At 42.5% G+C, this 144,179-nt stretch overlaps 1 protein-coding gene and 1 long non-coding RNA gene across 2 annotated transcripts; one reads left to right on the top strand and one right to left on the bottom strand.

The window, feature by feature from the left end:
* Positions 1-3,099: 3,099 nt before the first annotated feature.
* Positions 3,100-19,897, bottom strand: DNMT3L (DNA methyltransferase 3 like). The gene is made up of 11 exons (XM_039541734.1): positions 19,810-19,897; positions 19,078-19,176; positions 18,637-18,681; positions 17,483-17,562; positions 16,173-16,285; positions 14,004-14,175; positions 11,442-11,526; positions 10,458-10,546; positions 7,309-7,384; positions 5,487-5,626; positions 3,100-3,189 (listed from the first exon to the last, which is right to left on the bottom strand). Exons 1-11 carry the CDS (start codon positions 19,895-19,897, stop codon positions 3,100-3,102), a joined length of 1,077 nt encoding a protein of 358 aa, XP_039397668.1.
* A 24,074-nt stretch (positions 19,898-43,971) lies between these two features.
* On the top strand, positions 43,972-118,027 carry LOC120374991. The gene is made up of 3 exons (XR_005586392.1): positions 43,972-44,547; positions 116,915-117,005; positions 117,876-118,027. It is a non-coding gene; the product is annotated as an uncharacterized LOC120374991 (long non-coding RNA).
* The last annotated feature ends 26,152 nt before the right edge of the window (positions 118,028-144,179 follow it).

Raw genomic sequence — 144,179 nt, 5'->3', positions numbered from 1 at the left:
TAACATGCTATTGACTGGGTCAGATTCGGTTTTCCTTTTGTTCATTTGGAGCCCAATTCTGCAATGCAAGGTGATGTGTGCTTTCTGGGAGATTCTGAGCACCCTGAACTCCCAGTGAAGCTAAGGTGAGTTGAGTTCACTCATCATGTAACAGTATTGTACTCGGAGCTCTTTGTTATATTTGCTTTATTTTGTATTTCTTGTAAACCCTGAACTGGATTGATTTTTCTGATTCTTATTTGTATCCCATTTTTACTGAAATGTTAATAAAACAATGTTTATTTTAAATATACATCTGTTAAAACAAGGTAAAGCATTATCAAGTATGCTTACAATATGAATCTTTTTTTTTTTTGCTTCATTCCATTCAGACACAAAATAATGTGCTACAGTTATAGATTAAGGAGTTTTGCTCATCTCTCACATTCATTATGTTGTTCAGACTTCTTTTAAGTTTAAACACACAAATCAGTTTTTAATTATAAATAGATAGCATTCAGGTAAAAGTGTGCAAAAATAAAATATTAAAAGATTTTCTCTTACGTTATTATTATTATAGTATTTAGGTAAAAGAGATATTAAAACATTTCCTGCTAGTTCTAGTATTAGGGTAAAAAGTATATAACATTAGGTGTCTTTAAATAAAATTCTACCTTAAATCCTGATCCTCCGAATGATTTGGTATATTAGTAACTTTCTGCAAATGAGTCATCTCAATGAATTCAATGAGATTACTCACATGAGTAAAGTTACTCACATCCCCAAGTGTTTGTATGATCCAGGCCTCAATGAGCTGTTAACTAGCAAATCAAAGACAGCATGTACATACTGGCTCAATGTAGCCTAGAGTAACATTTATAAAAGAGAGTGCGGCAACCCTTCCAATAGTAAGAGGAAAGAAAATAACATGCTTGGGCAAAACAAGAGAGCTAGTTATACAACATCAAGAAATAGAATGTGAAAGACCGATCCCACAGCATGGGCTTGATACAAAGACTATTGAAGTCAACGGAAAGAATTCCACTGATTTCAAGGGGCTTTGGATCAGGCCTTACATGACAGAATTTCTTTTCAGTATTCTGGGATAATCCAGATCATTGATCTGGAGTGGGAAGAACTTCTTATGAAAAACATTTAAAATATTCTCTCAAGGGAAGAAAAAACTTCCTCACTAGGGTGGCTGGTCGTTGAGAGAACAGTCTTGTTTTGAGGATGTCCTTTGCCAGGAGGTCTAAATCCAGATCCAAGTCTGAGGGAGAATACTTACTGCAAAAACAAACAAACAAACAAACAAACAAACAAAAAGTAAGAGCTCACGAAGTTCCTTCCATAAATTGTGCTTCAAAATATCTCTTCTGTATGGGCTTAGTCCTGCTAAGTGCTGAGCACTCTGGCCCTGATCCCGTAAAGCACTCAAGTACATGCTTAACTTTAAGCATGTTAGGAGTCCCCGTGGTTTCAGTGACCCTTCCACCCTGCTTAATGTTGAGCATGTGCTCCAGCATTTTGCTGAATCAGGGCCAGCGTGATTAGCACCTTGCAGGGTCAGGCACTACCTGCAGATTGCTCTCTATCAGTGGTTCTCAAACTTTTGTACTGGTGACCCCTTTCAAATAGCAAACCTCTGAATGTGACCACCCCCCTTATAAATTAAAAATACTTTTTATATATTTAACACCATTATAAATGCTGGATGTAAAGCGGGGTTTGGGGTGTAGGCTGACAGCTCGTGACCCCCCGTTGTAATAACCTCATGACCCCCCCGAGGGGCCCTGACCCCCAGTTTGAGAACCCCTGGCCTTTATGAAGGAGGCAGTCACCGAGTCTTTCATTTTCCCCAGCAAGGGAACTACCCAGCAAATATTACTCACTCGAGTAGTCCCATCAGTGTCAATGAGATTATTTATGTGAGTAAGGACTACTTATCCATGAAAGAGTTTGCAGAATTGAGCTCTAAATTTCAAACATACTAGTAGATAGCTTGATCAATAGGAGATTACTCCATTTAATGGTGTGAAAAAAGTGTATTTTGAGACGTTGTAAAAAGTGTAAGGATATTCTACAGCAGTGGATTCTTTGTAGATGTTGTAATAACTGGCACTATAACTAGAGCTTTCTCTGATTGAACTAGTGCCATATGCCTATAATTCAATTGCAAAAAAATTAGCCTTAAGATCATGTCTTTCAGTAAAGGGTTTTTTTTTTAATTATGTCTAGTTCACAGAGTTCAGAGTTTAAAATTGTCTAATAGAAATTTCTTGGTGTGCAAAACCAGCGGTTGTGACGACACTGCCTGTGAGTATCTGCATCATGGAATGCATTCATTGTATGATAAATTCTTGGAAGCCAATTTAGCAGACAAATGTTCTGGGAAACCAGAAAGTGAGGCAAGTCTTGTCCAGAGGTTGTGAGAAATCTGTGTTCCTCCTGTAAGCATTTTCTAGTGTATGCATAGCTGATTTTCAGCATCTTACACATGGATGGATATAACTGAGGTTCCTTTGGTGTATCCATCATAAAGCCCATGATGAGAAATTTCATACCTGGGATGTGAAAAACCCTAAACCCCCAAACCTGTACTCCATGGGTACTCAGTGCATTTCAGGATTGGATCTTAATGCAAGACTGAAACATGGCATACAAGTTCTCAACCCCGATGGTAACGTACACTGTTCTTAAAGGGTGCGGCCGGGAGGATAATAGAAACCAGAGGATGAACTGGAGGGTAAGAGATGGAATCTGTAGGCTTCTTTTACCACCTTCACATTCCCAAATGGCTGAGTAAGGCTTCAGGAGTGCCTGTCTTAAAGGATGGCTTCTAATCAGGCTATTTAAGTGTGAATGGAACCTATTTTAACTTCTCCCAGCAGGTTCCAAACTCAGAATGCAAGTTTGGCCGGTCAAGTTGAGATCACTTGAGTGTGTGAGAACTACAGAAACAGAGTAAAAGGTCCAGAGGTAGTTGTGGGACACAGAAACATTGTAGTGTCTGAGGACACTGAACTTTAGAAACCACTTTGCTGACTAAACTAGTTTTCAACTTCTTTGGATCAGAGACAGGCCATTACTTAGAATTAACCCTGAAAGTAAACTGTTGTATCACCTCTTAACAGATGGTATGTTGCTCCATAAGATCACAGCATTCTGGACAGTTTCTGCATGTTCCCTGTGGATAGTCACTGCCTCCGTCTTTTAAAAGGGAAAAATATGCAAGTGTCTTAGTAGTCAGACAACTTCTGCCAACTGTTAATACTATATTGTATGGTGGTCACCAAGAACGTTTAAGAACAGCGTCTACTGATTCATGACATGCTTAGCTGGTTTTCTCTTATGATTGTAGCCCTCCTTTGGGGTAAATTGGGCAAGCCTCCCTCATGTTTGAGAGCATAATAGCTGATCAGAATTTTCTAGATTTTGAAATTTAAACATAATTTCAAATTTTGAAAATTCAAAAAGAAAAAATGGATTTTTTTGCTAAATCTTTTGTAAAAAATGTTCCCCATTTTTCTATGAACAGGTCATCACTTGCTTCCATATTTCTAACACTATAAAGCAGATCAACTCATTTTGAATTATAAAAGAGAGGGTTTTTTTTTCTTGTAAATTTACATTTTTTTCTAACCTGCTTTAGTGAGCACTTACTTCTACGAGCAGCCCCATTGACTTCAACAGGTAAGTGTTGCACAAACAATTGCTTACTGTATGAAGAGCATTACTAGTATCTCTAGATCAGGGGTCGGCAACCTTTCAGAAGTGCTGTGCCAAGTCTTCATTTATTCACTTTAATTTACAATTTTGTGTGTCAGTAATACATTTTAACGTTTTTAGAAGGTCTCTTTCACTAAGTCTATAATATATAACTAAACTATTGTTGTATGTAAAGTAAATAAGGTTTTTAAAATGTTTACAAAGCTTCATTTAAAATTGAATTAAAATGCAGAGCCCCCTGGACCAGTGTCCAGGACCCGGGCAATGTGAGTGCCACTGAAAATCAGCTCACGTGCCGCCTTTGGCATGCGTGCCATAGGTTGCCTACCCCTGCTCTAGATGGAAACCAACTGATCTAAATATTGGTCATTACAGCACAGAGAAAAGGGATAGAATTGTGTATCTTCAAGAATGCATACTTTAAAGGATTAATTCCTCAAAATGTATGGTGTGAAATCAGTTGGAAGCTGCTAGATGTTTAATGTTGATCTAGCAATTAATGCTAATGGTAGTGTCCTTCAAAATTAATCTTTCAGTTCTCTCCAGAAAATACACCTATTGCACGAACCCTTTGATGTATCATTTTATTGGGCATTGCTGCCACTTTGGACTTGCACTTTCCCATGTGTGACAGGTGTACTGTATGTTCTGCTTCCTGGTTTTGCAGAGGACCTGAGCACCTGCAACTTCCACTGAAGTCAATGGGAACTCAGGGCGTTCATCCACTCAGCAAATCAAGACCTAAAGTCATTGGGGATGGGACAATGCCTTACTATTAGGTACATATTATGCTAAATACATTATTGCTAGTCAGTAAATAATACTGTAATAGTAGGTGCATCTCTCGTCAGACATTGGTCAGGCTTCTTGTATTGGACAGGTGGCAGTGCTGCTTCTTTTTGGCGTATGCGCAATGTGTCTCAGGTGGCATGTGACCAGGAGTCATCACCGAATTTGGTCCGCTGGTTGGGATATTAGCTTCTTCGTTCTGGGCCGGGTACTGACGGGGAGCATGACATGAACACTGATCCATGCCCCCTTAATACTGGATATTAGAGCTGTTACTAGTTTTCAAGGACTGTTGTCAGGATCAGTTATTGTTTGTAAAAGCTCTGAGATCCTTGGATGACAAGTGTTGTATCCTGACAAGTATAAAGCATTTTGATTAACATCTGACTAATGGCTTTACGGGCGATTTCCCGGTCCACATGTGAGTTATAATGCAGCAAAACCAGAGAGAATGACTGAATTTTGTGGCATGCACAAATACTGTGTGTATACTCACTTGGAAGTCAATTGGCACTGGTCCTTAACAGAGAACTCCACATAAAACTTCCTGCAAACTTTTGGGAAGTTCAGCTCTGGATCCAAATTGAATGATGTGGGCTTAATCTCTAGAGACAGCTCTAAATCAGAACCCAGGCTCTTCATTCCCTCCCCATCTCTCTTCCTCCACCTCAAACTTTGGGGAGATTCAGATCCAGATCCAAACATTATGATGTGAGTCTTCACTATTCCTTAATCAAAAGGAGTGAGGTTCATTTTGACCAGAGGAACTCTGCTTCCTCCACAAGCTGCCCCTGTTGTACACCAACAGCTCAGGAAGTGAGAGGTTAAAGAACCAGGAATCAGTTCTGGTTCTGTTGTATGGCACTGCAGAGAACACCATTCCCAAAAGACACAAAAAACATCACTATAAAAGGACCCAGTCACTAAACACTAAGGAGACATGATGTGAAGAATAAACAATCTGGGGAGGGACTGGATTTTATGTGTACCTTAAAGAATCGCGAAGCTGTCTCTCTGTCTTCTTTTTCCAGCACCAGATTATCTACAAACATCCAGAAGAATGGCCTCTGACTGCTCTCTGGGGGTTTCCCGTATTGTAGGATGCGATGATATTGATAGAAGTACCAAGCTAGGGGTGAAAGGGATGAGGAGAAAGGAAAGGGAAGAGTGACATCAAAAATGAAAGGACCAAATAGCAGAGACATGGCTCTCATCCTGTCCTGCTCTGACTGTGGGACAGTGCAGCTTTCAAAAAGAGAGGCTAAGAGCCTCTCTATCACTACAGCAAAAAGAGCAGTGGAGGAAATTTGAAATGAGACCAGAGAGGTTACTTTTTAACATGGATAAAGTTTTCCATAACTTCAGTTTGAGGAGTCACCATTTCTCATCTCCATAATGTGCAGCATGTAAGCAGAGGGACAGATAACAACACTAGAGGTCCGCTTCAGACCAGGTGCAACTCCATTGGCTTGAATAAGCACTTGCTTCTCCTAGGTCTGAATTGGTCTGAATGGTGTCCCTAGACTCTGTTTGTCAGAGGATGGAGATGGATGGCAGGAGAGAGATCACTTGATCATTACCTGTTAGGTTCACTCCCTCTGGGACACCTGGCATTGGCCACTGTTCGTAGACAGGATACTGGGCTGGATGGACCTTTGGTCTGACCCAGTACAGCCGTTCTTATGTTCTTATGACCCCGGATCCTCATGGGTCAGAGGCAAATTTGAGTTGGAAATGAGTGATGTGCCTTGTAGTCACCAAGGGCCAGGCTTGCACATTGCATGGAGGCCCTAGTAAGGGGCAGTGCGGAGCTGCCCAGCCTGAGAGGGAGCACTGCGGGGCATTTAGCCCCAGGAAAGGAGAATGCCTCCTGAAGCTCCATGGTGTGCAGGGGGAGTGTGGACACTAATGCACCTCCTTCATGGGGTGCTACATAATGATAGACTCAAGGTCAGAAGAGACCATTGTGATCATCTAATTTCCTTCCTATGAAGCCAGTAACCACAACTGGACAATGTGTAGAGGGACAGAGCTGCTCCTTGCTCTGTTTGGAGCACCAGGAGCTCTCTAGGGGGGTAGAAATGGCCCAGCCCTGTGCTTTCTGGAATTTCTGCCCAGCCCTTGCGTGGGCTGTATGGGCCCTTACAGAGGGGGAGGCTCCTCACTGCACCCTCTACCACTACACGCCTGCATAAGGACCAGACCGAATGTGACCTCTACAATTGAGATTGTATGGTCACAGGAGGGGAGTCTCCAAGGAAACGTCTCTCCTTTCATAGGTGATGAGATACAGCAGATTTAATACAGTTTAATGAAACTCTCAATTGTCACTTCAAATATCGGGAGAGTTCTATGGCCTGTGTTATCCCCGGAGATCAGACTAGATGATCACAATGATCCTTTCTGCTGTAGCAGAACAAAGGGGCTATAATCTCCAGCTGACAGATAGCCAGCAAAGTTCACTTTAACCTTCCCCTCCCAAGGCCTGCTGGATAGGGCAGTGTCAGAGGATGGAGGGCTGAGGTCAGAATGCACAATGTTGGTGAAATCCCACACTGCCATAGTAGTGGCTTGATGGCTGGTACAAGCCTGTGTAATTCAGAGCAATCTTGAGATTGCTGTAAATTACACAGGGTGCCAAACTGGATCTCAGCATTCCTGGGAATCAGGGGAATAGACAAATGTTTTACAGCCACCTTTTGCCTCACCCCCTGTCTCCTCAGTACCACGAGGAGCTCTAGTACAGGTAAAGATCTAACTCTGTCAGACTGTTAATTTATGTATCATTTTATACTTCACTGCACCTCTTACCAGGAGGGTGTTCGTAGGAATTTCCAACCGGAGGAGTGGAACCAAATATGAAATCAAAAGGACCCCATCCTTTTACCTAATAAGATGTACAAGTTTCAGAACTTCTTGTTTCTTTTAGAAACATTTATTAATATTCTTATTATGATGGCTATTAAAATGTAAGCATTTGTCTACAGGCACTCAGACACTATGGTGATGGGTGTTGTATAAGAACCTGAATAGAACAGGACCTGAGGTGAGCTGTGGCTCCATCTGAAGAGTTCTTTCCCACCTAGATAGCCCAAGGCAGGCCTCTCTGAGGACATCATAAGGAGTCACTCCCAATCACAGAGAATTTGGCGTTGTTCTCTTATTAAGGCCTGGAGAGCTTGTATTTAATGCTTAAGTTAGCATTTAGTCATTACATAACTCGAACACAACAGAAAACTGGAACTTGGTGTTGAGTGCAGCCTGCAGTCCAGAACCCAACTTCCAAGATGGAGTCTGACCTTTGGTCTCCGTGGCCACACCCAGCACTCTTACATAACAATAGCAGATTTTCCACACGGATTCATCCTTGCACTAAAGATGGAAAAAAGAATTATAATTTATCATTACCAATCAGTCAGGAATGCTGTGAAACCTGATTATGGAAGCCAAATTTTCAAAACGTAACCTGTATTTGTGCACATGAAAGTTTGCACTCAGGTTGCTTGCATGTGGAGTTATTTCTTGTGCATGCAGCTAATAGAAAATACATGCACATGATTCCAAAGACAATATGTCAACGGACACAATGGTGAGGAAATTGCATATACAAAGGATGAATGTTATCAGCTGCCTAAAAATCTCCACCCTTCTTTTAAAGTGGGCATGGAGTTGGCAGAATCTGTCAAAGATTGGCAAGGGAGAACAAGTTGTGCAGCCCACCAGACTTTGCAGTACAAGATCACAATATGGAAAAAAACCCTAAAACAAAAAAAAGGAACTAGGAGTTTAGAAAAGCAGCTGGTAGTGCAATAGGTGGTCAGGATTTGAAATATTAAATATGGTTTGGGTTATGCTATTTATCCATTACTGAAATTCAGGGCCAGCTCCAGCTTTTTTGCCACCCCAAGCGGCGAAGCGGAAAAAAAAGCTAAAGCTGATCGGCAGCAGCTTAATCGCTCCGCTTCCTTATTTGGCGGTAATTCGGCGGAGGGTCCCTCGCTCCCTCTCTTCCACTTCGGCGGCACTTCGGCGGCAGCTCAAAGAGGAAGAGAGGGACTGAGGGACCCGCCACCAAATTGCCGCTGAAGACCCGGACGTGCCGCCCCTTTCCATTGGCCACCCCAAGCACCTGCTTCCTTCGCTGGTCCCTGGAGCCGGTGCTGCTGAAATTGCATACCGGCAGTGAGCTTTCAGTGGGCAAATTAGGATGGTTTGAACAGAATTAATTACAGAGTGGCTTCGATTTCTGTAAGATTTCATTCGGAAAGTCAGTTGTTGCAAAAGAAAATACTGCTACAATCTCAGGTGGCATATCTCAATTTTTGGAGCAAGGGAGGTTTTCTGTCAGTTTACTGAATCCTTGTAGCATGTAGTTGATTAAACCATGTATATACTTGGAGACTTGGAGACTATTCCATTGCCAAGCTTTTTTCACATTATACAAAGTTTGGCAAACAGAGCCAAATTTCCACTTCTCTCCCCCGCCCTCCCCCCCGACCGAGTAAGGAGATTTTCCACTGGGGACATATGTAGGGCCCTACTAAATTCGCAGTCCATTTTGGTCAATTTCAAGGTCATAGGATTTTAAAAACCACAAATTTAATGATTTCAGCTATTTATATCTGACATTTTACAGTGTTGTAATTGTAGGGGTCCTGACCCAAAAAGGAGTTGGAGGGGGTCACAAGGTTATTGTAGGGGTGGTTATAGTACTGCTACCCTTACTTCTGCGCTGTTGCTAGCGGTGGCACTGCCTTCAGAGCTGGGCTGCCGGAGAGTGGCGGCTGCTGGCTGGGAGCCCAGCTCTGAAGGCAGAGTATGGTATGGTATTGCCACCCTTACTTCTGCGCTGCTGCCTGCAGAGCTGGGCCCGCAGTCAGTAGCTGCCACTCTGCAGTCATCCAGCTCTGAAGGCAGCAGTGCAGAAGTAAGGGTGGCATGGTATGGTATTGCCACCCTCACTTATGTGCTGCTGCTGGTGGGGCGCTGCCTTCAGAGCTGAGTGCCTGGCCAACAGCTCCTACTCTCTGGCCACCCTGTTCTGAAGGCAGCACAGAAGTAAGAGTGGCAATACCATGACCCCCCCACCTTAAAATAACCTTGTGACCCCCTGAAACTCCCTTTTGGGTCAGGACCCCCAGTTTGAGAAACGCTGGTCTCCCCTGTGAAATCTGTATAGTATAGGGTAAAAGCACACAAAAGACCAGATTTCACAGTGGGAGAACAGATTTCACGGTCTGTGATACATTTTTCATGGCCATGAATTTGGTAGGGCCCTAGACATATGCTTCTATTAGGGGCAATAGAAATATTGTTATTTATTCTTTGCATTGTGGTACTGCCCACAGGAACCAATCAGGCCCAGGCCAGACCCCAGTGTGCTAGGTGCTGTACATACAAGTACATACGAAGATATGATACCCACGTGAAGGAGCTTACAGTTAAGGGCCTGATCCAGTGCCCATTGAAGTCAATGTAAAAACACCTATTGTCTTCAGTGGACAGACCCTAAGAAAAGAGTCTGTAATCTAAGAATCCTCCACTCACACTCCCCAACCTGGATCCAGAGCAGCTCTGCCATTGCTCCTGAGGCCTGTGGTAGTGCCTAACGACCATTATGTGCTCCCTTCGAGACTCAGCTTTTGGCAGCTGGATCCTCTTTGTTTGTAGACACACTGTCCACATCTCAGCTTCTCTCCTGCCCCACTGTGAGCCCCCTCCTGTAGAAGCACTGGTTTAATGAGAACTGTTGTTCAGCACAGTCCCACTTGAGAAGAGAGGGATCCCCGGCTCAGCATCACTTTGACCTGCCTGCCTCCCTCCCCTGGAATGATGAAGATTCTGCTTCAGTTTTGGTCTTGCGTGGCTGCCCCCGGGGTGGCAGCATTCCCTTAGAATTGTCACGGCAAATTCAGAGCTGTGCACAGTTAATTCAGTGACATTTTCTACGTTGTACTTACATCTGTCCTCAGAACATTGGTGACATCATCTAAGTATATCAGCCTGCCATCCCCCAAGCTGCTGCCCAAAAATCCAAGGTTTTTCATCTCTGAAGAACGGACATTAGAAATACAAACAGTGTTAGTAGTAAGAACTAGTTCCCTCATTCAGCACCTAACTTCAGCACATCCCTAGCTTTAAGCATGTGACTGGTGGGACCAGTGTTTCAAGTTTAGCACATACTTAAGTACCTTGCTAAGTCAGGGTCCCGAGAGCAGTGCAGTAACTGACATGTAATCAGGCAGCCCTTTGAGTCTAGAACAGTGTTGGATATTTACAGCTTCATAAACTGACAAAGTTGGAGACATCTCAAAATCAGGATTGTAAACATGAAATCATGCTATGTAATGCTGCACTGAATGTCCCAACATGGGCTGCAAATAGCAGCATTTTAGATACACAACACGGGTATTAGATTGTTCTGAAAATGACACTATTTCTTTTAATGACAAATGCGAACATTTCAACTTTTTTTCTGCTTTACAGGTGTCAAAATGGACTTTTTTCCTAAAAGTTTTCATGACATTTTCATATACAAATATTTATCAACTATTGGTAAAGACTTTTGCTTATGAAAAGTATTTGGTAAACAAAGTGATCAAAATGGTTATTGAAATAAGATTTTTTATAATGTTTTGGATAAAAAATTTTTTTAGCAAAACATTAATGGTTTCTTTTGCTCAATGGTAATTTTTTTTTAAAAAGCCTTTTTTTTTTTTTACAAAAGAGCTCTGCATTAAACAAATTTTGACCAGCTCTGTCAAATAGGATGATGATACCTTTGTGTGGGTCATAATGAATCATGATGGGTAAAATTTATCCCAAGTGTGGGCCTCATTTGTCCCACTGGACAATGGAGTCACATCAGGGTTGAACTTGGCCTGATATATTAATAGATTTTTAATATATTTGTTTGCAATCCTAAGCCATCTATGTACACTTACCTGTGGTAATATTATCAAAAAGGGTGAGAACATTGATTGGCTTTCGTTCCCATGGGGATAAAGGCTGATAAATCTCAAGATGGTTCTGTCATAAATAAAAAAGACCCTTGTTTGCACAACCCATTCATTTGTGTGAATACTCAAAGCTGTCCATTAATAATAATAAAGCACAGACGCCGGCCTGTTTAGGGAGTCTGGCTTATTGGGACTATCACAGTGTAGGCAGGGTACTGTGCAGCCTGGAAAACCCCCAGTCAGGAGGGAGAGAGATGAGGATCTTTGCCTAAGAAAGTTGACATTTGAGGAGCCCGCAACCTAGAGTGGGAACCGTTGGTGGGCCACAGAGGGGGAATACAGATGCAATTGCCCTGAATTGTGACACAGTCTCTTTTTTTAATGAAATGACCCACCCAGCATTGCCAGCAAACACTCCTCTCTTCAATATCCAGTCAGGATCTCAAAGTCCACAGAAGGGCATAAGGTAACTAATTGCAATTAAAAGCATTTCAGAACCTTGGAGACTCCTGGATTCTGATTAGCACATTAGGAAGTAGTGATTTATACATTGCAAATAAGTATCCCTTCACAGTATAGTGTAATTATTCTGTTACATAAAATGGGTTGCACTTCATTTTCTAACACCATCCAAATTGTCTGGTACTGAATCATTTGCTGGAGAATTTAAAACAGGATTCGATCTGAAGTATGTTGTGATAATTTGCCTTGTGGCAGGTAAAATTTAAAGGGGCAGCACCCAATACACCCAGTACACATTTCTTATCAAACCCTAAATTGATGTGCAGTGTAGAAAAATATGAGTATAGTCTAAGACAGTGGTTCTCAAACTTTTTTTTCTGCAGACCACTTGAAAATTGCTGAGGGTCTCGGTGGACCACTCAATGGTTTTTCCAAATGCTGTTTGTACTGGTAGCTAACTATTGTGAAGTGCTTTGGATAAAAGCACAATATAAAAAAACCCTTAATAATAAACATTTTTTGTTCTACAATAAAAGCACACAACTCATATTTTAATATCAGTAGCCTTACCTTTCTAACGCAATGGATGTGCCCTCTCTCCCCTGCTGCAGCAGCCCCTGAGCTGGGGCTGGGAAGGAGGGGGGTCTCTCCCTGGCAGCCATAGCTCTCAGCTGGGGAAAGTTGCCTTTCTGTTGCCGCCACAACCCTGCACATCCCAAATTTTCCCCACCCCCTCTTCTCAACCCACTGTCCCCTCCCACCTACCCCATATTCCCCCCAGGGCCACCACCTCACCTTACATGTGTGTCTTCTCCAGGGTCCAGCCACCTAATTAGTAGAGCCACGCCTGCATGGCTCCATTAATTAGGTGGGTGGCCCTTTATTTTCTTGTGTGCAGCCACCGAGGCACGCACCTTAGAGGGAACTATCTGCGGACAACCTGAATGGAGCTCACGGACCACTGTTTGAGAACCTCTGATCTACGATGTCTGTGATGATTGCTGACTGCTGCAGAACTCAGTTCTTTCGGTATTTAAGGTAGTAATTAGATAACATGGTGATCGACACCTTATTAAAACCTATGGTAGGAAGATTTCAGATTTTCATCAGTATTTGTCCCCAAATATTTTTATTTTTGCAAATGACAGCCTCGCATTCCTTCTAACAGTACAGCTGATGGGGCTCTGCTTCCACCTGCTGGAGGCAGAACATATCTGATGGGTATGCTGACTGTTTCCTCTTGCAGAGGTGATAGATATCTAAGGTCAGTTTTTTGTGTCTACAACTGGCTGCAAGAAGAGAATTCCAGCCACCACTCACAACTGGCACGGAAGAATAAATGATACACTTAAAAAAATCCAAAGCTGTTAAATTCTAATTTGTATTTTGGTTATGACAGGAGCCTGATGCAGTTAATATATTTTATTTGTCTTAGTAGTACAAAGAAAAAGAGTCCAGCTATCATACATGAACCTAGCTCTGAATACTTTGCATGAATTCTATATCAGAAATCTAATTGATCTTTAATGGTTTTATCTGAACTAAAATGATCATTCTTTTGGCCTATTTTGATAGCACCTGTGTCCTGAAAAAAAAAAGCCACGTACATTTAATGATCAAGAAGGAGGATCACAATGAACATATCTTATTTTTTCTTCTCTAACTTTTAAAACCTTAAAAAAAAAAGGATTGTCAAGGTATTTTACGTAATTTTTCTCCATAACCTTTTTGGAAGCTGCTTCCTTACGAAAGTGTTTCTTCTTCAGTCCCACATACACACTAAGGCCCAGATCCTGCAAACATGTAGCAATCTGTGTAATTTTGCTGATGTATATAAAGTCACACACATGTACATATTTGCAGAATCAGAGTCCAATGTTAATTTAAAATGCAGGGCTGCTGGGTATTGATTTACTTTTTTATAAGAAAGAGGATTCAAGCATTTGTTCTGAAAACATATGCACATGTTGGAGCTCATTATTAAGAGATACAGGAAGAAAGATAGGTCAATGATTGGGTCTGTGTCAGCCTTGACTCCTCCATCCCTTTAATTTTATATTAAAAGTTAATGGAGATGCTCCTTACCGATTCCTGATCGTAGAAGCACTTCAGTTTCACACGCCATCTCTTCTTCCTCTTCAGCAAACCATTTGAACTCCAGGGGAGGCACATGAAACACAGCCATGTATTCATTGCTTTAGCTTTCTCTGCAGTACCAGGACTTACAAGGACATCCAGACACTCCAGGCAATAGCATCTACACAAATTAAATAATAAGTCAATTCAGTGTTTAAACAGGTCTTTCCACACATCCTATGCTAGCCAGAGGCTCTGTTTAACTGGTTTGGTTCTTTTCTGATGTTTAAAATCATATTCAAGATAATTATCTTTTTCCTCAGGAATGTTTCACTGAAGATGCTGGTACATTGTCAGCTATATGATAAAGAACTTTAGCAGTGTAATGTCCATGAATGATCCCCTTCTGTGTTCCTGGCCCCACACCTTTAAAACAGTCAAAATTGAGGTAGATTCAAAGGAACAATCCCAGTTTTTATGCAAAACTCAGGGTACGGTAAGACTGGAAGCACTGGGAATTCACCGTAGTTTGTTTTCAATCAAATGACCAGCCATGCTAGATATGTCCAGTAAAAACCCACATGCTCTTTATTTTTATACCAAGTCTAAAGAGCGAATCAAGCTCCCATTGAACCCAGTGGAAAGACAATCCCCCCACTCCCGCCACCCTGACTAATATGGGGATTAGTTGGGGCCTGAATGCATTACAAGGAAGCTCCTGATTATGTGGGGCACAACAACTAGGGAATAAGCTTTAGGAATGAGATAAGGGGTGTTTTTGCAGGGTGAGGAAAAAGGGGACATCCAAGCCAGGACAACCTTGAAGATTAAAGTAACCTCAAAATGGGGCAGCTGTCAGTTAGTGAGAAGGGCAAGTATTTGGCTATTTCCCCTGCTAGCTGTGCACAGAGCACTGAGCTGTTCTTCACCCTGCTGAATCATCACTCGTAGAAGTACAACCTCCATCTTCGGGTGGCGATGGACATGCCAAAGGGTAACCTTAACTTTGGGTGCTGATGAGCTTGGCAAAAAATGTTATAGGGTGAAATCTTAGCCCAAGGGAAGTCAGTGGGAGTTTTGCCACTGACTTCACCGGGTGCGCCTAGAGTGCAAAAAAAACCCCGCGGCAGCAAGTCTCAGAGCTCTGGTCTACAGACTCAGGCTTGCGCTATGGTGCTAAAAACAGCCCCCCCCCCCTTTGCTGAGTCTCAGAGCCCAAACTCCAGCCTGAGCAAGAAAGTCTATGTTGCTATTTTTAGTGCCGTAGCGTGAGCCTGAGTCTGTAGACCTGGGTTCTGTGACTCGCTTTTTTCCCTTTTTCCAGTGTAGTGGTACCCACTGTGGGCAGGATTCACCCGCGGGTATAGCTGGTGATTTGCAAGGTGCCACTCTTCTCCCTCCCTTCCCCAGTTAGCCATGTTGAAATAAGGTGTTTTCTTACTTGACATGGGCAGACAAATATTATGACAAAGTGTCTTGAATAATCTTGTTTCCTTGACATGTTTGTTTGTAGAACTCCATTTCTTTATTCACATTTATAACTGAGGGTTTTAAGTGATGAGTTTTTCTTTAATCCCTACCCTGCTGCTATCCTGTGGATAATTTGTGTTGAATTACTTGGGGAACTACAGGTGATTTAAATGTGTATGTGAGTGCTGGGCATGTCAAAACCTGCACAACCCAAACAATATAAGGTAAAACAATGAGAGGAGGTGAGCACAGTGCAGGTCCTGATCTAAAAATCTGACATCCCAGCACCCCAAGCTTATCAGAACTTTGTAGCTAGCTCCAACCTCAATGAACTGAACCAGACCCCTGCATGCAAACCTGCCCCTTCAAACTTTGCCGAAGTTTAGAACTGGATTTGATCCTTGTGGCTTAGGGTAGGTCTATGCTGCAGTCACTGGGTGTGGCCATACTGAGCTAGCTTTAATTTAGCTAGCGGAGGCCCCAGAGCAGCGAAGCTGTGACTGCACGAACTTCAGCATGGGCCAGTCCCACAAGTAATTACCCAGGGTTCGGGGCCAGTTTTTACTGCCTACGCTGACATGTGCAGCTGCACCGTTCTGGTGCCCAAGTTAGCTAGATTAAAGCTAGCTGCAGTATGTCCGCTTGAGCTGCAATCACATGCAGCCATTGCAGCCTAACCAGACCCTCAGGCCTACCCGTAGTCTTTACCTATTACAAGCTGGATCATCGCACATTAGCAGAGTCTTCCCTGAGCAGCAGATCATACAAAAAGATGGAAATCCATCTTCATCATACAGGAAAAATGTTTCCAGAAAGTTCTCCTTATAAAACAGCAAACTATAGTTAGTTGCAAAAATAGGTTTATTTGATTAAAATGTAACAGTCATCCTGAACTGTGTTTGCTTTGCACGTGAGCTTCCTGAGCTTGTGTTAATTTTTTTATGTAGCACCATTAACGTGCATGGCGCTTTGCAAACAGATCATAGGTTTCCTGCCCCAGGAAGCTGAATGTACAAGTGAATGTAGACTAAATACTGACAAAGGTGATGAAGAATAGGATGAAACATAAAAGCAACCTGATATATTATATAACTTTAGCCATATAATTATAATATGTAAGTCTTACATGGTGTGCCTCATCAGTAGATCTCAAAGGGAGGCAAGTATCATTATCCTCATTTTACAGATGGGGAAACTGAGGCACAGAAAGGGAAGTGACTTTCCTAAGGTCACCCAATGGCCCAATGGGCAACACAATACTATATCAATTCTAATTTTTATAAAGTATTATTATTATTATTGGTGCGTGTAAACTCTAATGGGAGCCAAATTAAAGGACACTGAGTTGAGGCATGTGTGTTGCTGGTTAGTGATACTTCCTTATATATTTAGGCCAGAATGGGACCATTCTGATCCCCTAGGATTTAGAACCTCACCCAATCATTTCTGCATCAAGCCCATAGCTTCTGTGTGAGCTACAGAATATCTTTTTAAAAGTTGTGCCATCTAGATTTAAAGCCTTCACATGATGGAGAACCCACCACATCCTTAGGTAAGTTGTTCCAATGGTTAATTACCTTCACTGTTCAAAATGTCCACCGTATTTCTAGTTTGAATTTGTCTAGCTTCAGCTTCCAATCATTGCATGGGTGCTGGAACTAGGGGTGTTGAGGCATGTGGTGGTACTGCAGCGCCCCCTGGCTTGAAGTGGTTTCCGTCATATACAGGGTTTACAGTTTGGTTCAATGTCTCTCAGCACCCCCACTATACAAATTGTTCCAGCACCTCTGAACCATTGGATGTCATTATCCCTTTTTCTGCTAGATTAAAGAATCATCTACAATCAGAAATCTTTTGCCATGTAGGTACTTACAGACTATGATCAAGTCACCTCTGACCATCTCTTGGATAAACTAAATAGTTGATGTTTCTGAAATGTCTCATTGACTTCAGGGGATCCACTTCCAGCTGAGATAATAGGCGGGGAGCTGCCTTATTGAGCCATATGAACTACTAACCGTACATGGAGTACAAATTCCTCCGTGAAACAAGGGATGCTGGGTATGAATCTGGAAACTGCCACAGCAGATGCAGATTTCTATAAAACACAAAGAATGTCCTCTCTCAAAATCTAGTATTGTTTAATCTCAGCCTCTCTCGCTTATTTCTTCTGGACAAGATGCAGAATTCTCTAGCCATTGCTCTGAAACCTGAGAGGCTAGGCGTTCCCAGATTAGTAACTCTTATTATTACATGTTCAGCACACCAGTTAGAAATGAAAAACAGTGACAAAAATATTCTTTAATGCGTTCAAAAGAAGAGTTTTAGGACTATGGTCCTCATCTGCACAGCAGAAACGATAGGAAAAGGATCAATGTTACTAATAAAGCCAAAGGGACATTGTGTTTTTAATACAGACTATTTAAAACGCTGTCAATGCAAGTATCCACTTCCAGCTGAGATAATTTTCACACCACTCCTGTGGACATTGCCTGTGAGCCATTTCTTTCAAGGTTGCCTGCTAGAGACCTGCCAGCACTTCCAAATCACAGGATTTGTTCTTAAGGGCTAGATTTTCAATGAGGCTCTCTGATCTAAAGACAAACATGTGCATCTCTTTTAGCCAGACAATTTCGTCTTGCTTCCAATCTATTCAGCATCATGCCAGCCTCTGTTCTATCTAAGGGCTGGCCTAACACACCCACAAATGATCCTTGAAGGGCCACCACTAGCAGCAACAAGGCAGTGCAGTCTCTGTACCCGTTCAGCTTTCATTTTCTTTTTCAAAACTGCCAGTTCATGTCAATTTTGCTGATAGTTCTTGTGATGAGTCCATTAGATGCTGGTGTAAGTCCACCAAATCATTTCCTATAGGCCAGCAAACCACCAAATGTTAATGTCTTTCAGGAACTACCAACGTGGGGCAGATTTAAATTAGTGAACCAGAAGTGAGAATGGTTGTAATCTCAATCCTTTAGGGCAGCCATTGTATGACAAATTCTTCTTAATATATTTTTGTTTATGTTTGATTACCCCATATTTTTGGATATTGCTTTTAAGTTGGACACTTGATTTTTTTTTGTCATATTGGTTAATATGCAGTGTGACATGGAAATTTAGCCACATGGCTAAATGGCCTATTGGTTTTAGGTAATTTAATTTGATTACTCACCTTCAATACTCCTTTGGTTTTCATTTACTTCATGTGCAATAAGATCTGGGGAAAAACAAAATGTAAAACTAATTGTTTATTTCTTCAAAAACTTGAAGAACAACAATCCTGAAGAGTTGGCACACCCTGTATTTTCTGCTAGACAAACAAAAGAGTTCCCTGAGAAATTTATGAGCCAATCCTTCAAGCCCTCCCCATGAAGAACTCCCATTCGAGTCCATGTGAGTTCTGCATACAGCTGGCGTTGAGGATCAGTCCTATAGTTTTGCTCTAGTGTTTCCTTTTTGTAGATCAAATAACGTCACTGACTCATGTGCACACAAGTGTAAAATTGTATGCTGCTTTAGTGGCACTCCGCAGGTCAAGCTGCTGCAACGTTTTAAAGAAAGTCTAGAGCAAAAGTGTCAACATATTGTGAATTCCTTCTGAAAACACTGATACCTCTGTTGGGGCTTGAGGGTGTAGCAGGCATTATTTCTTCAAGAGAGTCAACAGATATCACATCAGAAGAGGTGCTTTCTGTGTCTTGCAGCTCTATTGCTTGAGGAAAAAAAAATCAAGCAACCATCAGTTTCTTGGACAGTAACTCCGCTTTTAGCAGTACTGAGATTTTCTAAGCAAGAAACACCATTATAGCCGGGTTACACCACTGAACTTTTGCGATTTCTATTTCCATACTTTTGGAAACACCAGTCTAGCCCACCCACATTCACTGGATTCTTCAAACAGCTGAGAAGACATGTATTTATATAGCTGATCCATGCACAGTTAGCTGAAGTCTGAAGGGGGGGGGGGGGAGAGAAGATCATTTATTATTCCAATGTGCAGAGTGGCCCAACTCTCCCTCCTATGAAGTGTCTGTTGTAACCCATGGCAGCAACTCACGTTCCCCAGGGCTGAACTAACTTTGAATCAGACACATGCTCTCCTATGCCCACAGGCTGGTACTGAGCGTCCCTTCCAATTTTCCCAAGAGGGGAGAAAGTTTAAAGTTCATCGTTAAACTCTCCAGAAGTCCGTCTCCCAGAAGTCATGAGAGCATCAGGCATTCAGGGACTGGGCAGCCCCCGCTGCTTCCAGCCCCTACCATCGCCTGGACCGTGTCATTGACAACCCCTCCGGTTACAAAGGCATTGCAGCCCCAGGCTGGCTCCAGTCATTTCCATTGCTCACTTATTCCAGAGAAGCTGGGCTCCACCTCCTCCAGGTCCTCTGCGCTGTCTGTGTCCGACAGGACCAGCACCGGCTCCCCTTGGGCCATGCTGCGTCTATATGGACCATACGCAGGACCGCCCGGCAGCAGTAATCGCACGTGGGTGTGCCGCCTGCGCCGGCGAAGGGCAAGCTTGTCCCGCGCTACCGGGCGGTGTGCTGGGCGGGGCTCGCCGCACAGGGGGCGTGGTGAGCGTCTCTCTTGCAGGGGTCTCTGGTGGACGCTCCAGGGAGAGGTTTTGGGCAGAGGGGGGGAAGCTTTTTTTTAATAATAATCCGCCAAGGAAATTCCAGCCCTGAGAGATCGTAGAGGTTATATGAACTCTCCAGCACCTAAGGGGTGTGTGTGTTTGTTTTGCAATGCTGGCTGCGTCAAGCCCCGTTTTAGAGTTAAGTTCATGCCAGAAGAGCAGCAAGGTTCTTTAGTTTTCCAACCTGTTGTCAGGGCCGCCCGGGGGGGGGGGGGGCAAGAGGGGCAATTTGCCCAAGGCCCCGAGCCCCACATGGGCTCCCACCAGAGTTTTTCGGGGCCCCCGGAGCGGGGTCCCTCACTCGCTCCGGGGGCCCCGGAAAACTCTTGCGGGGCCGGGCGCAGGAGCTTCTTCGCTCCGGGTCTTCGCCTGTGGGGGGTCCTTCCGCTCTGGGGCGGAAGGACCCCCCCGCTGGCAAATTACCGCCGAAGACGGAGCGGGACCCGCCGCCGAAGTTAAGCCCGGTCTTCGGCGGTAATTCGGCGGCGGGGGGACCCTTCCCTTCTGGGACCCGCCGCCGAAGGGCCCCGAAGACCCGCGGCGGGGGCCCCCCTCCGCCAAATTACCGCTGAAGACTGGGCTGCGCTTTGGCGGCGGGTCCCGCTTCGGCGGTAATTTGGCGGCAGTGGGGGCCCCGCCGCGGGTCTTCGGGGCACTTCGCCGGCGGGTCCCGGAACGGAAGGGCCCCCCGCCGCCGAAGACCCCGGGCCCCCGGAATCCTCTGCGCGGCCCTGCCTGTTGTCAATTTCATTTACGGACTGAAAAACCAAAAAAGCAGCTTTTAAAAGAAATGTCTGTATTATAATTATCCTGTACTGTATCACATGTGCTGTGCACAGGCTTCGGTCTATCATATCTTGCTTTATATGCACACAGTGCTATAGCTGGGTGCACACTACTGTCTGCATGCATAGATATAACACAGAATTATATATCCAGTGTTGTGTTTGTATAGCTCATGTATGTATCTATCTGTTACAAGCCTGTTATAAAATTGGATAATTGATTTTCAAAACTCCACAAAAAAGGTCTTTTAAAAAAAGTTCGATATATATAGTTTATAAAATACTGACAACCAAATGAACTTTGCTGTTAGTCTGGTATTATGATTATTCCACATAAATAAATATATTGGGAGATTTTTGCTTTTGGAGGCACATAATTTTTTTTAAAGATAACAGTACGAGGGTCTTAGCTGATGAAAAGAAACTTTGTTGCATTTGCGTACACAACGATACCCTTTTTCTAATTGAATTAAGTTATTGCTAAGTGAGTTTTTTTGATGAAAGGTTTTAGCATAAGTCTTGCCTTAGTAAGTAGTGATACTGGATACTGAATGCCCTTTCTTCACAGAACTAGAAACAAGATAAAGATCAAAACTTTCAGTAGAAAGGGCAGATACATCCCTGCTATAAGTAAAAACTAAGGATTGTGCATGAGGATAAAGCATATGCTGGGACACTAAGGCTGCAAATAGATGCATCTAAAATCGACATCACCAATCCTTACTCAGCAACTCTGATGTCTAAATTAATTGCCAGCTAACTGATTTAACTGATGCTGGGATAGTGAATGTTCTGGTTTTGTTATTGTTAGTTTTTCTTTTCATTAGCCTCTATCATAATAGAAAAATGTGAAGCTGCTGAATGATGGGGATGGTGGAAATGGTTCGACGTGTTTAATTTATTAATGCAGGAGGATTCTGTATTTTCTTGAGGCAAAAAGTTTAAGGACAAATTAGACAGATATGTGATACAGACAAGAAGCACAGAACACTCTATTGAAGACATACAAGACCTGTATTTTATTGTTTTTAATTGATCAAAGCTCCCACTGATGTCAGTGGGAGTCTAGCTTGACAATGGCAGAACTTGGCCCAATCTGTAAGTAAGGTCCCTCTTTTGGTGTGGCGGTTGACTTTAAATATTAAAATAGTGCCCTTGTTTTATTTGAACTGCCACACACTTAAAATAAATGAGATCTTACTTTCATTTTCATTTAAAATATCTCAGCCTCCTCTCCCACTTTCCCATCCAAATTAGGCACTGGAAGAATAAAAAACATTAATTTGTGCAGAACTATCAAAATGTATTGTTTTACTGTTAGTGTGAATTAATTTATATTCTTGTTGGTTCAGTTGAAATACAATATCAATAACCTTTAGTTATCAATGGGCTTGAGTTTTATTGCATTGGTTTACTTTACGTAATTTCAATTATAAAACAATAAAGAGAAAAATACCTGCTAGTTTAATGCCCCCAGGAACTAAATAATTTGCAGGAGGAATCTGAAGCAGAAGCGGTATCTTTCCCCACCCGTCAAAGAGATGTGACATTCAGAGATGGCCCTGACCTAAAAAGTTCAGGTCTGGATCGAAACTTTCTCAAAGTGTGGGGATATTTGGGTCTGTGGCGATTTGGTTCAGCTCTACATAGAGATGGACAAGTCACAAAGTTCAGCTCCAGATTAAAATTTCCACAGAGACTTGGGATCTAAGGCTTTAGAAGTCCCATCTCTAATTAGAAGATTTAGCCAATCAAGTATTTTGATTCACTATGAAATTAGGTCGATTTTATAGAAGTTGATTTTTAGAAATCGATTTGATACAGTCGATTGCGTATATCCCCACTAAGCTCATTAAGTCAGTGGAGTGCGTCCTAACTACCATGGCTAGCATCGACTTATGGAGCAGTGCACTATGGGTAGCTATCCCACAGTTCCTGCAGTCTTCACCGCCCATTGGAATTCTGGGTTAAGCTCCCAATGCCTGATGGGGCAAACACATTATCGCGGGTGGTTTTGGGTACATGTCGTCAGTCGCCCCTCCCTCTGCAAGCAATGGCAGACAATCATTTCGCGCCTTTTTTTCCTGGGTTACCTGTGCAGATGCCATACGACAGCAAGCATGGAGCCCGCTCAGCTCACCGTCACCACTGCTGTTGTGGGCAAGTCTACCATGGGGGCTGCTGTGATCCAAGTAGCCAATGCAATCATTGACATTCTGTTATCAAGGATAGTGACTCTGGGAAATGTGTGGGCCTTTGTAGATTTTAGGTGCATCATATTCCTGTCCTTTGTCACTGGTGAAGAAGTCTTGCAGCCATACATTCCAGTCCGTTTGGCACTGTAAGACCCCATAGCACTTCTGTGGTTGACACATGTAACAGCTCCAGTGCTCTTGCTCTTTTGCCTTGGCTGAGGTACCTTGCCCTACCCGGACCTCCAAGCATTCGACACAGAAGCACCTACAGCAGCTGGCATTGCTACACAGCTGCAGCTCCTTTCCTTCACAGCAGACGGTGCAGTAGGACTGTAACCAGGGGCGGCTCTAGGCACCAGCAAAACAAGCTGGTGCCTAGGGCGGCAAAATCTAGGGGGCGTCCCCTGCCGCCGGGGAGGGCGGGAGGCTGGGCCGGCGGACCTGCCGCAGTCATGCCTGCGGGAGGTCCACCGGAGCCCCGGGACGACCGGACCTGCCGCAGGCATGACTGCGGAGGGGGCGCTCATCCCGCGGCTCGGCTGGACCTCCCGCAGGCATGACTGCGGCAGCTCAAGCGGAGCCGCCGGACCCGCGAACCGTCCGCAGCCGCGGGAGGTCCAGCCGAGCCACGCGGGACCAGCGGTCCCTCTGCAGTCATGCCCGCGGGAGGTCTGCTGCTCCCGCGGCTCCGGGGCGCCTCCCACGCATGGCTGCTTGGGGCGGCCAAAAACGTAGAGCCGCCCCTGACTGTAACCATCATCATCCACTGCAATTCTGTTCTCCTGCTCCCCAGCGACGAGCTCAGGGGATCCGTACTGGTCCTCCTGGGTGCTGCTGGCAGCAGACTATAGGCATGCACATTTCATTAGGGTGTGCACCCAGGGAATTTTATTTTTTTTAAAGGCAAACATCATAAAGGTTGGGGTGCGGGAGGAAGTGCGGGGTGTGGGAGGGGGTGCGGTGTGCAGGAAGGGGCTCAGGGCAAGGGATTGGGGTAGAGGAGGGGTGTGGGGTGTATGGGGGGCTCAGGGCAGGGGGTTGGGTGCAGGAGGGTGCGGGGTGTGGCAGGGGACTCAGGGCAGGGAGTTGGGGTGCAAGGTGGAGGCAGGGAGCTTAAGGCAGGGAGTTGGGGTGCATGAGGGGTGTGGGGTGCAGCAGGGGGCTCTGGGCTGGGGGTTGGGGTGCGAGGGGCAGGCAGGTGGCTTAGGGCAGGGCGTTGGGGTGCAGAGGGAGGCAGGGTGCAGGCAGGGGGCTCAGGGCAGAGGGTTGGGGTGCAGAAGGGGTGCAGGGTGTGGCAGGGCTCAGGGCAGGATGTTGGGGGTGGGGTGCAGGAGGGGGCTCGGGGCAGGAGGTTGGGGTTCAAGATGGGTGTGGGGTGCAGGAGGGATGTGGGGTGTGGCAGGGGGCTCAGGGCAGGGAGTTGGGGGGCAGGGTGCAGAAGGGGGCTCAGGGCAGGGGGTTGGGGAGTGAGGTGCAGGCAGGGGGCTCAGGGCTGGGAGTTGGGGGGCGGGGTGCAGGAAAGTCATAGAGTCATAGACTTTAAGGCCAGAAGGGACCATTATGATCATCTAGTCTGACCTCCTGCACAACGCAGGCCACAGAATCTCACCCACCCACTCCTGTAACAAACCCCTAATCTATGTCTGAGCTATTGAAGTCCTCAAATCATGGTTTAAAGACTTCAAGATACAGAGAATCCTCCAGCAAGTGACCCGTGCCCCACGCTGCAGAGGAAGGCGAAAACCGAGAGGTTTGGGCTCTGGCCCGGCGCCGCTTACCTGCAGCGGCACGCTCCCTGCCTGCCTGCCCTGGGCCCGGCCCCACACCGTGCCGCTCACCACGTCCCTCCACGGCCCCTGGGTGGGGGCACCGGGCTCCATGTGCTGCCCTTGCCACACCTCCAGGTACCTCCCCCAAAGCTCCCACTGGCCACGGTTCCCAGTTCCCTGTGGCACCACGGCACCATGGGGGGCAAATCCTGCAGGCCGGATCCAAAGCCCTGAGGGGCCGGATCCAGCCTGCAGGCATTAGGGTGTGCCTGGGCACACCCGGCACACCCCGTGCACACGCCTATGCAGCAGACGTTGCAGTAGGACTGCTAACCATTGTCATCCACTCAGGGGTGAAAGTAACTTACAAGATTTATCGGTACTGCCAGAGTCCTGAGGGGGGCGTGGCCTCAACTGGAAGAGGCGTGGCCTCAACTGGAAGAGGCTGTGGCTGGGAGCCCCAGGGCCTTTAAATCAACCCGGGGCTCCCAGCTGCAGAGGTGGCTGGGAGCCCCTGGGGCTCAGGGGAAAATTAAAGAGCCTGGGGCTCTGGCTGCCGTGGTGCTCCGGACCCTTTAAATCCCCACCGCAGCTCCAGAGCTGCGGGTGGGATTTAAAGGGCTCTGGGCTGCCCGCAGCCACGGCACCCCAGAGCCCTTTAAATCCGGCCCCAGCCCGGCCGCCGGAGCTGCGGGTGTGGGGTTTAAAGGGCTTTGGGCTGCCTGCTGCAGCGGGGAGCCCAGAGCCCTTTAAATCCCCGCAGCAGAAGCCGGGCCGGGCCGGCACGGTGTACTGGCTCTTGCTGGTACGCTGTACCGGCCTGTACCGGCTTACTTTCACCTCTGCATCCACTGCTTCTGCTGCAACTCTGCTCTCCTACTCCCCAGCAATGAGCTCGGGGGATCCGTTCTGGTCCTCCTGGGTGCTGCTGGCAGCAGACAGTGCAATAGGACTGGTAACCGTCCTTGTTGGACATGTAGCTTGGCTGGGGGTTCTGGGAACGTCTTCTCTGCTTGGCTCCTAGCAACCTCCAGGGCATGGTGTACGGCTCCATCACTTCCCCTGCAGCTCTGCTCTCCTGCTCCACAGCAATGAGCTTGGGGGATCTGTTCATGAAGCCTGGACAGTACTAAGGAGCAGTTCAATTATAGGCTGAGAAAGTGCAGAATGGTGGTAGAATGCGGCTTTGGACGTTTCAAAGCTCACTGGTGCTGTTGGTCAGACCTCAGCTCAACCAACATTCCCATTGTTATTGCTGCTTGCTGTGCGCACCATAATATCTGTGAGAGTAAGGGGGAGATGTTTATGGCGGCGTGGGAGGTTGAGGCAAATTGCCTGGCGTCCGATTTTGAGCAGCCAGACACCAGGGCAATTAGAAGACGACAGCAAGGCATGCTGCGCATCAGAGAGGCTTTGAAAACCAGTTTCATGACTGGCCAGGCTTCGGTGTGACAGTTGTGTGCGTTTCTCCTTGATGCAAACCTGCCCCCTTTGTTGATTTTAATTCCCTGTAAGCCAGCCACCCTCCCCACTTCGAAATAAAGTAGCTATTGTTTTGAAACCATGCATTCTTTCTTTATTAATTAAAAAAAAAAAGAGGTAACAGGCAAGGTAGCCTGGGTTGGGTGGGGGAGGAGGGAAGGACAAGGCCACATTGCTTATTGTAGCCACACTAAAAATCAAACTTTTTGAATGACAGCCTTCGGTTGCTTGGGCCATCCTCTGGAGTGGATTGGCTGGGTGCCCGGAGCCTCCCTCCCACGTTCTTTGGCGTCTGGGTACGGAGGCTATGCAACATGAGGAGGAGAGTAGGTGGTTATACAGTGGATGCTGCAGGCGTCTGTGCTTTTGTTGGCTTTCCTGCAGCTCCAACAGATGCTTCATCATGTTCGTTTGCTCTCCCATTAGCCTCAGCATAACGTCCTGCCTCCGCTCTTCGTGCTCACTTAATTCTTTCCTGGCCTCTGACACTGAATGCCTCCAAGCATTAAGCTGTGCCCTATCAGTGTGGGAGGACTGCATGAGCTCGGAAAACATGTCATTGCAAGTGCATTTTTTTTGCCTTCTAATCTCTGATAACCTCAGGGACGGGGATGATAGGGGAAGCATAGAAACATTCTACGCTCTACGATTCTGGGGGGACTGCACGGTCACCTGTGCTGCTGAGTTCGCTATGCTGACCAAACAGGAAATGAAATTCAAAAGTTCCCGGGGCTTTTCCTGTGTATCTGGCTAGTGCATCGGAGTTCAAAGTGCTGTCCAGAACAGTCACAATGGAGCACTCTGGGATAGCTCCGGGAGGCCAATACCGTTGATTTGCGTCTGCACTACCCATTATTTGACCCAGCAAGTTCGATTTTAGCGCTACTCCCCTTGCCAGGGAGGAGTACAGAAATTGATTTTAAAAGCCCTTTAGGTCGACAGAACAAGGTTGGTTGCGTGGATGCATTCATTTTTAAATTGACCTAACGTGGCAAAATTTGACCTAACCCCGTAGTGTAGACCAGGCCTAATTCTTAAGTTTCAGAGTGGTAGCCGTGTTAGTCTGTATCAGCAAAAACAACGAAGAGTCCTTGTGGCACCTTAGAGACTAACAAATTTATTTGGGCATAAGCTTTTGTGGGCTAAAACCCACTTCATCAGATGCATGGAGTGAAAAATGCAGGAGTAGGTATAAATACGTTAGGTCGATTTAAAAATGAATGCGTCCACACCACATACCTCCATTACCCAAACGGCTCACAGTCTAAAACAACAAACACCACCTGAAAGGTGAGGGAAAGGAACACAATCAAAATATATGATCTTTTATTATTTGTATTACTGTAGCACCTAGGAGCCAATCATAGGCCAGGACTCAACTGTGCCAGCTGTTGTACAAACACAGAACAAAAAGATTGTCCCTGCCACAAAGTGTTACATCTTTTTGACCCAGGCAGCTAGTCAGAGTTCAGGGCCCTGGGCGTGTTCCGGTTGAAGACTGGTGTTCTCTTTGATGCCATTTTGTTTATTTACAAGGAATGTACAAAGCCCTGCTTCTCTGAATGCACAAGTAACCAGGAACAAAAGGAGCAGTTTCTTAGCGTACAGCCCCCAAACCTCTTTAGCAACACCAGACCCAAAAGCCCTCTAGCTTTTTCCAGGGTCACACTCTGCTTACAGGCTCCTATTTGGCTTTCTTGCCTCTTTTGCTCTCTCTGTACTTAGTTTCTATATGTTCTCTCTTCCTCCCCCCCCACCGCCATGCACACTTCCCTCTTCCCAAAATGAAACTCAACCTGGGTTCCCACCCACGTTTTGTCTTAGGCGGGGGCTTATGCTTACAGTTATATTTATTGAAGGGCGAGTTCACACCTCTCAATCAGATGTTAACTCAACCCAGAGCATGGTTTCACCCAGCTCAGAATATGTATGGTTCTTATTTATTATTTGTGTTACTGTAGCATCAGTTATCGGCCCAGACTTTTGGTGCACATTATAAAACACAGAACAAAAAGACAGGCCCTACGCCAAGGGGCTCACAAGCTTCAATTTTCACAGAAAACACTGTCTTTTATTTCTTTCTTTTTATTACACTACTATGTCCATTCAGCTTCTCCAGCCTGACCAAATTTCAATGACAGCATTTACAGGGATCGGAGCATCAGGGGTTTGCCCTTCCACAGCTCCACACGTTGCTTTCACGCCTGCACACACACTGTACTTAGTTGGCTAGGAGCGTCCTTGGGGACAAGAGTTCATTTCAAACACAATTTTTCTCTTGTCCGCATTCTCTTCCCACTTCACATCACCATACACTCATTACAACCACCAGCAAAAGTGGTGTGTTCCCCCTCCCATTCTGCTCTACTTCAGCCACTGCATGTGAATACCAGGGGCCATATCCTGCCATCAGCCTTTCAAAATGTCCCCATTGACTTCAAAGAGGAGTCCTGCTTAAAAACGGATGGCATGATAGGACCCTGTGTATTTAATATCATTAAAAGTTGTTTGTCTAAGTTAAGGAGTTCTACTATAGTAAATATAAAAGGGAATGTAAGAAAATATCTAATAGTAAACAGAGGGAAAGCTTTGGATAATTTCCTGCCTGGAAGTTTTTTAGAAATGACATAAAAAGAGCCGACCACACTTAACATGTGTGACACGAATACACTGTGAGTAGAAGTTTATAGCACCATCATCTGAATAAACTCTCTAATGTATTTGTCATGCCTGGATCACTGTAATGCAACAGAATTACATCAAAATAATGACCGTGCCGGGGGGCCAGGGTCTCAGCCTATTTAGAGTCGAGGATCCACGAGTTAGCTTTATTATATATTGGGACTTCTTACAAAGAGCAGTGGGGTAAATAATTCAGCATCCTTGTCGGATCAGTAAACACAGAGTGTGTGCAGAGCTGTAAGCTTTTTACTCCCTATCTGTTGGTTTTATATTTTAATCATCTGGAGATCAGGGAGGGGCCTTATGCAGCTGTAACACACATAATAAATATAGTATTCAAGGTTATACAATAAATATAGTATTCAATAAATATAGTATTACTTTAGTTGCCTGATGGTCTAGTATTAGCTTCCTGATGGTGGTTCAAAGAGTTGAGGATGAGTCCAGATTATAGTAATTTGAGGTTATAAGGTTTAGACATACCATGACACAGCCTCCCCTTCTGTTTGAATCAGCAGGGGTCCTTCTCCTTTTTTTGGCTCGATCTACATTTGAGCTGGGACATGTGATTCCCACCTGATGTAGACACACCTGTGCTAGTTCTGCTTGAGCTACTGTGCTCAAAATGGAAGTGTAGAGGGGGTAGCATGGGCCGTGGCTTGGGCTAGGTACCGGAGTACATACCTGCCTGGACCCCTGAGGTACTCTGTCAGCTAGCCCAAGCTGCTGCCCATGTTACCCTGGCTACCCTGCTATTTTTAGCTAGTGCAGGGCATCTGTGGGAGCTGGGAATCACTCCTACCTAAAAGCTACCCAGATAATATAAGAAAGCTCTAGGACAACATTTCTCAAACTGGGCCTGCGGACCCTGGGGGTCCCTGAGGAAGCTCCAGGGGGTCCACGGACCCCACAGATCAACTCCTCCCCCCTGGGGCAATGCTAGGAAGGGGCAGGAATAGTCACATGAGCCTCCCCAGACACCCTGGAGGGGGCACATTCCATAGGGGAGGGGGAAAGCTGTCCCTGTCCTGTCCTGTCCCACCCACCCAGGTATCTGCTGAGGAGAGGAGCTCGCTGGAGTCACTCTGCTTGCCGCTGCCTGCCCAGTGAGCAAAAAGGGGCACATTTCCTGCAGTTACAGGGCAAAATGGGAGGGCTCAGGGGAGGGAGGAAGGAAGGGAGCCCGGAGGAAGGGGGGCCACCAGGGACACTGGGAATGATCATCATGGAGATCATGGGGGGAGGCAGCATAGGCAAGGGCTGGGAGTCTGTTTGGGGGGTGTCTGCAGCAAGAAAGAGAAAAGCCATGTGGCATGGATGGGCATCTAGGGATGATCACAGCAGTATCCGTCCCTGGTATTACAGAATTAAGGGACAGCTCTCTGCAGCACAGAGTGAACTTGAAACAGCAAAAGGAATCTCCCTAGTGGCAGTGATGGTTCTGCTGCCTTCTGCATCTGCCATCTACTGTGCTGGAACTCACTGTGTGGTGTAAGGGAAAGCAAAGGCTTCGCGGAGGCAAAGAGGAGACAGAGCATGTGAGGGAAGGGGAGGGGGCAGAGCTAGTCTCCGATATACCCAGTTCTCAACTGGCTGAAGGTCCTTGGGGGATCTTTCTGCTTGGGCACAGTGGAGAATTAAGCCCAAATCTCTGAAATAGACCAGAGCACTGAATCACTGAAATGAGGGTCTTGGCCTGGTGTGCTCATTTATATAGCTGTGGTTACAGGAGAACAGTCTCTTACATTTTTAGCCCAGGGCTGGTCTTTTCAAATAAGTTACACAGATGTAAAGATGGATCAGCAATCTCATTGGTTTGATGGGGATATAGCAGCTCAAGGGCATACAATTCTTATTCACTTTAGCAGGGTTCGGCCAGCTAGACAGCAAATCAATGACACATTTTTGTGCACTGTCTGAGCAAGACCTTGCTAATTTGCTTCTAAGTCCCCATTCTATTGTGTAGCTTGGGGGTCCCTGAAAATTTTAAAATCAAAATGGGGGTCCTGGGGTTGCTAAAGTTGGAAAACCGCTGCTCTAGGAAATGTATACTAGCCGGAGAATGACTTTGATATTCGAACATGCAGGGAAAATCCATTCACACAAATTCATTCATGCTCCACAAAATTGGCCAAATATGTGTTATAAAATGGACAGGAAAAGAACGCTCCATTTGATTACACAGAAGAGAAAAATCACACACACAAGATGTTTTTGGACAATCTAGTGCTGATTAAATATGCTGGATGGGCAAACTGAGAGACTGAAATCATGTATTTAAGCATGGGCTCTGATGGTCTTATACGTCTTTGAGCTCTGTACCAACTGGGGTAATGGATATTGTGCTGTGGACGCGATGAACTGGACTGAGATCAATAACTTGATTCACACGATCCATAGACAGACATCTGATGATAAAATATTTTAGTTAAAATTAGGGCTGTCAATTAATCACAATTAACTTAAGCGATTAACTCAAAATAAATTAACTCGATTAAAAAATTAATCGTGATTAATTGCAGTTTAGGATGTTTTTCTGCATTTTCAAATATATTGATTTCAGTTACAACATAGACTACGAAGTATACAGTGCTCACTTCATATTATTTTTTATTACAAATATTTGCGCTGTAAAAAGGTAAACAAAAGAAATAGTATTTTTATTTCACCTCATTCAAATACTGTAGTGCAATATCTTTATCATGAAAGTGCAATTTACAAACATAATTTTTTTTTACATGACTGCACTTAAAAACAAAACAATGTGAAACTTTAGAGCCTACAAGTTCACTCAGTCCTACTTCTTGTGCAGCTAAATGCTAAGACAAATCAGTTTGTTCACTTTTTTGGGAGAGAATGTTACCCGCTTCTTATTTACAATGTCACCTAAAAGTGAGAACAGGCATTCTCATGGCAGTGTTGTAGTCAGTGTTGCAAGGTATGTGCCAGATGTGCTAAACATTCATGCTTCGACTTGTAGATTGCACTATCTTTTGTTTATCTTTTTTTACAGTGCTAATATTTGTAGTAAAAAGTAATATAAAGTAGCACTCTACACTTTGTATTCTGCATTGTAATTGAAATCAATATATTTGAAAATGTAGAAAAACATCCAAAATATTTATAATAAATTTAAATTGGTAGTCTATTATTGTTTAACACTGCGATTAAAACTGCGATTAATCGTGATTAACTTTTTAAATCTCACAATTAATTGTGATTAATTCTTTTAATTGTTTGACATCCTTAGTTAAAGTTGACCTTGAATCCAAACCATGACCTAGAAATGGAGTGCTCCATATTCCATATATTAAATAATTAAACAATAAACTATACATTTTAGTTTATGTAGTGTAGATTAGCTGATATTTTCTGCATCAAAGTGAGAATTAACAATAGTAATACCTAGCTCTTAGCTAGCATTTTTCATCAACAGATCTCAAAGTGCTTCACAGTCTTTACTGTATTTAATATCACAAGCATCCTGTTTTGTTTTTGTTTTTACTTTTAGACATTTTTACTACATAAGTTAGGAACAGACAGGACATGACAGGGCAAAGAAGCAAACACAAATGTTTATTATTGACCAGGTCCAAGGTGTCTGCCTTTCACTTTGAAAGAGATGTGTCTGGAATTAAGAAACCTACTTTTAGGTGCAGAAGCACCTTTGTAACAGACATGATCACTGAGAAGCTGTTGGAGGTAAAGAACCTACACCATATTAGCTTCTTAAACATTTAAAAAACCTTACTTTACATGCAACAATAGTTTAGTTATATATTATAGACTTATAGAAAGAGACCTTCTAAGAATGTTAAAATGTATTACTGGCACGCGAAACCTTAAATTAGAGTGAATAAATGCACACCACTTCTGAAAGATTGCTGACCCCGTACTAATATATCACCAGGCCGTTCCAAGGTTCTTCGTTTAGTGTGGCCTGTGTTCGACCGGTTGGCGAAACCCGCTTGAGCGAAGGGAATGCCTCCTGAGCTGAAGCCTGGCCTGCCTCCTCCTGCCTGGGCTCCTGCTCTCTGCCTGGGGCGCTGCTGTCCTGGCCCCTGAGCTGCCTCTGCTGCTGCTGCTGGCCTGCTGGGCTGCCTCCTGGCCCCTGCCTGGCCCCTGCTGCCCTGCCCCTGCCCTGCTGGCTCCCCTGCTGGCCCTGCTCCCCCCTGCCCTCCGCCCCCAGCCCCGCCCCCCCCCCACCCCCCCCCCCACCCCCCCCCCCCCGCGCCCCTCCCCCGCCCCCCCCCCGAGCCCCCCCCAGCCCCCCACCCCCCCCAGCCCCCCCCCCCCCCCACCCCCCCCCAGCCCCCCCCCCCCCCCCCCCAGCCCCCCCCCCCAGCCCCCCCCCCCCCCCGCCCCCCCCCCCCCCCCCCCCCCCCACCCCCGCCCCCCCCCCCGCCACCCCCCACCCCCCCCCGCCCACCCCCCACCCCGCCCCACCCCCGCCCCTCCCCGCACCCCCACCCCCCCCCCCCCCACAGCCCAGCCACCCTCTGCCCCCAGCCAGCCCCCCCCCCCAGCCCCCCCCCCAGCCACAGCAGCCACCCCCCCCCACCTCTGCCCTGCAGCCCTCTGCCTCCTGCCCACCTGCCCCTGCCCCTGCCCTGCCCCCAGCCACCCCTGCCACCCCCCCCCCCCCGCCACCCTGCCCTGCCCAGCCACAGCCCCAGCTGCCCCCTCCCCCCCAGCCAGCCTGCCCCCCTGCCCCCTCCCCCCCCAGCCCCCCCAGCCCCACTGCTGCCCAGCCCCACCCATGCAGTGCCCCTGGCAGTAACCCTGCACCTGGGGGGGGGGAGGGGAGGGGGGGGGCCACACACCCACACCCACACAGACACAGACAGCAAGTGTGAAAAAAAAATCGGGGGGAGGGGGGGGAGGAGAGCTATAAGAAAAAAAAAAAAAAATTGAGACTGTCCCTGATCACCACACACACAACACAAACGGAGGAGCTCATAGTTCAGCCCCATCTTTTAAAAAAAAAAAGAGGTTTAGGGGGTTAATACATCATCTTTTTTTTTGACACACATGTTTTTTTTTCTTTAATCACCTCCTGAAAAAATATATGATATATAAACCCTATTGGCAAAAAAAATACATGTGTCGCACATCCCCTTAAATCACTTTTTTATAGAAACCCCGTGTTAAATCAGAACTTTTTATAGGGAACCCGTTGTTAAGATTTTGGCAGCTCATCACTGTATATCACCAGTTATTCCCCATTTTATAGCTGTGCGTTTGATTATTCCTTCCTAAGTGAAGTACTTTGCACTTATCTTTGATGAATTTCATTTTGTGGAATTCAGACCAATTCTCCAATTTATCAAGGTTATTTTGAATTCTAATCCTGTCCTCCAAAGTGCTTGCAACCCTTCACCGTTTGGTGTCATCTGCAACTTTTATAAGCATATTCTCCACTTTAGTATCCAAGTAATTAATAAAAATATTGACCCCTCATGTGTCCCCCCTAGATACATTCTCCAAGTTTGACACTGCACCATTGATGACTACTCTTTGAGTATGGTCTTTCAAGCAGTTGGGCACCCACCTTATAGTAATTTCATATAGACTGCATTTCCTTAGTTAGTTTATGAGACTGTTCTGTGGGGCTGTGTCAAAAGCTTTACGAAAATCAAGATATAAGATGTCTAATGCTTCCTCTTATCCACTAGACCAGGAACCGTGTCAAAGAAGGAAATTAGGTTGAATTGGCATGTTTTGTCTTTGACAATTCCATGCTGGCAATTCCTTATATTATCGTCTACATACATACAAATTGATTGTTTAGTAATTTGTTCCAGTATCTTTTCAGGTATTGAAAATTTCTGACTGATCTATAATTCCCTGGGTCTTTTTGGTTCCCCTTCTTAAAAATGGGTACTATGTTTGCCCTTCTCCAATCATCTGGGACTTCAGCCATCCTAAAGATAATTGCTAACAGTTCCAAGATTGCTTCAGCTAGGTCCATAAGTACCCTAGAATAAATTTCATCAGGCCTTGCTGACTTGTGTACATGTAACTTATCTAAATATTCCTTAACCTGTTCTTTCCCTGTTTTGGCTTGTGTTCCTCCCCCTCCCCCTCCCCCTGCCCCGTTAACCATGTTAGTGAAGACTGAAGCAAAATAAGCATTAAACACCTCAGCCTTCTTAATGTCTTCTGTTATTAGCTTTCCTTCCTTGCTAAGGGAAGAGGACCTGCACTTTCTTTAACCTTTCTCTTGCTCCTAATGTATATAGAGAACCTCTTCTTATTGGTTTATGTCATTTGCTAGGTGGAACTCATTTTGTGCCTTACCCTTTCTGATTTTGTCCCTACATGCTTGTGCTATTCTTTTGCACTCCTCCCTAGCAATTCACCCATGTTTCTACTTTTGTAGTATTCCTTTTTGATTTTCAGGTCATTAAAAAGTTCCTGATGGAGACATATTGACCTCTTACTGTTTAATACTATCCTTCTTTCACATCAAAGTAGTTTGCAGTTGTACCTGTAATACTGTCTTCTGGAGATATGAGAGCTCTCCTGAACTATGGTGGAGTTAGATGTGAACCAAACCCTGCACGTGCATGTGGACATTTGAGTTTGATCAGTTTGAATCTCCCCATGTGTCCGTCCCATTTCTATGCCCCAGCCACCATCTCCCCTAAAGGGAGCCCACTCTGCCTCCACAAGAAGCCTTGCTCTCTCACCGGATGAATGAAGACATCTAAAGTAGGGCTGTCGATTAATCACAGTTAACTCATGTGAGTAACTCAAAAAAATTAATCGCGATTAATGGCCGTTTTAATCGCACTGTTAAACAATAGAATACCAATTGAAATTTATTATATATTTTGGATTTTTTGTGCATTTTCATATATATTGTATTTTGTGTTGTAATTGAAATCAAAGTGTATATTATTTTTTGTTATAAATATTTGCACTGTAAAAATGATAAACAAAAGAAATAGTATTTTTCAATTCACCTCATACTAGTACTGTAGTGAAATCTCTTAATTGTGAAAGTGCAACTTACAAATGTAGACTTATGTACAAAAAATTGCATTAAAAATAAAACAATGTAAAATGTTAGAGCCTACAAGTCCACTCAGGCCTAATTCTTATTCAGCCAATTGCTAAGAAGAACAAGTTTATTTACATTTACAGGAGATAATGCTGCCCTCTTCTTATTTACAGTGTCACCAGAAAGTGAGAACAGGCATTCGCATGGCACTTTTGTAGCCGACATTGCAAGGTATTTACGTGCCAGATATGCTAAACATTCGTATGCCCCTTCATGCTTTGGCCACAATTCCAGAGGCCATGATTCCACGCTGATGATGCTCATTCAAAAAATAATACATTAATTAAATTTGTGACTGAACTCCTTGGGGAAAATTGTATGTCCCCTGCTCTGTTTTACCCACATTCTGCCATATATTTCATGTTATAGCAGTCTCGGATGATGACCCATTTTAAGAACACTTTCACTGCAGATTTGACAAAATGCAAAGAAGGTACCAATGTGAGATTTCTAAAAATATCTACAGCACTCAACCAAGGTTTAAGAATCTGAAGTGCCTTCCAAACTTTGAGAGGGATGAGCTTTGAAGCATGCTTTCAGATGTCTTAAAAGATCAACACTCTGATGCAGAAACTACAGAACCCGATCCACCAAAAAAGAAAATCAGCCTTCTGCTAGTGGCATCTGATTCAGATGATGAAAATGAACATGTGTCAATCCGCACTGTTTTGGCTTGTTATCAAGCAGAACCTGTCGTCAGCATGGATGCATGTTCTCAGGAATGGTGGTTGAAGCATGAAGGGACATCTGAATCTTTAGTGCATCTGGCACGTAAATATCTTGCAACGCTGTCTACAACAATGCCATGTGAACGCCTGTTCTCACTTTCAGGTGACATTGTAAACAAGAAGCATTAGCTCCTGCAAATGTAAACAAATTTGTTTGTCTGAGCAATTGGCTGAACAAGAAGTAGGACTGAGTGGACTTGCAGGCTCTAAAATTTTACATTGTTTTATTTTTGAATGCAATTTTTTTGTACATAATTCTACATTTAGAAGTTCAACTTTCATGATAAAGAGATTGCACTACAGTACTTGTATTAGGTGAATTGAAAAATACCATTTTGGTTGTTTGTTTACAGTGCAAATACTTGTAATCAAAAATAAATATTAAGTGAGCATCGTGCATGTTGTATTCTGTGTTGTAACTGAAATCAATATATTTGAAAATGTAGAAAACATCAAAAAATATTTAAATAAATGGCATTCTATTATTGTTTAACAGCATGATTAATCCCAAATAATTTTTTTAATCACTTGACATCCCTAATCAAAAGTAAGAAAGAAGGAGAGTGTTCTGTGTTGAAATGAGGAAGCTGTGGGGGGAGAGGTGCTTTACAGAAGGTCAGTTTATTTATCTCTGGTATGTATATGACCCCCATTAGCACAGTATCTGAACACCTCACAATTTTAATGTATTCATTTAGCCTCATGACACCCCTGTGAGGTAGGGCAGTGCTATTATCCCTATTTTAGAGATTGAGAACTGAGGCACAGCGAGACTAAGCGACTTGTCCAAGGTCACACAGGCAGTTTGTAGCAGAGCAGGGAATTGAACCCACATTTCCTAACTCCCAGGCTGCAGCCCGAATCACCAGCACATCTTTCTTCTCTTTAGGGTGGAAAGCTTGGGTTGCCGCCCCAGCTGGGTGAATAAGCTCATCCCATATTTGCTGAGCTTTTGTGAACAAAAGCTGGGGTTTGTGAGTACATTAAGGTCAGATTTTCTAAAAGAGATTAACTCCTGTTTGGACACCAAAACAAGCGGCCAAATGGGAGCTGCGTGCTTTTGAAAATCTGGCCCTAAACCTCAACGCCCAGAGTAAGTTAAGAGCTTTGATGCAAATCAGCTTAGATGCACATCAGATCCCTATAATGCACTCTTAAATTGTGTGCGTGGGAAGCTTAAACAGTACCTGCCAACTGCATTTGTGGTCTAAGAGAGACCTCTTAGGCCAGTGCTTTATTTACAGAGCCAATCTTGAGCACTGAAGCTGCAGTGCTGCTTATGCTAAATTTGTTTCCGGCACTATATCAAGAGGCATGGAAGTTTAAGGCTCAACAAAGTACACGGCATTAAAGTGAAAGATTTGACTCCTGAGGATTTCAAATAAACTAGTGCTTCGACACAGCAGAATTGCACCTAAGAGCACTGAGCAAACCAGCTACCCCACCGCAAAATTATATGTTAAAGTGCACAGTAAAGCAGTCGTAACAATGGAAGCGTGCCCCATATATAAAGAGAGTAATATGAAGAATTAAATTCACTTTTCAGAATACATTTTCAAACATGGGCACTGAGGTTGTGCCTATACGTTATGTGTACATACCCATTGTGTGCATGTCACATGTAATTGCCCTGGCATTCCTATATGCGTGTGACCACTCATTTTACACCTTCAATGGATGCATGCACATGTTTTGTGGGTGCAACTTATATGCTCCTATTTGATAATGTGGCCCTTTGTATATCTAAAAAAATAATAATAAAGACACGCGTATCTGACAATTGCGCTTGTTCATGTGCTAAAGCATTTACTTAGTCTTTCGATACCATATCAAAAGTCAATTTATAATCCTAGTAAATTATTTCCATGGGTTCCATTTGTCAGTTATTTTGCTGCTTCCATAAATTCTGTCTGAACAGCTATTGAGCCTATTGAGATTAAGGCTCAGCCACTGCCTGAGTCACTTTGCAGTAGGGAATGATTGCTGATTGGATGAGGGCGAGGCGTATCTTTTTTCTGATGCTTCTTTCCCCACACCCGATATTCCAGCAGATTGCCTCTACGCTTGAGTTAGACTACAGATGTCATGCAGGGAAATAATAATTCTCACCATGTCATAATGAAGTCTGGTGGAAGCCTGTATGACATTTAATGTTGTATGGTCAAGACTATGATTTCACACCTTTGTCATTACTTGTTTTGATGGAGAAAAAAACAGTGCTTCTGCTCTGGGGACCATTAATCAGAATACTGTAAGGTGCAGTTAGACTCTTAAACCAAAAGCCCAATTCTGCAAAGACTTTTGTGCCTACATAACTTTAGACATGCGAGTAAGTCAAGTACATGCCTGAGTGTTTGAAGGATCCAGGCCCAACTTTGTAAAAATGGCTAGTGAGAGTAGCAAATGCTTATTTTTGTCATTAGAAGCAGGTGGATGTGATGTGGAGTATATGGTGTACAGAAAGCAGATTTGTTGAGTAAGAAGGTGCCAGTTTTACCTAGCCACTTCTCTGGTTATGAGAACCAAAGAGCAAAATGATGTACTACCTGAAGGTGACAGCTTTCAGTGTCCTCTGTGTGTGTATGTGTGTGTGTATGTGTGTGTGAGAGAGCAGGGCTGATGAGAAGGGGCGGGGGGGGGGGGAAGCCGGTACAAATTACCGGGGCCTGGCGGTCCGAAAGGGGGCCTGGGGCCTGGCTTCCCCAGCTTCGTCTGCCCTTGCTGGGAGCCCAAACATTTTTTTTTCACCGGGGCCCAAACCCGCTCTCGAAGGGGCCCTGTGAGTGAGAGAGCAAGCATGTGTGTTGGAGATGAGGAAGAAAATCTAGGAGATTTCAGGCTTCATTAGAGGTTGTGTTCTTAACATGGCTTTTTGACACACTGTGATTATTTTTAACTGTAAGAAAAAGCTGTGTTCTGCAGCAAGTGCAATTACATTAGTTAGCAGCATGTTCAGGCTGAGATAATTGACTGAACAAGTCTTTTAATATCTTGCCCCTTTCACACCTGTTGCTTGGATACCACTTTCTGTGAACTATTATGTACCATATTGGAAAGAAGAATGCTTTTACCATCCTGCTCTTTGCTTTGTTATCTCCTTAAACTCCATATTTAAAAATAATTTCAGAAGTGGAGTCAAAGGATTATGACTGTCTGGCAGCACTAAACTGAAAGGCACAGCTGGAAAATCCAGCTCATGTGGACGCTGAATTCAAACCTTTGTTTTCTAGTTGTTGGTACTGAGTTATATTTTTCTTGCATGCAAGCATTTCCTTCTGCTTCCCTGGAGAGTATGACTTTAAGAGATGTGGCCAACAGAGTGTAGAAATAGAAGCATCTCTAAATATCCGGATAGCCTAGTCCAGGAAAATTTGCCACTAGGAGGAGGAGTTCATTGTCCTCACAGTTTTTCATAGGCTCTAAAAATATAAACTAAGATTTTGCACCATTATGTGTAGTGTTTGTAATCAGATGGTATGGTACAGTGAGTAAATGTTCCAGTTTCCATCTAACTGCAACAGGTTATGCTGAGTTATATTATGCTAGGTACTGAATGATGTGATGCAACATGTGCTGTGATTTATTTGAATCCAAGAGCTGTTTCCTTGTCAATACACAAAAATGCCTCAGAAAGGTGTACGCTCCCATGGCAGAAGGTCTCAGACACTACAGTGCTGGGGGATTGAAGGGAGAGGCAGGAGTCAGTGGTTGCCTCACCCGTTTAGTAGATTTTGGAACCCTGCAGAGAGATGCAGGCTATTTGTGCCTGATTTTCTGGGGCAGGTGTGGCTCACTAGCCTCCACCCTGAATAAGGAGGAGTGGGAGGTAGGGTCTGGAATACCCATGTTGGTTGGTTCTGAGGGAGGGAACCCTAGGAGCAGCATGGCCCAGGGTGCTGGTTTAGACTAGGATTTATGTTGTGTTTCTTTGGATTTGCCTTTTAGTTGCTAAAGCCTAGGAGGGGTGAATTTTTGACTCTCCAATCACCTTGGCACTGGGTGAGATCCTAACTGTTTATATAGGATATGTAAATATGGGTAGGTAGAAGGCAGCAGCTCCTGCCCGGCCATTTTGTATTTTAAAAATTGGATTATGCAAGAACAAGTATTTACTAGTGTTTTGTGAAAGTAAGGATTATTCTGGGAAGGGTACCGGGGGTTGGGGGTGGGAAAATTCCATTCTGTTTGCAGGTGATGCTTATGCCCTTTAGAATTCGGCCAGTCTATGAAATTGAGACTGCCTGTTCTTCACATTGAGTCATAGAAAATGAGTGAAAAGCCAGGGCATCACTAAACTATTATTTTGTTAGGAGGGTGGAGAGAGAGAGAAAGAGAGAGAGAGAGAAGAAAAAACATATTTATACAGGCACACACATCTCTTGTGAAGGAGGAGTAGGAGCCCAACATTGCAAACCCTTACTCATGCAAGTCGGTCTGATGACTTCAGTGTGACTGTATGAATGACTGTTTGTGTAAGGCTGCAGGAACAGGCCCAGTGGGACTATTAACATAAACAAAATCGTACTGGACTAGGAAGGGTTGTGGCCACCATTCCAGATCCCAGCTGTCTGACCATGAGCTGGTGAAATGAATTTCATTTTCCACCTCTCATGCTTAGTTCCTTCAGTAAATTAGGCTTTATGTGAGGTGAACTTTTTCCTAATTGCATGTCCCCTTTCACTTTGTTAGTGGAAACAGTTTCTTTTTACCTTTTTATATCTATATAACTTGTTACAAGCTAAAATTCTATTTTAAACTTGGAGAGGGGTAAAAAGCCCTCCTGGGCTGAGCTGTTATGTCTGTTTTTAGCCTCAGAATTCACTCAAAGTCAAATTATAAAGCCTTGTAAAAGGGGGCGGCATTGTGTACAGTGGAACTGTGGCTAACAAAAATTCTCTACTCTGACACTAGTGCAGGTAGTGCAGCTTTGGTAAATGGCATGAGCCCTTTTGGAAAGTAGCAACTCAACTCAGTAACATAGGTGAAAACTCAGAACTAATTCCATAGGGCCCCTTCAACGGGTCTAGGACCAAGCATACAAAAATAGGCAACCAGCTTGATTATTATCATGATAGGAAAGAGAGAGGAGCATATGCCGAAAAACTTGGATCTGGTTCCAGATTTGGACTTCAAACAGCCTCTGAACTCAGTGTTGTCTGGCTTTGGGGTTTGCCCATAATCTCTAATACCAAGGCAATGTTTTGTCAGACTTGTCGGTAATATTGTAAAAGTGACTCACAAGGTCCTGAAAGAGTGAGTCACTACACTCTGCCTTTGAGGAGCTGATACTAATCCTCCTTTCCTGCTGCTTGGTGCTTGTTGGAACCACAAAATTAATGTTTAAAGACACCACTACTTATTCTCTTTCTCATCTATGTCCAGGACTGTTTTTTCATAACTGAGAGGCGGAATATTTCTGTTGACTGACTAGACACATCACACGTCTCACACCCAGGCACCAAAGGATGAGAAGACTTTGCCATTTGTTTTACCCTTTAGAATTGGGTGTCAAACTAATTTAAGTCAGGAGTCTTTGGCCTGGATTGAACGGCTTTCCTTCCAGATGACATCTGCTGAATGATTCTGCATGATATCTTCTCTAGTCTTGCCTTCCTGGTCAGACTGTGTTTTAAAAGAGACTCGAAGGATGCTTTTTTTTTTTTTTTAATGCTTTCAAGATTTTCTCTGAGTCACCTGAATCGATAGATCAAAGGCAGGATATGATGCTTCCAACAGGGTTCATCCATTGCAGTGCCTGATAAGCAGTCTAGGAAAAGGCCTTTATGGTTACTAGCGGATATGGGGAGACAGAGCCTAGTTAACTGACCGGGTAGCTTGGTAAACCAGACACAAGTACTTTTTGGGGTATTTCCTAGTTTAATGTTTGACATTTCTATTTTAATACAGGAATTGTTACAGCTCTGTAGCTAGATTTGGCAGAGTGGTGGGGCGGCTGCCCTACCCCCATGAGATAGAGGGCTAGGGTAGGCCAGAGTGGCTGCGCAGGCTGGCAGTGTTATACCAATATAATAAAAACCAGCAGGATCTTATTAAGAAGGATAAGGCAAAGATGCCACATTTATTGTAAATACCATAACAAAACAAAAAAACAATGTTTTTCTACTTGTTTCTATTACTACTTATTCCTTATACATACATACACACACACACACATTCATTTACACAATCATTTATTCAAGTTCTGTATAGATGTTATAGTTACCAGCCTAGATGTTGCTCATGCCAAGTTACTGGCCAGGTATCTTGGTCATGAGGATGGAGCCGAGTCTGTGTCAGATGCATCTGATACTCCTGGAGGCTGGCAGCAGAACCATAGACTCAAAGTCCTCAGTCTTTTTAATAGGAATTTATTCCTATGTCAGTTCATGAGAGTTGCTTCATTTTGCTGTTGCTAAATCAATCAGCAGGTGGCTGGCTCCATGTTATTAGATGCTTTGTTCTTCCTTCCTTTGAGGTGTGGTGGGTGGATTCCAGTTTGCCCTCCGGGGGTCATCTGGTTGATCCCACTTGACACCTTCTTCAGCCGACACTGAATTCTTCGGGCTGGTACCTCCCTAACCATTCATTCACATACATTCTCTATCTTAATCACATCTATTTCACTGTCTCTTTACCTTTTGGGGTGTTACCAATTTATGTGAGACTCCCTGTCTTTTAACAAGCAAAGATAAAGTGAGATGAAAACTTACAGAGGGTGGGGGTCTCTATCTATACACTATAACAGCTACTGTTTTGGCTTACTTAAGAGTTAATTAATGTTTAGCAAGTTTTATACAAAGTATTTCTTTGAGCTTAACAAGTTTTATACCAAGTATCTCTTTGAGCAGGCTTTACACAGACACAGCTGGTGGCTTGCAGGTTAGAGGCTAAATGTTGGGAATCACAAATTTACCTCTAACATAAACCTTAAGTTATAAAGTATTAATTAACAATAAATCAATATATCATTTCTCATATAAACCATGTTTAATATAGACCTTCTTTAATATCCCTACAGCAGCCAATTAGAGAAGGGCCTACTGAGAGCCAATCAGGGCTTTGATTAGAGCCAGCCAATCAGGGCTAGGCTAGGCTAGGCCCTATATAAAGGCTGCCTAGAAGAGGCGCAGGCAGTCTGTCCCAGACCTTCATGGGGGAAGGTCTGTCTCTGGACCAGGAGACCAGCACCTTGGACAGAGCAGTGCTGGGGAAGGGCAGAAGGAGCTGGGGAGCTCCAGCCAAGGAAAACCCCAGGCTGTGGGCCTTGCTACAAAGGGCCAAGTGGATGCACAGGGCCAAAGGGGAAGCAGCCCAGGGACAAAGTCTGACTAGGGGAGAGAAGGAGGGCTGGGAGGCTGTTGCTAGAGGGTCTCTGGGTTGGGATCCAGAGTAGTGGGTGGGCCTGGGTCCCCACCTTCCCTCTTGTACTACACCTGGCTGAGGAGAAGCATGGCCTGACACAGGCTGTGGCTGGCCCCTGTGACAAAGGGGCTAGACTTTTAGGCTGCAACCGGCCACTAGAACAGGTCCAGACAGAGGACTGCTGATAACACCAGACCCCTGGAAGGGGGTGAGACTAGAGCAGTGAGCACTGCCGGAGGGCAGCGTCCTAAAGAGGACGCTGCTGAACGGGGAGCAACGGAGGTCCAGACACCAACAGGGGAGCAGACACCACTGGCAGACGGTGCCCTGCCAAGGGCAGAGCTAATTCCCAGATGTGCCAGCGGGAGGCGCTGTGGTGGTGAGTCCCAAATCTGTCACAGGCAGAATTCAATTTTTGAAAATAATTTCAGTGGCTAATATTGGTTTATTTTAAAACAGTTTTTTAGATTTTTATCTATTTACATTTTCACAGTTGCACAAAATTATGGGTTTTAAGCATTTTTTCCAGTTCTTATCAATTTAAATTTTCACAGTTGCAGGAAACTTGTAGGGGAATCAGACAATTATTTAATGACAGTAGGTGTTGAGATTCAAAAAGCTTACATTTGGTAAACTGCTAAAACACAAATTGTCAACATCTTATGTCCAAATATACAAAGTAAATAGCCTTAAATCAACAACTCAGACTTGTTTTTACTATTCATTCACTTGTCCATTTGTAATATGCCTAATTCAAAAGTCTAAATCACTGGATTTTGACTCTAATAAGTTATCAAGCAGCATTTTTCTTACTTTGCCTATCTATAAATTTCTATTATAATCAATGAAAATATTTTTTCATTGGTTTGTGTGTATATGGTGAAATTGATGTTTAATGACATTTACTGATAAAAATCTAATCTGCAGCTGAGTGTAGCAGGGTAGATCTGAGGAAAAGACAATTCCATGCAGAGAATAAAGAGTCAAGCTCTTATCTGAAAGGGGAATTATTCTCAGGGCGGAGCCTACACGTGATAGCTACAAATTCAGAGATGAGCCTGCAGGTCCTAATGGAAGATGTTTTTGTTTTAAAACCTCTCTCTAATAAATTGCTACAACTAAATACACTGTGGCTACCATCTTGGAATTGCTTCTTGTGAGAATGAGTGTCTATGACTTTTAAATATGTTGGGAATTAAAAAGTTAAAATCAGAGTTTATGCTCAGTTATATGTTCTCTCTCTCCTTATCTCTCTTCCATCCTCCCCCAACAATCAACCAAAAGAACCCAATCTCCAAAACCAAAAACCCTTTGGAATTTCTTTTATATTTGTTTCCATATGTGGCACTTTCCTCTGATGGCCATATCCTGCACCTGGAGCTCCCTGTGTGGAGAGGCAATGTGATCTAATGGGTAGGACACTAGATTGGGACTAAGGAAACGTGGATTTTATTCCTGATGGTTCATAACTATTGTAACTTTTTAAAACGTTAAGGCTGTATAGACACTAGTTTTACAGTCTCTGCCACAGGGCTCCTCTTCACCTCCCCTAATGCCAGAGTTACAAATAAGGTGATTTTCTTACAAGTGTATTGGCTGTCAGCCAGAGGCTCTGCAATGTTTTCAAAAGCAGCCTTTACACGTTTTGAGAGGTTGTCTCTTGCCACGTGAACTCTGAGTGCACTGTTCTAAACAAAACTGTTGTAGCTGTGTTCCACAGACCTAGACTGTGTCTGCAGTGGTGTAGGCTGCGCTGCTCAGTTTGTAGTAGCAATGAGTTTCCCACTGCTGTTCCTACATGCGAATTGTGCCCATTAACTTACATTGTCTCCTTTATTTAAACTTTTAAGGCCTTAATTGTTCTTCAGTGGTTTGCAGACGCCTCTCTTGCTTCCCCCATAGATTCCAACAATATGACCAGACGTCTAGTTCAGTTCTCTTGACATACTTTACAGCCCTAATCTCAAATGTTAACACCAGCCACAAAAGAATCAGATGTTTGTTGCGTAAATTATTACAACTAAAATAGCCAAAACATTATCTCATACAGGCCTAGTCATTACCATGCTTAATATTAAATTCTTCTACATGCTTCAGGAAGTACTGCCTTAGGATACTGGCCAGAGCTGGCTGTCCTTTCTGACTGTACTTTGAAAAGGGCAAGCCAAACTTCTTTGTATAAAGTGTATGTGAGCAGTCTAGACAGATAGTGGGATCTGAGCCAGTTATTGAAAACCCACTAAAACTCATAATACTAATGGAAACCAAGTGAACCAAATGGAACCTGTGGCAATACAAACTCTCTCCAATACACCATAAGGGAGATCTACCGTCAGAACCTAAGCTTATTGGGACCATGATTATTTCATTGCTGTAAAGCCCAGTTAAAATAAGACCTACTTCACAAATAGTCAACCCACCATATAAAAGTTTTCAAGGAGGAGGGTTTCATATAGACCACTTTAGAAGGGAGCAGGTGATAACAGATGAATACTAATATTGGGCTTGATAAGCAAGCTCTCCAGACATAAAATTCCCACTGATTTCAGTGAGTCTTTCACCTATTGATGGTCCAGGCAGGAGAATCCAGAAGACAGGATCAGCTGCTGGCTACAAAGACCAGCAAAAAATTTGTACATCCAGAAGTTGAATCCAAAACTGGCCTCAGTGTGGCCTAGTCAAACAAGTACTGGGTTGGGACTTAGGAAACCAGAGTTCTTTTCCCAGCTTTGCCACTGGCCTGATGGCCAACCTCTGTGCCTCAGTTTCCCCATATATAAGAAGAAAGATAATGATACTGACCTCCATTGTAAAACATTTTGAGCTCTACTGATGAAAGGTGTTAGATAACAGGTAAGTATTATTTTATTCATCATTTTCATGGTGATGTTTCGAGCACAGTTTGCTGCTGCTTCACTAATCTCTTCAAAATGTAAACAGATTTTGCTGCTAGCTACACTCCAGGGATGGTCTCTTGGAACATAGATTCCAGTTTGTTGAACCAAATTTTCAGTATGTGGGTTCTTTTTTTGAAAATGTTAACCTGGCTGGTTTGGATTGCCACCAGAACTCTTCACCCAGCTGTAAGGGCTGGCATTAAGTAAGAATATCACTCATACATAGACTGAGTATATTTATCAGTCTATGTAAGCACATCTTTGGGGTGCTGTGGAAGCAGTAGATACCTGTATGTAAATACACACACACACACACACACACACACACACACATATTATATATAAAAATATATATATAGGAATATAATTATAATGGATTTCTAGGGCAATCATCTCTATAGTGTCTAGGCACCAGTATATAAATTAAAAGGATCTCCACAATCTACCTAGAGAATGAACCTCCTCCATAGTCCAACCTCTTTACTTGCTGGGAGTTGGGTCACTAAGGTAGCCTCTTGCTGAGCCATTCCTCTCCTGGGCTGTTAGAGGAATTCTTGTTGAAATATTATTTGTATTATAGTAGTGGCTTGAGACATCAGCTGAAATCAGAGCCCCATTGTGCTGGTCACTCTATAGATGCATAAAAAAGTTCCTTTATGAATATTCTGAGACAAAAAAGTTGATCTGCCATATTGTGTCCAGTCAAACAACTAAGCAGAGAGGCAAACCTTTTCAAAAATATAAACGGCTTCTGGAATTTAATACCTACTGTGGAACAGGATCTTTTGGTTTCTTGAATGCAAGCAGCCCGGTCTGTTCTTTTCCTTACTTTCCTTCTTAGGCAATACTGTGTAGTTTGAATGGCTACACTTAAGTTATTCTCAAAGCTTTAAAATTTGGATGACTTATACTTAAAATACCAATGGACCAGAACTGCAAATTCTTAATCCAGATCTGAAGACCACGGAATTTACAGGATGTTCAGGATTTGGCCAATATACCACTATTTGCACCACTACTCATACATAAAGAGTCATAGAATTTGTGGTGATCACAAGCAGTCAACCAAGTTCAGGATTTATTTGAGCTGTATCCTTCCCATACTGTTGTACGACTGTGAAACATGGACACTACGCTGCTCAGACTGGACAAAATGTCAACGTCATATATTGGACATAAAGTGGAATGACTTCATCTGTAATTCAGATGTTTATGGTCTCTCGAGTTTACGGACTACTGGGGCCATTGTCCGCAGGTGGCACCTTATGCTTTTTGGACATGTTGCAAGGATGCCATAAGAGATTCCAGCGAACGCTGTTCTCCGGGTGGGCTTGTAACATCTGGGATAAAATTCCACCAACTGACGGGTGGAGGTGGCCAGGAGGGAGACCCCCTATTACATGGGTTCATCAAGTCTGTTCCGATGTTGGACTCTCAGGACGTTAAGCCTTTGTGGTTGCGAGGGAAGGGACCAAATGACGAACAATTGCTACAGCTGACTGTCTGGCTAAGCATTGAAGAAAAGACAAGCAGTCAGGACCATGGTTTCATACCTCATATGGAAGGTAGCACCTTCACCAGCAGAGTTCCATTACACCATACTGGGGCAGTGATTCAGTATTGATGAAGAGGGAAGTGTGCCACCTGCTGAATCACTGCCACCCTTTCATCAGCATCCTACATTTTCCTTGGAGTCTCCCATCAAAGTTCAGGCCAGATTGGCAGGTCTCTGTAGCCTGATAGATCAGAGGAGATCACAGCCATAGGTGGTAAAGTCCCCAGCTAATCATATATTACAAGACATATTTGAAAAGAGGAAAATGTTGATCTATTCTGGGAACAGAGATTGTTTACACAGTACCTGAAAGGGCCTATTATGTAACGTACTGGCTTCTGAGCTCCTGGTGTACACCCTTTCAAATGTTGGGCTTTGTGTCCCAGAGGGAAACCTTTTTGTTTGTTCTTACTCCAGAAGTAAGAACACACAAGTAAACTTTGCTTCTTTTCATGAATACTGCTCTGGGATTACTTTGCCTGGCTTACTCTGAGTTTTGTCTGTGGTATGAGCCCTCATACAGATGTTAATTCCATAGTGTTCAGCTGCATCTTTTATTATACTGTCCAGGACTGGCTCTAGGCACCAACAAAGCAAAGCCCGTGCTTGGGGCGGCATAATTCCAGGGGCAGCATGCCGCCTTTTTTTTTTTCGCTTGGGCAGTTGCACTCTCGGAGCTTGGGGCGGCAAAACACCTACAGCCAACCCTGATGCTGTCCCCACCCCCACTCTCTCTCTTTTTTTTTTTTTTTGGTTTGCTCCCTATAAGATGTAGTCCTGTTAGAGGGAATAATGAGAGGTATTTAAGAGTTTAACTTCATATTGTGTTAGAGTCCAGACATGACATCTTCTCTCTGATTTGGTTTTTGAACCTAACATGAATATTTCAGACTTGGTGATAACAACAATTGTTCTGTTATGGGATGTGTACAATGTGAAAATATTGATTTCATAATGTGATGAAATTATGAAACAGAAAACTTAAGGTGAATATCAGGAAAAACGTATTGGCAGATAGATGAATTGGGTTGTAAAGCAGCCTCTCGAGAGAAGAGATGGAAGATGTTGAATGTTTAAAACTTGGATAATGCATTCATAAATTTACACAAGGGAGCATTCTTGCAGTAGCACAGGGAGTGTTTAGACTACCTAACAGATCTCTTTCATCACTCACACCTATGATCCGTACAAACCAAAATGTAATATTTCCTCCCGTTTGTAACAGTGGTGCTATATTTGCAAAGAGAAGTTGCTGCCAACCCCATCAACTATTTTTTCAATACTGGGCTGCCAAATAGTGGTCTCCTTCATAAACCTGGTGAAATACAGGAAAAAGTTCCACCTTACTGACTCCTGCTATTAAAATCTTGCTTCATTACTCTGTTTACAGTACCAGTTAATTCATCATTGGGTCTACATACAAGGTTTAATTATGTATAATGCAAAGCAATCCTAGGTAGCATGAATTTATGTTCTGCATTCCAGCTAGGTATTTTAAATAGTTCTTGAAAAAGTATCTGAACACCACTACCCATTCCCATACATACAGTCAACCTCTCCGTGCTTCCACCCAGCTTCCCCAGGCACTCCCCCCCGCCCACCACATACCATGACCAGGCACACAACACGGTATTTTCTCCCCCGCATGCAGCCCCTTCAATCCAGATGCCCCAGGCACCCCTTTACTGAGCCCACCATCCTAATCCCTCACTTTAGCTCCCTGGTACCCCCTTATTCAGGCCATCACAGTAACCTCCCACTCAGATGTTCCTGGCACTCCTTCAGCCAGCCAGTGGCTCTTGGCACTTCTCATCATGAACCTGGCATAAATGTCTACACAAGGTGTAAGGCAATGGAGAGTTAGGCCCATTGGCTTAGAGATCCCTGCAGTAAAGATGACAAGTTCTCTTATGATACATAGACTGAAAACAAGAAGCCATATAATTTAATCATCTGCAGAGATGTTTATTTTTCTCCATCCACAACCCTCCTCTCAACTTTTCATTGTGCGCAGGAGCATTGCAATACTCTCTTTTGAAAGGTCAGAACATAGCATGCTCATCCCAGTAGGTGGTGCTGCTGAGCTGCACAGTATCTTTACTCATCCTTCCATTTTTTTCTTGAAAAGATTATGCCAAAGTAAAAACATGGTTGTTAGAGAGAGATCCAAGGCACAAAGGGGCTGAATAAAGTTATTTTCAAGGTCTTAGCTGCTGTATAGTTTGAGAAAGTACTCTGCAACACTGCATTTGTTTAATTTGCAAAAGCATTTGTGAATATAGGTTCTGAAAAGGTTTATTATTAATTACTATTAATATTATTATTGTGTAAAATATCAGAGGAAGGTGGAACTAGAGGATTTTCCAGTTTCAAATGGACACTGCCAAGGTCAGTACTATAGATCTACAATTAGATGCATAGCTTCTGCTGTCTAGGGGGTACAGATTGTCCATTCCCTCCCTTCATTCTGCCTGCCTGCTTCACTTTTTTTACAAGATTTATTCTTCTGAGCTTCATTCTAGTGAAATCCATTTGAGTGGAATCATGGCTATAGGGAGAACTGCAACTTAGACCCTGTCTGGCTCTTTTGACTGTGCTGCTTAAGTGACAAGCCTGGCTTCCTGCATGTTACCTTGGGTCAGAGGTGAAAGTAAGCCGGTACGGTACAGCATACCGGCAAGAGCCGGTACGCCATGCCGGACTGGACTGGCTTCTCTGGCGGTGATTTAAAGGGCCCAGGGCTCCAGCTGCTGCGGTGAGCCTCGGGCCCTTTAAAGCACCACCGGGCCCTGCCACCCCAGGGTAGCGGTGGCAGGGCTCCTGTGGTGATTTAAAGAGCCCGGAGCTCTGTGGCGACCGGAGCCCCAGGGCCTTTAAATCACCCCGGAGCTACCAGCTGCAGAAGCAGCTGGGAGTCCCGGGGCAAATTAAAGGGCCTGGGGCTCCCAGCCACAGCCAGAGCCCCAGGGCCTTTAAATCTTGAAAGGCCCCGCCTCCTCCGGTTGAGGCCACGCCCTGCTCAGGACTCTGGTGTACTAGTAAGTCCTTTAAGTTACTTTCACCCCTGCCCTGGGTGGAACCACACAGTCTAACCAGCCTCAGAGAGGATCTCTGGGCTTCAGCCAGGGGCCCTGGTTGCCAACTGAGTCCATGATGTAAGCCCAGCATGGCTTTGGCACCTGTACTCGTTTCATAGCTCATAGATTCTGAGGGACCACTGTGATCATCTAGTCTGACCTGCAGCATAACCCAGGCATAGAACTTTTCCAGTTAATTCCTAGAGCAGATCTTTTAGAAGAACATCCAATCTTGATTGAAAAATTGCCAGATATGGAGATTCCACCATGACCCTTGGTAAATTGTTCCAGTGGTTAATTACCCTCCCTGTTAAAAATTTACACCTTATTTTCCAGTCTGAATTTGTCTAGCTTCAACTTCTAGCCATTGGATCATGTTATATCTTTCTCTGCTAGATTGAAGACCCCTTTTTCAAATATTTGTTTCCCAATGTAAGTACTTAGAGACTGTAATCAAGCCCCTCCCGCCCCACACACTGTTAGGTTGAGCTCCTTGAGTCTATTTCACTTATCACTATAAAGGCATGTTTTCTAATATTTCAATCATTCTTGTGGCTCTTCTCCCAACCCTTTCCAATTTACCATGTCTGTTTATCATGTCCATTTAGCGTGTCTGTTCTGCTCTTTACAGCCTGGTTTGTTGACCTATAGGCAGTACAGGTGCTTACATTAGAGAAACTATTGATTTATCTGAAATTCTATTACAGTTAGCATTGCTAGGTTATGACAGTTTAAGCTACAAAAAAGGAAACTTCCAATGGCATACTTAAATATTGTACCACCAGGGCCAGTCTTAGGGAATATGGTACCCTGGACGAATTTGTATTTTTGGCCTCTCCCCATCACCCCTGGCCCACACGGGCTCTCCCCACCTAACTCCAGGCCCCGCTGCCTCCCTGCATTGCTTAGTTTGTATTGAAAGAAGTGCCAGAACTCAGCACCGGCTCAAATTAAGCACTGATAGGGGCAGCTGCTGGCCGGGTGCCCAGTTCTGAGGGCAATGCCACTGTCAGCAGCAGCGCAGGTGGCATGGTATATGGTGTATTGCCACCCTTGCTTCTGCTCTGCTGCAGTGGCTTGTGGCACCTGGTGCTTGGCCTGCAGCTCAAGGTGGGCTTTGCGCTGTTACACAGGGGCTGCATCTTGCCAGAAGTCCTCCTGCAGCCCTCTGGCCATGCTTGGCTCATCAGGGGCTCTATTTCAGATTTTGGGAGGAGGAGGGCAACTTTAACTGTGATTCCAGGGGCTACTTAGGCAACTGAAAACTCTAGGGTTCTTTTGAAGATGATAACAGGAATTAGCTGACAGGAGCACTGTATCTAATTCCTATAGAAAGAAAAAAATATATTAAAACTCCAACTAAAGTCATATTAAGTTTTTTATATGTAAATTTAGAATAACCAGGAGATAATACAGCAAGATAGTCTCAATCCCAAGCCTTGAGGTATCAGTTCTGGAGCTTTAACACAGCATATCAGAAACACGTTTGATACTCCTGAGGGCATTCTGTGCCAAAAACTTAAGAATTCCGCACCAAAAAATTAAATTCTCTGCACAATATTTTAAAATTTTGCAAAAATCTGCAAGTTTCATTTGTCAATAAATGAATGCAGCGGCTCCAGCTTGGCAGTGGGGAGCACAGGCCACTGGAAGCACAAAGGTGGGAGATCACCCTGCAGCCTCCCCACCCCTGAGACACGGACTCAGCGTTGAGGCTGCACATGACCCTGACACAGCACAAGGCCTGGGTCTGCCCCAGAAACACCCTGGGGCCCTGCCCCTTTGTGCCAGGCACATCAGGTGTGGGGCAGGCAGGCTCAACCAGGCAGGATCCAAGTGTAGAGGGGCTCAGTGTGGGGGATCCAGGAGCGGGATGAAAGGATTCTGTGTGGATTAATCTGGGTGCAGGCAGCTCAGTGGGGGGTCTAGGTGTGGGGGGGGATCTGGATGCACAGAGGCTTGTTGTTGGGGTTCCAGGTGCAGGAACAATGGGACTCTGCAGGGGCTTCCAGGTGAAAGTGGTTGGGGCTCAGTGGAGGGGTCTTGGTGTGAGAGTCTCAGTGTGGGGGTCTGGGTGCTGGGGGAGTGGGGCTTGGTGGGGTGGGGTGCAGCTTGTTGGGGGTCATTGGTGTGGGGGTCTTGATGTGGAGGCTCAGGGTGGTGCACAGAGTGGGGCATCAGAGTGGGGATTTGAGTGCAGGGAACTCAGTGTCGGGTGGTCTGGGTGCAGGGGTGGGGGTCTGGGGGCAGGGGTTCAGAGTGCAGGGGGCTCCAGATGCAGGGGTTGAGGTTCAGTAGGGTGGGGTTTGCGTATGGAGGGCTAGGGGGCTTCTGGATGTACTGGGTGAGATTTGGCAGGGGTGTCTGGGTATGGGAGGTCCAGATGCATGGGGGTTGTGTGAATGGGGGAGCAGCTGAGGAGCGATGGGAGTGGAAAGCAGGGGAGGATGCTGAGCTTCCTGCAACTGGGGGAGGTTTCTGGGGGTGGGTCTGACAAAGCCCCAGCCACTCCTTGCAGGGACAGAGGAAGTCCCGCCCGCTCCTGCCGCCAGCCCAGATGAGACTAGCATCTGATCCAGGCTCAGGTTAGGAGCAACTGGCTGGAGTGTCCCCAGCCCCACAATGATCTACCCCTACCTGGCTGCTCTGGATGCCTGAAATGATGTACCTGTGCAATTAGGGAGTGGTGCATGACTGCTCTTACAGCTTCCATTTGCTTCCCTGTCAAAGTCATTTTTATGCAGAGAAGCAAAGAAATCTGCAGGGGACATTAATTCTGCACACATGCAGTGGTGCAGAATTCCCCCACAAGTAGTTTGATACTTTGTACACTGTCTTTAGTACAGATAAATAAAAAATAAAATCTGCTTATTTTCTCTAACAGAGACACTCTGGGTTACTGCCATTATCTACTCTATTTTAGTCAATTGTTTTTCACTCCACTAAAAGCATATTTACTTAATTTTAACATATGTGATTAAGGTTTTTTCTTTTATTGGGAAAGGGAATTTTTTTTAATTATTGTGGCATTTATCTTTACTGATCAGTCATGTATGTGTCTCTCTAACATTTTACTCCATCATTGCTATTAGTATCATACTTGGAACTATATTTATTTTCATATTAATTTTAAGTTAAGTTACAGATATAACTAAAAATACAGTTTGAAAATAAATGACCTTCATCTGCACAGTGTCTAAAGTTATGTGTTTAGTTAGTTTTTTTTAAACTGTCACTGCTAAGGTTAGTACAAGCTAAATTTACATTCTAGAAGGATACTATTATTTGATTGTAATGAATGACAAAACACAATGGGGTAATAAAAGTAGTAACGATGATTACTCCAGCCAGGACAGGTTAGGCATTTTAGAACTCACCACTCAAATATTTAAATTTAAGCATGAGAGAAATAAAATTATGAAATGCACAGATCAGTTAAAAAAATAAAATAACAGCACTGTAACCCTTAAAATTTTTTTGAAATAATACAATTACAGAGAATATATGTGTCTTGGCATTCCAGCAGGAAGTTCCAAGAAGTAATAACAGTAACACAAGTGTGTGGTGGGGGGTGAATATGTGTGCTGGGGTAGTGAGCAAGAGAGAGTGTATTTATGTGTGCTGGAGAAGTGTGACAGATTGTGAGTGTGCATTGGGGGAGTGTGAGAGACAGGGTGTGTGTGTGTGTGCATGCTGGGGAAGTGTGACTGTGTGTTGGGGGAGTGTGAGAGACAGAGTATGTACACAGCTGCATGAACAGGACTCCTGTCCAGGAGTCTGCAAGCCACTTGCACACACTAGCATGACCAGGGACAGCTGATGGTGAGCCTGGTGCCCGTCCTAGTGGGCTGGGCTGGGGGCGGTATAGTCATGCCGCAGGAGCTGCCCAGGCTGGGTGCTGGCTCCTGTGAGTGATGGCCTGACATGCTGCTGCTTTCACTGCTGCGGTTCCTGGCTTGGTTGCTGGCCATGGCCCTACTGTTCTCACTCATTGTTGCTAGATCCCTGTAACTCCACAGATATCCATTTTATATCTGCAGATATCTGCATCTGCAGATACAAATTTTGTATCAGAGCCAGGCTCTACCCACTGATGGTGGTGCTGGAGGAAAAGATTCTTGGATTGGAGCACCAAGTCGAAACTGAGACTCAGAGAAGCTGAAAAGTTCCTAGAGAGCCAGGTCCAGGAAACATCAATACCCCAGATTCAAGGAAGAAAGGAGCTGGCCACCAAAGAGTTAGAAAGAGAGGACATCAGAGAGGAGGCCTGGCAATTTGTAAGCACCAGAGGCAAGAGGTCAAAATGGTATTCTATATGCCTGGAGACAGATGATGATGGGCAGTCTGTGGCCACCAGAGAGAAGACCAAGAGGAATTCCCCACATCTACAAGTTTCCAATCAATACCAGCTCCTCAACATGTAAACTGTGGAAGATACTGCTCAATATCCAGCTAGTCCAAAGGAATGGAGACATGCATGGGACACACCAGTGGATGGCAGCTCAGCCCAACCTTTTTAAGAAAATCAAGTTTGTCCACAAAGAGGTCTCCAGCCATCCCAGGAAGACAGACCATCCTTTTTGGGAATTCAGCACTTAGAAGACTTGAAAAAACATTCTGCAAAGCAACAGGTGAAGAACAGGACAGTGTGCTGCCTTCCTGGAGCCAAGACACGAGATGTCACTCCAAGATTGGATAGGCTTCTGAAGTCGACAGGCAAGACTCCATCGATGATGGTTCATATTGGCACTAATGACACTGAACCAAGGCAGATCAGCTTCCCCTGGCAGCAATTTAAAGGCTTACCCCGGCATTGGCTGGAGCCCTGGGCCCTTTAAATTGCTGCCAGAGCCCTGCTGCCGGAGTCCTGGGGAAGTGGTGGCGGGGCTCGGGCAGCAATTTAAAGGATCTGGGCCTGCGCAGCCACTTCTGCCCCGACCCTTAAAATAGCCACCAGAGCCCCTTTGCCACCTCCCCAGGGCTTTGGCAGCAGGGCTCTGGGGGCAATTTAAAGGGTCCGGGGCTCCGGTAGCCGCTACCGCGCTGGGCCCTTAAAATAGCTATCAGAGCACCGCTGCTGCTACCCCAGGGCTCTGGGGATGATTTAAAGAGCCCAGGGTGGTAGCAGCAGCTGGAGCCCCGGGCCCTTTAAATCACTGCTCGAGCCCCTGGCTACTACTGCTACCCCAGGGCTCCGGCAGCGCAGCTTGGGTGGTGATTTAAAGGGCTCAGGGTTCCCACTGCCACTACCCTCCACGGCCCTTTAAATCGCCACCTGAGCCCTGCTGTTGGAGCCCTAGGGTAGCAGCCACAGGGCTCTGGTGGTGATTTAAAAGGCCAGGGGATCCTGGCTGCCGCTACTGCAGCGGAGCCTCGGGCCCTTTAAAGCTATGCCAGAGGCCGGGGCCCCCTCCTATGGTGATTTAAAGGGCCCAGGGCTCCACTGTGGTAGCTCCTGCCCCAGCACAGTCCTCACAGCTCCCAAGGCACAACCAACATAATCTTCATGACACGACAGATTCAGGAGAAGTGCAGAGAGCAACAGCAGCCATGTTCATGGCAGTCATTGACCTAACCAAGGCCTCTGACTCTGTCAATCGTGATGCCCTATGGAAGGCGCTGAATAGGTTTGGCTGTCTATGGAAATTCATTTCCATCATCAGACTACTCGATAATGGGATGATTGCCACCATTTTGTGCAGCGGCTCAAAGACCGAACCATTCACCATTTGCACTGGTGTCAAGCAGGGCTGTGTCATTGCTCCAACATTCTTTTCCATTTACCTTGCTGTGATCCTGATTCTCATTCGTGACTGTCTTCCTGATGGAATCAGGATTGAGTATTGTATGGATGGCCAACTCCTCAGCCTTCAATGTCTCCAAACAAAATCTAAGATCATGAGAATTGGCATCACTGACCTTCAGTATACAGATGCCTGTGTCATTCTTGCACACCCAGAGGCAGACCTGCAAAGCACCCTAAATCTTTTTGTAGATGCCTATCACAGCCTGGGTGTCTCACAACATCGGAAAAACTAAGGTACTCTACCAGCCCTCACCTGCACAAGCTACTCTTCATACATCACAAATCACCATCAGCAGAGAACCCCTGGAAAATGTGAACCATTTTCTGTACTTTGGCAGCCACCTCTTCCAAACAGCCAGTACTGACCAGAAATTGAATACAAGATTTGCTGTGCCAGCACATCTTTTGGAAAATTTCTCAAACGAGTTTTCAGTGATGGGGCTCTGCAAACAGGTACCAAGATCTTCGTTTACAAGACAGTTGTCATCCCCACCCTTCAGGTTTGAGACCTAGGTAACCTACAGACATCTCAATTGGATAGAGTGGTTCCAGCAGCACTGCTTCAGGAGGATTCTCAGATCAGCTGGGAGGACAGAGGTACTAACATCAGCGTTCTCTCTGCAGCCAACATCAGCAGTATAGAAGCACAGGTCATGAAACACCAGCTCCACTGGCTGGTCACTGTGTACGTATGCCTGACACTCACTTCCCAAAGCAAGTACTCTTCTCTCAGTTAAGTCCGGGAAGAAGGGCTTGTGAAGGGCAGTGGAAGTATTTCAAAGACATACTGAAAATACATCTTAAAAAGGGAGGCATCAGCCCAACAAACTGGGAGGACTTGGCACAGAACAGAACACAGAGTTGCCACACCATACACCAAGCCACAGCTCACTTTGAGGAGAACAGACATGCTCATGAGACAGAAGTGACAAAGGAGGAAAGAAAGGGTACAACACTCCAGCCAGCAACTATGTCTCCTCCAAGATTACACCTGTCACTTCTGTGGGAAAACCTGCAGGACAAGAATTGGGCTCCTCAGCCACTTAAAAACTCACCAATGAACCCCCTTGGCAGACATCATCCTCACATTGAGTGATAGCTGAAGAAGATAAGTATCTACATGGGGAACAAAAAGATGATGGGACTTAGACTCTTAAGTCACTTATGTGTTGAAAAGTTTACCCTGCAACTTCAAAGGGAAATCAGAAAACACTTGTGTTAGGAATTGGAACATCATCATTTGGGTTGTATCTTGATTTGGGTTCAGAAAATTGAGTTGATCCTTTCTTCAGACTCAGACTAGAATTGTTGGTACTATATATGTGACTATCGGGAGAGTTCAATGACACTTGCACAAGACCTGATGTTTTCCAAAATGGGTCTTGGTTTGGAACTCTGTACCTTCAATTGCTGACATTCTGTTCTTTGATTTATTAAATTTTGACAGGTTTCAGAGTAGCAGCCGTGTTAGTCTGTATCCGCAAAAAGAACAGGAGTACTTGTGGCACCTTAAAGACTAACAAATTTATTTTAGCATGAGCTTTCGTGAGCTACAGCTCACTTCTTCGGATGCATAGAATGGAACATACAGACAGGAGATATTTATACATGCAGAGAACATGAAAAGGTGGAAGTATGCATAACAACAGGAAAAGTCTAATCAATTGAGATGAGCTATCAGCAGGAGGAAAAAACTTTTTGAAGTGATAATTAAGATGGCCCATAGAAGGTGTGAGGTGAACTTAACATAGGGAAATAGATTCAATTAGTGTAATGACCCAACCATTCCCAGTCTCTGTTTAGGCCAGAGTTAATTGTATCTAATTTACATATTAATTCGAGTTCAGCAGTTTCTATTTCCCTATGTTAAGTTCTCCTCACACCTTCTATGGGCCATCTTAATTATCACTTCAAAAAATTTTTTCCTCCTGCTGCTGATAGCTCATCTCAATTGATTAGACTTTTCCTGTTATGCATACTTCCACCTTTTCATGTTCTCTGTATGTATAAATATCTCCTGTCTGTGTGTTCCATTCTATGCATCCAAAGAAGTGAGCTGTAGCTCACGAAAGCTCATGCTAAAATACATTACATTTTGAGTGCAGCATTATTATGGACAATTGTGGTAGTTTCTTGTAATAAAAGTATACGTGTGTGGCACTAGAAAATCCTAATCCTAGGAGAAAATGATTAAAAATGAGTGGCAATGATTTACAGTAGAACCAATGTTTTGTTGTTGAAGAGCATCACTTTTGAATTATGTGCTGGTGTGGAATCCACTTCAGTTTCACTTCAGATGACACCAATGAAAATAATTGGAAAATGTGGTTTCCTGAAACCACTAGAATTAGTTCATCCCTCAGGATCTGATCTGCCAAAGAAAACTTATTTTAATGATGTAAGAGTGTGACTTGCTTCACTGACTATTTTTAACCTTTTCTTTTAATGAAGCTACAATAAAATGGTCACCTATATTCAGAGATTAAGCTGTATTCCTTTTCCTCAAAAGTGAAATAAAACCATTACTACAAACAGAGTATGGTACTTCCAGTAAATTATCAAATGTCTTGCTAGCAGTTACTTAAGTCTTATTAACACCCACCATACACAACTCATGTCAAGCAACAATGTGCTTTCCTTAGGATTGCATTGTTATACAGTTACTATAAAGTTACTACAGTTACTAATAAAAAGTAGCCATACTTGAAGAAAAAAACTTCAAAGAGAAATTGCAGAACTAAAATTCAAATGCAAATTTAAAACCATTAATTTGGGCTTGAATAGGGAGTGGGCGTGACTGGCTCACTACAAAAGCAACTTTCCCTCTCCTGGCATTGACACCTCCTCATCAATTATTGGGAGTGGATTACATCCACCCTGTGTGAATTGGCCCTGTCAACACTTGTTCTCAACTTGTGAGGTAACTCCCTTCTCTTCATGTGTCATTTTATAATGCCTGCATCTGTAATTTTTCACTCCAGAGATCCAAAAAAGTGGGTTTTTTACCCACGAAAGCTTATGCCCAAATCTGTTAGTCTTTAAAGTGCCACCGGACTCCTCATTGTTTTTGTGGATACAGACTAATACAGCTACCCCGATACTATACAGTTACTGTGATTCACCTAAATTCATATCTGCGCTTGCATGTAAATTTAAGAGTAAACAATAACCTAAAATGATAGGAATTAATCACATGTTCGTACTATAAAGTTGTTCTACCATTTTGTCTGTATCTTTCATAACCTGGGACTTCTCTTGTATTGCTCTGCTTATTTCCAGGAGTTTGTTAGTGGGTTCCTCTTCCCAGAATGCAAAGATCTTTTTTTCTCTGTCTACTTTGCAGTTATAGGTTAGAGGACAGTTGTTCATTCTTGTTGCCCTGATTGCAATAAGCTCTTTCCTCTGGGCCTGAATCTCTAGATTTGGATTAGAAAGCCATAACATTTGTGACTCAGACTAAACACAGTTAAATTTGGGTAACTAAAGGTGTGCTGTTAAAGTGCAACTTTGTGTGTGAACACTCTAAACTTATACAAGCCAGATCTAAACCAATGTTAAATTTGCTTCTGCAAATTAAAGGTTGCCACTTAATAGCCTCCTGGAGAGCTAAGTAAGTGGAGTTATATGGAAGCTCAGAGAATAGCTTCTGCACCTTATGTAATTCAGTTTCACTCTGATTAAAATTAAGTTGTTGTTTTTACAGCGGAACTCTTAGTGAATATTGCTTTGCCATTCTTCGGTACTGCTGTCCCTCAGATTTTGGCCCCAGGTTACATGTATGCAGTAATTGGTGTGAGTTTCAGAAGGCAATGTAGTCAGACATTTATCTTTCTAAGTAACATTTTTGTACATTTTGTTGTACCTATAATTACTTTTTATTATCCCAAACTTCTCTAGGCAACTGGAAACCACGTTATTCTAGATGCAATTTTGAAAAATACAAACTCTAAAACTTTAACTGACATAACAATTGACTATGCATTTGATATCTCAGCATTTCGAGTGTCGCAGAATCCTCCTTTGGTGAATTTTATTCAGCATAACTAATGCTTGTGTCACATACATAGTCCCTTCCCCATCAGTCATACTGATGTAATCAATTTGGAAAGCATGGGAGTGCTACAGAAAAAAGAAGTTTGTCAAACCAAGCGTAAGAAAGCAAATTTAAAAGTGGTGCTCAATCTAGAGTATTAAATCCATAAATATTTCTTACATCATAGTTATTGTCTTTTTGAGATTACCCCAATGGATCACTCATAAAGCAATGGATGTTGACTGGTGATTTTTAGTATGCCTGAGTTAAAAGAGCAGTGTCATATAGTTTTATTTAGGTTAATACATTGTTGGTGGGAAAATGTAAGCATTAACTAATGATCCTGGGTTATTTTTTTTATAAAAAAGCATTATATATTACACACTAAACAGATACTTATTATTGTAGGTATGTTGTTATATACTGTGTGATACAGCATGCCCAGAGGGCAGCAGGAGAATGTTATCAGGGAGCCTTATTCCCTGCAAGGGGAGGAAGGTTTGCTATAGATTAATTAGAGCACCTGAAGCCAATTAGAGCACCAGCAGTCAGTCACATGATATAAACCCCCTGCTTCAGTCAGACAGTGTGGGGGTTAGAGCAGGAAGGTTTGGTTGGAGCAGAGAGTGGTTTGAAGCAGAGAACAGTTTTGAAGAGAGACAAAAGGAAAGTTTGGAAGAGTGCTGTGGTGGGCTGAGAAGTCCAAAAACCCTAGGTAAGGGGCACCTGGCTTGTGTAGAAGGAAGGCAAGAAGCCCCTCCACAAGCTGAAGGGCAGGAGAGGGAAGTAGCCCAGGGGAAGGAACCACCAGTTCAAGTGGTTCACCACTAACCTCACGGCCCCTGGGTTGGGACCTGGAGAAGAGGGCAGGCCCAGGTCCCTCCCTCTCCACTCTACTCCTCAAGGACACTAGTGGGGTAATTAAAAATACTGGTTCAGAGGCAAGCAATGGCGCCCTGAACTTTCCCCAAAGAAGAGAAAGCGTGAGACCCAGCATAACAGTACCGGCAATTTGCACAACTGTATCAAACTGATATTGTTCACTGGGAATGCTGTTTTTTTTATTTTTCATATCAGTGCAAGGCATAAGACATGCCAAATGACCAGGTTCAGCTTCTATAAGTATTACATACAAGATACCTACCTCCAAAGAGGTTGTGGTGATTAATTACTTAATATTTTTAGCACACTATGCCTATATTACATGCTAGGGGGTGAGGGCTTTTGGGCCTGAATATTTTAAGACTTAGGCATAGTATTTTAGGACTGTAATGTGGAGGTGGATCTTCACATTTTCTCTCAAAGCTTTGGTGGTTTTCCAGAGAGCACACTAATTAGACAAAGTAGAAGATCTAGGGATATACAAGTGAAAATGTTTCTAGTGATAATTGAAAGCTAATTACTATCCTTACTCAGCAGTTGGCCAGCAGGTAGTGTGAAGCTTATTAACAGAGAGCCTGAGACAGCAACAATGCTTTTTAGTTTGGAGTCTCAGAACTTGCCAGAGCTAGGGTACTCTAACAATACTGCAAAGCCTGATACAATTCTTTACTTTGATTATATTTTCTCTTAACCTAGGCCAAAGCACTTGAATACAGAAAGATTCTAATTAAATACATGCATACATAGAAGAAAAAGGAGGGAGAAAATCCTATATGTTCAAAAACTAAACAGTCATTGTATCAGTCAGTGACAGGGGTGGCAGGTTTGTATAATTGTTGGTGGTGCCCAGAACAGGGCCAGGCGCCCCCCCCCCCCCCGCACCTGCTCTGGGAGGGAGTTTGGGTGCAGGAAGGGTGTGGGCTCTGGGATGGAGTTTGGGTGTTGGGTGCAGGCTCTGGGCTGGGACAGGGGGTTGGGTGCAGAAGGGAGTTTGGATGCAGAAGGGGGTTTGGGTGCTGGGTATGGGAGGGAGTTTGGGTGCTGGGTGTGTGCTCTGGGCTGGGACAGGGGGTTGGGGTAGCCAGCAGCAACCAGTGAGGGAGCGCAGTGCGGAGCTGCAGGGGGCAGCTAAGGATGCTCTGGGAAGGTGCATGTGGGCAGCAGGTGGGGCTGGGGGAGAGACCCAGCTCCGAACATTGGTGCAGCCAGCCCCCCTGGAGCCTGGGCACCATGAGCCCATATAACTCGCCGCCCTGGTCAGTCAACATTTTTCAACTGCATCTTGGCGTTAAAACACGCAGTGTTGCTGACTGTCATCAGACTCGTGACATTTCGGTGCTCTTTTTAAAGCCTCAGCTGCTGGAATCATGTGATTGTGAGAATCTCCGTTTACTCTTTTTTCTTTTTTCTTTTTTTAATGAAAGTTTCTAGCTCTCTTGGCTGCAGAGTAAAGCTTGAACATGTGAACTCTAAAGGCACCAAATAAAAAGACCCCAAATGTCTTATTTTTAAAAAATTAACTATTTTAAAGCTAGTCTCATGATTTTGGTGGGGGCACATGATTCATGATTTTGCCCTTTGGGGGATTGGCAAACAAGGGAGTGATTCTCTTCTCAGACCAGTCTTGCATTGAGGTAACACCTTTGGCTTCAGTGAGGTAAGTGAGAGAGGTGGCCTAAAAGTGGCTAATCAGCGTAGTTACACTGTATCTTCTACACTTAACCTCTACTGCTGGACTGACTGGCTAATGTAATAGCATGCTGAAAAACTAAGGATCATAATACTTGTGAAGAGCTTCATGGAGTTTTGCTGCCAACAGACTGATACTTCGGTGGGCTTCTCAAGTATTTCAAAACTTAGAAGTAAAAATGAATAGTGAAGCTGATCCATGCTGTTAACAGGTCAGTTGTTTATTTCTGACACAAACCAGAATGGCCATTAGAAAAGGGATCCAGCTATATATTTATAGAGGTTTTTAAGCTTATTGATGAAGACTTTAAAAAGTGATTAGTGGTTGTTCTGTGCCCAACTTGAGATGTCATCAAGGAGCCTGACTTAGAGTGTGGGTGCTCAGCATTTTCTGAAAATTGGACGCTTCAGGTTGTCTCAAGTTGGGCACTCAAAGTCACTTGTCTCTTCTGAAACTTCTGGCTGTACGTCTCACATTTATGTTGGCCCTTTATTGAGGTGACATGCCAAATAAATAATAAATTATGCACAATATAGTTTATCTAGCTTTCTTATTGTAAGTGATTAAAATGCTACAGTTAATCCATGAGACTGTAACATAAGTAAGTCTTACTGAGCAGCACTGTTTGAAACTATTTCAGTTTTCGGGATCTCTTTTTATCAGGCAACAGATATTCTCATCTGTTACAGGAAACTAATAAGGTACACTATTACCATAGGCAGTTTCCTTCCCGGGCATGTGCGTGATTTACTAAAACAGAGGAGAGATCCAAAATTTTTTAGCTGTGGTGCAGTTTAGTCACCTACTGTGACCTAATATACCATCTTGCTGGATATTAACATTTATCTGGGATGGGATTAACAAGTCAGATGTGGAAATAAGGCAATTAAACAAACAACCCCCACTTCACCCCCAAAACCCAACCAAACAGGAAAAAACCCCACATCAGACTGAGCAGACTCAACTCTATGGTAATAGCCACCACCCAAGAGATCTAAACTTGGTTTCCAAGCCCGTCCTCTCAATCCCCAGGCTGACAGGTGTCACAAAAGCCAGAGAGCGCACCACCTTCTCATTGTTTAAATAACTCCCTCTGGATGAAGCATGAAGTGGCACAGAAAGGTCCTAAAATGTGCCAAATCTCAACACTACAGTAATGGAGGTCTTTGGTAAAAGAGGAGGAATGACAGATTTTGGGAGTCCCTTTTGTTGCTGACTTTGGCACTTGCTTTGGGCTAAGCTGACTCATCGGTTCCAGTGCTTGACCCTTGATTTGTCTTGCAACATGGCTGGCAAATGTGGGCTTGTAACCATAGGGGGAAAAATCTTCTTCAGTTCTGCTGATGACTGTGGGTATGCATGGTTCCTATATAAAGTGGCGCACAGTAGCTTTATGTAGTAAGTATACACAAATATGCCTGTACTTGGTAAGCTTTCCTGGTCATGGGTGGAGGAATGATGTGGGTTTCTGTTTAACTGAAGATAGTCAGGGTGACTCAGCTTTTTATTAAACATTTACATAACACTTGAACATTTCATGGTGTCTCTGTGCCTAAAGCTTACTTGTGCCCTCTTAGTTTTTCAACTTCAGTAATGAGTCAATGACTACTATGAAAGGGGTTATTGAACAGATCTATTTCTTTGATTAAGATAACTAATTAAATCATTTCTCAGATGTGTCTTACGTTGGCTCCCAGTATACATTACACTTAAATTCACAATGTGATTTAAAATGCATGAATTAAGTTATCTAGACTCTAATTGCTGAGTTTCTGTGGGCTCACAACTAGCCCAGCTAGTTTCATCTTCATGTGCATGTACTAGTTTGTTGGAGACATTTGGCTCATTGTGTTGTTTCACAGCTGATTGTTTACCAGAATAGACCAGTCTTTAAAATTTTAAAATCTTAAAATCCACCAGCTCTGAAATGGTTTAATAGAAAATTTGAGACAGATGCCACAGCAATGAATGGGTAATCTTTGGAACTCATGGCTGCAATACATTACTTGGAAAAATATTGGGACAAGTTTAATAAAATTACACACTTATCAGGGAAGAATAGCATCAACATTTGTACCATAGTAGCTTGGGTAAAATTCCAAGGGTTTTCAATTCAGAGGCTTCAGGGTTTAAAGTGGTCACCATTTCGGGTCAGAAGAAAATATTATTCTCCTTCCTCTGCCTATCCTTTGGTACAGTTTTGAAAATTAGGTAAACTGTGGTAGTGTTCTGCCTTCTTGGAAAATGTCTGGTAGAGGCAAATGTCTGGGACAGGATACCAAATTACCATGGGCCATTGGTCTGTTCTGGTATGGCAAGACCTATTTCCTCTGTTCCCTCTTTTCTACTATTCTTGGTATCCAGGTCTCTACTAACCCCAAGATATTAAAAATGGCACACAGGAAAATAATACATGTCTTCTATCAAAAGGGAGAGATCTGAAATGAGGACTTTTGCCAAAATGAATATTGTAGACCCATTTGCTAAATCCTGGATGGAATGGAAGTGGAAGACGACAACAAAATAAGTTTATGGGACCACTCAGTCTCCCAAGATATTTGGGAACAATAACAGTGGGAACAAAAGTGGTGTGACAGACTGAATTGCCTCCAGAAAATTAAAAAAAAAAAATAGCTGTCCCTGAACATTCACTGATTCCTTGCAGCTAAACCTTTTTCTTCTATGCTGCTCTAGAGTGTGGTTGAAAATGTATGTAAAAGAAATTTAATCAAAGTATTGAATTATTCCAATACTCTAATCTTGCTAGCTGAGGAGTTATGTTGGAGAAGTAAAATCGAGACGCTTCAAATCTCAAGCAAGATAGAACCATATACAAAAACCTCTTCCACTGTGGTTATTTTATGTGGATTATTTGATTTGCACTCATTAAGATTTCTGGATTCTTTTCTGGTGAGTCTAAATAGTAGGGGTTGGGTATGTGGTAACATCCTCTTCCAGCAGAGAATAATCACTCTTTGTAGAGAGATACTAATATATTCATTTTCCTGTAGGAAAATGGTTTATCTTGATATTTTTTCATTAAGGCTAAATGGGAGGAAACAAATTGAGCCTGTCTCAGCTGATGTTCAGAACTCATTGAAGCCTGCATACCAGACTTGGGGAATTTATTAAATGCTATTTGTGTGGTATATGCTGTACATGTAGGTTTCCTGAATATCCACTGCCAAAAGCAGTTTAGGTTGGAGAACTTTATTTCAAAGACCTTTTCTCTCTAATTTTTAAAATGGATACATATTCTATAGCGGTATTAGTTTGTGTTTCAAAGATTATACTAGTACTCATTCTGCTGGGAAAGCTTGTTTTGTCAGTGATTCCACTATAAACCCTTTCCCCCCAGAAGTTATGAATTTAGTCTATGGTGAAACTCACTGGGCATGATTTCACAGGATGTGTTACTTATTTTTTAAAATAAAAGTTATTGGTGTATGTCATTTAATTGGAACTGTAACAATGAATGGGCCTGTTTTCCTAAGAAGTTGAAGAATCTCTAAAACTTTCTTTAAACTCAAAACACTAAAAGAGCATCATGTTTAAAATCACCTCGACATTTTTGTTCATATACATTATCAACTTTGGCTATTTTTTTAAAATTATACAGGTATTTCATTGTGCAAGTAACTGTAAATATTGCTATAACTATGTTGCTATAATTATCTCCATAGTCTTTCCTCAAATGGGAGATTCAATACTGGTTTATATTTGGTGAGATTTTTAGCATCAAGATATGATTCCTTGTGTATAGGCCTCAACAGTATTTCCTCAAGAAAACCTGGCACCTTGCCTTCAGAAAACTTCCACCAACCCAGGTCCCCTTACTGCATCTCTGGCCTTCCCCACCACAGAGTTCAATGCAGCATGGTTGTCACTCAGAAGCATCTCCAATTTTTCCAGAATTTCATAGGTTGATGGATTTTTAGCACCAGAAGAGATCCTTAGAGCATCTAGTCTGACTTCCTGTGTAACACAGGCCACAGAATTTCACCCAGTTATTCCTGAACTGATGCCATTAACTTGTTTTTGACAAGGCAAGACTGTTGGTTTTCAGTGAGCAACAATGGCCAAGACTCTCTGTCATCTTGATTTTTGACTTCAGACTTAGATATGTAAAAGGTCACAGTTAATATGAAAATGAAGCAGCATATATTAATTCTTTCTGAACTGATTATCTATTCCTACTAGAACCCTGCTAAAAGCATACTTTGGCAAAGAATGAAATAATTCTGTAATGAATTTGATTTCAGAAAATTACCTGGTGTGGTATTAATAAAAAATGACTAATTTTCTTCCTGGGCAGTTTAATACAGTATAAAGAAATTATCCCTGTTTACCAACCAATTTAATGTAGCATATATAACCCATAAATGCATTGACAAACTAAAACCCCAGTATTGCAAAGGGTTACATATGTGCTTAACTTTACACAGGTAAGTAGTCTCACTGCTGTTGAAATCTCTTTTCCTACTCTAAAAGAACTATTCAATATAGCAGATAATCTCATAGAACCTACTTGTTTGTTTCCAGGGTGGTTTTCAGTTTTGCAATAGCTGTATTAGATGTGCTTGAGTACCTTTTTACAGCTGCTTATATGGAATCCAATAATTCCAATGTTCCTGCCAAAACAGGTAAGAAGTTTTGAACTGGGGTGGGAATGAGGGGAATGGAGGGGACTAACACTAAAAAAATCAAAACTGCTAATGCAAAAACTGCAGTTAAGAGTAAATTCCGTCACTTACTGTAATACTATAATCCAGCCAATCTGCATTTATGGAGTAGAAGGGAGAGACTGAAAACTATACTGGCTGAAAAGCTTAAATAGCCAATAGAATAGAGTAATTGGCAATGATACATTACAAATGCTCTAGCCAAAAATAAAAAGGATGAGGCAATTTGTATAATTAAAGTTCTCATGGAAATTGTCTGATGTTTTTACAATCCCACCAACACTTTGCAGTACTGGCTTAATAATTAAAAATTCCTTTGGCTTTCACTGTAATTATAATGATTTGGTTTTAGTGTGCATATCTTAAGTAGGCCTGTATGATTCCGTTGGAATCAGCAAATTAACTAGACCATTTAATTGTTGCCACAATTACTGTAGCCATGTGTAAACAGTTGTACAGACATTTTCAATGTTAGTTGGAGACCTATAAAAACAAGGGGCTCCTCTGACTTTTGGAAATGTCAGAAGAATGGTATGATTTATCACCTTTCATATCTTCAAATGGTAGTAAAGATCAGAAAGACAGAGGACTAAAGAATAATAGAAGGTAAAGAATGTAGTATTGGGGGAATGGGGATGCCTAATTAAAGTGGGTTCTGTAGAGAAAATTTACTGAAGAAGAATGGTTGAAGCCTTGTCTCAATGTGGAACACAAAGGCTAAATGGGCTATTGTTCTGGGATGTCTCCCTTTTTGTCATACTTGCATGTCTAGTCATTGGTCAACCAATAATTTTGATGAATAACAGTATACGTGAGAACGACTTAGAGAATCAGTTCCTAAGTATACTAGGTGGAGACACAAAGAAAATAAATCCCACGATTATGTGAATTGAAGGTAAATGATGTTGTACTCATAGTTATGAAACATTCGAATTAACTGGCAGTAAAATAGGTGGTTTTGGCAACTACAAAAAATACTTAAAAAATTACTCAGCACATCCTCCATTGAATTATTTATTTCAAAGCTATCACCATTCTTTTCTTTTATGTGAAAGAAGAACTTTTTATCCTCTGGCAACTCCTTTTTGAATGTTACATTTTCCACTGGTTTCCTGTTTAAAAGTTTTCAGATTCTTGTTCTAAAAAATGTTTGTTTTTGGTTTCCTTCTTTAGCTTTTTATCTGTGATTTTTTTTTTTTGCTTCACTGCCATTACCTCCCTCGCTTTCTCAATCACCACCTTAGCTTTTTTCCAGCCAGCATTCACTATCATCTGCCTTTTGTGTAGCTAGGTATGGAATTGCTGTGCACAGTAGAGCTGATTTTGTCGTTTGGAAGGAAGCATTGTAGCTAGTTTATTAGGTAGCTTATTTTCCCCCCTGCTAATTAATCAAACATTAACACCAACTTTTGTAATGAACATATATTAAGTAGATACATGTACTGTAGAGTGACTTCAAATACATCTGCCTGAGTATCAATTGTTGGGCTGAGATTCACCCTGCCTGAGCGGCTACCAATGAAGTCCTGTTCTTGGCAAAAAATCCCCTTAACAAGACCAAATATTTGACTTGCTTTTCCCATTTTCAGAGAGTGACTGTGAGATCACCTGCTCTAAATGGACTTTTAAAATAAAAGCACAAAGAAGTGAAGTGACTAGACCACAGTTGCAGAGTAGGAATTGGAACTAAGGTCTCCTGAGTCCCTGTCCAGTGTATTTCTAAGCTTTGGTGATCTACTCAAAATATGGAAAGCAATAGGCATTTGTTTTTAAATTACTGCCACATAAACTAAAGTTACACAAGCAAGCAACAAATTATATTCATTATGTAGGAACCTGGAAACCAGTGAACACAGCCAGACTTAGCAAGATCTCCTTATTTTATGCTTAATTGGACCAAATTTGGAAACACCCCTATGACAACCTGTGGTTTTGAGTAAAATTTCCCCACTGTGGTATGGACAACAAGTACTGTGTGAAATGTAAAAGAATAGATCTTCTTGTGATTTCATTCATATATGGTAAATGGCCACATACATTGGACCAAATTCACCAAGGAGGAGAGGCCTGGAGATTCTTTGTAACAACCAAATTACTTGATCTTTTTTTTTGATAAGATTGCAGATTTAGCTGATAAAGATAATAGTGCTGATTTAATATACTTCAGCTTCTGTAGGGCATTTGATTTGGTACTGCACAACATTTTGATTAAAAAAACTAGAATGAAATAAAATTAACATGGCACACATTAAATGGATGAACTGCTAGGTCTCAAAATGTAATTGTAAATTGGGAATCATCAGCAAGTGGGTGAGTTTCTAGTGGGGTCCCACAGGGATCAGTTCTTGGCCCTATGCTAATAAACATTTTAATCAATGACCTAGAAGAAAACATAAAATCATCACAAATAAAGTTTGCAGATGACCCAAAAAAATTGGGGTAGTGGTAAATAAAGAAGAGGACAGGTCCCTGATACAGAGTGATCTGGATCAATTGATAAACTGTGTGAAAGCAAACAATATGCATTTTAATATGACTAAATGTAAATGTAAACATCTAGGGACTAAGAATGTAGGTTATACTTACAGAATGGGAGACTCTATCCTGAGAAGCAGTGACTCTGAAAAAGATTTGTGGGTGGGGGTGAATAATCAGCTGACCATGAGTTCCCAGTGTGACACTGTGGCCAAAAGGGCTAATACGATTCTTGGATGCAGAACCAAGGCAATCTCGAGTAGCAGTAGAGAGGTTATTTTACCTCTGTATTTGGCACTGGTGTAACCCTGCTGGAATACTGTGTCCAGTTCTGGTGCCCACAATTCAAGAAGGATGACCATAAATTGGAGAGGGTTCAGAGAAGATCCACAAGAATAATTAAAAGTTGAGAAACCGTGCTTTCAGTGGTAAACTCAGGGAGGTCAGTCTATTTAGCGTAACACAGAGAAGATTTAAGGGATGACTTGATTACACTCTTTAAGTACCTACATGAGAAGAAATATTTAACAACGAGTTATTCAATCTAGCAGAGAAAGGTGTGACATGATCCAATGGCTGGAAATCGAAGCTAGACAAATTCAGACTGGAAATAAGGTGTAAATTTGTAATAATGAAGATATTAACCACTGGAACAGTTTACCAAGGGTTGTGATGTATTCTCCATTTCCGGCCATTTTAAAATTAAGATTGCATGTGTTTTGTCTAAAAGATGTGATTTAGGAATTTTGGAGGTTCTATGACCTGTGGTCTACTGGAGGTCAGACTAGATGATCACAGTGGTCCCTTCTGGTCTTGGAATCTATAAATCTACTGAAGGTACAATTCCTTATGTCAGCCATGAAATTGGTCCATTTTCTTAAACAAATTACTGTCTCATTTACCTAGTAGCACAGGCTTAGAACACAAACACTGGAAATCGTGTGTGCATTTAATTTTGATACAGACATTTCATATGTCTGCCAGTTAAACTTTTTTTTTTTTGAATGTTTGTTTCCTGACCTACCTTGTTGTCTTCCATTTTGCTTTTTTGAAAGGCTATTGTACAGTATTATGGAGGAAGTGTCCACTAGGGTGAAGTGGGTTGAAAATGGGACTTGGGCTACTAAGAGGCTGATCTTGTTCCTACTAAAATCAATGACAAAGCTCCAATTGATTTCAGTGGTGCAGGATCAGACACTTTTTAAAAATTTACCCATTAGTCTATATTGAGGCACTCAAAAAAGTGCCTGATTTTCAAATGTGTGGCACACCCAGCAGCTCCCGTTCATTTCAATGGGAACTTCTGGGTTCTCCATTCACACTTGTGGGAATCTGGCCATTAGTAACTCAAATTGACAACTCTACAGAAATACACAGCCAAAACAGAGTTGAGGGATTTTGTTACATTAATGGAAGACTTTATCTACTGCCAAAATTATAGACAAAGCCACTGCCATAGGCAAGTTAACGTTTCTGTAAAGCATTGTCATTTAATACTAATGAAAGCAAACACACCTTTAATAAGATATGGTTTGTATTGCTTGAGTTCATTATACACGTCAATGAAAACAAGACAGCCTGACCATAACATCTTGGACCTAATCTATTTATCACAGGGATTGGCAACCTTTGGCATGTGGCCCACCAAGGTAAGCCCCCTGGTGGGCCAAAGCTGGTTTGTTTACCTGCTGCATCCGCAGGTTTGGCGGATTGCAGCTCCCACTAGCCATGGTTTGCCGCTCCAGGCCAATGGGGGTGGTGGGAAGTGGCAGCCAGCACATCCCTCAGCCCGCACCGCTTCCCGCAGCCCCCATTGGCCTGGAGCGGCGAACCGCGGCCAGTGGGAGCCACAATCGGCCGAACCTGTGGATGCAGCAGGTAAACAAACCAGCTTTGGCCCACCAGAGGGCTTACCTTGGTGGGCCACATGCCAAAGGTTGCCAGTCCCTGTGATAAATAGATTAGGTCCAAGATGTTATGGTCAGGCTGTCTTGAATCTAAAATCCTCAGCTGAGATCAGCACCCCATTGTAAGAGACCATCACTGCCCCAAGGAGCTTGCAGCCCCAAATAGACAAGACTGGCAAAGGGTGAGTGGGGAAACAGAGCTACAGAGAGGTGAAGCAACTTGCCCAAAGTTACACAGTAGGTCAGTGGCAGAGTAAGGCAGAGAACCCAGGTCTCCTTAGTCCTGGTCCAGTGCCCTACCCAGGGGACCGTGCTATGGTCCATGCTCAAACAAATACATATGGTTAAACTGTTAAATGAAGATTTCAACTACAAAATAGAACTAAATGTTCATAATAAGCTTCCAATCTTGTACAATCAGCAAAGAATCCTGTGGCACCTTATAGACTAACTGACGTTTTGCAGCATGAGCTTTCGTGGGTGAATACCCACTTCGTCGGATGCCTTGCAAGGCATCTGAAGAAGTGGGCATTCACCCACGAAAGCTCATGCTGCAAAACGTCAGTTAGTCTATAAGGTGCCACAGGACTCTTTGCTGCTTTTACAGATCCAGACTAACACGGCTACCCCTCTGATATCTTGTACAATGTAACTCAAGCTCAGAATGAGCAATACATAGTATTGGTTTCACTGTTCAGAATTAATGTATTACAAAACCAATCTACAAAGTAGTACAGACAATGTATCCTTAGCTAAGGAGACAACATATTTAAGATCTCTAGTAGAAGTATCAGAGGCTACATCAGGAACCCCAGGCACAGTCTCCATCAAGTACACAAGAGTACTTAATACTGACAAGCACGTAAACCCCTGTCTCATCTGCATCAAATATCTAGTAATAGCTCACAGCATGAGCCACTGTGACAACTGCAGTCAGTTACATTAAATATTCAAAATTCTTAATGAAATATGGAAAATTTCAATGATTATATTTATAGTCACTGTTTCATGCTTTGAGTGCTGGGTAATAACATGACTCCATGTGCACACAGACTGGCTTCCTGGTGCCTTCTTCAAACTCTTCCATCCTGAAACCTGTGTACCTACCTCCAAGTTCCATGCAGGTTGCTATAGTCAATGTAACAAGTGGAATTAGGGAGACAGGAAGGCTTAGGCTACTAGATTCCTGGGTAAGAGAAGAACAATAGCCCTCTCCCACCTCAGAAGAAGTCAGAGGCCAAAAGAAAACAGGACTCAACTAATTACAGGGGAGAAAAAAATGAAAAAGGAACTGGAGTGAGGTTATAGGTATAAAACAAGAGAACCAGAATGGGACACCAAGTAGAGAACCCCAGACAACATTCACTGTGCTGAGAAGATTATGCAGGGAATCAGCCAAACTCTATCTGGATGCATGACTGCTCATGCTCAGGGAAAAAGGCCCCACAGTCATAGAACACCCTCATCTGGCTTCTCCTTATGGACTGATAGATGGCCAGTTTGGCTAGCACCAGGTGCTAGTCAAGAAGAAGGCTTTTGTTGACAATTGGATACAAGATCTTTTACTTCCAGGTCAAATCTGACCACGCAAGTGATTGAGGATCTCAGTCCAGTTTCTAGAGGACTGTTATCTCCATCCTAGATGGACTTCCTTCCATGCACTTACAGAAAATCCAGAGAGTGGCACCCTGGTACATACTTTTTGCAGATGATATAGTGCTCATGGGTGGAGAGCAAAGAGGAAATGGAAGAAGATTTAGAGAGATGAAGGTGTGTATTTGAAATAAATGGCATGAAATTCAGCAGAAATAAAACAGAGTACCTCATATGCAGATTCTATGATCCTTGCACAAACAGACAATGAGATTGTAAATCTGGGTGGCCAGCCACTACCAAACATACAGAAATTCAAATACCTAGGTTTAATAGTACAGGTGAACTCAACAACAAACTTATAAACAGAACAGGAAAGGCCTGGGCTAAAGGAGGAGAAGTGATTGGAGTGATCTGCGATAAGAGAAACTTTTCAATTAAATAAGCAAAGATCTACAAGTTGGTAATTAGGCCTGCACTTTTGCATGTCTTCGAATGCTGGGCCCTAGGGAAGAGACAGAAGCAGTTCTTGAATACAAGTGGAAATATAAGACAAAAGTAAGAAAGGGCCCAAAGGTCCATGCCCCCATCTGTCCCAGACACCAGCCAGCTGCAGCCCTGAGTGGGTGCCAACAGGCAATGATCAAATGATCCAATGATCTCTCTCCATCTCTCTCTCTCCCCATCTCCATCCTCATCCATCTCTGGACCATTCTTACCCATCCTGGCTATAGCCATTATGGACCCATATTTACCATAATTTTCCCAGTCCCTTATTTACTCCTTTTAAACCCCTTCCTTCACAACCTCCTAGTTCCCCCTCAGTTCCACAAGTTGACTGTTAGAGAAGAAGAATTGAACTTTTTTTTTTTTTTTATTATTTTTATTTTTTTTTTTTATTAATTTGATTTATATTTTATGAATTTTAAATTACTTTATTTTTAATAACTTTTTCATCACTTTCACTTTATCTTTTTCTATATCATATATTCTTTTATATCATGTCCCCTCTTCTTCTTTCTTTCTCTCTTCTCTCTTCCTCATCCCTTCTCTCTCCTAACCTCTTCCTTCCCTAATCATTTTTTTTCTCTTTTTCTGCTCTTTTTCTTTTTTTTTTTATCTTTTTTCTCTTTTTTTTCTAACATCTACACACAGTAGACGAGATGTACCATGGATGTATATAATATATAGTTTATATTATTCTTTATATATATTCTATGATTCTTTAACTCCCTTCCTTTTTTTTTGTTTTTTTTTTGACTTTTTCTTGCTTTTCTTGACAGATCAACAACATACCAGACTCTTATATTTTTCCTGACATCTTTGTAGCTTAAAGATCTCCTGATTGCCTGTAGCTAAATATATATATATTTGTTAATATTTTTTTTTTTTACATTTTCCAACATTTTCATTTTTTACATTTTGTCATTTATTTTGCTTGCCATTTTTTTTTTTTTTGAGTTTCTTTTTGTTCTCTCTTTTTGAAGTTCTTCTTTCTCTGCTTCTCTTAACTATCTTTAGTATCTTTTTATCATCTGCAAACTTTTTTACCCTCCTTTTTTACAAATTCAATAGATCATGAATGAATAATTTGAATTTGGGGGAACACCACTAGTTACTCCTCTCACCCATTCCTTACCATTAATCATTACCATATTACCATTCATCCTCTACCCAGTTCTGTCTGTCCTTTTCCCTTTCTCAATCATCCTCTTTTTTTTCCTTCATACCTTTGAGCCTTTTTAGAGAGAGCCTTTGTGGGAGGAAAGGTCAAAGGCTTCTCCACATCTCACAATGTCCCCATGTTTGTCCCCCTTTCCCCTTTGTTGTTTTTCCCTTAAGAAGAAGAAGATTAGATTTAGAAGAGTAAGACGCATTCAGATTACAGAAACATGTTTACTATTTTTTATGTTTTTTATTTTTTTTTTTAATTTTTTTTTTTTTAATTTTACTATTGTTTCAACTGATTTGCCCGGTTTAGACTTTAGACCGGTCTGTAATAAAGGGGATCACCTTTTTTGCCTTTAAATATTGGCATTTCATTAGCTAAATTCCCAGTCATGGGGTTAGTTTAAAAACAAGACAGGTAGTTAGTTACTTTTAATATAGTTCATTTCACTTTCTCTTTTTCTTTCTGAACTCTGTGAATGCCATGCCCTGTTGATGTTTGAAATTAAGTTTAAAAATCCAAAACCTCCTAACCTCCTCTGTACTGATACTTCAATCCTCACATTTTCCTCTCCAAAACAAAAAGCCAGCTCAGCAGCTCTCTGTTTGGGAATCTCCCCAAGCCGTGCCGTGAAGACTGAGGCAAAGATTTTTTTCTCTCTGCAATGACTTCTTTTTCTTTAAGCGCTTTTTTGTTTTTTCATCATCAAGGGCCCCCCTGTGTTGTTTAGCAGGCTTCTCTTCTGATGTAAAAAAAAACATTTTGTTATTTTTTTTTTTTTTTTTTAGCGTTCTTCAAACTCCTCTTTGGCTTTTCTTATAATGATGAGTGCTTGGAGTTAGAAGGATGGAACATATTCAGAACAAATGAATTAGGGGACCGTGAAGGTGGTATAGTAACTCCTCACTTAATGTCTTCCCGCTTAACCTGGTTTCAAAGTTTACATCACTGCTCCATTAGGGAACATGCTCGTTTAAAGTTGTGCAGTGCTCCCTTATAACATCGTTTGGCTGCCTGCTCTATCCACTGCTTGTAAGATGCCATGGAAGAGCAGCGACTTTACAAGGGAGCATTGCACAAGTTCCTCTTCTCTGCCTCCTTCCAGCACTTCCCCCACTGCCAAACAGCTGTTTGGCCAGACTTAGGACTTTCAGGGAGGGAAGGAGTGGGGATGCAGTGTGCTTCAGAGAGGAGGTGGGAAGAGGTGAGCCTGGGCTGGATTGGGGATGGAACTAGGTGGGCCTGAAACATCCCCCAGCAAAGCTGGTGCCTGTTCTTCTGGGGGGAAGCTGCCACTGCTGCTGCACAAGGTGCTTCCTAGTGTCCTTGCCTGCAGCGGGCTGTGCCTGTGTGGGGTAAGCCAGGGGCACCTCCCAACCACAGTACAGTACTGTACAATATATAATGCCTTTTGTCTGCCCCCCCAAATTTCCTTGGAACCGAACCCCCCGCATTTACATTAAATTTTATGGGAAAATTGGATTCGTTTAACATCGTTTCACTTAAAGTTGCATTTTTCAGGAAAATAACTACAACGTTAAGTGAGGAGTTACTGTATCAATTATAGAAAAGCTGAGGGAATCCGGGCTTAGAGGGCTTGAATGTGAAAGGAAGATAGGAAGAATATATAGGAAACAGGTGGTAGACTTAGAATGGAGGGCCAGAGAGGGGTTGAAAGTCCCAAAACCAAATTAATGGATGTCATACAAAAGGATCTGATTAGCTGAGACGTTCCTGAGGAAATGCTTCAAGCCACACTGGAATGGCAAATAAGGACTTGAAGAGCCAATCCATATGGGACCAAAGCTGGCAGCTGTAGAAGAATTGCCTCCATTACAGAAACCCATTGGTACAATCTGCAGTGTCTTGTACCCTCATTAGTTTATTCAAGAAAGTATTTACTCCCTGCCATTTAAAAATCTTGTTTCATTTTCCATCATCTGAGACTTCACAAGTGTTTAGTGATTAGAGTTGATGGTGGCCGAATACTAGCAAATAATTCCATGTAGATCCAGGTTTGAATAAAATATAGTCCAAAAATATGTGTATGTACAAGAAATAAAATGGGAATTTGATGATCGTTGGAGTTACTGAGATTATTATGATTATTATTTTATTTTTTGGCTACCTTTCTGTTAGCATTTTTCTGTGTGTGTGTTGACCGGCCACCCTTCAGTACCTATCTTTCTTTCAGTGTACGGCTTCTAAAGCATCTCTGTTAAAACTGCAAGCAACTAAAACAGAACAAAAAGATTTGCAACCACTCCCTCCCTCTAACTAATGAATTTGTTTTGTCAGATTATGCTGTACTGTGGTGTAACTTTACTCCTTTAGCACTAGCAATACACAATGCAAATGCAGAAGACTTGTTTACAAAAGCCATCCCTAGATGGAATCTGTCATGCTTTCGGCTCAGGAAATTAGCATAGTTCAACCTCGCTATTGAATGTTTGTTTGTTTTTTTCACTCTCAACCATTGGTTCTCAAATGGCACATGGCTGTTGCACTTCACATTTACAAACAAATATGTACTGTTATAACAAAGGTGGAGATATTTTGCTTGAGAAACAATATAATTGGTTGGAAATCTTTGGAAAATACTTATGCAGAAAAAAATTGAGATTTATGTAATCCTTAACAGCTGAGAACACGATAATATTTTGGAGTCGAGACTAACAGGACATTTAAATCAATATAATTAGAATATTCTGAGGACTGAGCAAAATGATCAATATTGCAATATAGCTTATTTATAGTAAATTATATTTGTATCCTCTGGTAGGATTATAGATTCTGATATAGCAGCAAAGAATCCTATGGCATCTTATAGACTAACAGACGTTTTGCAGCATCAGCTTTCGTGGGTGAATACCCACTTCGTCGGATGCAAGTAGTGGAAATTTCCAGGGGCAGGTGTGTGTATATGCAAGCAAGAAGCAAGCTAGAGATAACGAGGTTAGTTCAATCAGGGAGGATGAGGCCCTGTTCTAGCAGTTGAGGTGTGAAAACCAAGGGAGGAGAAACTGGTTCTGTAGTTGGCAAGCCATTCACAGTCTTTGTTTAATCCTGAGCTGATGGTGTCAAATTTGCAGATGAACTGAAGCTCAGCAGTTTCTCTTTGAAGTCTGGTCCTGAAGTTTTTTTGCTGCAGGATGGCCACCTTAAGATCTGCTATTGTGTGGCCAGGGAGGTTGAAGTGTTCTCCTACAGGTTTTTGTATATTGCCATTCCTAATATCTGATTTGTGTCCATTTATCCTTTTCCTTAGAGACTGTCCAGTTTGGCCGATGTACATAGCAGAAGGGCATTGCTGGCATATGATGGCGTATATTACATTGGTTTCACCCTATACCGAAAACCTACTGACCGCTATGCCTACCTTCATGCCTCCCAGCTTCCATCCCGGGCACACCACAAGTTCCATTGTCTACAGCCAAGCACTGAGGTACAACTGCATCTGCTCTAACCCCGCAGACAGAGACCAACACCTACAAAATCTCCACCAAGCATTCTCAAAACTACAGTACCCGCACGAGGAAATAAGGAAATAGATCAACAGAGCCAGGCGTGTACCCAGAAGCCTCCTACTGCAAGACAAACCCAAGAAAGAAACCAACAGGATTCCACTGGCCATCACATACAGTCCCCAGCTAAAACCCCTCCAACGCATCATCAGGGATCTACAACCCATCCTGGACAATGATCCCACACTTTCACAGGCCTTGGGTGGCAGGCCAGTCCTCGCCCGCAGACAACCTGCCAACCTGAAGCATATTCTCACCAGTAACTGCACACCGCACCATAGTAACTCTAGCTCAGGAACCAATCCATGCAACAAACCTCGATGCCAACTCTGCCCACATATCTACACCAGCGACACCATCACAGGACCTAACCAGATCAGCCACACCATCACCGGTTCATTCACCTGCACGTCCACCAATGTAATATACGCCATCATATGCCAGCAATGCCCTTCTGCTATGTATATCGGCCAAACTGGACAGTCTCTAAGGAAAAGGATAAATGGACACAAATCAGATATTAGGAATAGCAATATACAAAAACCTGTAGGAGAACACTTCAACCTCCCTGGCCACACAATAGCAGATCTTAAGGTGGCCATCCTGCAGCAAAAAAACTTCAGGACCAGACTTCAAAGAGAAACTGCTGAGCTTCAGTTCATCTGCAAATTTGACACCATCAGCTCAGGATTAAACAAAGACTATGAATGGCTTGCCAACTACAGAACCAGTTTCTCCTCCCTTGGTTTTCACACCTCAACTGCTAGAACAGGGCCTCATCCTCCCTGATTGAACTAACCTCGTTATCTCTAGCTTGCTTCTTGCTTGCATATATATATACCTGCCCCTGGAAATTTCCACTACTTGCATCTGACGAAGTGGGTATTCACCCACGAAAGCTGATGCTGCAAAACGTCTGTTAGTCTATAAGGTGCCACAGGATTCTTTGCTGCTTTTACAGATCCAAACTAACACGGCTACCCCTCTGATACTAGATTCTGATATGTATATTAGAGAGACATAGAAACAGATCCATAGTGAGAGCTAAGACTATTATTTCACATTGATACATGGAAGGATATATGGGAATGATTCTTGTTAAACAAGGATGAGAACTGTACAAAGCTTGTTCTTCTCACTGTTATTTTGTCCTGCTCCTGTCCCTACATTTGTTTGGTTTTGTCTATGTGTTGCATATCCTCTTAACCAAGATTATAGGATCCTTGGGGATCGGTCTTTTTATTTCATATTTGTACAGTGCCCCCCAGAAAGGATACCTACTGAGGCATCTAAGTATTGCCATAATATAAATAATGTAAACAATTCTAGGGTTCACCGTCTGGCGATTTCCAGGTTTTTCATTGTAAGGTACATTGATTACATGGGATGAATCAAACAAACTGTAATGGACAGACCTCTTAAGTGATCTGTAGGCAGCAGGTATTGTTGTGTGTTCAGAACAAGAGGTGTAGTAGAACAAAAGCTGTAGTTAAGGTCTTAGTTTTAATTACTGCAGAGGTTTGAGTTATACGGGGTTAATGTTTAGATAGACATTTTAGTAGGTTTTCAATTATGTTCTACTTAGAGTATCAGAGGGGTAGCCGTGTTAGTCTGGTTCTGTAGAAGCAGCAAAGAATCCTGTGGCACCTTATAGACTAACAGATGTTTTGTAGCATGAGCTTTCGTGGGTGAACACCCACTTCTTCGGATGCAAGCAGTGGAAATTTCCAGGGGCAGGTGTGTATATATAAGCAAGCAAGAAGCAAGCTAGAGATAACGAGGTTAGATCAATCAGGGAGGATGGGGCCCTGTTCCAGCAGCTGAGGTGTGAAAACCAAGGGAGGAGTTCCTCCCTTGGTTTTCACACCTCAGCTGCTGGAACAGGGCCCCATCCTCCCTGATTGATCTAACCTCGTTATCTCTAGCTTGCTTCTTGCTTGCTTATATATACACACCTGCCCCTGGAAATTTCCACTGCTTGCATCCGAAGAAGTGGGTGTTCACCCACGAAAGCTCATGCTACAAAACATCTGTTAGTCTATAAGGTGCCACAGGATTCTTTGCTGGTTCTACTTAGAATTACAGCTCTTCATGCTAATTGTCAGCTCAGTTAGGGTCTGACCCAATTCCCATTGAAGTCAATGGGAACTGGATCACCTCCTAAATCAGCAAATACAACTATACACATCATTGAAGTAACAGGACACTCCATCGTCCCTGGCATTTTTTACCTATCGCCAGTGACTTAACGAGATCTCCTTTGACCGTGTGGCACCTAAAAAGGTCTGAGAGCAGCTATTCCCTCCCCATCACCATTAAAAATGGACGGTTTGAGCAGGAGCTAATTCTCAGGCCCTCTTGCTTAGTTTGGTCTGAATCACTCAAAGCCACAAAAGAATAAATCAGCACTATTCGTTTTTCGGAGTCCACATAATTGTGTGTGTCTGGGTGAGAGAGCGAGCATCCTTCTTTTCTATAGTGCAGTGAAGCAAATTTGGAGAATGTCCAAAGTTAGGGTTAACAAAGAATTTAGTATTTAATTAAAAAATGTGTTTCCTGAATGGAAATTGAATTCTAGGGTTCCAAGCTTCCCATTTATTTCCTAAAAACATCGATGTTTCTTCTAAAATGACTAAGCAACATTACGAATATTGATGGCAACAGGAAAAAGGGAGGCCACATGAGGGCAGCAAATACTCAGACTATCTAATCCATAGTACAAGACAGAATGTGGAAAGACAGAGTATATTGATCTCCCATTTATGTATCTCATGGTTTCTGGCTGTCTTGCATAGAGCTCTGTTACGAAATTATCACCAGCTGTAAAGGAGATGGAACATCATTTCTATGGGTCTGCAAAAGATCACACATTTTTTGTTCTTGCCTGGGTCCCTTTTGAAAAAATGTAAAGGATTGTGTGGATTTTCTGTGGGAGAGGGGGTTGAACTGTGGAGTTTCCAAATGGGAAAATCATTTTTTCACATGGCACTTTTCCACAACTGTGTTTCACAGGTTCTGTATAAAAGCCTTAGGAAAATATATACAGTAGGATAACAATAATATCTGGTTTGCCAGCATAAATTTAGTATGTGAGCATGTAACAATCAGATATGTACAAGATAAAGACTATTATAATGCATAAGCACAAGAGGGTCAAACAAAGGTTGCAGAGGAAACCTTAATTCTGGCATTTCCTAATGTTTAAGTGCTTGACTTTGCAAGTATAACGTTCTTTTAATATAGCAATTTTCTAGGTTTTAAAAACAACAAGCTGAAAAAACAGAAATTGCATCATGTGGAACTATATTTATTCACACATGGCTCATTAGCAGGGTTAAAACGTTTAGATCTACTGAACAGACCTCTGCCACTCAAGCTAATAGAGTAGCAATAGTAAGTTGTCATCCTCTGTGTGAGTCATCCAGTGGAGGGAAATGGCACACCTGGGGGTTATGCTTTGTAACTACTAGAGGCTCCTTTCCAATCCTGACCCCTAACACTTCTGCAGCTTGTCCTTTCCCTGATCCTTCTCTTTGTCCTAGTCCCAGTATCCCCAGGCCTCCCTTGACTTCCCATACTCTCCCCCCAGCTACACACACCATGGTTCTATGGTCTAGTCCTCCCCACCCTTTCTTGGCTACTTGTTCTAGTCTTCTCACAATCCCCCAGCCCAGGCTTCTTACTCTTCTGCATTTTAGTCAAGCCGTTTCCTCCTTTCTGCCTGCCTGACACCTACTGGGGGTGAGGGGCATTGAGAGCACGCTGAGTTTCTCTGCTCTCAGTACCACGGTGGCTTCTGGCTGCTAGGAGGAGCAATTATAGGAAAAGTCCTGTTCAGTCCCTGCAGCTTTGGCTGGAAGATGCTCAGTACAGACAAAATCATTGTAGAATTTAGCTTCCAAACTCAAGCAAGTCTCTACAGAGCATGTGTGATCTGTGATTTTCAGAGGTCATAACTTGGTTAAATATGGGTGAATTTTCAAGTGGATGGCAAAAGGCACATCCCTAATACCAGTGTGACACCCACCTCTGCCAAATTTTCAGTCCCTGTTTCAAAGTTCTCAAAGAAATGGCTGTAAGAATGTTTGTAACATGGACAAAACTACATATTTTCCCCTAAACTTGTTCTGAGATATAACTGAACTGTCTTGGCTGAAATTCATACATATATATCAGCCTGAGGCACATCCAGCATGGAAAACTTTAGCCAAATGGTTTAAGTTTGACAAAGTTGTAAGCAACTGAAAATAGGATCTTATAATGAGAGATGTTGAGTAACCTTAACTATAGGCATTCCTACCTGCACCACCTATACTTTCTATGTCTAAAGGACCTTAGCTCTGTGGTCAGAAAATGTTTTACAAAGATCAATAATTTAAGTCTCTAGATACCCCTGCAAGGTAGGTACATATTATTCCTATTTTGCAGATGGGAAAACTGAGACTCTTGGCCAACAGTTTCCAGAATTGCCATCGAGTGTGTGTGTGTGTGTGTGTGTTTAATATTGTGTGCCCTGCTTGAGACAATGAAAGCCTGATTTGCAGAACTGCTCTACACTCACATCTCCAGCTGAAGTAAAGGGAGCTGCAGGTCCACAGCTCCTCTGAAGATCTGGTCCTGTGTTAGGCACACAAAATCAGTGGTCATTTCTGAAATGTTGGCTGTAAATGACTTGCCCCATATCTCACAAGAAGTTTGTGGTAGAGCCAGAAATATAATTCATGTCTCATGACTCCTAGCCCTGTGCTTCAGCCATGAGACCATCTGCCATTTAGACTTCCTGCTTTGACTGAGATAATACATTTGAATAGTTTTGATTTTCAAGAATTAATTCATTTCCCTTTTCCTCTGTTTGTATTTGCCTGCATTCATATACCCTGAATTCACTGAGGTTCAGGTTTGAGTGGACCCTCAAAATCAATAGCATAACTCAGCTCATTTCCAAAGGTTATCAGTGTAAAGTCACAGACCCCTTTAGATTGTTAAAGGGCTTGAAAACAGTCTTGGCTTCAGCTTCAGGTTTGTGATGAAGCCTGGAAACAGGTAAGTTTCCCTGTGCTTCAGGTGTCATACTGAAGGTTTTGCACTGTTCTAAATTGTAAGCCGTGTGTGTGTGTGTGTGTGTGTTGGGGTGTGGGGGAAGCTTTATGAACAGGGAGCACTATGTTTTCCTGGACTGTGCCTACATTTAAACTGCATCTGTATATGACACCAACTTGGCTCTAATCCATTAGGTCAGATACTCTGTCTCCCAACTCTATTCTCTCAAATCTCCTAGGCCAAGTACTCTGCCCCCCAAGTCCATTTAAATTCTTTATGAATTATCTATTAACACAAACAGTTGGTGTCTCCTCGGAAGAACTCTCCCATCATTGTTTCACGAGGGGAGAAGAATATGCTGGACATGATCACAGTGTGGATCACCTATTGACATATGTGGTGTTTTAGGGTAAACCACTAATAATGCACCAGATTCTATATCGGCATGGCTTTAATTTTCAAGACTCCATTTCAGGAAAATCTGGTGCAGCTCCCTTCCCCCAGAAAAAAAAAATCCCACCCATAAATGCCAGCTCTATAAAGACAGCTAATTCTAAGCTTCAGTAATACAGTATAGGGCATATCATCACCACTGCAGAAATGCTATATTTTAATGAGGTTTTGGGGATTAATAACCAATTGGGAGTTCAGTTTATTGTTTGTTTTATCTGCATCAGTTCTTCTGTCCCTATTTTTGCAATTAATAACATTCAAAGTACTGGAGAACTGAAATCTGTCTCTAGGATACCATCTGCACCATTTCCTATTCTTGATTCACTTTAACTTCCACCTTTTAACTCTGTTGTTTTCTCTTCTGTGCATCAGTTGTGAAGAATGCATTTCATAACTCTTATCACCAAAGGGTTAATGAGCAGTAGAAAAGCACAAGGCCCTGGAGATTTGTGTGTGTGGCTTTATCTTCACTGCAAAACAAAAACAAAAAGAAAAAAAAGTGGATTTTTACATGGGATAGCTAACATGTGTTAGCCATCCTGCTGTAAAATCCCGGTGGAGATAAAGCACCATAGTTTTTATTGCAAGGTAGCTAAACAAGGTTAACATGACACCTCTGCCCATGTTTGACTTCACCTAGCTACCTCCTGGTAAAACTAGAAGTTCTTTTTCTTCATTAGGATTTTATAATGGGGTAGTTAACCTGTGTGTCCCCATAACAAAGAATGACTTCTTCACAGTGGCATTTGAGCCTGGATTTCCTGGAAAGCAACCTAGATGTGCTTGTAGTCATGTGACTCTGTGAAAGTGTCTTCAAAAAGGATTTCACAAATGACATGACCTCTCTGTTCAGGGCTGGCCCCAGCGTTTTTGCTGCCCCAAGCGAGAGGGACCAAGGGACCTGCTGCCGAAGAGCCAGACATGCCGCCCTTCTCCATTGGCCGCCCCAAGCACCTGCTTGCTGCGCTGGTGCCTGGAGCTGGCCCTGTCTCTGTTGCCCCTCATACTTTTTCTGACTACTGTACTGTCCTTGTTTTCCAGCATATGTAAAGGGACAGAATGAGATAGACACTGTTGCTATTGCGGAGTTCTTATTTGAGGATTAGTTTGATGCCCTTTTGGGCTTTTTTGGGGTAACTCATCTGGAAAACATCTTTAAATTCTGTTGTCACATGTTGATGTGGAAAGAAAGAAATGTTTTTAGTACCTTGATCCATTGTAAGCTCTTGGAACAGGAATAGGATATTCACATGACAAACAATTAACAGAAAATTATTGCCACTACATAAACAGCCAATTTACAGCTTTCTGGAGTCCCAGCTATAGGAATTGGCATCATGTTGTTGGCAAACCTCCATTTTGTATGTCAAGATCTCACATCATGACCTGTATCTGTGATGTCTGAGTGTACAGGTCAGTGAGAAATAGGACGTCAGGGGAAAATGGGGTAAAATATTTCCAAAAGCATATCAAACCTGTAGCTCAAAAAATGATATGCAACAGAAGGAACTGTTGCCTAGGAGTCAACCCCCTTAATGGCATTTTGCACTTGGATTACATGATCATTTTGAGATTTTTTTTTAAAAATATAATCCCTATGGGCATTTTACTGTATGAAATCCACTTGTTCTTGATGCCTTTTGTTAATTATTTATTCTTGGTTGTGGGCTTTGCATCTAGATTTTCTAGACTGGAAGGACACTTGCTTATATCAAATTTCTTGGAGGAGTGCATTTGATTTGCTAGGGTCAGAGGTTTGTGAACTCTCCTATCTCTTTTCTATGCATATAAATCTCTGTATAAGTGATGGGAAATAGAGTTGCAAATCTAACTGTTGTTTATAGCCATATTGTATTGTGAATACCTAGCACATGCACTGCAAACTTTGGGCAGATCATTATATGTGGATAATGAAGGGGAGGTTTTTCTCAGCTAATTCAGGCAAGGCAGGTACCCACATTCAACATAGGTTCATGTTTGGGACGGTGACATAAAATAGTTCCCATAGTTATTCCGAGAAGTTAATTAGCTGTGACCTTGGGAAAGTGACAACCTCATGATTCTTGGATATTTATAATGAGGCTGCCACTTGCAAGGTTTGTCAGGTCACATAGGACAAAGGTTCTCAACATTTTTCTTTCTGAGCCCTCCTCCCCAACATACTATAAAAACTCCATTGTCCATGTGTGCCACAACAACTGTTTTTCTGCATACCCAGTGGCATAAAAGCTGTATTAAATTAATAGTTATATAGTTAAACACACCTATATATTATCCTTTTCTTTTTTATATTATAGGTACATCGATAAAAACTGGAATATTATGTACAAATACTAATATGCCCAAGCCCCACTGTGTGGGACTGAAGCCAAAGCCTGAGTCCCTCCACATAGGGTTCCTCCTTTGTTTCACCAGTTCCTTACCCCCACCAAGGGACTCTAATAAGGAGTACAGACCATATTATACCCGAGTCTTTGCACCAGGATTGGGACCTCATGAATGAATGGCAAGGCTCAAACTGTAATTTTCTCCCATTATTTCTTAATAATGTATTTGATATAATTGAAGGTGTACAGTCCATTTATTTATTTTTGAGAACACAGAGCTAAAATATAGTTAGTAAGAAATCAGAATTAACAACAAAATTTAGCATCTGTAGATCTCAGAATGCTTTATAAACAGGGCTAAGCATTGTTATCCCCAGTTTACAATGGAAATAAAAACATATCTGATAAAAACCAAGGCTTACAGGGGGAGAGGCCAGATTGTTAGGGCCCAAGGGATGATGTCATCTGAGAGCACAGTCAGAGTCTAACAGTGACACATTTATTCTTTTCTGGTCTTAAAGGGTTCCTCCTCGAGTCTTTGTTTTCATACCTTGGAAAATGAAACAGAGTCAAATGTAATGGTGCCTTCATGTTTACTGTCTGTCTGTTTATCCATAATCCTGTGTCCCACACCCTCCAGTACCACATCTTAAAGTCTGGGGAGTCTGATTTAGCTTTAAGTGTGTGGGCCAGTTGATCCCTGTAGATATAAAAAACCCCTAGAAGGCGGCATATCTCCATTACATTTTACAATCTTAAAATATTATCAGGTCTACCAAGTGAATCTGGGAATGTCCTTAAGAGTGGCTGGCAGTGAAGCTGAAGGCTTAGTTGAAGTGAATCTCCACAGCAGATTCAAGCTGAGTGTTATGCTTGGGTTGGGTGGGAACCCTTCTGGCATGGTCTCTGGGAGATATAGTTTTTCCAGTGCAACCTCATTCTTCCTGCTACTCTGTATCTTCAAAATCCTACCTTTGCAGTGCAGATAGAACAAATATGATCCTTCCATTAAATGATTATTTGAGACAACAGTTAAGGAAGAATTCCAGGGGCTATCAAATGTCTCCTAGTTAAGGCATGCATAAAATATGCGAATGCACTAATAAATAACCAGGCTCCTCTTCACTTATTTGAAAATAATGAGGGGGGGTTTCTTTAACTGACACGAAAGGGTTACTCTTTCACACTTAGTTTGCTCTGAGCACTGTGGGAAAATGATATTAGTACTGTTTAGTTTAAGGGAGGTAGTCATGCAAAACCTGTGGTGCATTTGTGGAGGGAAGCTGGAGGGTTTGAAGAAATAATGAAAGGCGTGAATCATCAAAATTCTTCTTTTGTCTAATTAAAAGGTTTTCTTATCTCTCACAGTAATATAAGGCCTCCAATCACTGTATTTTTTATACACTGTGTAATAAAATCTGCAATAAATCATTGAAAAAGAATCTCAGATTATCAGCAGGCTCTTCCTTTGATATTAGTGTTTCCAAGTGGTCTTCTTTCAGGGTTTTTACTTGTTAGTTTATTTTTAGGAGAGATGTAAGCCAATTAGTTCATTTTTCCTCTTAATAGTCTGTTTCTGGCATACTTAGAGAATACTTGAGCTCACATTGTTCAGTTTTAATGGTGCCCCTTGGAAATGCTGAATTTAAAGATGTCTTTTTCAGGGAGTGGTTTCCATTTTGTAAAAAGAATTTGTTTTAAAAAAGTATGGCCAGATCCTGCTCTCATTAAAATGGCAAAACTCCCATTGACTTTAAAGGGAGCAGAAGTACCGATTTTTTTAATAAAGCATTTAAAAACAAAACAAAGTCTATAGATTAACGATATATCTCTATATATCTCAAATAACCCTCAAATGCTTCAGTTTCAAACACATAAATGTCCTCAATGTTTCCAGTATTTGGACGAGTCCTGTGTGGATATTAAAGCTCTTGTGATCCTTTTTGTAAGGCATGGGGTTCTCCCCAAGGTCCTTAGCCAAGATTTCTTTTCTGTATTGTTGTGCAGAATGCTGTGGACCTGTGCTCTATTCCATAGCTGGCTGTGTTTCAGTGGTGATGTATGTACAGTGTCACTCCGTGCCAGATACTACATTTTTCCTGCTTGTGGAAATTCCAGCCAATAGTTCTATCAGGATTGAAGGGGATGGAATGGGATTTGTATCCCCACAAAATGATGCTACACTACGGAACCTGCCAAGTGTACTAGGATGATTGGTATATCCTCATGAGGGCTTTGCCTTTAGCCAGTGCTGTGCACAATCCAAACACTAAAAGCCAGGTTGTGAAGCAGCTTCACAAACACTAGGCAGTGGTTTCCCCGACCTGAACTCAGTGGAACTTCTGTGAGTCAGTGCCCACCAAAGTGACTCAGGTGCATTTATTTTAAAAAGGTCCCCAACCTCCCTAGTTGAAGGAAATGTTGTTCAAGACAATTTCAACAAAACTCCATATTCCTTGGAGAAAAACAGATGCCTCTCTTTTTGCCTCTTTATCAACATGCGTCTTCACACTGCAGCATTTTTTACATCTTTTCACATGCTGAAGGTTGACATCTTTCCGCACAGGAAAAAAAAAATGAGTGTAGGATGTTTTGCAAGTTAATTTCTAAGGGCTTCAGTGGTCTTTCCAGCAAAGTTGTATCTTTTATTTATACAAGACTCACAACACTGTAGAGTGTCAAGAGGGTGAAGACCTTGTTGCGATTCATTCTTGCAGAATCTTCTGTGATCAAGAAAGGAGTAAAAGAATGGAAGCAGCTGAGATTGCAAGCCTGAGAACCTGGCTGTGATGGAATGACTCTCACAACCATTCGCAACTAGACGTTGACTGTAACATTATTTATCTTACACATGAGCATATAAATAAAAATTGGATTGTGTTGGCTACAATGGAAACTGAACACTAATCTACAGATGCAATTCTTTTACCATCCACAGATAAAGGTATCTATGGGTATGTCTACACTGCGGGTCGACAGACTTGGGCTGTGTAGACAGCATTTTGAAGTTGAGGCTTGGGCTGGAGCTCAGGCTTTGAAGCCTAGGGAGGGCTTCAGAGTCTAAGCCCCAGTCCCAGCCTGAGTCACACTTCAAAGCTCTGTCTACACAGCTATTTCTCCACTAGCCTGAGTCTGCTGAGCCAGGCTGGGAGGCTCTCTGCGGCAGACTGTGTAAACATTAAATTAAACGTAAATTAAGTTGTCATGGGATAAGAGGGAAGTTTCTTTCATGGACTGAGAACTAGTTAAAAGACAGGGAACAAAGGGTAGGAATAAATGGTAAATTTTCAGAATGGAGAGGGGTAACTAGTGGTGTTCCCCAAGGGTCAGTCCTAGGACCAGTTCTATTCAATTTACTCATAAATGATCTGGAGAAAGGGGTAAACAGTGAAGTGGCAAAGTTTGTAGAGGATACTAAACTGCTCAAGATAGTTAAGACCAAAGCAGACTGTGAAGAACTTCAGAAAGATCTCTCAAAACTAAGTGATTGGGCAACAAAATGGCAAATGAAATTTAATGTGAATAAATATAAAGTAATGCACATTGGAAATAACAACCCCAATTACACATACAATATGATGGGGGGCTAATTTAGTTACAACTAATCAGGAAAGCGATCTTGGAGTCATCGTGGATAGTTCTCTGTAGACGTCCATGCAGTGTGCAGAGGCAGTTAAAAAAGCAAACAGGATGTTAGGAATCATTAAAAGAGGGATAGAGAATAAGATGTAGAATATCTTATTGCCCTTATATAAATCCATGGTACGCCTGCATATAGATGTGGTCTCCTCATCTAAAAGAAGATATACTTGCATTAGATTAGTAAAAATGTGAAAATCCATTTTAGTAGAAATGTTGAATATGGGACATTTGGCTCGGAAACTGTGCATACCATATTAATAATAATATTATAATAATGCAGGACTGGAAGGGACCTTGTTAGGTCATCTAGTCCAGTCTCCTGCACTGAGGCAGGACTAAGTATTATCTAGCCCATCCATGACAGTTATTTGTCTAACCCTTTCTTCAAAACCACCAGTGACCGGAGATTCCACAACCTCCCTAGGTAATTTCTTCCACTGCTTAATTACCCTGACATTTAGGATTCTAGTGGCTGACTGAAATCCGCCTTGCTGCAATTTAAGCCCATTGCTTCTTGCCCTGTCCTCAATGGATAAGGAGGACAATATATCACTCTCCTCTTTATAATAATCATTGCAGACTGTTATCTTGTTTCCTCCTCCTCCAAGTCTTCTCTTTTCCAGACTAAACAAACCCATTTTTTTAAATTGTCCCTCCTAGGTCATGGTTCCTAGAGATTTAATAATTTTTGTTGCTCTCTTCTGGACTTGCTCCAATTTGTCCATATCTTTCCCAAAGTGTGGTGCCCAGAACTGGTCACAATACTCCAGCTGACACCTTATCAGTGCTGAGTAGAGTGGAAGAATTACTTCTTGTGTCTTGCTTACAACACTGCTGCCAGTACATCCCAGAATGATGTTCACTTTTTTTACAACAGTGTTACACTGTTGACTCATAGTTAGTTTTGCGATCCACTATGATCCTCAAATCCTTTTCTGTAGTACTTTTTCCTAGACAGATAAGGTGGGTGAGGTAATATCTGGGATCAACTTCTGCCAGAGAGAGAGACAAGCTTTTGAGCTACACAGAGCTCTTCTTCAGGTCTGGGAACGGTACTGAGAGTGTCCCAGCTAAATACAAGATCAAAAAGATATTTTAGCATAAGTAGTTAGCACATATTCAAAGATCATTTCCCATTTTGTATTTGCACAGTTGGTTAGTCCTTCCTAAGTATAGTACTTTGCATTTGTCTGTAATCAATTTCATCCTATTTATATAAGATATTTCTCCAGTTTGTCAAGATCATTTTGAATTCTAATCCTATCCCCCAAAGAGCTTAAAACCCCTTTTAGCTTGGTATCATCTGCAAACTTTAAGTGTTCTCTCTATGCCATTATCCAAATAATGTGTTAAGACATTGACTAGAACTGGACCTAGGACCCCACTCAAGACACCCTTCCAGTTTTACTGTGAACCATTGATAGCTACTCTCTTACAGTAGGTTAGTCTATGCTTAGTATATTTTCCCTAATCTAACTACAGTTCCTGTGTTGTCTGGGAGGTGATTTTTTGTTTAAATAGACCTCCACAAGCCAACAAATGGTCATGCCAATAAAAGGAGAGAAACATTTATTTCCATTTCTCCTTTAGTGTTTTGCTTCACACTGTCGTCTACATTTGGAGCAGTCTTTCCATGCACCGTTTTTTTTCTTCTGCTTCAACTCTGTCTTTGATTTGTATTCCATATGTGATCTTCTATAGCTCTCTCCTAGCTCCATATTCATGCCTCATCCTTTGTATTGTTCCAGTCTAGATTAGATTGTGAGTTCCACAAGCCAGGATCCATGTGTTGATGCTAAGGCCCTTTGCATCTGTGTTGTTACGTAAATACCAAATAAAAAGAATGGTTTGTATGAGACATATAATGGACTTTAAATATGTTACAATTAAGTTATATTCTAATAGAGAATTTCAGGGGAGGTGGATGTGAACTGCTCAATTTCCCCTAAATCTTCCTTAGATATGAGACAGTCATGCATCAATCGGGAGTTAACCTAGTGTGAAAAACATAAGAAATACTTTTTGTTTTCCTCCTGTTTTCTTCTCGTTATGAGCGAGCATTAATCTTTACAGTGGTGTTATGGGACAATTGGAGAAGAGGACTTCCTGTCAAAGGGAACTCCTTGCGTCTGGTACTATGGGATCATGTGCTAGGAAGGGACTAAGGAGGAACTGAAAACTATTATTTGTTATAATTGAAATCAATATATTTGAAAATGTAGAAAACATCCAAAAATATTTAAATAAATTGTATTCTATTATTGTTTAGCAGTGTGATTAAAACTGCAATTAATTGCAATTATTTTTTTTAATTGTTTGACAGCCTTAGTTCTTGGGGAAGTTCACTCCACAGTCTTACACACTACACTGGTCTAATTGGAAATCAGCGAATTCAGCAACGACGTGAATAACGAGCTGAATTTGAAGTTTCGACTTACTTACCGATCCAGGCGCGGAAGCGAGCCGCCGGCGCTCCAAGGTCGACTCGGCTCGCTCCTCTCCCTGCGGTGGAGTACCACGACCAGACAGAAGCGCTTCGGGGTTCAACTATCGCTATCTAGATCAGGAGCGCGAGTTCAAACTCCGAGCAGTCGAACTCGCCGCGTCGACCGTCCCGGTAAGTGTAAACGTACCCTTAGACTACCCTGAGAGAAAACTTTACTCTTATTGTAGAAAGATACATTGTGACAGAGCAGTGTCGTTGTTGACCAGCTTTTACATATGGGAACACAAAATGCAGGCCATACTTACAGAATGGTGGCCTCTATTCTGGGAAAGCAGTTACACTGAAAAAGCTTTGGGGGTCATAGAAGTGCCATAGCTAGGACAGGAAAACTGGGTGGGCCCTGATTTTCGGGAGGGTAGGCAATGATGGTGGGGCAGGAAGGATGAGGGGCCCACCTCCCTCCAACCCCTCCACCCAGCCCTTACCACTCAGCAGGCATCTGAAGATGAGGCTGCCTAGGGCACGCAGGCTGAGGGGGGGGCCCCCACCGGGGCTCGAGCTCCGCCCACCCTCTCAACCTCGGCCTGTAAGTACCTATATGGAGAATAGAAATTTGATAATAGAGATCTCTTAAGTGTAGCAGACAAAGGTATAACAAGATCCCGTGTCTGGAAGAAGAAGCTAGACATAAACAACATAAACTGTTGAGCAACAGTCAACATGGTTTCTGTAAAGGGAAATCGTGTCTTACTAATCTATTAGAGTTCTTTGAAGGGGTCAACAAACATGTGGACAAGGGGGATCCGGTGGACATAGTGTACTTAGATTTCCAGAAAGCCTTTGACAAGGTCCCTCACCAAAAGCTCTTATATAAATTAAGCTGTCATGGGATAAAAGGGAAGGTCCTTTCATGGATTGAGAACTGGTTAAAGGACAGGGAACAAAGGGTAGGAATTAATGGTAAATTCTCAGAATGGAGAGGGGTAACTAGTGGTGTTCCCCAAGGGTCAGTCCTAGGACCAATCCTATTCAATTTATTCATAAATGATCTGGAGGAAGGGGTAAACAGTGAGGTGGCAAAGTTTGCAGATGATACTAAACTACTCAAGATAGTTAAGACCAAAGCAGATCGTGAAGAACTTCAGAAAGATCTCACAAAACTAAGTGATTGGGCAACAAAATGGCAAATGAAATTTAATGTGGATAAATGTAAAGTAATGCACATTGGAAAAAAAACCCAACTATACATACAATATTATGGGGGCTAATTTAGCTACAACGAGTCAGGAAAAAGATCTTGGAGTCATTGTGGATAGTTCTCTGAAGATGTCCACGCAGTGTGCAGAGGCGGTCAAAAAAGCAAACAGGATGTTAGGAATCATTAAAAAGGGGATAGAGAATAAGACTGAGAATATATTATTGTCCTTATATAAATCCATGGTACGCCCACATCTTGAATACTGTGTACAGATGTGGTCTCCTCACCTCAAAAAAGATATTCTAGCACTAGAAAAGGTTCAGAAAAGGTCAACTAAAATGATTAGGGGTTTGGAGAGGGTCCCATACGAGGAAAGATTAAAGAGGCTAGGACTCTACAGCTTGGAAAAGAGAAGACTAAGGGGGGATATGATAGAGGTATATAAAATCATGAGTGATGTGGAGAAAGTGGATAAGAAAAAGTTATTTACTTATTCCCATAATACAAGAACTAGGGGTCACCAAATGAAATTAATAGGCAGCAGGTTTAAAACAAATAAAAGGAAGTTCTTCTTCACGCAGCGCACAGTCAACTTGTGGAACTCCTTACCTGAGGAGGTTGTGAAGGCTAGGACTATAACAATGTTTAAAAGGGAACTGGATAAATTCATGGTGGCTAAGTCCATAAATGGCTATTAGCTAGGATGGGTAAGAATGGTGTCCCTAGCCTCTGTTCGTCAGAGGATGGAGATGGATGGCAGGAGAGAGATCACTTGATCGTTGCCTGTTAGGTTCACTCCCTCTGGGGCACCTGGCATTGGCCACTGTTGGTAGACTGATACTGGGCTAGATGGACCTTTGGTCTGACCCGGTACGGCCGTTCTTATGTTCTTATGTTATGTTCTTAGACTAATTCAGACTGGAAATAAAAGACAGATTTTTAATGGGAAGGGTAATTAACCATTGGAATAACTTAACCAGTGGTTATGGTGGATGTCCATCACTGGAAATGTTTAAATGAAGATGGGATGTTTTTCTAAAGGATATGCTCTAGTTCAAACAGGAATTAATTCAGGGAAGTCCTATGGCTTATGTTATGCAGGGGGTCGGACAAGATGGCACATTTTGGCTTTATAATCTATGAATCTATAACAAAGTTGAACTGCGATCCTGCAAAGACTAATGCAGGTGTTTAACTATGCCCCCTGTGAGCAATCCCATGGAGTTTAGTGAGATAATTCATGCACATAAAGATAAGCATATGTGTTTGCAGCACTGGAGCTTTGAAGCATCCCTATTTCTATCTCAAATCTTGGCAGGTATGCTGGTGTCAAGAATGTTGTTGGGCTGGAGCAGCTGGAAGTGTCATTCAAGTTCTCTTTCTTGAGAGGGCAGGTGGCCCATAATTAAAGAAAAAGCTCCCTAGTTGATCAGTTCTGCTCACCCGCTGCGGTTAGTGTTTTGTATCTGCAGCTTGCACTGCCTTCCAAGCGTAGACCTTCCAGACCATTTTTAATAGCTGCAATGAAGGAAAATGGTTAAAGGAAATGTTAACCAAATTGCAGCTCTAGCAGGAGCTGAACTAGGTGCACCTTGCACGTGAGGGATGAAATCCTGGACCCCAGAGTGGATAGGTCTATCCAACAATATAAATAAAGTTCTCGCATTTTGTGTAAGTCAGGCGGGTACTCCAGAGTCTGCATCAACCTCACTGTTGTGTCCATAATGATGGTCAGAGCTTTTGTTCTAATTTGTTTTCAAGTCACTGTTGTGATTTTCAATAGCTGAAGTAGCTTTTCAGTGTGATTTCAAACATCAATGCTTAGCCAAATATTATCAGTTCTGGCTTAGTGCAGTCAATGATTAAGCAATCACACACTGTAGCACACCCATTGATATACTCTAATTATGGCAAGGATTTTCATGCTGTGTGGGTAGCAAAAGGACAGTAGAGAAAGACCTGTGTGTAAGCTGGTAAGCTTGTCTATCTCACCAACAGAAGTTGGGCCAAGAAGAGATATTACCTCACTCACCTTGTCTCTCTAGGGAAAGGATAAATGGTTCTGATAAAGTATTATTATGCTGCACCCAAACTAATTCTAGTTGTTTTACCGGGAAATGTAAAAAACAGTCCCTTCCCTGCAAAGATTACATGTAGTGTCTGTAGTATAGACATAGCCTAGGTATAGCTGTAATCAGATGAGTAAAGGCAACAGAAATGATGGAGTGGGGATGGACAATGATGTTTTATATATATATATACACACACAAAGAAAAGATGTGGTTGCTTCAATTAATAATATACATCTCTTTGTGGTTTTATTTGGATTTTTAAAGTATTTTAGGGGCTGGCGAAGTTGTAAAAATGCAGATAATAGGATGGGAGTGTAGGAAGAGGCAGGGTTTGGGGGGAGCAAACAGAGGAGACAGGATGAGAGAGGGAGGACATGAAGGGAGGAACAGAGTTGCTGTAGGTGTGAAGGAGGATGAAAAGCAGGGGGGAGGGGAAATAGCTCAGTGGTTTGAGCATAGGCCTGCTAAACCCAGGGTTGTAAGTTAAGTCCTTGAGGGGGCCATTTAGGGATCTGGGGCAAAAATCTGTCAGGGATGGTACTTGGTCCTGCTGTGAAGGCAGGGGACTGGACTCAATGACCTTTCAAAGTCCCTTCCAGTTCTATGAGATATGTATATCTCCATATTAATTCAATAATAAAAAAAAAGCATAGTGGGTTGAGCTTGGGTAGCAGACAGGAAAGAGGAATGACTGGGTGTGAGGAAGCAGTATTGTACAATACAATGTAGGAGTGAAATAGTAAACTTACAAAAGTCAAAGATGAGGAAAGTTATGGGCTGTCTCCAGAAGGGCTCCTGAGGCTGGGAATGTTGTCTCCCCTGGCTTCTGCTCCTGCTGGTCACTTGTGAATGTTGGTGGCTCCAGAGGGCAGGAACCTTTGATGAGCCACCCTCAGAGGGTGCTGAGCTGGGTTGCTGCCCTACTTGGAGAAGAGGGAGGAGGTTTTGGGACCCAGTAACCTTGAGAGATTGCTGGGAAGCCCATTGTGGGGATGAGTGGGCTTCAGGAACAACTCTTTCTGTTGTTACTCCAGCTTCTGTTGGTGGCTGGTGTGTAAAATCTTCTCCCACAACTTGAACTGAATCAAATTAACTCAAACTTTTTTGAGATTTGAAAATATTCAGGTTCATTGTTTTTACAAAAAAATCCATGTGCCTCTTCATTTCTTGGTTTTCATTGGGAACAACAGCAAAAATCCTGAAATTCTGTAAGTCAAACTATTCCACTGCTATGTAGAACCTAAGAAAAAACAGGAAGTGCTTTGGAGATTTGTTGTATTCCATGACCTTGACCAAAGGCTAAGTTCCAAAAAAGCTAGAATAGGCTTTCAGGTGTTTATCTGGGCCTACCTGTATCCTTTTATCTCCCCACAAAGACTTGAGACTGAGAAGGGTGGGGCAGAGATGTAGGAGCTTGTATGTCTATCACATCCCACAGTAAAGACATTTGGACAAAGTTAAATTCTTGGCAGAAGGGGAATCTACAACAAAAAGTTCCTTAGCAAAGGCTACATGTCTGCCATGTGTATGTTTTGTCATTAAAGTCACTACTATGTATTTAAGCTTTTTAAAACATAATTTTTATTCTTGTTTGTCTGTGTGGAGATGATATTATTTAAGTTTTGCGTGCAAATTTTCTCTATTTTATTTCTTTTTTCTATAATTGCAAAATATCTATCACATGCCAAATTCTGCGGTATTTTCTCAGCCCTTACTAAGGAAAGCTCCCATTCAAGTCAATGATAGATAGAGGGTAACAGGTAGATGAGATTTGAAAACTCTAGGTGCATTCTCATTCATATCTGAATTAAATCTAGTCAGTAGGTTCATTATGTCCCTACCCTGAACTGAATCACCAAACTTTTTGAACTTTTCCCATTGCTCTATGTTATGTCAATCTTCGCTGTGCTAGTGAAGGAAGAAATTCCTGTTGCCTACAGTTAGGGTGACCATATGACCCATTTTGTCCAGGACAGTCCCCTTTTCAAGCCCTGTTCCAGCTGTCCTGACTTTTTTTTCTCTAAAGGAGACATTTGTCCCATTTACTCTTGCTGACTTGATCAGTTGGCAAGAGCAAATGGGACAAATGCTCACTTTTGTCAAAAAAGTCAGGTGTGGTGTGGAGGGGAAGTAGGGCTGGGGGGGGGGGGAGATAGTGTTCCAGCAGGTAGGCTGCCTCCCCCACCAGGTTTCCAGGGATGGGCAATAGCCTCCTGAGGGGGCCCCTGCAGGGTTCCAGTGACAGGCAACATCCTCGTGTGTGTGTGTGTGTTATATGTGCATGCAGGGTTCCAGTGACAGGCAACAGCATGTGTGTATGTTGGGAGGGAGCGGGGGGCGGGGTTCGGGCAAGTGGCTGGCAGTGTCCCATTTTCTCTCTGAGAAATATAGTCACCCTAACTACAATACCTTTCTTTTCTACTCCCTCTTAACCACAGTTATTTTTTGTATGTACGAGTGAAAACCATGTTTTCGTTGCTTACCTGTATGCATCTTCATAATTAAGCAATAGATTTAGCAGTAAGCTATCTAAGTGATATACTCAACAACCAATCGTACCTACAATCTGTCTGCCCACACACATCCTCTTCTACATTACACCCAGTTCTTGTCGCATATGCTCAGAACAAATGTCTGTCTTATCTGGAAATGTCCATGTACTTGTAGGTTATAAACAGAAGGCAGATACTCATACCTCCTGAAACTAAAGTAATCCAGGAAGTTGGATTATCTAGTGTCATAAACCAGGAGCTGCTGACAACAACCCACCTTTGAAGTTACTGTATAGGTTAATTGTAAAGTGTTATTTCCCTCTTAAGATAAGATCTGATAAACTGGACTTTCCATGCAGCTGCAGCTAAATTCACCTGCCAGTGTGTTTTGACTTTTACCTGACTTTTCTTTTCTCTTTCTCTCTTACAAACACATACACTTGAACAAGATACGGGCTAGCAGTTCTCAGCAGAAAACAAGTGGAAATGATTAAGCAGTCTGGTAAAGTAAAATAATTATCAGTAGTCTTGGACGCCACAGACTTCTAAAAGCTCTGGAATTCATTCCTCGCAGCCTGCAAGTGCCCAAATCTGTCCATTATTGGGATGCCATGCAAAACATCTATTTAATCTGGTTTATTTGGGTCAATATTTGGGAGGATTTTTATATTTAGTGGGCAGCAGGTGGTAAGGGTAGCAGGGATTGGTTTGTGTTGTAGCCAGTTGGTTGAAAATGTTTATATTTTTCAGAGGCTACTGATTGTAATTATTATAAATTAGAGATGGTCAGAAAATAGGGGGAGGAAGGTGTTTTTTGTGCAGAAATGTTGCCCTTTTGTTGCAAAACTGAACACCCAAAATTGAATTTTTGTTTTGTTTTGGCTATTTATTTTTTTGGTTTTTGAGCATTTGTTTTTTTAATGAAAAATCATTGTTTTTAAATAAAAGCAGACACTTTTGAAAAAAACCTTCATTTAATTGAAAACTCAAGTTTCCATAGAAAAAAATTGGATGGAAAAATTTTGACCAGCCCTGTTATAAACAAGTCCAGCCATTTTAATGGTGGGTGCAATATATATTAATGAATTAAATCTTAGCCTGTTTTCCCTGGAAAGATTCTTATTTATCCAGATTACTAAAGTTGGGGTCTGTTTTTTCTGGAAAGTTGACTATTCATTATTTAGTACCTTTGTATACCAAAGGCTTTCCAGATATCCGGAATATGAGTGTGACGTACATACATCCTGATTATCAATTTGAAATGAATTGGAATATTGTAGGTTTAAATATGTTCAAAATGTTCTCTGCCTGTATAGTTTTTGCTAATTTTCAGAATGTTGACTGGAAACTCCCATATATGGCTGGAACTTCAGAAGCCACAGTTGTGAATCACTCCATGAATTTTCTATTTTTTGTTTTGTGAACGCTTTCTTTCATGGCCTTCTACCTGTTTCTCAGCTGCTTTTACATCATGGTGAGGCCATTTGATTTCCTCTGTTATCTGATATTTTAAAAAAATCACAATTATAATTCTAGCACCTTATTGAAGTAGTTTGTGCATAACTTTAAACTCAATAAAAATGTTTCTATGACTTCCCTGTAATTATGTTCACTGATTGTTCCTGGAAACTGTCTTTGGCACTTTACCATTACTCATGTCTGGGCCTGGCATTTTGGAAGAATTCTCCTAATAATTAATTCTTGATACATTGTAAGCACTTTTTCATTTATCTGGAATAGGCATATGCTACTCTTATACCAATATCATTTATATTCCCCCAAATCCAAGATTAAGATCTACTGAAAAGTTCTATCCTGATTAAATGTGCTGGATACTCTAGAGCCAAAACACTAATCAACATCTTAAATATATTCAGACAAACTAATTTATTACCGGATACCTAGAAAGAACCTGCTACTACATAGTAATAATAATTAGAAGTGCATGAAGAATTTTTAATGAATAATTTATTCAAATAATTTTGCCTTTTGCATTTATTTGGCAATTATTCTTGGAGTTCACATTGTTTGCAAACATTTCACTAAAAGAGTTGACAGTCCCAATTTTTTGCTGTGTATCTAAATCACACAGAATTATTTCTGTTCCCTGATTTGAAGACTTGTGTAACTAGCCCAGACGGTGCAAATTGTGAATTTTACAATTCAATATACCGGGGTAGGCAACCTATGGCACACGTGCCAAAGGTGGCACACAAGCTGATTTTCAGCGGCACTCACACTGCCCGGGTCGCGGCCACCAGTCCAGGGGGCTCTGCATTTCAATTTAATTTTTAAATGAAGCTTCTTAAACATTTTAAAAACCTTATTTACTTTACATACAACAATAGTTTAGTTATATATTATAGACTTATAGAAAGAGACCTTCTAAAAACATTAAAATGTATTACTGGCACCTGACATCTTAAATCAGAGTGAATAAATGAAGACTCGGCACACCACTTCTGAAAGATTGCCGACCCCTGCAATATACCATTCAAAATTCACTCTTGTCAAATTCTCAGCCTTAAAATTCACTTTGTCCTAGTAAAGTTTGAGTGCTTGAATGATCAAACTGAAATTTACTTTCAGATTCAAATGAATATTTGGAGACACTCCCCCCTGCCCGCCATTTATTCCAGTGAGAGTGAAGAAAAGAAGTTGGTGTACATATTATGTCACAGCTGTGGCTTCAGCAGTTCCACCCATATATGAAATGCTACCCAATATGTCCTGGGATGTGATGTCCTGTTTGTTCCATTTTTTCCTCTTCTTTTGTTTGCAAATGTTTCTGCTGATTGCATATTACTTTGTTCCTTTGTTATTGCAACATTTAGTAAGGAGGAAAATCACCCCTGGTGTGGCGGGCTGACACAGGGCCTTCTAGTGTGCTACTTAACCCCAGGGTGAGGCTCTGTGGTGAGTATGAGAGTAGCCATGCCAGGAGTCTCTATGTTTCATGTGCGCTGTGGAGACTGGATGGGAATATGTCTGCTGCTCCTGTCCATTGGCTGGAATTTCAGCCTCTGATGAACTGCAGTGCAATCCTGCAGTCTGATTTTCAGTGGTGGACTGCATCTTTCCCCATATCCCCCCTTTGTACTCTAATGCATACTAGCATTTATGCAGAGTGAGTGAATTTCACCTTCTATGAATACAGTAGGTTGATAGTATTTTAATAACCTTGAACACTCACTTCCAGACTACAGTACTTGTGAAAGGCTTATGGGGCATTATATTTTATATTATTTCACACTATACACAGTCTGAAGAACCTTGAGAAATTCCAGCTTTCAGCGTTACAGCCATTTGATGCACATTACAGTAATTTTAAAGTCACTTAATGTGATTTCAATGTTTTTGAAGGACTCCATTATTTTCCCAAAAGTTTCTTCAGTTAGGATGTGGGTTAGTGGTTCTACTGAAGCGTTTCAAGGGTATAGGAATCTATTTACAAATTTTACATTCAGAAAAGAACAAAACCCCATGAAATTATGCCAAAAACACTGTTTTTTCTTTATTCCTTTTGAACAACTCACATTCAAAGCCTAGGTAATTAAAGTAAAACTATGTATTCATTCTTGCTAAGCAAAAAAAGGATGCTCAATTAAAATCAAGTGTTTTAAAGGGCTATCTTGGGATTTGTATAATCATTAGTGGAACATCTTCATTTTGGTTTTGAAGTGTTTACAGGAACACTCACTTTTCTAAATATTAGCACATGATAAGATATGAGCACATGATAAATCCTTGAATTTTGGGAATATTCAATCTCAAACATAGATGTACATTTTAAAAACACTTTTGATCTTCAGAATGGGTTGAAACAAAACCCTACATCCAAATACCCTGAAATTTGAGCCCAGATCTCCTTTTGTGTTGTATCATCTCTCAGTTGCATTGGAAAATCCAGGAGTAACATGGGAGCAAGTCAAATAGAAAGCCAGAGATACTATTCCATTCCTCTCTTTTAGGGCTTTAAGGCTGACAGCTAGGGCAAGCTGAGGGGTCTAAACATCACTGTGAAAAGATATGTGGTTACAAGTCAGACAGTCCCAATAGTACAGACTGTGGAGAAATATGAACTTTGTAAGCTGTAGAGGAAGAAGGATAGAGTCCCAGGTTGGAGCATCCCTGGAAGGCACAAATTGGTTTACCAGTTCAAATGCTACACCTGTATAAACAATTTAAATGAATAATTTACACAAAGGATTTAACCTGTTTTTCTGCTCATGAATTGTCTGCTAACAATTTGCAAATGTCATGAAACAATTCATTATTGGCAAAATAAACCCTGAAAGAATAATTCTTGGTCTGTGGCTCATTAGAAGAAGTCCATAGTATTAAGAAAATTCATGCTGCTTTGGTTAATTTTGATTGGACACATAGGTCATATGGTATGTTTCTATTACTGGATAGGATAAATGTAACTTATGGAATGAAATTTTCAATGTGAATATTCATGTTTACACATCTGGAATTTTCCTTCCCTGACAATGTTGCCATATTTGCTTACAATTTGCTGTTTCCTTGAACATTCATGCCATCAAATTCATTTGCAAGCCTATCTCAGGAAACACAAAAGAGATATATATGCAGCCAAAGTGAATTCACTTACAAAATTTGAATACATATATCCTGAAATTTGCTGAACTATTTTTTTGGCAGTATTTGCCCAGCTCTGTTCAGTGCCAGCCCTTAGCTATCAGATCACTTTTGAATGAATATTTAATCAATTCTATGTATCAGTGTGGAATGCAAGTGAAAGCCTACATTTTCAAAAGTGACAATGATTTGGGTTAACCCATTCTTGAGTACCCAATTTGAGACATCTCAGAAAGGCCTGATTTTCAGAAACACTGAGTACCCACCCTTGCATAATCAGGCCTTTCTTAGATGGCTCAAGATAAGCATTCAAGAACAGAAAAACCTCATATAATTAGTCACTTTTGGAAAATTAGGCTGAAACATTTGGAGGGAGGACACTTAATGTAGAGTACTTACTTGTGCTGATGGGTATCCTCCACCTGCACTAAAAACTCCCTGCTGTGTGCCACACAAGGACTTTCAGGATCAAGACCTTAGTTACACAGTCCTGGACTATACATAAACTTTATATCGATCTAGCTACATTGCTCGGGGGTGTGAATTTTTCACACCCAAATGTTGTTAAGCCAATCTAACACCCAGTGTAGATGTAGCTAGGGTTGTTGACCTAGCTATTGCTACTCGGGGAGCTAGATTAGCTATATCATGTCTACATGATGGCACTACAGTGGCATAGCTGAGCCTGTAGCAATGTCCATTTTGTAGACATGGCTTCAGTCCTACAGATGGTTTTGTTCCAAGAGAGGCAGTAAGAGAAGAGACCCATTAGCCAGGCTTCAGAGATACACTTTAATGACTGATACTCTCATATGAATGTTGTAGAGTGTTATACATGCACTATCACTTAGCTTCTGTTCAGTTCCAAGAAACAACAGCTGCTGAACAGTATACTTGCATTGACAGTTCCACGCATAGCGGAAGGAAGATTGGTCTCATCTCCTTTGCTAGTTGTGTGCTGCCACCTACTGGCATTATTCATTGCCTTTGTCAATTGCTTATGTTCTCAAGGCCACACCTGTGTGTCTCCAAACACCCTTTTGAAAGTCACACATCATGAAATTACTGTTTTAACCAAAACTTTAGTCAAGGTAAAAATCTTTATGCTGTATGTTCCCTTTCAGAAGCAGCATAACTATGGGAGCCAAGAGTAAACAATTTAAAGCTGCTGTCATGCTGTCTGGAGTGGCTCCCAGCATGAGTGCCAACCTCAGGGCCAACTGTTAAAAAGCAGGCAGAGACCCCAAACTGCTTTTACATTCTATAATTAGATTTCACCAACCCAGTAACAAGTGTGAACTCCTAAAGCACTATAACAGTCTTACCATGGAGTCTCAGACAGTCCCCTTGGGCATTCCAGTCTACCTTGCCACCCTGACAAGATGGACTAGGTCACTTTATACCAAAAATCACAACAATGTTCAGGTTACTCCCAGTCCCAAGGACCAATTGCTTACCCCAGGTCAGCCGTACTCAGCTCTCAAATCAAAGAGAACACCTGTAACCAATCCTGTAATAAACTAAAGATTTATTAACTAAGAAGAGAAATAAGAGAGTTATCTGCAAGGTTAAAACAGGAAACATACACACACAAATGAGTTACAATCTTAAATTGAAAAAGGTAACATAAGCTCCTATAATAAACAGCTCTCTATGGCCTTTAGGGCTGACACATGCCAAGCAGCATGGGGATCTCTTGCTTATATTTGGGATTTTTTGCCCTCAGATTCCAGACAGCGGAAAGATCCACCTTTTTCCTTGTCAGGGATTTTTATCCCCTTCACCCCAGAGTCCAAACTGATGGGATGAGTTCGTGCCCAGGCCTCCCCTTCCTGGAGGGGGTGAGGAATGCACTCAACAAGGTCTCTGCCCTTTGATGCTACACAGTGCCTCATTTGCCTTCAGTAGGCCATCTTGTGTGCAGGATGAGCACATTATCTTAATAAATGTGTTTTTTCCTGTTTGGTGAGATACACAATGACAGAGGTTTACAGTGCAAACACTCCATGTGACTTTATACCCTGGGATACAGATATCGTAAGTAGGATTAATACATGCAGCATCCTATAAGCATTCCGTAAAATCTAAACACATTCTTATAATACTAATATCCATTTAAACTATACTAACCCACAGGTGAGCCAGACTGGTGTTCAGCTATGCATTTGTCAGTGTTCAGCGAGGCTCTGGGGCTTTGGCATGAGTTGGCACAGGTCTGCCAGTGTCATAGCTGCCTAAGGCAGCAGTAAAGTACATTTGTTGTTCTCCCCAAATGAGAAGGTACCAATAAGTGGTAAGCTCTGGGACCTGACTCTTTAGGGGAAACTGTGTGCTTGTAGGTACTGACAATAGGAAATATATCTGAAATTTCAGTATTTGGATGTGCTGCTCGAGTCTCTCGTGTGAGTTAGTTAGGTGCTGGGGCACTGTGCCCCCAAGTAATTCTCCTCAGAATGGGTAATAGATGGGTGTGATATTTGCTCCTTTATTGTTCTGATGAGACTTTTACGGAATATAAATGCAAAGAGAGCTACATCAGTAAGAACAAAATTCAACTGTCATTCAAAATGAACTGTAAGGACAATTGTACATAGTGTAGACAGACAGAGGTTAACTAAACTTCAGTTAATACTTAACGACTAGCCAGCTTTTCCTGTGAGAAAGAGAGAAGTCCCAAGAATAGCAGAAAAGATCAGAGCAGACCTCCTGTGACTGTCTCACAACTACAAGAGAAACTGTCTAAACCCAGGGACAAGTCAATTAAGACCAGTTTCTGCCACCTTTACTCCATTGAATCGTACCTTATTCCATCAGCAGTCTCCTCAGAGTCAGTTGGAGTGGTTGTGGGGAACAGGCAGCGTTGAGCAGGTATATGGGTGCAGAATTTGGCCCTTGCTGTTTCTCAAAGAGATTGTGGGCCAAGTTCTGCCTTGTCTTATATGACATACAACCCCAGTTTGCTGGGGTATTCACCTGCAAAATGCACCTTCTTTTTTAATGACTAACAGGAAACAATTTGAGGCAAAACTCCATATTGTACTGCTTTACGTGAAACTGGGCCATTATTTTTCCTAATTGCACTAACAGCATCAGTATTTTTGTACAACCCTGCCTAGTAATTACTAAATCCCTCACTCACCCATATGAAGGTGAGGTTATATTGACATTATTCTGAATAAAATGAGCCTATTGTCCCTCAATGATTTCCATAACAATTTTGCCTTAGTTTACAATTCAGAATGAGGATTTCTCTACCTTCCTGTGTGCCAAACTCAACATTCCAAAGACTATCAAGTAGCAGCCTCCTGCCCTGACATCATTACCAATAATAAAAGTTCTACAGTCAGAATTTAGCAAACATTTTTATTGACAATCCACACAGAAGACTAGAATCGAACTTGCTCTTTTAAAATTGTATAGATTTCTGATACTAACAGCAGTAAAAACTTGTTATTGTTAGGAAAGCTGGCATCCTCAAAGACATTTCTGGAATCTCCAGGGGTAGGGAGAGAACCAACTACATGCAATTAGCAAGGGGAAAGATGGAAAATTCAGCTTGACTATTTAGGCTAAATGTGATGGCTCCAAGGGAAAGAAAGGACTTCCTCACAACCTGTTCCACGTGGCAATGGATGAAGTTCACAAAAGACTTGAAATGGTCACTGAAAACTCCAGCGAGTATGTATGACTTGAAGACACTAAGGAGGAAGGGGTTTATTAAGCAGCATCCATTTTACAGTCAGTTTTCTAATCCGAACCAAGCTTTAATATCATTTTTATGGACTTTATTTTTCACAATAGTGGAAGGAACCTGATACCTAGACTCACTTTGTTTTTGTGTTGAATTCAGTGTTTAGTTTATATGGTATAGTGACATTGCAGCCTCACAAATCAGGGGCAGATTACTGGAGCCACGAGAGTTTACACTAACTCAAGATCTGCTCCCCAGCATCCGCCGATTATGCAATATTTCCCTCTTCCCCACCCTTCCCCCAGAATGGCTTGTTTCTTCCTCTTTAACGTTCTAGTATTCACTCCAATTCCTGTGGTTTATTTCCCCTCTTACTCTGTAGTTTCTCTCCACTGAGCTAAACGTTCATGCATGTTTTCCCTGTTCAGCCCTGTAGTTGGCTGGCTCTAAACTTGGGCTCAGCCATTGTCTCTTTACATCTCTTGCCCTCTGGAACCCCCACTCCTGGGCAAGTTCACTGTTTCCCGCAGGAGCTGAGCTCACTCCCAGGTTCCTCTCTGAGTTCAATTCCCCTTCATCCCTGGCACTGCTTTTCAGGTCCCGCTACAGGGCACTGACAGAGAGCAGACATCCAGAGCCCCTGTCAGGGCTGCAGTGTCTGTCTGAGAAAAGGGAAAGCTGGTAACTGCCTCCGTTTGGGCTCTCTAGTAGCCTCTCCTCTTGGGAAATCTTTCCCCCTGTTCTATGCCAGCTTCACCTTTTTAAGCTTTCCTTCTTCAGGTAAAGAGCATGCTCTGCACAGGTGCACCTAATCACCACTGCCTGTATGCAGGGATGCTCATTAGGCTTGCTGTCAGTGGGATGGGGACGTGTCCCATCACAACCCTCCACACAGGGCATCAATGTTAAAGATTTAAGAAACAGACTGGCAAATTCTGCCTTTCCTCCTCTAGCAGCCTCAAAGAACAAGTCTGTACATGAGGATTCAGCTCTTTGCAGGTTATGCAAAACCAAGGTGATTTGTAGAGGCTTGAAAGGGCTATTTTCTTGGATTTTTTGTCTTGCTTGCCCAGCAAATGCCAACAGGGGGAGTTTCAGATCTACCTCAGTCTTATAGTGCTACAGTATCCTTGGTTATAGTGAAATTGATCATGGGGGTAAAAGTTATTGAAATTCAGGAAAATAAACACTGTACCCATGTCTTCTTAATGCCTCCTCCCCTTAAAGAAACATTTCAGTGGCTCTTCTTCAGATTGAAAGCAAAGGTACAGTACCCATCTCTGGTTAAACTTCAGCACTGTCTTTTTTAAAAGGAGATCTCAGGGGAAATAGCTCTATGATGCTATGTTTTGTTGAAGTGGAAGAAAACTAAAGTTTCTCTGGAATGAGTCAAAACCAGGATTTTTTATTCAGCCTCCATATCCCATCTCCTGAAACAAAAACAAACAAAGAAAACCTATCACCCCACAACCACTATCATCTCTGGTGACTGGGTACAGTACACTCCTCATCCTCATTTTGTATAATGTAAAACCCGAATGAGAAGGTTTTACAAACCAAAAATCTGCCTCCTGGCTTATCCCCAATATCAGTGCATAACAGCAAATATGTAGCCAAATGGCAAGTGCAAAATATTCCTCTAAAAGAGAAGAGGAGAAACTGTGGGCAGTAAAAGATATTTTAAAATATTAGGAAAGTTGGTCTCTGTTCTTGAACGACAAACACAAAAACCATGTTTATGTAGTAATTATTGAGTGGGATCTGGTTTTGTTAAGATGCTCTTATATCTTTTTAAAAGACAGGTTGGAAAGCGTTTATGCAATGCAGCACTGTAATTCTACCAATCATTGGCTCTAATTTCATTAGCCACTGCCCCACAACTGCAGAGTTTTTCATTTCTCATTTGTTCTTTGTTGTCACTTTGACATTGTCTTCATAGTGGAAATACTCTATCCTTTTTCGTGTCTGATGCTGGCTGCTCAATTAGGCTGTTTCTATACTACAGAGTTTTGTCGATGCAAGTTCTGCAGACAATCTTTCAACTGACTGGCATTTCCAGGTTTTCATCAATGTAGTAACTCTTTTAAAATTTTGTATTGATTTATCAACCAATGTATTTTAACATTTTGGTCAATAGAAAGAGATCAACACAAATGGTTTTAGCTACTAACCCATTCAGATGGAGATATCATCATTCATTCCTTACTATTTTTTCCTCAGTGTCCTTCTGTAACAAAGAATTGTGCAGGTAACAGCAACATTTTCATGGAAACCAAAGTCATAACATACATCAGTGAAGTATGTGAATGCTTTTTCTGGGAGAAAACAGACCAATAATTTCTTCATCTGCAGCAGACAAATGACTAATCCAACGATTAACATGAATAGTGCACCTACAGACCTAGCCATATAATTAATTCCCCAGAAGCAAAGAGTTTCAGCTCTCTGAGCATACATTCAACCCCAGCAGGCCCAGGGTGTGGAAGTCTAATTCCATTTCCAGAGCTGCTGCTTTTAGCTGACAGCCTGAACTGCAGCACCAGGACCATTTAAAGAACATTTTATACTCTTAGACACAATGTTACTTTTTCCTTGTGCCCCTTAAAGTGACATTTCACTTGAGCAAGATTGGCACATAAATACTGAAATGTGATCACATGTATTTTATGTGATTATCCATGCTCAGAAGAGGAAGTAATGATCTGATAACTGATTAGAGCTCTAATAGATGTGAAAAGGAGAAAAGCTAGAGACTCAGCTAGGAACTAAACTATGTTATGTGGAAGGCACAGATATTATGGTGATGAGCAGCAGTTCAACTCCCTAAGATAGATGGATGTACTCATTTTTGCAAGATAATCATATTTCATTATTATCTGCAGCATAGTCACTTATTTTTATAAAAAGATTATAACAGGGCATTGAATCTCACTGTATGGGGTCTAAGATGTCTCTTTGTATGTGTAGACTATAATACTAAAATTCAATCTTTTAAACCACCATAAACATCATGGTAACCTGTAAAATAGCAAAGTAATTGTAAGCACTGACCTAGACATGGGAAGTCAAAGATGTCTCTGACTGGATAATATTCTTAATAGAAACTAATGGCAAATGGAAATATAACTGAGCATTGCCTCGATACACAACTTCAAATGCCACATAATCCAAAGTAAAAAGTAATGTGCATGTGTTTCCAAAGATACTCTTCAAATGGAGGACCTCTATATCAAAACCTTATTTCCTGGTAATGAATTTTAAATAAGTGCCCAGGGGCATCAGGTCACTGATGTTTCTACTTTGCAAACTGGGTGGGCTATGAAAGCTCTTAAAACCCTTCAAAGCAAAAAAAAATTTAAACTAGATTTAACTGACCAAAACTTTTCAAGAAAAATACCTGAAACAATTAGGAGAATGAAAACCAGGTCAGAAAACTTGGCCCGTGGCTGAGGATTTACATAAATAGGCTAACCTTTGACTTGAAAATAAAAGGTAAGTACAGAGCTCTGACAGAACAGCAGGTCATTGGCATTTGTTCTGTAAAGTACTGCCTCTGATGCTATGACAAAAATGTCAAGAATTCCACTGATCATTGTGCACTGATAGGGCTCAAAGGTATGCGGATAGGCTAGCAGAAACCCAGTCTACCTGACCAATTGAAACTGCGGTACTCCCACACATTTTATAACCTGCAAGCTGTGAGCGTGGGAAAGCAAATGAGGCCTTTGGAGACTAATTCCTTCTAAAAAGGAGGAAGATGCCTTCCCAGAAGGGTGATTTTGAATTCTTGTGGTTTGGGCAGCATATAAAATAGTTACTACACAGTCCTCAAGTGAGCAACACAGTGGTTGCCTCCAAAGCAGGTATTGTTCAAAAGGCTTTATAATCGGTATTGAATTTACTAGTCAAGATCAATCCTAAATTTAGCACTATTCAGTTCTGGGATTTTGTCAAGGCTGGTCTCCACTTAATAGCAATACACAGCTGTGGAAATGATAATAGTGTGGGGTGGGTTAACTGCCTGCAATATTATGTCTATTCATTCGATCCTAGGTGGTGATCCTAAAGAGCAAGCACAGCTTCATGTTATAGCATACATCTGTGCTACTTCCTTTTTGTCTGGTGACGGCTCCATATTTAGGAATCTGAAAGTAAAAGATGAACCAAACAAAACCACATTTTGCATTTTTTGTGTCTACTTCTATCACAGTAACACAGAAAGCTATGAAATAAATCTTCACATTTCTACAGTGAGCAGAGAAAAAAATCATGAAAGCCAAAACAATAAATGAAAAATGTTTTATGTTCTTATGTTACACAGAGACAGATTCAGTTTCCTATTACACTTCTAGGCACAAACGTACATAAAATATCTACAGGCTGTCTCCAACTTGTTTTTCTAATTAATTAAAAGTGATCCATTACAGAAAACCTGAAGGAATGTCAAAGATGCTCCTGTCTGTACTGCTTTTGTCTCACTTGCTGCAACAGAGAGGGAAGCTGTTGATGCCTGTCTAGTAGATTATTGAAGGGTGGCTGTACTTTTGGTATTAAATCAGGAGAGGTGGGAGATGTGGATTAATTGTCTTTCTTTCCCACTGACAGACTGCCCCTGCAGGTCTCAGATAGGTAAAGCTTCCATTGGAGTTCAGTCTTGTGGCTAACCTCCCAATCATTTCTCTTCCCTGTAGCATTCTTTACACTTGTAGACCTCTGTGGCTGCTCACAGGTGGGTTTGATCCAAAGCCTATGGAAATCAATGGAAACACTGCCAATGACTTCAGTGGGCTTTGGATCAGACCCAGTTTGTGCACCATAACTTAGAATCTTCTAAGAATGGGACGTGGGATAATACATAATGGAGAGCAGATACTTCTCTATACCAAAATGGGTTTTGGAGGGGGGTGGCTGATTGCCCTGTTAATGATCATCACATTTTGTTGGGGCAGAGGCTATTTTCATAATCAATTTCCCCCCATCTAGTTCTCACTGTCCTTCAGCTGAGGAAGTCTGCACAGAACAGTGTTGCTTGACTGGCCCCACAGGCACAGTCTCTAGAACACACGCTCCTTGCTGTCACACAAAGGACAACACAAACTGGGATGTCTCACATATAGTGGGCCGCTCACTTACATTTCCTGAATGAGTAATAGGCCAGACTGCATGAAACTGCTGGGATTAAAGAGATATTAAAACGACTTACTGCTAGACTCTTGATATGTCATGTATATATGGCACAATACCGATACTAGACCTAGCCATAGTCCATCCCCAGCTCCGTGCCTCAGCTGGGCTCTACTCTGAAGCAGCATTACTGCCATTTTGAGTGGGCAGGATCTCTTTGGGCAGTGGCTGCAGAGCAGTTCTATGGCCTCTGCTGACCCTCACCTTTCTTCTCAAAGGTTAGATCCACGATTCCATTGCTGCCAATTCTACTGCCGCAGACTAGGGAGAATCATTAGGGGGAGGCAATGCTTCACCCAGTGTCCCTTCGTAGCAGGGGACTCCCCATAACTGAGTGGCAGGCAGATAGGGTGACCAGATGTCCCGATTTTATAGGGACAGTCCCTATTTTTGGGTCTTTTTCTTATATAGGCTCCTATTACCCCCCACCCCCACCCCCGTCCCGATTTTTCACACTTGCTGTCTGGTCACCCTACAGGCAGATGGAAAATGAGGAGGTCAAAAGGTGCCTCCCCCTCCCAAGCACTGGAGCTGGCTGACAACTCTGAAATGGCAACAGGTACCCATTGCTTGCAGACCATTGGTAATGGGGGGTGCTCAGCTCAGGTCCCCTATAACACCCTCTAACAACTAATATTTGGGGTGAGTCTGGCTGGGTGTCCCCATCTTCAGGCCTCCCTTTTTTATCCACAAAGGTCTTCCTCTGTAAAGTGCTACTGCTCTCCCTGTCCAGCAGTAGCTTCTGTGTCTCTTCTGCTGTGGAGAGAATGGGGCCAAGAAGCAAAGAGACCAATGGAGGGTCCAAGTTCATTCTGAGGGCCCCTGGTACCTGACTATCATGACTCCTCCTGCAGTGGCTGACTATCATTGAGTGCAATCAAACAGGCTTGTGTTATAAGTAAAGAGATGTTGGCAGAGGTCCACAGAGATCTTGGGAACAGGCAGATCACACATGCTCCATTTCAGAGTTACAGACGTGTTAGTCTGTATCCGCAAAAAGAACAGGAGTACTTGTGGCACCTTAGGGACTAACAGATTTATTTGAGCATAAGCTTTCATGGGCTACAGCCCCACTTCTCTGGATGCATAGAATGGAACATATATTGAGGAGATATATATACACATACAGAGAGCATGAAAAGGTGGGAGTTTTCTTACCAACTCTGAGAGGCCAATTAAGAAAGAGAAAAAAATCTTTTGAAGTGATAATCAAGATAGCCCAGTTCAGACAGTTTGATAAGAAGTGTGAGAATACTTACATGGGGAGATAGATTCAATGTTTGTAATGGCTCAGCCATTCCCAGTCTCTATGCAAACCTAAGTTAATTGTATCTAGTTTGCATATCCATTTGTACTCTGTTTCTACGTACATACTGGGTGAATGGGTGAACCCAGTGGGCTTGGAGGTTTTGTGAGGTTCTCAAACTTTTTCAGACATTTCATGTTTTACAATGATGATTTCAATGGGTCCAAGATTTAACTCCAGGTCCCTTAGAGGGGGTCCAAGATGTCATGTTAAGATAATGCACTTTTTTTGCATCAACATGGAAAGGACCTATGGTATTTTTAATAAAAAGACTTAATGGATTCATCTGTACTTAATATGTTTGTAGTTAATGTCTTGTTTAAAGATGCAGACTATCGTACTCATTTCATCCAATAGGTAACCATGACTCTCACAGAAATGTGAGATGCACTGATCTGTTGGAATGCAAATTAATTATAATTCCTCTTTGCCTATAACCAGCATAAAATGAACCACAAGGGAGATGTGAGAATCATTTACTCTCAGGGAAACCAGAGCATGGAAATCAGGACAGTGGTAACTTTGATTTGCAGTGTATAGGTACTTCGCTTCTGTATTGAAGGAGGAAAAGAGGAGGGCTAATTAGAGAAATGCAATGAGAGTCTGATACAGAGGAAAAGCCATTCTGCTGTCACCGAATATCATCACTTGTTAGGAAATATTGGATGAAGCAAGAGGGTAGGGGGAGGAAAACTTAGACTGGTCACTGCATGGGGCTAAGACTGAGAAGTCAGAAGACTAACATACAGCAGCGTAACGGCTGGAAGACAGTATAACCTGTTTTAGTCATCATGCTCTTCTTTGCTGTCAAGGCAAATCGGGAGTGATTTCAGTGGCGTTACTTCCAATTTGCACTGGAGTAATTGGGATCAGAATCTGGCTCAAGGGTTACACACATGCATGTTTGCAAATCTAGCAAGTGTCGCTTTCAAATATGCCAAATGCTGTGCATTTTCAAATACCCGTCTGGATTGTAATATTTTTTGATTATCTCCTGCTGTGCTAAAGAGCTGTTCAGGACATTCACACAGAGGTAGGAAACAGGCATTCGAAAACAAAACTTGCAATATTGGGCCAACATTGCTCTATTGTTTTCCAGTATAATAATAATAAATATAATCTCAAAGGGGCCAAATTCATCAGGAAATTAGTTGGTGGTTTAATATACATTGAAGCATCAATGTGTTGGGAAGAATCTTTCAGAATACTTTACAGGACTTATCTGTCTTCCACTAAAAGATGCAAGGAAGAAGGATTGTCCTCATAAACTGACAGATCTTGTGGATGATGAGCTTTTCCTAACATTCCATCACCCTACTGCTTACTAGAAGATGCACCGGTTGAAACAGAAGTAGTGGAAGATGAGGGCTTTGGTTTTTTGACATTTTCCAGTGTGACTTTTGAAAAAAAAAAAAAAGACGGCCTTCTTTGAGATCACTGCAACTGTTTCCAACTCTGTTAAGAGGAGGTGACTCTCTCGGATCTGAAAGTAAATTTCTCCTTTGAGTAGTCTGGGGAAGGCCCAAGCACAACACGATGGATCACATGTCCGTCTTTTTTTCCTAAAGTGTCTTTCACGTTGACTCTGAACAGTTTTAGGCATTTTAAAGCTTGGGTCTCAGTTTTAGTGTGGACCTCACAAGATAGGCTGGAATAATTCTTCAGCTAAAAGGAACGGTGAATAGTAATAGCTGTCTCAGCCATGCAGGCTATTGTGTCAACAGGGCCGGCTCCAGGGTTTTTGCCGCCCCAAGCAGCGGGCGGAAAAAAAAAAAAGCTGCAATTGCAATCGGCAGCAGCTCTACCGTGCCGCTTTCTTCTTCGGTGGCAATTTGGTGGCAGGTCCTTCCCTCCGAGAGGTACCAAGGGACCCGCCACCGAATTGCCATTGAAGAACCCGACATACCACCCCTTCCCCTTGGCCACCCCAAGCACCTGCTTCCTGGGCTGGTGCCTGGAGCCGGCCCTGAGTGTCAAATGTGTAATACACCACTCAGAAAGCATGTTTGTCATATGTTGATCTTTAGGCACCAAAGATTTGTCCTCCTTTCTTTCTGTATCTGGTGGTTTCTCCAGCAGTAGAAGTTTCCCCTGTAAATAGAAGTCAGACCTCACCAGTAATGCTTGAAAATTTGCAATCTGTAATTACAATTTCATTGATAAATGTGACTTTCCCCACAATTTATACAAGCACTTTGACTTTTTGTCCTGGTGCGCAGACTTGGAAGGTCTTTCATGGCTACCTCTCTTCCTCATTTTGACTTGGTTTAGAAGTGGAAGGACAGAAATATTACAGGAAAGTTTATTCTCAGGATACTTTTGATCTGGCTCAAACCTGAAGAAATGCCTGGCAGCTAATAAGAAAGACAGTTGTAAAATGTCCAGCCTGATTGGGAGACCAAAAAAACAAGATGATTTGAGATAAGCACCAGAAATGAACCTCTAAATCTTCACCAGTTCACCAATGATTAAAATATAATCCATTATTATTTACTCTTTATAGAACACCAAATATGTGCCAAGTGCTTCACAGACAGAGATGAAGACTGGTTGCCTGCCCTGAACAGTTTACAGTCTTAATGGACAACATACAGGTAAGGAATGGGAAACAGCAAAAATCAAGTGAGAGAGAGAGTAATGTTGATTAGCGTGGCTTGTTGATTCTGTGATTTTTGGTTGAATTGTTACTATTAATCCTCTCAAGTTAATACTTGGATGGAGGGAGAAATAGGGTTTGTAGGCCTCAATGTAGGGTGGACTTTAATGAGGAAGGGGTGGAAGCATGGTGAAAGGGGTCAGGAAGAGGATGCAGGTGGGGGGAGGGATAGCTCAGTGGTTTGAGCATTGGCCTGCTAAACCCAGGGTTGTGAGTTCAATCCTTGAGGGGGCCACTTAGGGATCTGGGGCAAAAATTGGTCCTGTTAGTGAAGGCAGGGGGCTGGACTCAATGACCTTTCAAGGTCCCTTCCAGTTCTAGGAGATTGGTATATCTCCAATTATAAAGGTGCTGCATAGAAGAAGGTGCAGAGATGGGAATGGGAGAATGTATAGTGATGCACAGAAGAAATATGCTGAAGCCATGTGAATTCAATTCCACAATCAACCACATATTATCAGTACTTCTCAAATAATTAATATGGTTTACAGGTAGAGCAAGTATTTTGTTGTTGTGGGAATGATTTTTTTTTAAATATATTTGTGTCCTGCCAGGTGAAAAGATTTAAAGATAGTGACATGTGTGGAGAGGTGAAGTGAGGTGGAGTTTCCAAAAAGCATATTTTGAAATATCCATGGGCGATCCAGAGACTCAGATATTTGGATTCTAGCAGTGTGCTTTAGGGTTCTGTCACTTAGGTGGTATAACATGAGCTTGATTATGAAACTACAAAATTGTGTTTGCCTACAAAAAAGTGAAGCCCATCAATTACCTAATTGTTTTGCCTGTTGTTCTTCATCGTTGATAGGTCACTTCACTCGATTAGAAGCAATACTATAGCAAATCATATAACTCACTAATTGGCATTAGTGAAGGAAGACCCCATTTCCATGATGGTACAGTAGCCAATTGAACAAGAAACTATTATATTGTCTGTTACTGGCAGATTGCCTTATCACTTACCATTTCAGATGTTTGGAAATAAAGCACGTGGGAAAGATTTTTATGAGTGAGGATATGTTTAAATAAATAAATACATGCTTTTACAAGAAGTTTGGTTTTAAGTTAGCTTCTGTGACTCATATAACAGGGGAGCTTTATGCGATGTGAACTAGTAGTTAATCTGCATGAGTCACTACAGTGTGATTTCAACACAATTAGCTTCATTCAGAGCCAAGCTGAGGGAGTGTGGAGTATTATGGCCACAAAGATTTTGCGGCCTTGAATATTTTATTACATAAGGACCAATATCTCACTGGCCTAAGCTGTTGTATTTCCACTTGAAGTCCGCTCCACTGCAATCAGCTGAAGTGGTTTCAAACGTTATACATTTTGGTGAAACTCAATACTGATTGAAGTCATAGAATCATAGAATCTCAGGGTTGGAAGGGACCTCAGGAGGTCATCTAGTCCAACCCCCTGCTCAAAGCAGGACCAAACCCAACTAAATCATCCCAGCCAGGGCTTTGTCAAGCCTGACCTTAAAAACCTCTAAGGAAGGAGATTCCACCACCTCCCTAGGTAACCCATTCCAGTGCTTCACCACCCTACTAGTGAAAAAGTTTTTCCTAATATCCAACCTAAACCTCCCCCTCTGCAACTTGAGACCATTACTCCTTGTTCTGTCATCTTCTACCACTGAGAACAGTCTAGATCCATCCTCTTTGGAACCCCCTTTCAGGTAGTTGAAAGCAGCTACTAAATCCCCCCTCATTCTTCTCTTCTGCAGGCTAAACAATCCCAGTTCCCTCAGCTTCTCCTCATAAGTCATGTGCTCCAGCCCCCTAATCATTTTTGTTGCCCTCCACTGGACTCTCTCCAATTTATCCACATCCTTCTTGTAGTGTGGGGCCCAAAACTGGACACAGTACTCCAAATGAGGCCTCACCAGTGCTGAATAGAGGGGAATGATCACATCCCTCGATCTGCTGGAAATGTCCCTACTTATACAACCCAAAATGCCATTAGCCTTCTTGGCAACAAGGGCACACTGTTGACTCATATTCAACTTTTCGTCCACTGTAACCCCTAGGTCCCTTTCTGCAGAACTGCTGCCCAGCCATTTGGTCCCTAGTCTATAGCAGTGCATGGGATTCTTCCGTCCTAAATGCAGGACTCTGCACTTGTCCTTGTTGAACCTCATCATATTTCTTTTGGCCCAATCCTCTAATTTGTCTAGGTCCCTCTGTATCCTATCCCTACCCTCCAGCGTATCAACCACTCCTCCCAGTTTAGTGTCATCTGCAAACTTGCTAAGGGTGCAGTCCACACCATCCTCCAGATCGTTAATGAAGATATTGAACAAAACCGGCCCCAGCACCAACCCTTGGGGCACTCCACTTGATACCGGCTGCCAACTAGACATGGAACCATTGATCACTACCCGTTGAGCCCAACCATCTAGCCAGTTTTCTATCCACCTTACCGTCCATTCATCCAGCCCAGACTTCTTTAACTTGCTGGCAAGAATACAGTGGGAGACTGTATCAAAAGCTTTGCTAAAGTCCAGAAATAGCACATCCACTGCTTTCCCCTCATCCACAGAGCCGGTTATCTCATCATAGAAGGCAATTAGGTTAGTCAGGCATGACTTGCCCTTGGTGAATCCATGTTGACTGTTCCTGATCACTTTCCCCTCCTTTAAGTGGTTCAGAATTGATTCCTTGAGGACCTGTTCCATGATTTTTCCAGGGACTGAGGTGAGACTGACTGGCCTGTAGTTCCCTGGATCTTCCTTCTTTCCTTTTTTAAAGATGGGCACTACATTAGCTTTTTTCCAGTCATCCAGGACCTCCCCCGATCGCCATGATTTTTCAAAGATAATGGCCAATGGCTCTGCAATCTCATCAGCCAACTCCTTTAGCACCCTCGGATGCAGTGCATCCGGCCCCATGGACTTGTGCTCGTCCAGCTTTCCTAAATAGTCCCGAACTACTTCTTTCTCCACAGAGAGCTGGTCACCTCCTCCCCATACCGTGCTGCAGAGTGCAGCTGTCTGGGAGCTGACCTTGTCTGTGAAGACAGAGGCAAAAAAAGCATTGAGTACACTAGCTTTCTCCACATCCTCTGTCACTAGGTTCCCTCCTTCATTCAGCAAGGGGCCCACACTTTCCTTGACTTTCTTCTTGTTGCTAACATACCTGAAGAAACCCTTCTTGTTACTCCTAACATCTCCGGCTAGCTGCAACTCCAAGTGTGATTTGGCCTTCCTAATTTCACTCCTGCATGCCTGAGCAATACTTTTATACTCCTCCCTGGTTATTTGTCCAATCTTCCACTTCTTGTAAGCTGTTTTTTTTGTGTTTAAGACGAGCAAGGATTTCACTCTTAAGCCAAGCTGGTCGCCTGCCATATTTACTTTTCTTCCTATACATCGGGATGGTTTGTTCCTGCAACCTCAATAAGGATTCTTTAAAATACAGCCAGCTTTCCTCGACTCCTTTCCCTGTCATGTTATTCTCCCAGGGGACCTTGCCCATCAGTTCCCTGAGGGAGTCGAAGTCTGCTTTTCTGAAGTCCAGGGTCTCTGTTCTACTGCTCTCCTTTCTTCCTTGTATCAGGATCCTGAACTCGACCATCTCATGGTCACTGCCTCCCAGGTTCCCATCCACTATTGCTTCCTCTACTATTTCTTCCCTGTTTGTGAGCAGCAGGTCAAGAAGAGCTTTTCCCCTAGTTGGTTCCTCCAGCACTTGCACCAGGAAATTGTCCCCTATGCTTTCCAGAAACTTCCTGGATTGTCTGTGCACTGCTGTATTGCTCTCCCAGCAGATATCAGGGTGATTAAAGTCACCCATGAGAACCAGGGCCTGTGATCTAGCAACTTCTGTTAGTTGCTGGAAGAAAGCCTCGTCCACCTCATCCCCCTGGTCTGGTGGTCTGTAGCAGACTCCCACCACAACATCACCCTTGTTGTTCATACTTCTAAATTTAATCCAGAGACTCTCAGGTTTTTCTGCAGTTTCATACTGGAGCTCTGAGCAGTCATACTGCTCTCTTACATACAACACAACTCCCCCACCTTTTCTGCCCTGCCTATCCTTCCTGAACAGTTTATATCCATCCATGACAGTACTCCAATCATGTGAGTTATCCCACCAAGTCTCTGTTATTCCAATTACATCATAATTCCTTGACTGTGCCAGGACTTCTAATTCTCCCTGCTTGTTCCCCAGGCTTCTTGCATTTGTGTATAGGCATGTAAGATAACTCACTGATCGTCCTGGTGTCCCAGTATGGGGCTGGAGCCCTCCCCTCTTGCACTCACCTACTTGTGCTTTCTCCCGATATCCCACTTACCTTGGGGCTTTGGTCTCCTTCCCCCGGTGAACCTAGTTTAAAGCCCTCCTCACTAGGTTAGCCAGCCTGCTTGCAAAGATGCTCTTCCCTCTCTTCGTGAGGTGGAGCCCGTCTCTGCCTAGCAATCCTTCTTCTTGGAAGACCATCCCATGGTCAAAGAATCCAAACCCTTCTCTCCGACACCATCTGCGTAGCCATTCGTTGATTTCCACGATTCGACGGTCTCTACCCTGGCCTTTTCCTGCCACAGGGAGGATAGACGAGAACACCACTGGCGCCTCAAACTCCTTTATCCTTCTTCCCAGAGCCACGTAGTCTGCAGTGATATGCTCAAGGTCATTCTTGGCAGTATCATTGGTGCCCACGTGGAGAAGCAGGAAGGGGTAGTCAATGGATTTGACATTGAGTCTAGCCGGGATTATTTTCATGGATTAAATCAAATGCTTGAAATGAAACAAACAAACCAACAAACCTCTCGAGTGTTTTCTTCTCCCCACTTTTGAAAGGCTCTGGGTACCTTGCTTGAGTCCAGACGAGAGAATTTGCATATACTCAGAATGGTGCAGCAGGACAAACTCAACCAAACCAAAACTTTCCTACAGTATTAGTTTGAGACTGTTTAAGCTGATTTTTTACTGAAATTTGTTGTGTTTATGGAGAACTTGTAAATCAAAGTCAAAGTTATAAAGTCAAAAAAGGGATTGGACATCTATATGGAGAAGTAGAATATGCCAGAGTTGTCATAATTAATTATCATGAATTTTGGAAAGGATATTAAATCTTCTGCTTAAACCAATCTCTATTAATAAATACAAACATGGAGCCAGAAAACTTACCAGGTTCTGGGGGTGACTTCTGCCTCTTCTGTTTCTGCTGCCAGTTCTGCAGTTGGTTACTTCTCCCTGGGGCAGCGGCGGGGGAGGGGCATCAAAAAGTTTCTTTTGAGTAGGGATCCACAATGTGCTGCAGCTGCTCTGGCAGCAAAGCTGCCTCAAGGATCAGTTTCAGCACCAGAGTCACTTTGGTAGCCTCATATGGCTCCTGCTAGCTCCCTTCCGGTCCTATACTGGATTCAGGGGGGTGAGACGATTACCATCCTGGTTAACCAGGCTGTCATGTAGAGCCAGTGGCTCAGTGCTCAGTGCAGTACCCAGCACCCAGTCAAACCCCTCAGAAAAAGGACAGGACAAGGCGGGTTCCTAGAGGTGTAGTTCTCTTTCTTGGCTTTCTGGTAGTTGGTCTTCAGCCATTTAATCTGCTCTTTGCACAGGGTCTGGTGAATCAGTGCTGCTAACTTGTTTGTTATTAGCTGGTACGCGTGGTCATTCCTGGAACTGTTGCTAAGTCGAGCTATTTTATCACCATGCACCAGAAATTGACCAAAATCTGGCTGTGCTCCCACGACCAGTTAGCAGCACGCGTGGCAAAGGATGACTTTTTGTCAATGGCCATCACAAACACAGGGGAAGGTTCACATGATAGAGCTTCGGCCCGAGCCCCCACGGGACCAGGGCTCAAACTTTTTGGGGGCTGAGTCAGACAGAATTGGGTGCAGACGAAAGGGGGGTTGTGCCTGAGCCTGAGTCTGGGCCTAGTCTTACACTGCATTTTAGACATACCCTTAGAGATGAGTTCAAATGTTGGAGGTGAGGTATCCCATATTTGCCTACTCCACGGTTCCTACACCTTCCTCTGAAGCCTCTGTTCCTGACCACTATTTGAGACTGGATACTGGATACTGGACTAGATGCATCCTGGGTCTGATCCAGGGTGGCTATTGCTAAGTTCTTAAATTATCCTTTGAGTCTTTTAAACACTGTATAAATTGTTGGTTGGCTGATATTGGAGGTTAAAGTATGCATTTATTAAATATAATGTTGCCCACTAAAATTTGACATTTTGCTGTATTAAATATGGCATTTTTCCCCATGAAAAAATACAGCCTTTTTAATGAGACATTAATATGCTAGACAATATTGAGAATGTGAGACAAATTAAAAACTAGGTGGCTCACCCATGGCCCGCATCAGCACATTTATTAATATAACTCTAATCTCACTTCCATGCTAAAGTTAACAAGATTCTTTGTGTTGGTAGAGATCAAGGTCTTTTCTTGGATTTTGAATATGTCAGTCTGCAGTTGTTCAAAAGCCCTTTCTGTGCACCCCTAAAATTAAAAACACATGTACGGCAGAACCTCAGACCTACGAACACCTCAGGAGTGGAGGTTGTTCGTAACTCTGAAACGTTCATAACTCTGAACAAAATGTTATAATGGTTCTTTCAAAAGTTTACAACTGAACATTGACTTAATACACTTTGAAGCTTTACTATGTAGAAGAAAAATGCTGCTTTTAACCATCTTAATTTAAATGAAACAAGCACAGAAACAGTTTCCTTGCCTGGTCAGTTTTTTTTAACTTTCACTTTTTTTTGGTAGTTTACCTTTAACACAATACTGTACTGTGTTTGCTTTTCGTGTGTGTGTGTGTGTCTCTGCTGCTGCCTGATTGTATACTTCTGCTTCCAAATGCAGTGTGTGGCTGACCGGTCAGTTTGTAACTCTGGTGTTCAGCTATACAATCAAAAAATGTATATTTAAGACGATATTTGATAGCAACTCAAAAAGTTCCTTTTCTTCAGTTCAGTTTCTCAATAAAAGGTCTGATGACAAGTTTTGCAGACTTGCTGAAGGGGACGGGAGAGATTGTTACTTTGTATATTTCCTCACTTTTCATATAGCAGATATAAAGAGCATGGGATAAAATATTTAAAATCTGAGCAACATAGCACATTTCCCCTCTCCTCAAATAATAATAAAAATTTGAATGGCTAATGTGTTGAATTGTTTTGGCTGGAATGATGATCATTTTATAATTTGTATCAATGAAGCCTTTTTTGTAATAAGTAATCACAGCTTTACCACCAATACATTATTTTCAAGCGAAACATTTTTTGCCTGATGCTTCAACCACCAACCCCGAAAATTCACTCTTCCATTTGTACAGTTAACAATTGTACCTGACAACCTTTCCATTCAAGCAAAGATCTTTGTTTATCCACCACTGTAGAACTCAGCTTTTGACTTTATCACAGTCATTTTTATGTATGGATTCTGTGGGGTTGGCATTATAGATTTTCTGATCAGATAAACAAGTGCAGAAGGCCAAAAAGTGACTGGGATGAACCTTGGAGGACAAAGTTTATCTGCTGGAGCATTTCCTGTGCGCACTTTGAAACCTTTCAATCTGGCTTCATCAAAGCACAAGCCGACTCATTTCAGCTCCCAACTGAACAAACAAATTTACTGCTTATCATTGTTGCCACCTCATTCTTTAATTTGCTTTTCCTTAGTAAGCCAGTGCATGTTAAATGAACAACCTGGTTACTACAAATGGTAATTCCTGATTGTTAAAAATAGGGAATAGTTCACCTGCATTAAGCTTTTTATATAGCATTTTACAATACTCTCTCTCTCCTCACAAAAATCCCTATATACACTAGAGTTTGTTGTAAATACACAGTGTGGTATATCAGGTTAGGACCACTATGTCTCTATTTAACATCAAACATCAGAATAACGTTATAGGTTTTGTTTACTATTTTGGGCCTACTCCTTTCTTTCCAGTCAGAATTCTTACCTTGGGGCTTACGAACCCAAAGCTTACACTTAGGACTTATGTAGCCCGAGAAAATGAATGATGGTTTAAAAAAATGTTGACTAACCCATTTCAGCAAATGCATTTTAAAATATTTTAGCACCTAAAGTAGACCGATCAAACTAACGTATTTTACAAATCATTATTTTTGTCAACACAAGTTGCTAATTGGTGTTTAAAAACATATTACTTAACATGTGTTTGCTAGGGCTGGTCAAAAATTTTCCATCGAAGCTTTTTTAATGGAAAATTAGGTTTTCAACTGAATGAACTTTTTTTGGGGCAAAATATGCCTGCTTTGTATAGGAAATGTTGACTTTTTGTTGAAAAATCAACTCCCCTAAGGTACCTTGGTGGCATAGCAAGGGGACAGACTTTGATACTTTAGGAGAGAGATGAAGTCCAGCCAGGGAGCCTGGACCAATGAGGCAGATTGGAGCATGAGGCACCCCTGTTACATTTCCAAATAAAACTTTTCTGTTTGGTCAAAAATTATTTGGTTTTTGGCAGAAATTTCTTAGGCTTTAGCTGAATATTTTAGACTTTTGATTTTTCACCATAAAGTTGCAAATTTTGTGGAAAAAAACATTTTCCAACAACCTGTAGTGAGACACTATTTTAACATGTTTCAAAACATTACTGATTTTCCCAGTCCCACATCCTTATTGAGTCACAAGAAAATGCCGTTCCTAAGATTCTCATTGGTAGCAAAAGTCTGATACAACAACAGAGGAAATCACCTGTTCCTCCCAGAAATTATAGTTGGCATGGTGCACTATGTGGTATTGCTTCTCTTTCAAGAGTCCCCTATAAAAGAAGGAAAGAAATGCTACATATTTGAAATTTGGTCTTTATTTTCAGAGTTGTTTGACAGAGTGTTGTGTATAGGAAGTTCTGTGGCTTGTATGGTGTCAGTACTGTAGATAGCTATTGGTTTATCTCATTGTTTGATGGTCATGATTTCCTGGCTGGGCATGGAGTTTCTTCTTTCTCATACGCTGTGTTCTATGTGCCATCTTTCTTATGGCTTGTTTCTTATGGCTTGTTTCTCTCTCTCAGTGGGTGGGGCTGGGGATGGTACAGCTGCACTGGAGCAGCTGCCAGTGTGGGGTGCTGGCTCCTGGGAGAGGTGGCCCCATGTTCTGCTCCTTTCGCCGCTGCGGTTCCTGGGAGAGCCCTGCAGTTCCGCGGATACCGTTTGATATCCGCATGCACAGGTATATATTTGTATCTGCGCAGGGCTCTTCAGATACACTAGTGTATACTCTTTATACCAAACAAATGTGAATTTATCACATCTTAGTTTCCCCATTAAAACCACAGACTATGACAAGTAGAGATTGAGGTTTTGTGAACCTTGTGAATTACATTTGGCTTTTGCGGGCTTTACTCAAATTACTTCAAGTTCACAAATGCGTGCAGCTGGGAGGCCACTCCTGCTCCCACCTCTCCCTGATCTCCCGCCACACTACCGATGGGAATGATATCCCCCACCCACACTCCTACCTCCAGCTCTCAGCCTGGTGGGTCACCCTGGGCTTGACACAATGATGCCAGCAGCAGCAATGGTGGAAGCTGAGCCATGTTCATGCAGTTGTACTGGGAGTCCTGGGTGTGGGGCAGTCTGCCTGGATGTCCTAGGAGCCCAAGCTTCTGAGGAGCTAGGAGCTTGGGAGCTGGAACTTCCCAGGCTTCCTGGATCCTGGCTCCCCATCAGCCTGCTGAAATGTTTCTTAGAATTTTTTCTGAGCAGCTCAATGGCTGGGATACAGACAAATGGATCCTCCTGCAATTACATGATCACATACTATTTTTTCCACAGGACCCTGGCCTTGTGTATTGCTTTTTTTTAACTTTATAATTCTGTAATAATTAAATTTATAACTCCATAATTTTCTAGAATAAGTCACATTAAATACAAACACTATGTTTATTTTTCAGAGGTTCCTCTCTCCACAATGCCTCCATGTCAAGAAAACTGCTCTCCATACATAGGAAATTATTCAGTAGAAGGGGAATGATTTCCTTATGTATTAGAAATTGCTTTACAATTAAGTACAGATATAGGTCAGCAAAATAAGTTCTTTGATCTATTGCTACAAGGAATTCAGTGTAAATACATTTCTTGATAAGAGTTGCTACTGCGTAATTGCATTTATAAACTGTGTAGTGTGCTATTACTCAGGAAATGTATTCACTGATATGCGTGTCTCCAGTCTGCCTCATGGTGAAAGGTTTGCTTTTTCTGATATTTAAAGTTCCTAAATATTTTTAAATAAGGCGATTAAACTTGTGATGGGATGGAACAGTGCACAAATAGAGAAATAAATTGCAGTGTATACAGAACCACTATTGAAATAGAGACAAATTGATTGTTTTGAAACAAATGCATTTGAGATTAAATCACAAGACAAATATTAAAAAGGATTAATCTGAACTCTGACTACAGCTGAGCCTCATCCTTTTACCATGACAGACTCTCTACACTGCAGTTGCTGCATTACTCTCTACCCTGCAGTTATCAAAAAGTTTTGTTCCTTGCATTCTTACAGAACTTTATTTTAGGAGAATTTAGCACTCCATATTTGGAGGAAACCTCTTTAAAATATGTACAGTTGCCGCTGTCTGAATATTAATTCCTCCTTACCTAGTGGCAAAATAATACCATTGGTTTCAGTGGGACTCCTCAAGTAAAGGGATCAGGATTCAGCCCTATGTTAGTATCACTGTATTGCATCACTGCCGTTACTAGTATGATGATTGCAGAAGCTTTCACTATTGTTAAGGGTAGATAAATATTTCTATTCTAGCCCCTGGGTTCAGTCACTTAGAACTTCCCCAAACCATTGCCCTACTGGGCTCAATGTACATGGGCATGGTCTCTGCCTAAAAACAATTTTCTCTGTGTGTGTAAATTTGAGGTACAGCTATTTAGTCTTTTTTTTTTTAAATTTGGGGAAAGTGGAAAAAATACCAGTCTGTTAAAAGAAAATAAATGATGACCTTTTCACAAAAAGCTCTAATGCAGAAGCAGCTGGAGGTAAAAAGTGGGAGTAGCATGGGAAATAATTCTCATGGAATAGGTGTGTCTTTCAGTGGCCTCGTGAAAATTCTTTTTGATTTGACTGAATTGTGAAAATCTCACTTTGCCAAGTCATGGTACCCGTAATAGGCCCTAGGGTATACGGACTCTTTAAGGTTGGAGAGTGAAGTCTCAGGGTCCAGGCTACCCCAGGAGTTTTACAGCAGACGGAGACCTAGGGAACAACAAAGGCAGCTACTGAGGGAGAGGAAGTTGTCCTGAGGTAGCAGTTGGTTTCTCTTTAATGTCTAGGCCTAGAAATCTAGTAGTGTGGGTTGGGGGCAGGGTTCCCTTCTCTCAGCCACCCAGGACAAGTTTTCGGAAGGAGGGCACCATATAACTTGCATCCTCCCACATCAAAAAAGGGAGACATTGGTAGGAAAAAGGCCATCTCACTGGCAGTGGAGAATGCAATTGAACTGTTTGGTTGTGCCTCCAGATTGTGGAGGAGCATTGGGAAAACCCCAGCCCAACAGGAGTATCTGGCCAGAAGAGGGTGCTTTGGCTGTGAAGGTTGCATTTCAGTTTTGTTTAGTTGAGAGACTTCACTGTCATTTTGGGCCTGGATGGATGGAGGTAATTTTAAAGGGCCCACTGGGAGTGGCCAGCTCAGAATTGCATCCCATTACAGTAGCATTGGCATGATTTCTTTTTTCAGGGACTTTTGAAGCAAAGGTAGGCTGTGCTGTACATGTGTTTGTGGCTAACTAAGTGGCACAGTGAAAAACCTGGTTAGGAAAACAAAGGCGCTGCAACTAATTACTTCTTTCGGTCACGCCCATCTCGTAAAATGCCCTCAAAATGAGCGAGAGCTCCACAGGAGGCAGCATTATCCAGGTGATGGGGTTCTGGAGTGGGAGTTAGGAGACCCGCGCACTCTTCCTGGCTCTGCTACTTCTGACCTTGAGCAAGTGTCTCTTTGGGTCTCTGTGCCTCACTTTATCTGTAACGAGGAGGTAACAATATCCTTCTCTGAAGTCACTTTTAGAGCTCTGGAGGGGAAAGCCATACTTTTCTATGTGTGTGTTTCTTTCAAAATACCTTAGGAAATTATATTTTTTTAAAAGCCTGTAAAAGAAAACATTCAGGTTGTACTGTTAAGCAAATGTCGGGAAAGGACAATGTTCAGATTACATGCAGACTCTGATTTGAGCCCCCTTGTGCCTATGCATTATGGTACAAACTCTAATTACATGATCACATACTCTTTCCCAAGTAATGCAGTATAATATGTGATTTTTTTAATAACCTTAGATAGACATGAATGCTCTACTAATTATTTTACCCTTATGCACTCTTTATTGTCATAGTAGACCACCTTATTTTTATTGTCTTGGGGTCTCATTCTCATTTACCCAATAGCCCCTCTGACAGCTCTATGCAAAAGAGCAGTTGCTGGAAGACAGGAAGAGGAAGGATGTGTGAGTAGGGGAAAAACCCCTCCTGTAAGATGCAGAGGGTAGATGCCTGAGATACTTGCTGAGCAAGGAAAAAGAGTGAAAGACAATTTGTTTGGAATTTTAGCTCAGATGTTTGTTTGCTCTGGAAGGGGAAGGCTTCTATTTATTTGGCTGAAGAGTCTAACCCAAGCCACATCACTAACAGGTGCCCAGATCCGGGACAGACTAAGACGGCCATCGCATAGTTGCTAATAAAGTATTGGAAAGACGAAAAAGGAAATATGTGGCTATGTGGAGTAGGAGGCTACAAGAGATCACATCAAGCCACACTTCCCTCACCCCTGCCGTACTCATAATAAAATAAAACATGCCTATGCTATGATCTGTCTGGTGGTTAGAGAAGTACTAGGATTCAGGGTTCTGAAACTCTAATCTCAGTCTGCTACTAATTTGCCACGTGACCTTGATGGCATAACTTAACCTCCACATGTCTCAGTTTACTTATCTGAAAAAGAGGTTTTAATCTTACATAGACAGTACCTCAGAGGTGTTGTGAGGGTTGTGTGTAAACCAGTAATGAATCTTTGGATGACAGGTGTGACACAACTGTGAGGTGTTATAGTTATGATTAATAATAATGTAAAAGGTTGCACTGGCATACACAATTGTGTGTATGAGGAGGGGAAGGTGATGGACATTGACTGTTCCCTTTCTAGGGCTCTGAAATCCCTATGGCTTCTCTTTGACATGTCTCTTAACCCTGAAGCAAGTAAAAGCTTCTGGGGGCAGAGATACCTGCTGATGAGATAACATGTTCTAGAATCTCCAAGCGGGAGAGCAGTCATGTTACTGTGTCTATTTCACTTCTGATATGTTTGATCCTGATGTGTGAATCAAACCAAATTTTTGTAACCCACAAATTATATTTACATGGGGTAAAACAAGGGTTTGGGGGCTATCCCACCAGGGCGAGATTTAGGCAATCCAAGTCCTATGTACACCATAATAAGGGGCCCTCTGTGGTTCCTACCTCAAGTCCCCACTTCTCAAAGGAATGGCAATCATATGGGACCCCATTCTTCTCACTAGGAGCAGCAGCAGAGACACCACTCCCTTTCAGAGAGACAGGGGTAGCAACAGCAGGGTCCCCCAATATTGCACCCCAATGGCTAGGGTGTATGTGTTACGTGGGCCACAGGCTGAGAACCACTGCGCCCCCTCCAACCCCTCCACAGTCCCTCATGCCTAGTGCCCCCACCTAGAGCAGGGCCAGGAGCAGAGCCCTGGGTGCTGGGCTGGGCAGTGGGGACCTGGACCCCCATGTAGGACCGGACAGCTGGACACCAGACCCTCATGCGGGGCCGGGTGGACAGACCCTGGGACCACACTGTGTGTGGCCAGGTGGCCGACCCCGGGACCCCACTGTGAGGGGCCGGGCAGCCCACAGATGGACTTGGACCCCTCTCCTCACTGTGGGGCTGGGCAACTGGATCCGACCCCTGGAGCTGAGCCCCACCTAAAACCCGGGGGTGCTGTAGCACCCAGGCAAAACTCTAAATCCCAGCACCCCACACCCCCTCACTGCCCAAAGCTGCTCCCCCAACCCGACCCTCAGACCCACTCTCTCCCACCCCCTGCGGCACTCACCAGCCCGCTGCTGGCAGCAGCACTTCTGCAGCTGCCTTACTGTCTCTCTCCCCCTCAGTCAGACCCGCCCCCTGCCAGACCAGTGCGGCAAATGTTGAATTTTTTTTTAGCACACAGCTGGACTGCAGCTGTGTGCTACTTGGGCCGCCTGCAGGCCGCAGGTTGAGAACCGCTGTTCCACACCAGTCATGATTTAATAGACCTCTACCATATCTCCCCTTGGTCGTCTCTTTTCCAACCTGAACAGTCCCCGTCTTTTTAATCTCTCTTCATCTGGAAACTGTTCAATACCCCTAATCATTTTTGTTGCCCTTGTCTGTACTTTTTCCAGTTCTAATATATCTTTTTTGAGAGGAGATGACCAGAACTGCATACAGTATTTGAAGTGTGGTCAAGCCATGGCTTTATATAGCAGCATTATGATATTTTCAGTCTTATTATCTATCCCTTTTCTAATGGTTCCTAACATTCTGCTAGCTTTTTGACTGCACACTGAGCAGATGTTTTCAGAGAACTATCCACAATGACTCTAGGCTCTTTTTCTTGAGTGGTAGCAGCTAATTTAGATCCCCTCATTTTGTATGTATGGTTGAGATTATTTTTTTCAATGTGCATTACTTTGCACTTATCAACATTGAATTTCATCTCCCAGTTTGTTGCACAGTCATCCAGATTTGTGAGATCCCTTTGTAACTCTTTGCAGTCTGCTTTGGACTTAACTATCTTGAGTAATTTTGCATCATCTACAAATTTTGCCACCTCACTGTTCACTGCTTTTTCCAGATCATTTATGAATATGTTGAACAGCACTAGTCCCAGTATAGATCCTTGGGGCCCCCCGTGATTTACCACTCTCTACTGTGTAAACTGTCATTTAACCCTACCCTTTGTTTCCTATCTTTTAACAAGTTACTGATCCATAATTGGGACTTTTCTTTTATTCCATGACTACTTACTTTGCTTAAGAGCCTTTGGTGAGGGACCTTGTCAAAGGCTTTCTGAAAGTCCAAGTACACTATATTCACTGGATCACCCTTTTCCACATGCTTGTTGATACCCTTAAAGAATTTTAATAGATTGGTGAGGCATAATTTCCCTTTACAAAAACCACATTGATTCTTATGTTCTTTACTATAGTTTCAATCAATTTGCCTGGTATTGAAGTTAGGCTTACTGATCTGTAATTGCCAGGATTGGCTCTGGAGCCTTTTTAAAGGATCAGCGTTACATTAGCTATCCTCCAGTCATCTGATACAGAGCTGATTTAAGCAATAGGTTACACACCACAGGTGGGTGGGCTGGGTCTGTTTTCTTCTCTTCCTGCTACACACACAGACTCCTCAGCCGCAGTAGTGTTGATCTTGATTCCCCAGGACTGAGTGGTCTTGGAGTTAGCACCTTATTGAGACGAATGGGGCAGTTCACATTCTCAGAGATTTTGCTTCAGGCTGTCCGTAGATGCAAGCAACCTTGCTGCATCAGTTGGCTCCACTGACATTTTCAAGCTCTTCACAACCATGAGGGGTAGAAAATTTTTAATGGAAGTTGAAATTTTGATGTCATTGCTTAACTCCTGGAGTTGTGGCTTTAGGCATGGGCCTATAGTGCTTTAATCTGACCCTGTATACCACTACATTATCCAATGCGCAATCTTTCAGTCTACAGATTGGGCCCCAAAGATTCTTAAATTATCTGTATTACTACAGAGACCAGCTGATGTATGCAGTCTAATAAGCCACCATGCCAGCTCCTCAACTGCATTTTACTGTAATATGAAGAACTAAGGTGAAGGAGGTAATTGAAACCACAGTGGTACTGTGATATTAGTACATCTCACTTTCCTACAAGAAATCAGATTTTGAATGAAGAACAGCTGGTTCAAGCTGAATACAAGCAACACAGAAGTGGTGCTGGTCATAAAGGGGAAATGATTTGAAGAACTAGCCAAGAAACTGTCTCTCCATTCCATTGGAGGCATACAGCCCCCATTTGTCAGAGTGCTGCTAAGCAGCAGTGTCTGGTTTGACTCCTCTCTAAGCTTGTATGTTCACGTAGCATCAGGTATCTTTAAATGCCTTCCTTCACCTCCAAGGTGCTAAGAAACCTTGTCCCTTCCTTCCAGATGAGGGCCTAGCCACAGCGATCTGTTCATTTGTCACCTTAAGGTTGGATTACTGTATTTCACTGCATCCGAAGCTGATTGTTAAGATGGTACACAGACTCCAGCTGGTACAGAATGTGGCTGCCACCTTCTCTATGGCTCAGGTTGCTGTTAACACACTAAGCCCATGCTTCAGTCCCTCCACTGGCTTCCACTCAGCTTCCAATGCCACTTGAAGCTTTTGGTCTGAATTTTCAAAGCAATTAATGATTCAAGTCCCAGTTACATTAAAGTCCAAATTTGGACCTGCGAACCACTGTGACAGTTGAGTTCTTCTGGGATAGTGCAGCACACAAAGCCCAGTACAAAGTATGTGAAAGTTGGGGAGAAAATATTCTCAGCTGAAGGGATCTGACTGTGGAACAAAAGCCCAGAGGAGGTCAGACTGTCCTTAGGAAATGCTGCAAAACCTTCCTCTTTCAGAAAGCCTTTCCTTCAGAAGAATGATACACACAACAACGTCACTGACCCAACAAACCCTTACCAACCATGAATGAATGAAAGAAAGAAAATCTAAGAATGAAAAATACTATCCCTCACACAGCTTTTATTCTGGATAGAGAGTGTCAGAGAATCCATGAAGTCCATTAGGGACTTTCCTATTGCTACTGATTTTACATGGAAGGCGTTTGGATACTGCTGTGAGGTGTGGCTGTATAAAAACCTATGATAGATGGTCTGCAGTGATAAAAGTATGGAATGCTGGGATCATACTGTTCAGGCAATGCACCCTGCACCCTGTCCACATCAAGAGCATGTGATACTGCAAATCTGTCCTCCATATTGGGTCTGCTTGAGAGGCTGGATTAGCGAGGGATCTGTGGCATGGGTGGTCAGTGCTGCGACGTATTTATGCTAACAGGTGGAGAGTGTGATCCCTTCCTCTGGGGAAAGCTTTAAATTTGTAAATGGTGGACTCTGTTGCTTTGGGGGATCCAAGGTGTGTGTGTCTCACCCCTCTTCCCAGTGACTAGAGCTGGTTTAGGTGTGAGGGTGTCATTTCCCTGTGAGCAGAGCTGCTTTGTAAGGAGAAGCTGTCCCATGTCTGAGAGCAGACCTGGTGTCAGCAGAAACATTCTGCGCTCCTGCCCCTGAGCACAGAGCTGAGTTGGGGGATTGTAGTGTCTTGAGGGTATCAGAATCCACCACTCCCCGCTCCCACCAACTTATGGGCAGCTAGTGCTGGTGCCACACAATCCTTGCTAACACTGCCCCTCCAATGAAGCTAGTACTGCTGCTTGTAGCACAGTAGTGCATGCATTGGACTGTCTGGCATGCTGCCTGACCTTAGCATTTGAGACAGGTGCGGGAATGCACTACAGCACCATGATGCTTGTTTATATGGTTATATGGCCTTACATGTGATAAGACAGCCGCTTTGGAACCCATTCCCCCGTATTTAGAAGAGGGTTTTATAAAGGATATTTTTTCTGTCAAAGTATGTGAATAAAACAGTGCAGGAAGATGTCGTGACTAACACGAGGCTTTTTTTCAGGCAGCAGATGAAGCTGGTTAGTTTTAGAAAGGAGTAGGAGTCAGAACATTCAGCTTAAGCAGACAGACCATTCCGAGCTAAAATCAAGGGGAAACACAGAGACATTGGGTCTAATCACTTGCGTATCTGGTGTCAAAGAATTGGAATACAATGCCTGGATTTATTATTGAAGTTATACATTATACCAGACCATTATCGTTTTATAGTAGTGACCGGTGAGCACTTCGTATCAAGAAATAACTTGGAAATGCCGCCCCAATTCCTTCTAGCTCCAGTCATTTTTATTGACTAGCTTTCGGATACTGTGAATTAGCCCAGCATGACTCCTGGTGGCAGATACCATATTGAGCCAGTATGGAGAACAAAATCCAAGGTACAAGCAATAAGGCAACCGAAGAGCTGGCTGTTTCTGTGCCTATTTCATCTTATTCAGCCTCCAAAAAATAAGTAAATAAACTCACAAGACCAGTGACTTTAGAGATCAGAAAAACCACATAATCTAGGGGTTCTTAAGCAGCTTTTATAGGGCATGCCACATGTTAGAAAAGAGGGACTAGAGGACACTGCCCTTTGCATGTATATTCACGTGCAACATATCACCCTTGCAGTCAGAATCACGCAGACTTCTTCCCTTCCCACTTGTGATCAGATGTCAGCCCTGTGGCAGCAACATTAGTCACTTGGAGAACGTCAGAGTGAAAAAGTGTTTAGTGCCTTTTTATGCAGCCATTTGAAATGTGGAGGCGAGCCAGCCCCATGTGACCAGACAACTCTCTGAGGACTCTGTGGGCTAGCAAGCCATCATTTGGGAACCTCTGCTCTAGTCCATCTCCTGCCAGTGCAGGATATTTCTCGATCCTACCTTCTTGAGTGCTTTGTCCAGTCTAGTGCCATATTTGTAAAATGATGAGGCTTTAGCTACTGTTGTAATTATTGTATAATGTTCATATCCTGGGATGGGTGACGTAACAGGATGGCTTGCCCCTTAGGGTATATCTAAACAGAACCCAAAGCCCAGGCTCTGACGCAGGTTTAAGCCCGTGCTCCACTTCCATCCACATATAAATCAGGCTGACTCGAGCTAGGAACCTCTCTGGACTCAGGCCCGCAGACCTTGCTGGGGGTAGGGCAGATTCCAAGTTCTGCTTGAACCCAGGCATTTTGCAGTGTGGACACAGCTCAAGTCCAAGTTGCCAGACTTGAGTTTGGATCAATGTTGATGGCTCTAGTTGCTAGGAGTGTGTAGACACAAAATGGGTCGGCTGGATGTGTTCACAGGCTAAAATCAAACAAAACACTTGATGTCAACTACTGGGAACAGACAGACAAATTCTCTTACAACCCACTATGAACCAAGCCCTAAAGTGGCTACAGCTGGTGAGTTTCTTTCTTTCTTTCTTTCTTTCAAAATGGTTTTCAACAACAATAAATAAACCTTTCATTTTCATATTGCCTCTCATCCCAAAAGAAAATTTGCCAACATGACATTTCATGCAAAAATGGGTTTTTGTATTTATATATGATTTGATGTGAAAAAATATCTCTTGCCGTGAAATCTCAGGGCCATAAATGGTCTCTAAGACAATGTAGAGAATTCTACAAAATTTCCTATAAAACACAAATGCTCTGATTTTTGCACAAGGAAACAAGAGCTAAATCCCTGCAGCTCCAAATAACCTCCCAACATCTCTCCCCATATTTCCAGGAGAACAAGGAACATGCAGAAGACTCAAGGCCCTTTGAGGATATCAAAGATTATAACAGTGTAGTATATATTACTTTCCAGGATGAAGAATATCCCCTACCTATAGAATTCATTTCTTTAAGACTGCATGTTTATTTCTGGAACCAGTTGAAATGGATTCTAAAGGGAAGATGTAATGCAACAGAAAAGCTTAAAATCCATAATACCTTGTTCTGGCAATTGCATGGGTCTAGATCATAGATTTACCATTAGCCCTGAGTTAAGGAGCATGTAGCTCAGATGGTCACAATTTGGTTTCTGGTTCCTCTCGTGCTCCAGGTAGGCAAGTAATCTGTGCCAACCTAATGCAAATTACTTCTCCATCATGCTGGGTCAGCTGTGGTGACTGATGCTTTGGGTAGGGATAGAGTCAGGGCTCACCCATTCCCCACCTCTCCCCAACCATTCCTTGCTCACCTGCATGGAAGGGGAAGTAGTGGCCCAAAGTAGGCTGTTTTCCTCCCAGTGCTGTGGCTTGTAACGTCACACGAGCAGCACACACAAGAGAGCAATGAGGTGCCTTACCACCCACCATGCTCCTCTGTGTGGGTTCCTCAGATGAGCCAGATTTTTGCCCATAATTTTCCTGTTGTTTCTCAAACAGGACTTCAGGTAAGTGGAGGGAAAGAGTTAAGCCTGAAGGCTTCTGGGAGCATCTCACCCAGCTTGATGAAGGCATTTCCTGCCGCAGCTTTACAATGGTAATTTATAGCACAGGATGTAAATTTCTCTCTTTTGCTGATTGAAAAGTCAGAGATTCTGGGCCATGTTCTTCTGTGGTGCAGCTGCTTTGTCTCACGCTGCTGGTCTCACTCAGCCCTGAAGTCCTTGAACAAGCCCAGGGGTGCATCATTGCAGGGTAAGGATGATCCTCCAGCAACACAGAGCTGATATAAGAGCTCTTATGCCATTCCCCCCGCTACCAGGATATCCTTATGTTGCACTAATCCCCAGCTGTGCTTTTGGTCTGATGTAGTTTGTTGTGGGCCAAAATTAAAGCAGTCCTCCAGTTAAAAAGTTGAGAGATTTGCATCCTGTGCTGTAGCACGGCGCAAAGGGACTGGCCCTATACAGAACAGCTGTAAATCAGGGCAGTGAAAAGGTGAGCTTTAAACTCACGCTCCTGACCTGCACTCTGCAGGTTTGTCGCACTCCAGGACTGGCTCAATAATTACTCTGGGCCCTTGCAAATGGTGCTCACATGTCCTCACCTGGGGGTCTCTTAGAACTGTCCCACCTTGCTGTGCTTTTTAAATTTGGGTTTCCTCACAGTCAGACCTTTCTTAAAGCTGCTTAGCTTTTTTCTAGTACACCCACATCATAACTCCAGCACAAAGAGTGGGCTTGTGAAGCAGCAGCGTTTTAAAAAAAACCCACAAACTCTGATCTCAAGGCAATCTTTCCCTCCCACTTCCTCCCCCTTCACCAGGGGTGTGAGCCGTGGTGCTTCGAACTTTCTCTGAGTCATCTCATCAAGCAGCTTGTAAATACTTGAATGCAATCATCAATGTTAAGTTGAAGTAATTAAGTAGAGGCATACGCTGCGCAATGGTGGTTCCCCCACCCCCAGACTTCTCTTTATTTGAGGTGCAGGGATCTTTTCGGTAATGGGATAATCCTATCTCCTTATATCTGTAGCATACTTCCATTGGTGCCATCAGAGGTACCTCTCGTTGTAGGAGAGAACAATGAAGTAAGGCCTAATAGATCAGGTATGCTTCCTACAGGCAAGATAACACATTAATATCCTTATGGGTGCTTTTTTAAAATGCCTATTCTTGTCTGATCAGATAGTGTGGTATTTTTGTACAACATCCTCTGCTATTTTTGTGTTGTTGTTGCATTTTTGAAGGTTCAAAATTAAAATGCCAGTGTTACAGGGGAATGTCCCTCAAACCACCTACCTACCAACCTCTGCTTGAGGAGACCTAAGTGCTAACCTGGCCAATGAGCAGATACCATGAATAACCATTTCCGATTAACTGGTCAGAGAGTATGAACTGTAGCTAGCGAAATAATGTCATCTTGTTTTAAAAAGCCTTCATTTACTGTGCCTTAGTTACATGTCAACATTTAAAAAAGAAAAAGTGTCAGTGGTTCTGATGGTTTGTGAAATGCAAACTGTCACTTAAGATGCTTTGGAGTGGGAAAATATCTGAATGTAGAACAGCGATAAAACCTGCTCGATAAGTAAGCATGCATGTCCCCTTGAACTAAATAGCAAAACAAGGCTTGGATAGTGTTGGGGGAAATTCACCCTCTCAGCCAGCAAGAGGCTGATTCCCTGTAAAGGCAGCACACCATCTACGATAAGAGAGAGAAACTAAGGCCGAGTCTGCACTACAGACCTGCATTGGTATAACTACATCACCCAGGGGTGTGAAAAAGTGCACCCAGGTGCGGTAGTTGTACCAACCTAACGCTCCACTTGTAGACAGCACTATGTCAGTGGGAGAGCTTCTCCTGTCAACATAGCTACCACCTCTTGTGGAGGTGGATTAACTATGCCAATGAGAGCGTCTTCACCTAAGCACTGCAGTGGCACAGCTGCATCAGTGGAGCTGCTCTGATGCAGCATTTTAAATGTAGACCTGCCCTAATTCCTGAGCTGCTCCCTCCAGACAATTCAGAGAGCAGGGTTGACAGACCCTTGAAAATACTAAGTCCAGTTCTCTTTAGCTAGTAGGTCTGATCAACTTGATATGGGGCTAGTGAGTGGGAAGTAATGGGGGCTGAGGGGGAAATCCTAGAAGGCCTGCCCCTTTCCCACCATCCAATCCAAATGCATGTGTCTGCATACAAAGTTGGGCAACTTGCTGTTTGATGAAAGCGTGAGACTGGTAACCAGGTACCATACACCTGAGTTCCAATGTCAGTGCTGTTCCAAGATCATCTTTGAAACAAAAAACTTTCTGTGGCTTTTGACAAGTCACTCAGCTTCTCTGGGCTAGAGTCTGCCATCCTGACTTGTTCTGAGTAGTCCCATTTCACATGCAGTCTCAAAGAAAGTCCACGGAGCACAGGGATTGCAGTTCTGTTTTGCCCTTATGTGAGTAACACAAAATGAAAGGGAAAACTGCTCGAACCCTCCCTCCTCTCCACTGCAGCCCAACAGTAGAGCCAAGCAGAATCTGGCCCTCAGGGCAGGTACTGTGTGAGTTGACTAGTTAATGTTTATTGTGTGCTTCAGACATGTAAAGGTGCTTAGTATTAAAATTCTAAGTATAATTCTTCTTAATATAATCCTTATAATTAAAACTTCCCTGTAATGGGAATTAAAAGAGACTGTCCTTTCTCAGGGTTATGTGGGCTTTGTCCTCCTGAGAAAGGGTTTGGTGATATAGCTAGTGGAGGCACAGCTTATATTGAGGGGGGAGGGGAAACACCTTTTGCTGGTATAGCTTATACCAACAAAAGGAATGTTTTGACAGTATAATTGCACCAAGGCTTTTGCTGGCATATTAGTGATGTCATTATGGGTGTGATTTTTTTTCACACCCCAATCAACGTAGTGATGGTGCCAAAACTCCTGAGTGTAGACCAGGCTTTACAGTATAGAATATAACTCTGCAAGAAGCTAAAGTAATGGATGCTTCTCTGAATAGGAATGTACCACTAGCCGGATTCAATGAGAGTACTCACAGAGTAAGATACTGCTTCAAGTGAGTCAAGGTGGTAGAACTGGGCCCTTAAGCAATAGCTTTCTAGTGTTCCCTAACATGACTGAGGAACACTTGTGGCACTGATCTCTTGTCTCACTGCCCTGGGCATTGGAGTAAACAATGGGGATAATCATGTTACAAAAATCCTTTCAAACTCACTCCTTTATTTACTTTTTTCATGATTTCTTTCCACTCCCAGGTAAAGGAATGTGGGTTGTTTGAAGGGTTGATCTGGTCGGGTGTGGCAATAAGTTAACTTGAAACATTGCTGAATGTTTAGTCACTTTTTAATGCATTCAGAAAAAGTTTGGGAATCATAAAATCCTTAGATTTTTAGTTTACTGTGCTTGTGTACACATTATATAGAAATAGGTGAATAGAGTCTCAAAACAAGCATGCCTCTATAGGCATTCTAAAGTAATTTAAATATTTATTTCTGGTTAAAAACAATTACAATACCACAATACACTCAGTTTAAACTCAGACCCCAACTGTACTAGCATAGACCTGAAGCTATTTCTGGAAAACATTAATATCCCGCGATTCACATCCTAAGACTCTCGGGGAAAAATAAACTTACCAACCAAACCTTTGTATATTTTGAGATGTCACAGTTTTTACAAACTTTTGTAAGGGGGTCATGGCTGAGTGAGCTATTCCTGCTGGTCATCTTCTTTCTTTGGAATGATGTCCTTGGTTGGATATGTATGATCACAGATAATTGAATTCATCTACTGTCTCTGCACCTCGACTTTTAATTATGATGTCCACTTGCATCTTGTTTTTCTGAATCATGTCAAAGTGCATGCATTTTATGTTCACCTCATTCAAGGGTAGTCCATATTCCTCACTATTTTTACAGAGTCCAACATTTGTTGCATTGCATCAGTGGTTGTAACGAAGAACATCCTATCTTCAGGTGCATCTGAGGTTGGTTAAGAGGTGAACACCAAAGGAAATCCCAGCTTTTGCCACTTTGTCAAAACCTTCCAAGGCTTGTCTTATTATAATTTCTGTGTACTTATTGAAAAGGCTTGGAGACAGAATCTGCCTTGTCTCCCACCCCGCCCAGTGGAAAACAACTCACTGTCACCTACTGCTGTTTGCACCATGATCTATTGTTGACTGTAAAGATTTGTGATGAGATGAAGATCCCCATGTATCTTGGACAGTACTGAACACTTCTGAGTAGCCAATGAAACACATGATCAGTGAGTGATTGTATTGCCTGCATTTTTCAGTGATGTAACAGATGTTCACATTTGATCTCGTGTGCATTGTTGTCCCTCTCTGAAACCAGTTTATGGCGGTCGTGGTAGTTCTGTTTCTATCGTTCACTTCTTTCAATACTGGATTATGTAGAGCTAAACTTTTCTCACCTGTGTTATCAGAAAAATAATATGATTGTTACTACACCCTGTGAGGTCTCCTTTCCTTGCTAAGGGCAGAAAGATTCCTTTCGGCCAGTCATCTGTCCAATTTCTATTCATCCGTACTAGATTGTGGCAGATTTGCCAGATGAGATCAATATCGCAGTCACCAGTTGCTTTTAAAAATTCTGGTGTTGCATTATCTACCCTGATGCTTTCCCAGGCTTAATTTTCATAATAGAATGCAGCACTTCCTCTTGCAGAGTTGATGGCTCCTGCTCCATACTCTCTTTTCTGTAGTCCTGTATTGTAAATCGCTCTGATGAGGGATACACATTGGTACAGTCATCACTCTACCAGTGTTTTATATCATCACTTTCAGCGAGGGCTCTGCCTCCATGATCTTTTATGTTTGATAGTGGGGAAAATTTTTGTTAAGTTGAATATACCTGGGAACATACCTTTTCTATTATTACTATCTTTGTGGTTCTCAAGTTCCATGCATTTTGCTCTTGTCTTGTCTAGTCAACCTTTGGATCTGTCTTCTCACTTCCCTGTGCTCTCTCCTACATCCTTCAGCCTCCAAGCCATTCTCTTTCATTCTGCATTATTTTTTCATCAGTCAAAAACCTTCTCCATTAATCATAGTGAAGTCCAATGCTGACTTTTCAGAACACATGGTTTGGCGGCTTTGAGCACGATCGTTTTTATTTTATTCCAAAGTTCATTTGGGTTGTCCTCCTCTTTCACCTGTGACAGTGCCTCAAATCCATTCTGGACATAAGTCATACAACTTTTATTGATTCTGGACAAGTCCAGACACCGGGGACCTGCTGAACATTTTTATGTATTTAAGTTTTAATTTTTTGTTTGAGGCTAACAGTTGATGTTCTGAGCCACAGTCTGCACTCAGAAAAGTCTTTTCCATTAGATGCTCAATCTCTAGCACTGCTATATCATTACATAGTCAGTTTAGTTCTTTATCATTCTGTCAGGTGACCTCCATGTCTCTATAGATCTAGGAAGTTAGGTGAAAATTGTGTTTGTAATGACCAGGCAATTACAACAGCAGAATTCCATTAAATGCCTTCCTCTCTCATTTTGTAAACTCATACAATTGTTTCCCATTACTTCTTTATGAAAGTTTACATCTCCAACTTTCACATTCAGGTCCCCAGTTACAAGGATGGTTGCTTTGTATTTTAATAAGCGTCTCTTCGAACCATTCATAGAACTCATCAATTGTGTGGTTGTCAGCTGCTGTCATAGCAGTGTAAACCTGTATGATCAATATATTGCCTGGCTTTGCTTCAAGGCAAACTGTAGTGAATCTATCACTGATTGGGTTATATCCATGCACCCACTTTGATGTCTCCTTGGATAAGATAAATGTGAACCCATTTTCTCAGATCCTGAGTAGTACATTGCATATCCATCCATCGCCATGACCCCTACCATTCCATCGCAGCTCTGAGATTCCCCATACATATATGACATCTTTCCAGTTCTTTAGTCACAAGGGTGAGCTTACCTTCATAAGACTTTTCACATTCCATGTTCCTACTCTATTTTTTTTTTTTTACAAAGATTCAGGTAATTCTTTTCCTTGGTGCAAACATTGGCCACTGAACTTCCTGAAGGATTTGGTACAGCACCATTCTACCCACAATCTGTACTCTTAATGACCAGAACTGCCTCCCCTCTATCATTTGTCATGCCTTCTGGCCTAGGGGGCCTCACCATCCAGCACCACACATGGATCAATGCTTTGCCCTTGTTCTGCCATGATAATCCTTGTGGGAGAAAGTACAGAAGCTGGTTTTCCATTGCCTTCCCCATGCTCTGTGGCTGCCATGGTTAAACCCATGATTTAACCCTTCTGCGTTTCATTTGCATTTCCTCCAGAAGAGATCCCAATTCTTTCCCCAGGCGTTCATCCGTCCAAAGCCATTGGCACTTCCTGAAGTTTGTCAAGTTACTTGAATGCTGCTCAGCATCCAGCACTGGCCAGTCACAGGTGGTACTGACTACGGCCATTACAGTAGCAGGTTTCAATGCAGCCTAACCTGACCTGATAGTTGTGAAGATAACCTTCCTGTTGTGAGCGGGATGTAACAAAGACTGTAGCACTTGCCTGAGTCTGCTGATAATCTGACAGGTGTGAGCTGTCCCTATTCCTTTCAGTGTGGGGTTAACACTGAAAACTAATGATGATCATTTACATGCAAAAATGTGGACTATTTCACTGGTCAGCACTGCATACATATGACGATCTTCGCAATCTGCTGTGAATCACACCTGATCCCTATAAAGAGGGAGCACAGCCCTAGGAACCCACAGGGGCCACCATGCTCCATCCACTGTGACTTGACATCTACACTCTGATTGATTGTGACACCTGCAATGTCAAGATTTTGTTGCATGTCACAGAATGTGTTTTATGATTCATTGTGTGCATACTGATTAACAGTTAATCAGTTAATGACCCCTTTGTGTCTGCCATGGAAGAATTCATGGAGGCAGCTCTATTTCACCAGATAGCTATTCTGTGTACCATGTACTCCTCAGGCTCCCTGGTGGATGTCCACAAGGG

The sequence above is a fragment of the Mauremys reevesii genome, linkage group 1, assembly GCF_016161935.1.
Source record: "Mauremys reevesii isolate NIE-2019 linkage group 1, ASM1616193v1, whole genome shotgun sequence".
Classification (NCBI taxonomy): Eukaryota; Metazoa; Chordata; order Testudines; family Geoemydidae; genus Mauremys; species Mauremys reevesii.
This window is presented reverse-complemented; position numbering and strand designations above follow the sequence as displayed.

Bases quoted from the DNA above. Each gene is read 5' to 3' on its own strand.
- DNMT3L (XM_039541734.1), bottom strand. From the start codon at position 19,897: ATGGCCCAAGGGGAGCCGGTGCTGGTCCTGTCGGACACAGACAGCGCA. The intron at 11,527-14,003 runs GTAAGGAGCATC...TATTTATGACAG, and splicing joins GCTTCTACGATCAGGAATCG to AACCATCTTGAGATTTATCA. The intron at 10,547-11,441 runs GTAAGTGTACAT...TCCGTTCTTCAG, and splicing joins TTTTGATAATATTACCACAG to AGATGAAAAACCTTGGATTT.